Raw genomic sequence first — 144,179 nt, 5'->3', positions numbered from 1 at the left:
CATCATTAAGATACTATTAAAGGGATAGTTCACCCAAAAAAAAAAAAAAAAAAATAGCCAATGATTTACTCACCCTCAAGTCTTCCTAGGTGTATATGACTTTCTTCTTTCAGACAAAAACTATCAGAGTTATATTAAGAAATGTCCTGGCTCTTCCAAGCTTTATAATGGCAGTGAATGGTTGTTTCTGTTTTGAAGTCCATAAAAGTGCATCTATCCATGATAAAAGTGCATCTGTCCATCATAAAAGTGCATCTATCCATCATAAAAGTGCATCTATCCATGATAAAAGTGCATCTATCCATGATAAAAGTGCATCTATCCATCATAAAAGTGCATCTATCCATCATAAAAGTGCATCTATCCATGATAAAAGTGCATCTATCCATGATAAAAGTGCATCTATCCATCATAAAAGTGCATCTATCCATCATAAAAGTGCATCTGTCCATCATAAAAGTGCATCTATCCATCATAAAAGTGCATCTATCCATGATAAAAGTGCATCTGTCCATCATAAAAGTGCATCTATCCATGATAAAAGTGCATCTGTCCATGATAAAAGGGCATCTGTCCATGATAAAAGTGCATCTATCCATGATAAAAGTGCATCTGTCCATCATAAAAGTGCATCTGTCCATGATAAAAGGGCATCTGTCCATCATAAAAGTGCATCTGTCCATCATAAAAGTGCATCTGTCCATGATAAAAGGGCATCTGTCCATCATAAAAGTGCATCTATCCATCATAAAAGTGCATCTGTCCATCATAAAAGGGCATCTGTCCATGATAAAAGTGCATCTATCCACGATAAAAGTGCATCTATCCATCATAAAAGTGCATCTGTCCATGATAAAAGGGCATCTGTCCATGATAAAAGGGCATCTGTCCATCATAAAAGTGCTTCTGTCTAGGGCTGTAGTCAAGACCACCTTTGTCGAGTCCAAGACAAGTCCAAGACCAGGACTAGTCGAATCCAAGTCAAGACCGAGTCCAGGACAGGAAAAAGGTCTTGACATTATGACATTAAATGACAATCATTTTGGGTTATTATTTGTTGATCTAAAAGCACAAACAGTGTCACAACACCCAGGATTTTTAAGTATAGACATTCCCTTTGATATCATATAATCTTAATCTAAAGAAAAAAGAATGATGACATATGGTGATAACTCATAATAGCAGTGTTAGAACTGATACAAACACCAACCCACTACTATTACCACTGCTAGGCACTAGTAGCCTACTGGGCATTTGAGCAACTAAATGACAATATAGCTTCACTCCAGTAAAATATATCTGTGGTAATTTCTTCACGTTAAACCGAACTTTTATTTTGACGGGTTTCTGAGTGTATCTGACGATGAAATGCTGAAGATAAACGTGTACTTGAGTATGTGTAGTACATGAACCTGCGGCACTCATTTGCAGAGACTCGCTGAACAATCAGATTTGATAGCAGTCTTTAATATTCACAGTCACTAGTCCATATAGCAATTTCATATTATGATCGGCAGTGAATAGACAGATCTGTTATTTCAGCTATGCGCCGGTATTGCAGTAGCAAATAGTAGAAAAGAAATCACACACGCGCAGGTCGTACTTGTGAATGACTGGCACTACAATCTGCAGTAATCTGTGGAGGTTTCTGCGGGTGCATACTACAATAATACGTTACTGGGAACATAAAAAAGACACCTGGACTCGGTCGAGACCAAAAGCCATATTTGGCAAGACCAGTGGCCGAGTCCGAAAACCAGCGAGTCCGAGACCATAGAAAAACGAGACCGGACTCGAGTACTACAGCCCTGCATCTATCCATCATAAAAGTGCATCCATCCATGATAAAAGTGCATCTATCCATGATAAAAGTGCATCTATCCATCATAAAAGTGCATCTATCCATCATAAAAGTGCATCTATCCATGATAAAAGTGCATCTGTCCATCACAAAAGTGCATCTATCCATCATAAAAGTGCATCTATCCATGATAAAAGTGCATCTATCATCATAAAAGTGCATCTATCCATGATAAAAGTGCATCTATCCATCATAAAAGTGCATCTATCCATGATAAAAGTGCATCTATCCATCATAAAAGTGCATCTATCCATGATAAAAGTGCATCTATCCATGATAAAAGTGCATCTATCCATCATAAAAGTGCATCTATCCATCATAAAAGTGCATCTATCCATCATAAAAGTGCATCTATCCATCATAAAAGTGCATCTATCCATGATAAAAGTGCATCTGTCCATCATAAGTGCATCTGTCCATCATAAAAGTGCATCTATCCATGATAAAAGTGCATCTGTTCATCATAAGTGCATCTGTCCATCATAAGTGCATCTGTCCATCCTAAAAGTGCATCTAAAGCATAAAGCTTGGAAGAGCCAGGACATTTTTTAATATAACTCTGATAGTTTTCGTCTGAAAGAAGAAAGTCATATACACCTAGGAAGACTTGAGGGTGAATGTATTGCAAATGTATTGCCCATTGTTAGTTTAAGTTAGTTAATGCATTAACTAATGGGACCTTATTGTATAAGTGTTACAAACGTTGCTTTATCAACTTGATGTCTTTCTGCTAATCTGAAGGTCTTTCTCTCTGTGATTCTCAGTCTGTGAAAGCGAAAGACCCGCCCGGCGCGAAGGACTTGAAGACGGCCACTGTTTCCGCGGTGACGGTGGATTTGGCCACGGGTCATCCCCGAACGAGAAGAGTGCATGACCACGAGAAAGAGAGAAAAGAGCTGCTGTCCAAACCCTCAGCGCAGGTCCGAGAAACGAAGCCCTCTCTGCTCATGTTCGGTGTTTTCTGCGGTTTGCTCCTCGCGTGGCGGCGGCACTACAGTAGCCAAACACTCATCCAAGGGATTCGGTCCGGGACGTACTTTTCCCATTCGCTTTCTCCGTGGGGATTTTAAAAGTTCCATGAACCGAACCAACCAGAAGAATCACATTAACTTTATAATATAAAGATTTCTGATAACACTTTACAATACGATTCCATTTGTTAACATTAGTTTAACATTAACTAAGATTAATGTTAAAGGTGCAGTGTGTAGATTTTAGCGGCATCTAGTGGTTCGGTAGGATCTGCGGCTTCTCTTTCAAGGTAGTGACGAAACGCGCGCTGTGTGTTCGCTGTCGGCTACGGTAGAAACATGACGTCACAATAGGTCGACCGTCATAGAAGGGGGTGCCCGCGGTTATGTAGATATAAATGTCTCATTCAAAGGTAATAAAAACATAACGGTTCATTGAGTAAGCTCTTTATACACCACTGAACACATAGTTATGGATCTTATATTGCATTTCTGTCAATTGATCCTCAGAAATATTACACATTGCACCTTTAAAGTATTTTTCATTCTGAAAACATGTTAACTAATGTTAAACCCATCCTGGGTTTGCTATTATTTCAATTTGGATATTAAATTAAGTTAAAATCATACTGACTACATCATGCATTTTTCCGTGTGTATTTTTGATTTCCACAGAGTTCGGAGAAGAAAAACGATTCGGATCCAGACACTCAAACCGAAGCTCTTCCTGATCAAACGGACTCCACCAATCAGACGCGAGTCTGTGAAGTGGGCGGAGCTGGAGCGGAGCAGCCCTTTATTAAGCTGAGTCAGGAAGAGTATGGAGAACATCACTCATCCATCATGCACTGCAGGTGTGTGTGGCCAGGAGACATCAAATGGGTCGCATTATGGTTTATTAGTAATGTTGCCGTTTGAGCATGAAAAATCTCTCCAAAGTTATTCTCTATATCAGTGTCACTGTTTCTGAACTCCCTGAAACGAGTTTCTTCCGGGAACGAACACGTCACAATATTCCTCATTATAATAATTCATGCGCAGAATAAAGGGGCGGGGCCTGGTTGAGTTAGTTAGTAGTGTGTTAAACTGGTGGTTATGGTAAGGGGCGGGACATTTCCCAAACACACTCGAAGCGCTCGACCAATCACAGCACACTGATCCAGCCGACCAATCAGAGCACAGTGTGCTTTTCAGAAGGAGGGGCTTCATAGAGACAGGAAGTAAACAGAGCGTTACTGCCAGACTGGGAAGAGAGGAGCCGCAACAATGGAGAATATGAGGAAAATAATCAACATTCAAGCTGGAAAACCTGTTCTAGTAGAGACTAAAACACAATCAAGACTTTGGAAACGGTCTCCTTTTAAAAACAGTCATAATTTCCTGTCTAATAATCATCATCTTCCTCTGACACTTATTATATTACACTTGGCTGTAGGATTGCTGTATGTAAATGAGCTCTGTTGTGATTGGCTAATCTCTGCATACGGTTTCGAACTCTGAATTGGTGCTGATATGTTAATGAGCTTATGGGCGTTTCTGTGTTTTAGTTTCACTATGTGAGCTTTTATCAGCATCAGTTGTGTGTTTGTGTTTTAGGGTGGACTGCTCGGGCAGAAAAGTGGCCAGTCTGGATGTGGACGGGGTGGTGAAGGTTTGGGCCTTCAATCCCATCATGCAAACCAAAGCCACTATCATGTCCAAGTCTCCGCTTCTCTCTCTGGAGTGGGCGGCCAAACCTGACCGACTGGTAAATAACATCACGGTTCATGAATATACCCAGAGAAATAGATTCAGATGGCATATACATGAACAGTATTTGGTTGGTTTGATTGGTTTATGTGGTGTTTTACTCTCGCAGCTGTTGCTCGGCAGTGGCGTCGGCACGGTCAAGCTTTACGACACCGACGCCAAGAAGAGTTTGTACGAGATGTCAATAGACACGGTCCACCCGCGGTGAGTCCTCACAGATCACTAGTGTTGGGCTTTGACACAAATTTCAAAGTAAATCAATCTCTCTCAACTAATGCGGTGAACCCTGTCAGTACATTACTAAAGGTTGAAATTAACAGCTGATTTGTGTACAATCATTTAAATTGCACATATCTACGGTGGCCGTGAACTTTTGTAGTGCGTTTCTGTATGTGGTTGTTGTGAGTATTTGGAGCACACGTGTGTTGTGAAACTGATGAAGATGTTTTCTTAACCCCTTAAGTGTCACCGGCCCACCGGTGGGCCCAAATCCATTATATTTTTAAAACAGTAATATCCTATACTAAACCTAAACTAATCTTGACAAACTATATATCATTTGAAAGCTTACAATCTCTAGTTTCCATATTTGATGATTGATTTTCAAAATAAATTACAGAGGAGCCGTAATTTATCAATTTGCAACAAGAATATTTTCATACTGCTAAGGCGTGTTTAGACCTTTATTTTGAAATAGTGATGAACATGAAAAAACATGAAAGAAGGATCGAAACCTCAGTTTGTTTTCATGCCAAGAGTTCAAAAGATAGCATCCATTCAATTATTTTAGAAAAAAAAGGTCTGAATTTGTTTTTAAATATAAAGAAAAAAATGATAGATTCACCATTTGTGGCAGGAAGCTATAACGTACATGCGTGTTCTTTTTGCGTTTCTTAGAGGTTGAATTCATATCAAAATCTGCCAAACTTCTCGAATTACTTCTGAATAGGATGTCTACTTCATAAATTGTATGAAAATTGGGAAAATAATGGTTCAAATCACTCAAAACACATATGGAAATGGAGGCGCCCTTATATGGGCAGTAATGGAGTCTGGTTGTCATCTAGTGAAAAAGTTTGGTACTGCGCCCAAACAAAATCTTACTGAAAGCTCATTTTTTGAGATATCAACCTAAAATTTGAAACACAACTTGTTCAGATTTTCGGCTTTGATTTTTTTGCAGTTTTAGAGTCGCCAAGGTTTTGAAAATATATATTTTATATAAAATATGAATAATTAAATTTTTTACATTGTACATTTCCATAAACTCAAACTTCTATAACTTTTTTTCTGTTTCACTTTCCTAATTTATTTCACTTCTACAAAAATCTGCCAAATGTCTTCTTTAAAACAAGACCAATCTTACATCTATATTCCAAAGCATTCTTAAATTACAACCATTTAAGTTCGAAATGTGCATTTTCATGTATATTCAAAAAAAGGGGGGTGACACTTAATTGCGGGTGTTTTTCTATTTGCTTGTGTTTTCTTAATTTACCGTGCGTTGAGCTCTCTCAGCCACTGTACATATGGCTGTTTAAATAAAATAACTTTTTAATAATAACTTATGTTATTACTCCAGTTTGTTTTTTAAAACATTTTAAATGGTGGCTGTCATAACGTACTTGACGGATGTTATTCAAACATACATTAATATTGGATAGGGATGCCACCATATCGGTATCGGCCGATATATGTTCATTTTTAATATTATCGGGCCGATAAGAAAATTTGGCCGATATGTTTAAGCCGATAAATTATGTATTGTTTCCTTTAGTTGAGACACTTCAGATGTGCACTGTTCAACATGATGGTTTTAAATTGCTTGAAATATGATTGGAATCACTTCAAAAAAGGAAAATACAATTGAGTGCAACATGTGCAGGCTACATAAAATTATAATGAGAACATGATTATAATTGTGTGCTTGAGACGTGGATTTTAATAGTGAGACTTTTGTTTTTGTAATCAGGCTCTCAAAAATTATATACAATTTGGATTTAGATTTATCGGCCAATATATATCGGTTATCGGCTTTTAAATATAAAGGATTGGTTATCGTATCGGGCAAAATTTTGTTATCGGTGCATCCCTAATATTGAAGAACAGGTTAAGTAAAAATATAATAAATATGCAATATAGTGCATATATTGATCAAAATGCTGCTCTCTAGAGTTATTTTTCTAGCTAACGAATGAGTTTATGGTATTTGAATGTCTTTCATGTTGTTCATAAGCTGTTTTATTGACGTATCTCCGTGGTTGAAACACTGATTGATCGATTACATGAGACATGATTCATTTCAATCAGTTGCTCTGTTTCTTTAAACATTCCTTCTGATGTTAATTCATGTTTATTTGATGCTACAACTAGTAGTAAGGCAGATGAGATGATCGGTTCAGGTGCCGCTTGAACTGAGACTAAACCAAATTTTTGCTTGATTTTTATTATAGGATTGACAGAATTTGAAAGCTGAGACTTTCTTATATATCAAAAGTATCAAAGCTCATTACATGTCATTGGATTGGAGGCATAAACAAATAATGTTTAGTTTAGTTAACTGAAAACAGCCTAGACTAAAAGATCAAATCTTGGGATTTAAGAATCGATATCGGTTTGATATTTTCAACCCAGCCCTACAGATTACCCATAATGCACCAATATATAAATCTCAATTTCTACATGCATCTTATTGATAAGCCATTGTTGCATACTCTTTCACATACCCTTTTTCTAAAGTAGTCCACTCAGACCGTATTCGTGTGTGTTCAGGATCCTGTCGCTGGCCTGCAGTCCCAGCGGCACGTCGTTCGTTTGCTCCGCGGCGGCTCAAGCTGCCAATTCTGCAGTCGCGACGGAGAGCGACACACGAGGATCCGGTCCCGTATCCGGACATCTGCTGCTGTGGGACACCAAAACGGTCAAGCAGCAGGTACTGACGCCAAACGTCACCAACACAGAAATGTAACGACTGCACACTGGCGTACTGACGTTTATCTGGTTGTTATTGTGTTCAGCTGCAGTTTTCGCTGGAGCCGGGACCGGTCGCCATAAACTGCACGGCGTTTAACCACAACGGAAACCTGCTGGTGACCGGAGCGGCGGACGGGATCATACGACTGTTCGGTAGTGCTTTATTTTCCAATCAGCTACACAGTAATAAACAGGAAAATAACAGTGTCGATGTTGCAAAATTCATCAATTGTGAAACAAATTCAATCTCAACTATAATGCTGCATTCACACCGGACGTGAATAGCGCGTCAAATTTGCGCCTGCCGCGTCTAGTTATACGCTTGACCACTTTGTGTTAATTCGCGTGTCAATGGCGAAATTGACGCGCGTAAAAAAAAAAAAGTTTGAAGTGAAATTTACGCGCGTCAGAGGCGAAATCCGGAGGCGAAAGTTTCGAAACCCCTTGGCGGCCATCTTTTTAGATGTTTATCGAGCATTAGCATTAGCATTAATCGAGAGAGTCACCGCTCGTATATGCTCTGGAGAGCAGAAACAGCTGCGTAGGGGACATCGTCGCTGTACTCGGGTCCACCAGACCCTCCGGAGGGTTTCAGGAGTTTCCCCATTTGCTCCAGGAGCTAGGTTTGGTGGACCTAACGGTGAGGACGTATAAGGCCTCGGCCTCGAGTGGTCTATGCCTGTCGAGCCCGCGCTCTACAGCCCAGCGCGAGGTTCACCCTCGCCCGCACACACCTAATCTGTCATTTATTTTTGTTTTGATAATAAATGGAGCCAGCCTCCAAAAGTGAAACCTGTCCTGTGATTTAAAAAAAAGTTTTTATACACTAAATTCTGTTTGTTGTCTTTACATTAGAATAATAATGTTTCATATAATCTAGAATAGATATGGAATAAATAGCATTCAATACAAAATGAGTATCTCTCTTTTATTGAAATCAAGTTTTTATGTGAAAGATTTGCTTTGCACACCAAGCATTTTAGTCATATTACAAAATAATTTATTGAGGCCAAACATAAAATAACATTATAAACTGTCACTTCACCACGTGACAGCAGCAAGCAGGCTCCTGATTGGTTAACGCGGCGCGAATTGACGCAGAAGTTCAGATTTTTCAATTCGGGCGGCAGACGCGAATTCGCGTCAAACGCGAGAATGCACAAAAAGCACCATTCGCGCATTTTGTGCGCGTTACGCGCCAGACGCTCAATTTGCGCGAATTTGACGCGCGAATGAGGCGTATTCGCGTCTACCGCGCCGCAGGAATTTTTTACTCGCGTAACCCGTCTTTGCATTGACTTAACATTGAAATAACTCGCGCCTGACGCGCTATTCGCGTCCGGTGTGAACGCAGCATAAGGCTGCTCTACATTATTTAGTTCAATTCAGTTTAGTTCAATAACTTTGTCGATGTTGCAAAGTTAGTGATACTTTAGTCAGTCCTGGTGCCATTAAATCGATAATATTGCTGAATATCAATTGTCTTCTAAACTCCAAGTGTCAGGTTTGTTATGTTTGTATATCATTGATTCCCTGTGTTCAGTTCCTGCTTCAATTGTTTCCCATTTCCCGCTTCTTTTCTGTTTCCTAGGTTTATGCACTAGTTTGTTGTCATGGTTCTGATTGATTTGCGCACCTGCTTCTTGTTCAGTTGGTTATCCCCAGTGTATTTAAGCCCTCTGTTCCCTGTCCAGTATTGTCTTTGCCTTTTTGTGCAAAGCTGTTGCGTTTTTGCCCTTTGGCTGCAATGACTCCGCCTCTTCTGCTACTCATCTTCCTTCCTCGCCTGCATCTTGACACCAAATGGCTCTCATTTAATTCACTTGTTGAAATGTTTCTCTGCAGACATGCAGCGCTACGAGAGCGCGTTGAGCTGGAAGGCTCATGATGGGGAAGTGTACAGCGTGGAGTTCAGCTACGACGAGAACACGGTCTTCAGTATCGGAGAGGACGGGAAGGTGATGGGAACCTGTGTTTATACTTCATGAATGTCGTTAACACTGATGATGACTTTGAGCCACACACACACTGACGTTTTAATGCAGGGTTTCCCAAACAGAGGTTTGTAAGTTAATTAAAAGCTAGTAATTATATTGAATGTCAAATTAAAATAAATTAATGGGGCTGCACGAATATAGCTTACCAATTACCAATTTTAACAAACAACTATTGGCCGATTCCGATATTCGTCACTTGAACACTTATTTGTACTGTCATAAAAAAAAAAAAAACTGTTTTAATCATGTTTTAAATTAGCAAAGTTAAAAAATGCATGAATTTAAGGTATATTAGCAAGTTTGTTGCTGCAATCTAATAATTTTCATTGAACATGGATTGGATTCATTTAACATTCAGGTTATTTTTGCTATCAAATATTTCTGATTAACGTTACCTCATATTTTACATTATTATAGAACTTTTCATATTCCCTTAATAAATAGAAAGACATAATACAACACACAAAGTTAATTAAGAAACGATTGGTTTGCTATACTGGCTTTTTTCATGCTATATCAGCGATCGGTGATATAAAACGGCGACCGATACATCAGTGCATCTCTATTTAAAATCTCAGGGGAACTTAAAATAAAAAATTTCATGAACCCGTTGTGAAATCTAAATAATGTTTAGCCTTCACATGATAGGATTATGCCTATGAAAAATCAACAAACAATGATAAATGTGACCGCACCTTTAGAATTTGATTCATTTCAGTGAATCAGTTCAAAGCTCCGATTCAACAATTTATTAATTTCTGTTTAGACGCCAACAATTAAAACTTGCTCATGTTCATCTGGGATGGTTGTATGTAAACATCATGTTGTGTTTGTTGTCAGTTTGTTCAGTGGAATATCCACCGCTGTGGCGTGAAGCAGTCGGAGTACTCGCTATCCCAGGATGCCGTGGGGCCGTTTGTGCTGTCGGGTTACAGCGGATATAAACAGGTTCAGGTTCCACACGGTCGTCTCTTCGCTTTCGACTCTGAGGGGCAACACGTTCTCACCTGCGCCAGTAACGGAGGAAACATCTACCGGGTAAACACACACTCACCAACCGCTCTTAGATGAGCTCCGTTCATTGAGGAATTGGTTCCGTTTCGTTACCTGTATCTTTTTTTATTTTTTATTCAATAAGAAACAAAAATTTACAGACCAAAATCTACAGAAACTCTACATGCTTATACATTCATCCTCACATTCATACCCCAAAACATACACGAGAAAAGAAAAGAAAAAAAAAACTTTTTTTTTTTAACACTTTACAAAATATATTACAACAGAAGAATAAATATGATATGAAAAAGATAGGAAAAACTACACGATTTCATATAGTTATAAAACACATATAATATTATTCCACTTTTTATTATATTCATCCAATTTATTTTTGCTTTCTGCTATTATCTTTTCTAAAAGAAGATGAGATCTTATAACATTCTTAAAGTGACCTAAACACAAGCTTGATGATGTTTTTGTTTTAAAAATAAACATTTTCCCTATTAATAAAATGGTATTTAACACAAGGAAACTTCCTGTAAAATGACCAAATACAATAGTTTGTGGTGTTATGATCGTTACCTGTATCTTTTTAGCCGTTTCTGTCATTATCAATTAGGGCTGGTCATTTTTTCAATAGGGCTTGGGTGCCGCGTTGCATTCTGGGACATGCCCGCTATGTTGACAGCTTCGCGAATGTAAAGATACAGCAAGTCGAACGAGGAGAAGCAGCAGAGTTGGGAGAAAGAAAAGAAAAAAAGATGTTATATAGGGAAGCCAGGGACCGGTATGTGGACAAAATCGGCACTTTTAACGGTTTGGATCCATGTGAAATATCCAACAAACAGTGGGAGCACAGTAACTTAATCCGAACAAAGGTAAACTGCGCTCCAACTAGCTGCTAGTTTAGTAACAGTTAGTGCTAACAAACATTCACACATGTAACGTACTTTTAACTATGTGTTTCAAAAGTGTAGTTACTGTAGTAGCTGTTTTAAGCAAAACTTAAGTTAGTAAGCAAAACGATGCTTAGGGCAAGGGGATAGCAACAGGACAACAGTACAGAGACTGACAGGTCCGATGGAAGGGCTAATGTTAATGTTACGAGAGTATTAAAATATGGGATATTTTAGAGGAAAATACTAAAACGGGAAGACAGCGGGAAAAGAGCTCAAATACATGAGAAACCCGGAAAAAACGGGAGGGTTGACAGCTAACGTTACTAACTACAGTTTTGAAACACATAGTTAAAAGTACATGTGTGAATGATTGTTAGCACTAACGGTTACTAAACTAGCAGCTAGGTGGAGCGCATCTTAAAGTTACCTTTGTCCGGATTACTATGTTCCCACTGTTTGCCGACTCTTTGTTGGAAATTTCACATGGATCCAAACCGTTAAAAGTGCCGATTTTGTCCACATACCGGTCCCTGGCTTCCCTATTTAACGTATCCCGGTAAATTCCACATCCTTTTAGGAATTTTAACATCTTTTTTTCTTTTCTTTCACCCAACTCTGCTGCTTCTCCTCGTTCGACTTGCTGTATGTTTACATTCGCGAAGCTGTCAACATGGCGGCCACGCCAAGTAATGACGTCATGACGCCCAAGCACTATTAAAGGGGCATTATGCAGAAATCCCGTTTTTGTCAAACAGCGACCCCTAGAGTTACTGTGGAGTACTTGAATTTAATGTTACTGTCGTAAATACCACTCACTCAGAGCTTGACATGCCCTGTTACATAGTATACAATAGTACATTGTGTTTAATTTGTCGTTTAATGAGATATAATATATGTTGTTAGTGGTGAGAATTTTCACGTGATTAAATACATAGATCCGACAATTTTAATGGTCCAGAGGCAGAACTTTTGCCAAGTGTGTCAGAGGTTCTGGGTTCTAATCAGTAGTAGTATAGTTTATTTTCCTCATCAAAACCGATTGTTTATTAGTGGTTGTATTTCAAGCAGGGACATGTTTTTTGTGCATTAGATTTTGCGATTTCACCATTACAAAATATAGAGAGTCTCTCAGTCCCCGCAACGGATTCAGGCGCGCGTCAGAACAGAACACTGTAACTTATCTGCACCACTGATCGCAGAGGCAACGAGCACTTTGGTCACTTGATTTCAAAACTAACACATTTCAGATCGCCTCTTATTTAACAAACGAACGAAATGAATGCTCTACTAGAGTTACCTGGAGATGTTTTATTTGTTTGTAATGGTAACGTTACATCCGTGCCGCGAGAAGTTTCAATGGGGACATAACACACCCGCAAATTATGCCTATGCTCGTGTCCGACTCCTCGCTCGGTCAGTCTGCCGTTTCCTCTTTCTCTGTTCCTCCGACAATGCTTTCCTAGCTTTCTGCATCTTATATGCCGGCTCAGCCATGACGATAGTGTGACAAACTCCATCCATCTATACCTTGTTCCTGTGTGTATGTGTGCAGTTGCCGTAAAGGAATATGTTACATCGCGAGAGCTGATATCACGCGATACTTCCTGACGCGGCCCGCCGCACCGAAGTTGCAAGTGAGATTTTTTCGCTCACAGGCACCAGGGGGGGTCGAGACGCCCACCATTCAACCCGAAAGAAGTTATATAACCATTTCAATAACTCTGAAGCTGTTCAGTTAAGCTAAAAAAGCTGCATAGTGTCCCTTTAATAGTTTTTTTTAAACATGGTCGATTTGATGTTGATTCCCAAAAGCCAAGTTTCCCGCTTGTAATTATGACTTTGTGGTGCCGTTCACGTGAGTCCAACTCAACTAAATACGATCTTTCTGACATGACTTGGACGCACCATTAAATCTGATTAACTTGAATCTTATTACTTCTCCATCTCCACTAGATGACACCCTCTTATTTACCATGTGCGATTCAGTGCTGAAAGGGGTTAGTTCAACCAGAAATGACAATTAGGAGTAATTATGTCATTAATTTCTGTCGTTCCAAACCTGTAAGATCTTAGGAACACAAATTAAGATATTTTAATGAAATCTGAGAGCTTTACAGCTAATGTTTTAAGATTTTATTAAAATAGTAAAGTAAAATAACCGGATCCTTTTTGAACAAGGCATGTGACTGCTCAGGCTATCATTTCCCATTAAAATCAGTTTGAAATAGAGAGGTGGGTTGTTTTAATGAATGTGTACCTGAAATAAAAAGAGTTTAATATACACTTCTGTGGCTCTTAATGTCTTTGGATTAATTCACCATTTGTAAACTGATGTATAGTATGAATAGTATTTGAATTGAATCTATATCCATTGAATCTGATCGAATCGACACATCTGTACCGAATCAGTAGCATTGATATAGTATTATTTTACCTTCCTTGTAAAATAAAAAAATTATAGTTTTTATTCATATTTTGAATTTTTGTTTAATTCGTTTTCATCTTAATTTGAAAGTTTTAGTAATTAAATCTAGTAAATCGAACCTAATAGGCCTGTCTTCTCTCCTCTCGTCTAGTTAAGCAAGGCGGACGTGGGTCTCGAAAGCGTCTTGTCTCTCGGTGGTCATAAAGCGCCCGTCGTGACGGTGGATTGGTGCTCAGCGATGGACTGTGGCACGTGCCTCACCGCGTCTATGGACGGCAAGATCAAACTCAACACGCTTCTCGCTCAGAAACCCTGAGTGCCAGTGAGGAAGATGATGATGAAGCAGAATCTGCTAAAGTCTTATGAACCAGTCAGACATGTGACCAGTAGAACATATCATGATATCAACAATGCTACGGATTCAAAGATGATGGATTTACACTTGCACAGAATGAACGTAAAACAAACCCTATAGATCCAGAGAATGATGATGTGTTTTTCACAAAGCATTTATGTTTCTGGGTGAGTTAGAGATGTCTTTTGAGCATATGCGGAGAAATGTTACGTTAGAAAGAACAAACAAATATGATTCAGTCAGGTCAGTTTAGAAAGGGCATTAGCTTCACATTAATGTTTCTGTTCTTCTAAAAGATGCTGTTTATTTCTTACTGTTGGAACCTTAAAATGCAACTTTACCAAGTAATAAAGTATTTGAATAATGTTCAACCATTTTTTTGCATCTGTATCCTGTTGTACATTCAAATAAATATGATCAATTAACAAAATCCTGTATGTCATTTAAGGTGTGGTTTTGAGGAGCTCGGTTGAATTACAAATACAAAGAAAAACAAAGGAGTATTTGTATAAATGAGTCTGAAATATTTGTACAGGTCAGTGGATATCCCAGCATGTATGTGTCAAAATGCATGGGATACACCTTAAAATATGTTTAAAAGTTAAACTGGCAAAGAGTGTAAATTTTTCACTGGTGCTTCTTAAAAGAAAAGTTCACAATGTCACACTGAGTAAAACTGAAAACATTCATCCACAATCATCTTTAATACTGCTCACTGATATTAAAACATGTTATCAAACTCATTGAACATTGAGACTCATTAAAATCTACAATAGAGCCACGACACCAAGCTGTTATTAATTGGAAGCTGCCTATAGATTATCATAAATGTGTACTATATTGGATTGCGTTACTAACTAGGGCTGTCACGATTCTTTAATCAAATTAGAGAACTCGATTTAAAAATATATATTTATAACATTCATCTGGGAACCCAATGCGCCATTTCATCAGATTTGAAACGCAAATAATTTATAAACCTACGCTAACACAGGAGAATACATCAATTTGTTTCTAAATATGCAAAATGCTCTACATGATTTTAAAATAAAAGTTTAAACCCTCGCACTGAGTTTGCATGTTTTGATGTCCACATGTTCTTGTTCAAGAAATTACAGTAGCTGTATCATTTCTATCTTAAAGTAGGCCTAGTGACCAAATATTAAAGATTAAGTAAACATTTGAATAAAATGTTGTTTGGCCAAAATTAAACAAGGATTTGATTTGAACAAGGATGTTGTTAAAGTGTAACAACATCAAGCCGTTGGCGCCCTCTGCGGGCTTTTATTATAATACGTAGGCCAATGGACATAAGTTCGTTGATTGTTTATATAATATGTATAACAGTCTTGTTCTATAAAACCATATAATTTCTTGCTTTTTATACTTTATTTGAACCAAAATTATTGCCTCATTGTTATTATATATTTATTTTAAATAATTCTAAAGGCTATTTTTTGCTTAGGTCTATTTTTATTACCACAAAAACATCTGATTACTTGATTAATCGTCAAAATAATCGGCCGATTTCTGGATTACCTAAACAATCGTTAGTGACATTTCTAATACTAAAAACTATTTTTGTCATGTAATTTGGAATCAGTAATCGACTAATATACCAGTGTCTATCTTGATGAGTGAGTCATTGATTCGATCGATTCGTTCAAAACGGCTGATTCATTCAAGAACGAAGCAAGCAAGTATGAATGGGACAGTTAGGCTCGGGAGGACTGGACGGGACCAGCAGAGAAGGCTCGGGAGGACTGGACGGGACCAGCGGAGAAGGCTCGGGAGGACTGGACGGGACCAGCGGAGAAGGCTCGGGAGGACTGGACGGGACCAGCGGAGAAGGCTCTGGCTCGGCAGGCGTGCAGGGAAGCTCAGGCTCGGCAGGCGTGCAGGGAAGCTCAGGCTCGGCAGGGCTGCAGGGAAGCTCAGGCTCGGCAGGGCTGCAGGGAAGCTCAGGCTCGGCAGGCGTGCAGGGAAGCTCTGGCTCGGCAGGCGTGCAGGGAAGCTCAGGCTCGGCAGGGCTGCAGGGAAGCTCAGGCTCGGCAGGGCTGCAGGGAAGCTCAGGCTCGGCAGGGCTGCAGGGAAGCTCAGGCTCGGCAGGGCTGCAGGGAAGCTCAGGCTCGGCAGGGCTGCAGGGAAGCTCAGGCTCGGCAGGGCTGCAGGGAAGCTCAGGCTCGGCAGGGCTGCAGGGAAGCTCAGGCTCGGCAGGGCTGGACGTGACCAGCTGTGAAGGCTCGGCTGGGCTGGACGGAACCAGCGGTGCGGACTTGGCTGGGCTGGACGGAACCAGCGATGAGGGCTTGGCTGGGCTGGACGGAACCAGCGGTGCGGACACGGCGTGCCATGGGAGAAAGCTCTCCAGACATCTGGAGAGTGCCTCTCTCCAGTCCAGACCAGAGAGATCTGGAAGTTCCCTTGGGTCGACCACCTTGGCCCCTCGCCGGTAACACGCCTTGATTATCTCATCGCCCAGCGAGCAGGAGGCAGCGAGTGGAACAAAGCCCCAGGTAAAGTGGAACAGATCACGGCTATCCAGCGCCAAAGCCGTGATCTGTCCCGCGAGCTCCCAGATCTCCATCTTCCTCTTCTTTTTTTTTCCTTTTCCTTTTTGGTCGGTTCTTCTGTTACGGGTGTGGTGCAGGTTGAAGGAGAGGCAGCAGTCAGCAGATCAACTTCAATACTCTTTACTAATATAACTAAAACAGGAATCCAGGAAACATAACCACACCAAATACAAACGTACCATACACAAACGAGAATCGACCAGGAGTGAGGGAGAACACAGGGTTTACATGACAGAGAACAGATTAGGGAAACAAGGCACAGCTGGGGCAAATGAACTAGACACAGGTGAATAAACTAAACACTAACTTGGAGCGGGAAACTGGAAACAGGACTGAACCAAATACACAAAGAACGGGGGAAACACAGGACATACATGTAACACTAAAGGTGGAAAGTGTAATATCAATTTATGACAGAACCCTAACCCCAAATTCATAATTAACAATTAATCAAATATCCTATTTGATGATCTGTTTCATAAGTTACAGAGATAAGTTGCGTTCTGTCAGTGTTGTAAATTGTACAAAACACCCAAATTACATCTGAACTTGATTATTGTTACAGATGATAATTTGTAAAATGAAAACGTAAAACTAAACTAACAAAAAGACCATTTATGATTAAACAAACCACACCTTATTTAATAAATTTCAGCTGAAGTTTGACTTGAATCATTTAAAACTCCTAGTAATGATTTAAATATGAAACACAAGTATAATGTCTGAACTCAACATTGCAGTGTAACATTGATTGATGACATTCCAACAGATTTTCTTTTCTTCATTTTTCATTATGTTCACTTGTTCATTTTACTTTTTTGCCCGAAGGGCATACTCAAAGGCTAGACGTAAACCTTCCGTTTGAGATGTGGTATTAGAGTTTAATCGATTAGCGTAAAAGGGAGGGACCAGCATCTCATTTGCTGAGAGAGGGACTTCGAATATAGCCGGTCTCTGGAAGCCTCCTCTATTCATTTTTCTGCTGTCCCCTCCACCTTTTGGAAAACGACAATCTAGATTATATTCATCATCTGAATTATCAGAAACCTTCATCGACATGAAACGAGATCCGGGATGAGAAAGATTAATGTTGAAGTCTGAAGCTGAAGAGAGAGAACAGAAACTCATAGATACTCACATTGCTGCGTTCTGTCACTCTCACTTTTACCAACATTGTCCTGCATCTTCTGTAAGACACTGAGCTTCAGGTTGGTCAGGTGATCTGTGAAAGTGATCGGCACACTTGGACTGGGGTCTGGATCTGGAAGATATTGGGCTCTGAAACAACATTCAAGAGTCAGAGATGCTGATGGTTTGAGTTCAGAAGCACAGAGAGAAACAAATACAAACCTTTGCAATGTGGCCCCTAAGTTCTGTAAAGAAAAAAAGAAAGAAATGCAAATTATTCAGCAAAACTGAATTTGCCTTAAATCTCTGAAATTGACATTAATATAACGGGAGAGTAATGTACATTCATTGACACCCGAACTGAAACATCTTCAGCGGCAGCCCTCATCCACATTTTGGGGTTTCTGATTGTGAGAGATGGAATCTGCTTTGTCTCTCTTGAACTGGGGTCTGAAGCTGGAAGGCTAAACTGGGCTCTGAAACAACATTCAAGAGTCAGAGATGCAGATCAAAGAAAAAAAGATAGAACTCTAGGGTTCTTGACTCAATTTTAAGAACCCTTTATGTCAAAAAGTTACTCTGATGTTTAATTGGTTATTTAATTTTTTAGTGATAAAGTTTACAAGCTGTTAAATTCATAAAAATGTAAATACTTGAATGAATGAATGAATGAATGAATGAATGAATGAATGAATGGAGTTAATTCAAACTAAATCCATAAAATTATGGGAACATATACAAGGTTCTATAAATGAAGCGTCTGACGGAACCCTTTAGGATTCCATACAGAACCTTTTCTTCTAAGAGTGATGATTTGGAATCAATCGCAATACATCATCCTTTCGTGAAATCATGGAACATACTCTACCTTGTCTGTGGACATCGTTCATTCTAAAGCCGGTGGATAAACAGCGAGTGTGCATGCGGCGCTAGGCTAAATTATTTACGACAGCGGTAATGGACAATTACGTTTCCAACCAGTAGGGCGACCGAGGAGGAAAAGTTCCTTGGTGTTGCTTTAAGATTCCATACAGAACCTTTTCTTCTAAGAGATGATTGGAGTTCAGAAACACAGAGACAAACAAACACAAACCTTTGCAATGTGGCCTTAAAGTTCTGTAAAGAAAAATTAAAGAAATTCAGCAAAACTGAATTTGATTTTAATCTCTGAAATTGACATTCACATAATTGGAGAATAATGAAGATGAATTGACACCTGCAGGAATGAAGCATCTTCAGCCTTCATCTGCTCCTCGATGTCTCTGATTGTGATTGTGAGAGATGAAATCTGTTTGCTCGTCTCTTCAATCTTCTCCTTCATCCTCTGACTCCTCTTCTCCTCTTCCTCTCTCAGCGCTGTTATTCTGGCCGCTTCTTCATCATGTAGAAACTGGTGAAATTCCTCAAACTCTTCTTTAATCTGCTTCTCTGTGTGTTCTGCAGCAATCTAAGATTAAAGACATTTTTACACAAATATATTATGCCCAAATTAGATAAATATCTATAAATACATTCCCAAAATAACTTGAATAAATTTCAAACCTTAATTTGTTCAGCAGTTTTATTAAAACTCTGTTTTAAATTCTCAGATGTTCTCCGTTTCTCATGTAAGGGCTTCAGTGCAGCTTTGAGTTTCTCCTGAAACAAAATCAACATAAAAATAATGTCTTACAACTCTTTTATTGAGTGATATTTAATTTTTAGGTTGTTGCCTCATTTCTTTGATGTATTTTAGATAGCATAATGGAGGTGATATTTTTGGAGGGAGAGAGTTGGGTCGAAATTATTATAAATACCTGTTACCCCCACAAATCACCATTGTTCAATGTCCTACAGACTGCAGCGACAAAAATAAAAAAATCCTTGTTTTATAACTCTGATGATACATTAATCTGAATAACGTCTCGGTTTCTCATACAGAGAAAAGAGTTGCTCTGCACAGGGGAGAGTTTGCCCTTTTTCCAGTTGACCCGAAGGTGACTGAGCACCATGGCTAGTATCAGCCAGACCTCGAGATAGTTGAGGATGCGAACACCCCACTCTCTCATGGGAGCAATGCAAAGCCCTGCATCCTTTGTAAAGACGCAGGGCGACAGGGACAGCTGAAGGGAGCACTTTGTACTAATATGCTCGACCCTTGAACGCAAAGCGCAGGAACGGAGAAATTTGCTCTTATATTGAAAATGTGGGTACAGCTGGACTCCGGGGAGCCAGCGGTGGAACAGAAACAAAAACAAAAACAGGATTCTCCTCCCGGCCCTCTTCCGGGGGAGGGAGTGGTGTGGTCACCATCTCCCAAAGAGCTCCTTCCTGGTGGGAGAAATTCTCCACCACGTCGCCGAAGAGCCCAACCTGGGAAAAGGGGGAGTAAAGGAACCGAGACTTGTCTGCCTCCCTCATATCGGCCAGGTTGAGCCAGAGATGGCGCTCGTGGACCACTAGTGTGGACATCGCCAGGCCCGGTTCTAGGCACCTAGACCTATATTCATTTTGTCTTATTTTTGTCTTATTTTTCGTGTTCGCATTTATGAGGGAAAAACAATGTTACGTGACAGTTCCCCATTACGGACGTGAGCGCACTGAAAGCGGCACTGAAAGACTGCTTCAAAACTTTCACAGAGACATCAAACATAAAGCACAAAGCCTTTCATTAAGGTGAATTTCGTTTTGTATTAATTGTATCTTAATTTTAATCAATGTTTCATCAACCAATTGCCTGGATTTAATAAATAAGAAGTAAATATAGCAGACGATAGATAATCTTGACACGGAGGCGCCGGCGCGTGAACTGGAGCTCGTCTTGTGAGTCATAAATGAACCGAGACACAGCGTATAAGGTACGCCTACTTGCCTCACACACCTAAGAAATATATCTATAGAAAGCTCGAAATGTGTACTTTTACAGAACAATTCAAAACGAAAGAAAACAGACTGTTCTCTGAAAAGAACTAGCTTTGACTAGCTTTCGTGAGGCACACTCGCAAGGTCTCTCGCTCTCTCCCTCTCTGCCATGCTCGCGCTATGCATGTTATGCGCGCAATATGTTCTGTCTCGCATGCGCGCTCTAGATTCCGGCAGATTTGAACTAATTTTCGGGCATCAGGGAGACGCTATCAATATGCGGGAGACTCCCGGGAGACTTGGGATGTCTGCAATGGCCACAGACAATTTGAGGAAGTGGTGGGGGAAGTGACGTATGCCATAAAGCAGTCGAATTTTGTAGTTCTTTTTGTGCTCGGGTTCCTACCCGAAACCCGAAGTTACATAGTGCCTGTAAAAGCGATACAGACCATGTCAGGCTATGGCAGACGTGTCATTTAACTTATTTTAAGTCGATGTACCATCACAAGTGTCTTGGAAATATATTATGAAGGTGGAAAAACTACATAGTGTTACTTTAAGTATGTTTGATTGTGTTAAAATGGAACTACTGCAATTATACTTTAGGTACACTTTAAATATCTTGCATTTAAACACTATCTTTACTAAAAGTGATATTAAAGCCACATTTTAGGTTTAATGATAAGAAATGCGCATTGTGCAATAAACAAATACTCCAAATAGAGTTTTAATTATCATATCAGTAAATCTAAAGCGATATGCCAGTAAATATTTTAATGGATTTATAGTATACTTAGTATGAAATAAATGTATATTAAATTCATTGTGGAATAGGTTTTTTTTTTCAATAGGGATGTTGTGAAAACATGAACGTAAACAAACCTGAATGACGCTGGTAAAAAATATTTATGGCTGGAAATCTTTTAAGTCACTACTAGCCATTGTCAGTTGTGGGAAAAAGTTAGTTTTAGGCCCAGTCTGTAAATAATTAATGATGTCTGATCATTTAGAAGAAGAAGGAGAAAAAAAATCAACCTCACCTTATTATCCGCAACAGCTTCATCTAGAGGACAGAATCTGTGGTTGGTGTGTTTTCTGGAGTCTCGACACACCACACACACGGGCTGTTGATCATCCAGACAGAAGAGTTTGAGCTTCTCGTTGTGATCTCTACAGACTCCAGATCCAGATTTCTCTCTTCTCTCCTGTTGAAAACTCTCACACAAGTTCTTCAAAGCCAAATTTACCGGAGGACGATCATTTGAAGATGTTCTTCGGCAAACCGGACATTCTTTAAATGTTTTATTTCCCCAAACCCTCTGAATACAGCTTGAACAAAAACTGTGGCTACACGACAGAAGAACAGGGTTTATAAAAATGTCACAGCACACCGGACAAGATAAATCCTCCTCAGCAAAAGATCTAGACGCCATTTGTCTTAGTTACTTAGAAATGAATCTCAAAGTTTTCTCTTTCAGTCAATTGTTTTAACTCCGAGCAGTCGAGTTTGAGTTTTTAAAAAAACTTTCCACCCAGAGCAGGTACTCCCAAAAACATGCATCAGCAATATTAATAATCACTAGGAATAATAATCCTTACTGAATTATTCATTGGTCTATTTCAATTGAGCTACAGATTCTGTGTGAACTAACTGCAGATAAACAGGTGTGTCTGACCAAAGTCTCTTGGTTTATGACTTTCATCCTAAACAAACCTTTGAACTACGGTTGCTTTAGAGTTTATTAAAAGCTTCTATATTAACCACTATCATTAGCTTACATCTTCATAATGTATGGAAGCTTGTTTCCGCCACAAATATTTTTTGTTGTTGTTTATCCCGCAATTCTCACTTTATAACTCGCAATTGCGAGACAAAAGTCAGAATTCTGAGGTGTAAACTCGCAATCATAAGAAAAATGTCAGAATTGCGAGAAAAGTCAGAATTGCAAAATGTAAATTTGCAAAAATTGGAAAAAATTCTGAATTGCAAAATGTAGACTTGCAATTACAAGAAAAAAGTAAAAATTGCGATAAAAGTCAGAATTGAAATATATTTAAATCAGAATGCACATTCTATATGTTTGCTATTGAGATGTTTATTATTTATATATCTTTGGAACTTTACAAATAAGAATAAATAATAAAGAAATACATAGTAATGAACAAATGTGGCATTATAAAATCATTACAGATGCATTTGAAGGTAAAAGGGTCTACATGTGGATAAAAAAAAACACACAAAAAACTTTAAATGTACTTTTTTGTTGTTTTTTATTGGTAACATATAATATTAAGAATACAAGCCAAGATAAAAATAACAATATAACATGACAGAGCCCTAAACATTCATAATTAACAATGAATAAAATAGCCTATATTTGATTATTGTTTCATAAGTTACAGAGAACAATGTTGTAAATAATACAAAACACCCACATTTGATATGAGCTTAATTAAAAAAGTAAAATTTATGACAGAACCACATACCAAATTAATAAATAAGTTATTTTTAGATTTAATATAGTTGATTATACTTTTCATAACAGAGAACAATGTTGCAAATTTTTACAAAACACCCAAATTATATCTAAGTTTGATTATTGTCACAGATTAGCATAATTTATGAGATGAAGAATAAAAGCTACATTTAAAAAGAATAATTCATAACAGAACCACATAAATTATGTGTGCCTCAGTTATCTGCTGTATTTACTGTAAAATGAAGCTCCAAGACTTCAGTGTTAATAGTAGATATATTAATTAATAGTAGGTAATATTTTTGAACAGTTCATTTTGTTTCTAGAACAATTGTCTTGATACATTATAAGATAATAAACAGGTACGATTTTTTAATGGTTTCTTCTCAAATCAATATTTCATTTCCCATCATTATTTATGTGGTAAAAGTCTGTGTAATAAGTGACACAAATGTTCATTATGACTTGATGACCGCAACTTTCGTTCATGTCTATCTGGTTTAAAACCTGTTTGTTCTTTGCGTTTAATGAGCTAGTGAAATATTTCCACTCAACTGTTATTTACTGTCTGTGGCAACTGGCAAGTAGCCGAGTAATAATACAAATAGTAGGTGCTGTAAAATAATATAAACTGCTGGTACATACAAAAAAAAAAGTTCTCGGCCATTTTCAACAAACCGTTAATGATTCAAAAAGCTGATAATACAAATCGTACACTTATTTCTAACTTCTACAGTATATGCCTAATATCGTTTCTTTTTTCTTTTTCTGTGACCTTGAATAGGCCTACATTTAATTAAATTTTTTCTTTTAAAATAAACGTCAATAAATGCAGAATATAAGGTCCCATGCAGTTGTTAAAGATTATTGGAGTAGGTTTTACAAATAAATATTTTTGTATTTCTACTTCAAAACTTTGATTAATTCAGTGTGTTTGCCATTTCTTTGTAATGGATTCTGAAATAGGCCTACTAGAAATATAAGCCATTCATACATCTTTAACTTTAATGTTACATATTTTTACTTTGATTTGTTTTATTCTTAAAATAGTATTAACTGTTAGTACATAAAAAAATAGTTCTTAAACTAGCTGTTTTCAACAAACCATCACTGATTCAAAGTTGATAATAAAAAACTTAAGTCTAACTTCTATGCTTAAAGGCACAGTAATTTTGCTGCTATAAGTCGCTTATTCAAAACAAAGGCATAAAATTATGGTTTCTAAAGAAAAAGTAAAACTGGAAATCGAGGGTATTGTGCAATGACACGGGCTGTTACGCCAAAAATCTTAAATATTATGCCTTTAATATCTGTGCACAGACTTTTTCTGTGACTATGTAATTTCTAAAACTTGTAGTTTGTGGAAAAATTTGAATAAATGCATTAAAAAAATTCTTTTGAAGTTTATTATTTAGATTATTAGAGTATGTATGTTTTCACGAAAATGCTATTTCAGTTTTTCCACTTCACAATTTCACGTTTAAATCAATACTACTTGCTGTTTCTTGGTACTTGTTTGTGAAATTCACAAGCGATTTCTGAGTTTTTATTGTTTCTACACCAAATGTTTTCAGTGTAGGCCATTTGTATATATTATATTATATTTTATTTATACATGTAACATATTTTAATGTTACATATTTGTACTTATTTGGATTGTTTTATGGTCTCTGCTGTGTCCCCCCTCCCCCTCCCTAGAACTCCATCTGGAGCTCGGGGCCCCCCTGTGATTATAGCCCCCCTTGACTTCTATGATCCCCCAAAACTTTGGCCATCTCCCTGGATCTCGGGGCCCCCTGGAATTGTGGCCCCCCTCTGGAGCTCGGGGCCCCTCTGTGATTATAGCCCCCCCTTAACTTCTATGATCCCCCAAAACTTTGGCCATCTCCCTGGATCTCAGGGCCCCCCTCTGGAGCTCGGGGCCCCCCTGTGATTATAGCCCCCCCTTGACTTCTATGATCCCCCAAAACTTTGGCCATCTCCCTGGATCTCAGGGCCCCCCTGGAATTGCAGCCCCCCCTTGACTTCTATGATCCCCCAAAACTTTGGCCATCTCCCTGGATCTCGGGGCCCCCCTGGAATTATGGCCCCCCCTCTGGAGCTCGGGGCCCCCCTGTGATTATAGCCCCCCCTTGACTTCTATGATCCCCCAAAACTTTAGCCATCTCCCTGGATCTCAGGGCCCCCTGGATTTGCAGCCCCCCCTTGACTTCTATGATCCCCCAAAACTTTGGCCGTCTGCCTGGATCTCGGGGCCCCCCTGGAATTATGGCCCCCCTCTGGAGCTCTGGGCCCCCCTGTGATTATAGCCCCCCCTTGACCTATATGATCCCCCAAAACAGTAGCCGTCCTCCTGGATCTCGGGGGCCCCCTGGAATTGTGGCCCCCCTCTGGAGCTCTGGGCCCCCCTGTGATTATAGCCCCCCCTTGACCTATATGATCCACCAAAACTTTGGACGTCCTCCTGGAAGTCGGGGCCCCCCTGTAACTGTGCCCCCCCTCTGGATCTCTGGCCCCTCCTGAAATTCTGGCCCCCCCTGAAATTCTGGCCCCTCCTGCTACTGTGGTCTCCTCTAGAGCTGGGGCCCCCCCTGACACTGTGCTCCCCGCTGGAACCCTCAATCTTCTGTAACACCGTGTGCTTCAGGTCACTCAGGTATTTCCGGCCATCGATCAGCAATTTTGAAATATTCCCTGGATCCGGTGGGCTGTTGGCTCTGTTAAAACCAACAAGAAAACAACAACATTCAGGAGTCAGAAATGCTGATGGTTCAGAACCCCAGAAATTAGAAGAGAAACACAACAGACCTTTTCAATGTGGCCTTGAAGTTCTGTAAATACAGGGGGGGAAATAATTCAGCAAAACCAAAATTTTAATCTCTTAAAATGACATTCATATTTCAGAAGAATTCATATTGAAATTCTGAAGATGAACATTAATTGACACCTTCAGGAATAAATCATCTTTAGCCTTCATCTGTTCCTCTATGTCTCTGACTTTCCATGTGAGAGAGACAATCTGTTTACTCGTCTTCTCAGTCTTCTCCATTATCATCTGACACTTCTGCTTCTCTTCTTCTCTCAGCGCTGTTTTTCTGGCCGCTTCTTCATTGCGTATAATCTCGTGAAGTTCCTCGGACTCCTTGGTGATCTTCTCCTCTGTATCTTGAGTTTCGTTCTGAAAATTAACAGAAAGATATAAGGGCCAAACTAGATCTATATCAATAGAATCGCCTGAATCACACTGTTTATTTCAAACCTTAATAAGATCAGCAGTTTGGTCCAAAGTCAGTTTAAAATTCTCAAATGCTTCCAGTTTCTCCTTTAAGTGTTGCAGTGAATCTCTGAGTTTCTCCTGAAAGAGAACAACAAAAATAGTGTCTCACTTTTCTGTATTGATTGTTTTTATTTATCCTTTTGTATTTGACATATTAAAGATAGCATTGTCCATTGAGGGAATATGTTTAGAGGGAGGGGTCAAAATGAACCGAAACCTGTGACACCTGTTTAATGTTTAATTGACTTATACTAATTAAATGCCACGTTCACTAGTTGCAGCAATGAGAGTTGAGGCAGGATCTAAACACAGTAGTCACTTTTATTTCCAACTTAAAGTCCCCCTGTAGCCAATCATTTTATCCCTTAAAACTCATCTTTGATCACCAAAATGACACATTTAAACGTTTTTTCCGTGAAAAAAATTCTTCATGCCTTAAAATATCTTGAATGTAACTCGACACCCTTGCCTCATTAAGTATACGTGGTTCTATGAATATGCAAATGAGCCCCGCCTCCACTCACTCACTCAGCTCAGAGATCCACTGGTTGACGATCACACCTTGATCTGATTTTTATTTTTTTATTTTAATTTAACCTTTATTTAACCAGGTAAGCACGTAAAGAACACTTTCTGATTGGTTACAAGGTCGTTTGTGATGTCAGAAACACCAGCGATTTCAAACCGTGTTTTTGAGACGGTCTTTGGTTCACTTTCATTAAAAACACCACATTTAAACAACATTAAAAGCAGGATTTTCACCACAGGGGGACTTTAAGCAAAAATGACAAACACACAGGAGCACAGGAATCCGCAGGTGTACAACAACCAACTAAACATCAACCAGAGCGAACCAAGAACGTCTCAAACTGAGGGCAATAAATATACAGAGTAACTGCTAAAGGAGTGGATCACTAGGGCATCAAACGAAAACATGCTAACCATGAGAACAGAAAGAAAACGCAATGAGCAACAAACTAATATTCCAGGAAAATGAAACTGAATGTTACATTCAAGCACTCCCTGTAAATTATAATGCAATCTGATAACACCAGAAATACCAGAAAATATCAGTTTCACAATTCAGTAAAATAATGTTTTGATCATACACATACCGGTAGATCTGATTTAGGCTTAAAAAAAAAAAAAAAAAACAGAGACATTTTTAAAGACATAAAGAAATGAGTAAATGTATTTGTGTGCTTCCAAATCAAGAGCTCTTTGGTTTCAGGACTCACATAAACCTCAAAACATAGAGTTTCAAAGTCATATTTGTCACATTATTGATGTTTTTTGATTCAATCAAATGTTTTGAACATCATTTATCTGACCTTATTGATGTTCACTGCTTCCTCTATGGGACAGAATCTGTGGTCGGTGTGTGTTTTGGAGTCTCGACACACCACACACACGGGCTGTTGATCATCCAGACAGAAGAGTTTGAGCTTCTCTCTGTGAACACTGCAGACTGTTTCCCCTTCAGATGAAGATCTCTGTTTTCTCTCCTGTTATAAAAAATCTCACACAGGTTCCTCAAAGCCAAATTTAGTGGAGGATCATCCATTTGGGATATTTCTCTGCAAATGGGACATTCATTAAATCCTCTACTTTCCCAAAACGTCTGAATGCACTTTGAACAGATGCTGTGACTACAGGGCAGAACAACAGGATTTACGAAAAAGTCCAAGCACACGGGACAAGTGAAGTCCTCCTCAGAAAAACCGTCATATGACATTTTGCAGGTCAGAAATCAATCTTCAAAGTTTGGCTTTAAGCTTCAGATTCACAGCAGGGAAAATGAGCATACGAAACTGAGCTTCAGGTAATATATAAACTTGAAAAGTAGATTAGCAGGTGTGTCTCGTTCTATATTAAAGTGGGAGGAGCTCAATTCTATTCTTCATTCTGTTCTATACTATGCAGACAAACTGGATCATAAGGGGCCGTTCGTTCACACAACACCGTTTTCAACTAAAACTGAAACTTTTTATGAGCTTTGGTCGTTCATTTACACGACTACCGCGTTTCGGGGGCCTGAAAACGCAAACTTTTGAAAGCAGATTTCAAAGCGCAAGTTTTTTTGAAAAGGACACCGTTATCATTGTGAGAATTACAAAAACACACATTTGTAAAATTGGGGATGTTCAGTCTATGGGCCCTATCAAACACCCAGCAATGCAGCGCCAAGTACGATGCAAGTGTTTTTTGCTAGTTTCAGCACGACGCAGTTTTTATTTTCACATCCTGCGCCACATTATTTAAATAGCAAATGCATTTGCGCCTATTTATGCGCCCATAGGCGTGCTGGTCTGAAAACGAGGTGTGTTCAGGAGCATTGTTTTTTTATTTAAAGGGGTCATATAATGGTACATGCACTTTTACAAGTTGATTGTACTGAAATGTGTGTTGGCAGTGCCTGTACACAACCATCATATAATGATAACAATCCATCCAGTGTTTTTGTTTTAATCTCCTTATATGTTTTTCTCTGTCTCAAGGACGCCCCTCCCACGATTGTTGATTGACAGCAGCGTTTCAACACAGACCCGCACTGAGCGAGCTCTCATCATAGTCCGTCATTGTTGATACGCTGGAGCAGAATGGCGTCTAAGCGATTGTGGTGTTCTGTTCTTGGGTGTAATAACGAACACAGTCATTTTGATGTTCCTAAATCCGAACCGCTGAAGACGCAGTGGCTGAGTTTGTTTTCAAAGGGAATATTCCCCACGAGCAACGTCAATGCTCTCATGTTTGCGCAAATCATTTCTCACCAGACTGCTTTATAAACAAGGATCAGTATAACGTTAAAGCTGGTTTAGCTAGGAAGCTGCTCCTGAAAAAAGAATCGGTGGCAACTATTCGTGTTCCCTCTGCACCTCCAGAAGAAGTGAGTGTAAAGTTTTATTAACCTTTATATTAATCTTTGCACATCGCGGAAAAAAGTTTTTCATGACCATTAGTTGTAACGTCAATCTGTCAATGAACTAACGTATACATCAGTAAACACATAGCGTTCATATCTCACTACTCAACCCTGCCAGTGCATACAAAGATACATCAAAGTGACATTATGTTAACCAACCATTCAGAAACGTCCTGTTCGAGCCTTAAGGTCCTTTTACACTGGACGCGATTTTGACGCACAAATAATTCGCGCGATAGTTTTATTTTTTGATCAGCTGTTTGTGTAATGAGTGCTTCCACACCGAACGCGAATGTGCTGCGGCGAAAAAACGAGATTTATTTTTTCCGCTTCGATGTCGATTTTTGGAATGTTGAAGCTCTGAACGTCGCAAATTCGCGTCGCGGCTGATGTGAATGGTTTTGACGCGAACTATTCGCACGCAAACTATTCGCTTTTCCGTTTCGCTTTTTCGTTACGCGTCCGGTGTGAAAGGGCCTTTAATTGTCGAACTTCTTTGGGCCGTCATCTTGTTCCGGGTCCGACTCTGGTTCAAACTGATACGGTTGCACAGATGTGTCCTCAGAGAATCCCGCTACCATTCTCTCTCAAAAATATACCCTCAACAGTTGTAAAGGCAACACTTCACGTGCGTTGTGTCGAAACACCCGCAGAACAGAGGGGCGGAGTCAGCGAAGCTCATTATCATTTAAAGGCATATGCACTGAAACGGCAGGCTGAAAACAGAGCTGTTTTTGACCAGGTAAACTTTGTGTTTTCTTAAAATACTAATGAGAATTTTTAATTAAAGTATATTACAAAGTTTTCATTTAGACCCTAAACATTCATATTAACTTGTACAAAAATGGCATTATATGACCCCTTTAAAGATCGCGTTAGTAATGTGTGCCTATTGGCGGTTCCATAAAGCGCGACCACTCTGCTTATTACATAAACAGGGGGGCGCAGCAACACACAAACATGCCAAATATTAAAAATAAAAGGATTTCAATATAAAAGATTAATGTACATAAAGATGTGGTTGAATCCGGCTTGTTTCGTAGATGGTCTGCTTGCACTTTAACCTCGCGCACGAGCAGATCCGTTTCCTCGCTAGAGAAGCGTTCAGTCTTTCCACGTGTAAATTCCGTCATGTTAATAGCGAATCCACCGCCATGGCGTGAGCGCAACTGGCTTTTAAAAGGGAATGGGAGATGAGACTCTGATTGGTTTATTGCACCTTACGGCCAAAACACACCCATTACTCATTAAGAGAATAGGGACAACCCTTTTAGACCATGCACTGCGCGCCGACCATTTTTCCCGTCGTTAAACTAGCAAAAGTGGATTCGGACACACACCCTACGTGCATGAGCCCTGCGCTTTAGACCATGCGCTTAGATCGTTAAAATAGGGCCCTATAAGTGTGTAGTGTTTCTTTACAAAGTGACATCCCCATCTACTGGCCTGACGTAAAGGAAAAACAAGATTCCCATCTACAGTTATTGTCATGTACTTGTCTCTTGTTTTGTGTGCAAGCACATGGCCGGTTGTTTTGGGCTAAGTGTTTGCATTGTCTTGTGTCTTTACCTCGTTTCCTTGTCAGTTAATGTTTTATCAGTGTCACCTGTGTATGTGTCCTTACCACACCCCTTGTTCTCTCGTTAGTATTGATGTTCATCAGAGTCACCTGTACCCTTGTGATTATGTGTCCTATATGTAAGATCCCTGTGTTTGTTTCTCATGGCTTGTTTGTCTTGTTATCATCCGGTTCTGTGAGCTTTGTAATCTGTCTGTGAGTTCCAGTTCATATTTATTGTCAAGTCTTGTTATCGTCAAGTTTTTAGTTTTGTTTATTTATGTTCGTTTGCCCGATCGTGGGTCCTTGTTTTCCGTTTGTAAATAAACCGTGTTTTGTGAAAGTACTGTCTGCACTTGGGTTCTTATCAGCAAAACGTGACAGTTATATACTGACTTTTTAGTTAGTATATAAATATAAATCTTTATAGACCATAATATGGCCCCTTTTTTTCTTATTCTAGATGTTAATTCACATCAACTTCACAAGCCCCTTGTGTCTGAAACCCGTATATCCAGAGGCGGCCTTTGCAATTTGGAGGCCCCCCATTATTGAGTCAACAATTAAAAAAAAAAAAAAAGAGATGTTAGGCTTAGATGTCCACGCAACTCTTTCCGCACAAGGATAATGATTAAGGATACTACTGATCTCCAAAAGCGATCAAAGGCATCATAACAGCACGACATAACAGGAGTCGTACAAGTCTTCAGAAGTCATTTACATTTAGTCATTTAGCAGACGCTTTTATCCAAAGCGACTTACAACTGAGGCATTTTGATTGCAATTTTACTGCAAATTATCAGTGGATAACTTAAATGCAGGTCTGTTCCGTCGCACAATGCCTCAGTTGTACAATTTCAATGCAGAATGCTTGCATTTTCAACATAACTTTACCTAGAACAACACCACATTCTCTCACATTACATACACTCAGTGCTCATCATTCAGAGAAATGATTCATGTCTGCATGATCTAATTAAAAGTGTTCAAAGCTGGTTTCTCCTCATTCTTGATGTGGCAGCAGCAGGTGTGGGATGAATAGAAATAGTGTATGTACTTTATCAGCTGCTATGACCGGACTTGAACTTTACATTAATCAATCCTCATTTGCCCATTGCAAATAGTGCCTAAATGTTTGTGTGTTTCTTTGAATTGATTCATTCAACTGTAAATGATCAAAAGTTCCTTTAAATGAACTGTGTGTTGGATCCAGAAGGGAAATATATGATGTTTCACTAAACAAAGTTCGGGAGGAGCACGTTCAAATAATCAATCCAATTAACCTGTCATCAACAATCATCATGACTATCCCATCAGCATGAGAGGAAGCATATATAAAAGGCACTCAGTCGATACAATACTCTGGGTTCGGGCCAAATACCGAGCCCAGAGCCCTCTCCTCGGACAGCACGTCAAATATGCATACCATCTATTCTATCTGACTTATTTGTAAGTGTGAACTTGTGAAAAATAATGTCATTCATATTTATTATTTATGTGCTATCAGAACCAAGTTAAATGCAATCGCTTATCTTTCATTCTCAGCTCACGGATCACTGATAAACATAACATGAATGGTTTAAAAAATACATATGCAAATGAATTAGAGAATATACATTAACTGCACTGATAGACATTTAAGCATTCGTTTAAACCAGTTTTGTTTCACTCTGAAAGCGAAAGCAACAGCAACATTTCTTAATTTCCTTGAAAATGATACTGATCTAACAAAGGCAAGTTCCAATAAAATATCTGCTCAGTCCTCTATGATGTCCACCACCATTGCATGTATTTGCAGGCGTTGAGGATGTGTCGTGTACAGCATCTGTGTGGGTAGAAAGAAACATTTGAATCACGTTGTGCAATTAAGTTTATGAAGGCGAAAAAAAAAAAAACCCCAGACTGGAAATGGACAGTATGCAAGATTCTTCACAGTGTTAAAGGGAAGGTTGTGTGAAGTCATGGAAAAGCTTTTATGTTTTTATAACTGAACCCAATAATTGGACATTTCTAAGTCTATAATTCAATATCTCTATAGCTTGCTTAGAGAAGTATCTTAAATGAACCGAGATGGAAGACAACTGTAAACACTAATAAGTTGAGTCTATTCCAAGGGCACTGGTTTTCAGGATTGTAAATGCAACGCAGTTTTTTGTAGTTTCTAAGAAACCATGAGAACAGAAAGGAAACAATGAGCTACAAACTAATATTCTAGTAAACCAAAACTGAACGTTACATTCAACCACTCCCTGTAAATTATAATGCAATGTGATAATACCAGAAATACCAGAAAATATCAAATTCACAATTCAGTAAAATAATGTTTTGATCATATACATAGATCTGCTTTAGGCTTGAAAAACGCAAAGAAATATTTAAAGACAAAGAAATGTGTAAATGTATTTGTGTGCTTCCAAATCAAGAGCTCTTTGGTTTCAGGACTCACATAAACCTCAAAACATAGAGTTTCAAAGTCATATTTGTCACTGTAACGTGATGCGGTTGAATTAAAGATGAGGCAGGATCCAACTGCAGCACACGCTTTAATTAACAAACTTTACAACAGGCAAGACTAGATACAGGACTCGGGAACAGGAACAACCAACATGACGTTAAACATTAGACAAGAACTCACAAAGACAAGGCTGAAACACAGGGCTTAGATAATCAGGGACACACGAGCTAGATAGGATAACAAGGGGGCGTGGTAAATGGGAAACACCTGGGAAAACTAATGACAAGACAGGGAACCACTAAACATGACAGGACACAAAACCACATCGTAACAGTCACATTATTGATGTTTTTTGATTTAATAAAATGTTTTGAACATAATTTATCTGAGCTTATTGATGTTCACTGCTTCCTCTATGGGACAGAGTCTGTGGTCGGTGTGTGTTTTGGAGTCTCGACACACCACACACACGGGCACACAAGTTGCGATTTTCTAGGCTGATATGGCTAGGAACTATACTCTCATTCCTGCGTAATAATCAAGAAACTTTACTGCCGTACCATGAGAGCAGCAGGCGTAATGATATGACGCAGCGCCTGAAAATAGTCCCCAGCTCAGTCTCCATGCTACAAGGAACGCTCCCTGTGCAAGCAGGTTGTCACGTTGGTTATGTTGACGGAAGGTAGCCTATTTTCAGGCGCTGCGTCATATCATTACGCCTGCTGACCCCACCGGGTTCAAGCGACAGTTGAAGACTGGAAAAATGTTGCCTGGTCTGATGAGTCTCGATTTCTGTTGAGACATTCAGATGGTAGAGTCAGAATTTGGCATAAACAGAATGAGAACATGGATCCATCATGCCTTGTTACCACTGTGCAGGCTGGTGGTGGTGGTGTAATGGTGTGGGGGATGTTTTCTTGGCACACTTTAGGCCCCTTAGTGCCAATTGGGCATCGTTTAAATGCCACGGCCGACCAGAGCATTGTTTCTGACCATGTCCATCCCTTTATGGCCACCATGTACCCATCCTCTGATGGCTACTTCCAGCAGGATAATGCACCATGTCACAAAGCTCGAATCATTTCAAATTGGTTTCTTGAACATGACAATGAGTTCACTGTACTAAAATGGCCCCCACAGTCACCAGATCTCAACCCAATAGAGCATCTTTGGGATGTGGTGGAACGGGAGCTTCGTGCCCTGGATGTGCATCCCACAAATCTCCATCAACTGCAAGATGCTATCCTATCAATATGGGCCAACATTTCTAAAGAATGCTTTCAGCACCTTGTTGAATCAATGCCACGTAGAATTAAGGCAGTTCTGAAGGCGAAAGGGGGTCAAACACAGTATTAGTATGGTGTTCCTAATAATCCTTTAGGTGAGTGTACTATTTTATTAAATACAGGTTAACTACTTAAACGGTATGTAGCGTTTATACGCCGTATAAATATAACTAATTATTATTCATAACGGATTATGATCAATAATTAATAATTTGATTATTTTCAGAATTTACTGTAGCAGAATCAATAGTATGATCATTTTATCAGTTCATCCAATGAACGGAAAGCATAAACAATGATTAATTCTAGGAAATATAATATCTTCCTGGCCAAGAAAGACTAATGCCCAGCTAACAGCTAAATTTAGAAATAATTCAAGGGTAAAAGCATAGGTAACTTATGGCGCTTTTCCATTACCAGTACCAGCTCGACTCGACTCGACTCGCCTTGGCTCGCCTCGACTCGGCTCGCTTTTCGCTCCGTTTTCCATTGCAGAAAGTACCGCCACAAATAGTACCCGGTCGTCATAGCGACGCATTTCGTTCCTCGTTGCCCCATCAAGCTCTCGCTGGATCCTCTCTTCGGCAACCAAACAAAGGAATGTCTGCACCTCCTCGTTTGACCACGGCGTATTCTTCCGAGTTGCCATAATACTAGTAAGTAAGTTTAGTAACTATCTCTGGCCAAACTATTTAAAAATGGCGGGGTTATTCTGGATACTCCATCTGGCGCGTGCAATGATGACGCAGATTCTCTGTGACCAATCAGCAGTCGGCATTGTTTCACGTCACATTTTAGTATCGGCTTAGCTCGCCTCAGCTCGCTTAGAACCTCGCCGGAGGTGGTACGAAAAAAAGTACCCGAAAGCAGGTACAGGTACAACTTTTACACAGTGGAAAACCAAACAAAGGCGAGTCGAGTCGAGCCGAGCCGAGCCGAGGCGAGCTGGTACTGTGTGGTGGAAAAGCACCATTAGATCGCAGTTCAAGACAATACATTCGTAAACACATAACACAAGTAATACTTCTCTTTTCAAATACAAACAATACTTTATTGATTATAAGCCTATGACTAACACATAAAACTAATATCTAACCTATGACTAACACATAAAACTAATATCTAACACACACAAACACATTCATACGAGTTGCAGAAAAAAAAGAGAGTGAGGAAGAATGGGTTTTAGGAGTCAGATGGTGAGATCTCAAGATTCTATGCACTTATGAGACACAACCTGAACGAACCATCAATAATTAATTTCACCCTTTTATCGTTTCTTAGGCGGGTAGTTCAATTTTATATCAATGCACCAGTTCAGTTAAGAGTCTGGAGGCTACTTGCTTGTCCTTGCGTTGCTTTGGGGATTCTCCTTTTTGTCGGTGTAAAGAGTTTTTCCCGGGTCCGTTGCTTGGCTGGCGGTCTCCTCGTGCCTGCTAGATCTTGGGCAGCCAATCACGTGGCGTGTTGGCGGATGGATGAAAGTCTTTGAAGTTGGAAGCGCGTTGCAGTCGAAACGTTTTAAAACAAAACTTTGCAGCAAAACTTAACTTAGAACCGAGACTTTTAACGGAAAAGAAAAGAAAACTAAGGAAAAGAAAGGAAAGTGTGATGAGTTAGATGGCTTGAATGAAGCTGTTGTTTAACCCATGTTCTTCTGATCTTAATTTGGGTTCTTTGTCTTCGTTCGTCTACATGGTTACTTGTCTGTCTATTAACTCTGTCGGCTGCATAATTTTCTTTGCTCTGTTTGGGTCTAAGATTTTAAACTCAAAATTTGTCCCACCTCTAGGATACGTTCTAGCCAATTGGACACTGGCTTAATTCAGGAGGTGGCCCTATTTTCTTCTTATCGTAAATCATGCGTTATCTGTGATCTCCTTGTTCTCCAGCACCAGCAGAGAGAACAATAGGCCACAGTTTAGACATTATTACTATTATAAGAATACAAAACATTTTACACAGATTTCAAATCAAACCATCTTTTTGAATTAAAAATACGATCCTGCTGACAGGAAACACGGCACACTTTCATTCACACACCTAATATTTATAACAATTATGAATTGTAGGGCATCTAAGCATATGAGACACACAAATATATTGTAGAAACAACAGAGTTATGTAGTTGCATGATGTTTGATTATAAGTCCATCGAGAATTGTTCTGGGAAGAGTTTTATGGATTTTGATATGTAAAGTGTTTTAGCGTGTAAAGTTTGTGGGGTTTAAGCCATTCCAGTCTGAGGTCATGTATAGTTCTTGCTGAAGTCTGTTTTGTCCATCTCTCATGGGACCTCTGGTCCGAAAGACGTCGTCTGTTAGTCGCAGGGGTCAGGTGACCTCTTGTTAGGGCTTCTTGTTTCACCATTTCTAAACAGATCTGTTCTTGCCAAATTATAAAACGTTGACAACGTTCTTCCTTTAGTTAACCCTCTGGGGTCGGCGGTCTCACCGGCGATACCAGCTCACTTTTTTCCTTATCAGTGCAAAAGAGACTCAAATTACTCTGTTGATTTTGATCTTACATATAAGTGTTGTACATCATTCGATCCTGTTAAGTTTGTATTTTTTTTGTGGAACCTCATAATAAAAACAAAGTGTTGTGCTTTTCGCCTAATAAAGAAAAATAAACATGGTGCGCATTCTGCGTTCTCTCTGTCAGTGAAGTCCATTCTGAAACGCGTCCGAAAAATGAACTGTAACTCTGCAAATACTCAGTCAAACAGGTATACAGGCACACAGGCATGAAGCCTGAATTATCTTCTTTTAAATGAAGTAATTTATATAAAAAAACAAATTTTCTCATTTTATGTAATCTGTACGAAAAGAGAGAGATGATAGTCGTTCTCGTCTCAGCTCATTAAAGTTAATTTGACCACGCCCACGGAGCGCGCGCTCTATTCAAACACAAATGCTCTGAGGCGATCCACGCCCACATCAGCTGGATAACCCACCGAAAGAGACTCATATTACGATGCTGTGAGGAATAATAGTAATACTATCTTAATAATAATCCTGGAAAAAATTACCTCAGACGTACAGGTAGTTTCATTTGGAGGAGCAACGGATCCAGCTGAGGAATAGGTACATTCTTTATTTTCAAGTGCTTTGTGCTAATCGCGATATGGAATAGTGTCTGTAAACAAAAAGACTGTTTGAATCGCGTTTTTGTGTGTGAATGAATGAACAGCTTTTACCTAACTATATTCCAATACTGAGATGAGTAAAAATCGACTGAAATATGTTGAAATAAAATATTTTTGTATAAGCAACGTATTAAACTGCAAATTAACATTTATATGTCCTAATCATAAAAACGATATGTTACATATGAAAGACAAGATGTCGTTTTCACTGTAAAATACTGCCACATCAAATAAGCTTGTTTGCTAAGATGTTATTATAGTGTTTGTTCGATTGTAGGCTATATTCAAACTAATTAATCCGCAACTGTGAAATATGTATGATAAAATGTATACTTTAGTATATACAAAGAAAGATTACATTTGAAATATAGTAAAAATTTTAATTGTTGTTGTAATTGTAACCTTTTTATTAAAATAGCAAAAATATATGTAGGCTACATATAAATAAATCTTAGGTAAATCTTAAAAGCTCAATATAAGCCTCCTCTTTAAATTATTTGTATTGTGTTTTATTAGTGACACATTTGGGATATATTCCCAAACTTTCTGTAAAAACAGTATGATAATTAACTGCACAATTACTAGAAATTTTTACATTTGATATTATACAATTTGCAAGCACAATTTGAAAAATAAATAAATAATTGGAACTGTGAACCAATTTTGTATTATATAGGCATATATATATATATATATATATATATATATATATATATATATATTTGTCATTCTTGTGGCTCAGTGACACACCTGAATGAAAGGGTCATTAGTATGCAGCCCCATTATGCGCTCATTATGCGGGCCCATTGTCTTCTCAGGTGTGAATCACAGCAGGTCACACCCCTGCGCATATTGCCTTTCCAAACAAAAAGTGTCATTTTTAAATTTAAACCAATCTATTGTTTTATGTGAATGATAAGGCAGGATGATTTTCAGATCATTTTGAAGAAAAAACTCTAGGCGACAACATCCACTAGTCAAAAGTCTTGTGGACACATATTTAGTATGTGTTTTGTGGCCTTATTTCAGAAACTTTAAGTTTTAGTTTTTTCAATAACCACGCATAAACAATATTCTCTCAAAAATACAAAAATGTACATACATGTTGATAACACATTATGGTAGCCCTGTGTGTGCTAAATAGAGTGTAATTACACCTTTGCCAGTAATATGTTTATAAGCAACTGAAAAAAGCACAAATGTCAGAGTATGTCAAAACATCTCAAGGACCCCAAAAACACCTTGGACCCCAGAGGGTTAAACAATAAAAAGTCTTTTGGTTGCAGAGCCTGGGGTACTCTGGAATGTGAAGCCATGTGTTTGATTATGTATTAACAATCATCTAAAGCTTCAATTGTGTTTGGTTCATTCTCGTAGTCGCTACACAAGTAACATCTGAACATCTTTCGTTCTGACCAACTAAGGGGAATTTAATTGCAGAAAATCACGCTGATTAAATCTAACGATCGCTTATGTCTTATTTGTCCAGCAGAAAAAAGCCGTCTCTGTGTCCGTTTTGAACCGCTTCAAAACACGGAGTTCACGCCACCTTTCAAAAGCCCTTCCGATGTTTATCCTTGTTTTCGCATGAGCCGGTTACAGTCTCTTTATTTCTGTAGCCACTCTGAAGTCTTTTGTATTTTACAGCGGATGAGTCTCTAGTTGTCACTGGTGATTGTCGTTTGAACATTTCTGGATCCGCCATCAAATTATTAAGTTTAATTATATCAAGTGCTGTGAGAAAAGGCTATAAATCTCCACCTCCAACATCCTCACACGCAATATAGTCTACTAGCCGAGACTCTTCTTTATGTGTACAGATGTTTGTGTGTACAGATGTGTGTGTACAGATGTGACGTAATGACGCAAAGACATGCTCAAATCTCCTGCAGAAATCAACCAGTACCACTGGAGTTAAAAACACACAAGCTTACCGCTTGAATCGAGCTACGGCAAGCAGAGCGTTTTGAACACTGGCTGGTTGTGTACTTGCTCAAAAATTTATTTTGGATCATTTTTAACCCAAAAAAGTTACGGACTGCAGCTTTAAATCAGTGAAATTCTCATTTTTACCTTGCAACTATGCATTTATGTAAGTTATGGTAACAAGTCCCCTGATTAATTTACTGAGTGTATGCTGTGTGTGGGAGCAGGTACAGTAGATTGATTCCATTTAGTTCATCGAGTTGGAGAATATATTATTTGCATGTGAACCTCCCCTGGTTATACCGGTTGGCATTCACTATACTTTTTTCTACAGTAAGCACACACATATGTCCTCAGATGTCCCATCGCACCAAATCCGAGATCAACATTGTCCTGCGAGGCTGAAAAGAGACGACAGATACACACTCATGCACACACATTAAAGGTGACCTATAATTCAAAATTGAATTTACCTTGGTATAGTCAAATAACAAGAGTTCAGTGCATGGACATGACATAGAGTGAATCTCAAACTGGACTGTTTTCGCGTTCTCATTTAATTCACGTTTATGAAAAACACCCCTGAAAAACGGTCGGTTCTCCACACAATACCGACTGTGACGCAATAGTCGGGATCATTAATATGTGCGCCTCCAAATATTTGCATAATGCCAGCCCTCAATGCCAGGCGGAACTGCGCAGCCGAAGCATGGCAGTCGCTCAGTGTGGATGTACACATGAACACAAAAGTATTTTTTAGTTCCTTCATCTGAGCCTCTGAAGAAACAATGGGTCAATTTTATTTTCTCTGGAAATTTCCAAACATTTCACAGAGTGTTTCCTCAACTTGGGCCAATACAGAGCTGGCCTCGGATCGAGCTACCAAGCAACACTTTCTGATGTGTAATTGTTCAGACAGGTAATCTTTCTCTCAAAATCGTTCAATACTGTTTATGCATCAGTAAGTCAAGCCAGTGACTAAAATATCAGCTTCACATCGTTTCTTTTTATAGGATGAAAATAATCGTATTTAAATTGTGAACAAATTATATACAGAAAGCGATCAAAGAACAATCTTTCCACACAGCGCGAGTTTATCTGGACACTTGCCAAACTCGTTATGAAATCAATGACGCACGTTACTGCACAACGAAGCTCTTACTGTATTTACATCATCGTGTTTGCATTGGTGAAAGCAGAGAGAGTGCAGAAACTGCTTTGCAATGATAAGATCTTCATTCTCGCGATCAACACACTGTCATCTGCTCAATGCTCATCACGGCAACATTTTATGTGATGGGAATAGATCTAAATACTTTAAAAACATCTCACGATTCGTTAATCTCGATAGCTGTTATAGTAAAAACATATAATAGCAGTAGTAAAAGTATTCGAGAGAGTTTCACATGTAATGCGTTGCTATTTAATATGCAAGCATGTCAGCCAATCACAGCAGTGGCCACGGTTACACTGAATCCCACAGCCAATCACAACAGTGGCCGCGGTTACACTGAATCCCACAGCCAATCACAACAGTGGCCGCGGTTACACTGAATCCCACAGCCAATCACAGCAGTGGCCGCGGTTACACTGAATCCCACAGCCAATCACAACAGTGGCCGCGGTTACACTGAATCCCACAGCCAATCACAACAGTGGCCGCGGTTACACTGAATCCCACAGCAGACACGCCCCTTCAAACAGAGTGTTCAAATCAGAGGCTAAAAGCAGGCTAGGAAAAATGCCATTTATTTCAAATTTATGATTATTTTTTATCTAAAAAACATACTAACATTATAAGGGTAACCCAGGAAACATTATAAAAAAAAAAAAAAAAAAACATTCTAGGGCACCTTTAAGGCAAATAACCAGAGACATCATTGATGAGTTGTAATGCACTCACTTTTCATGTTGTCCTGCATCTTCTGTAACACAGTGAACTTCAGGTTGTGTTTCGGGACACTGATCTTCTCTGTAATCTTTTGTGGATCCGGCAGTGTAATCTTAGCTCTTGAAAAACAGTCAGGAGTCAGACATATTGGTTTGATTCAGAAACAGAGAAGATCATGGAAATAAAAACACAAACCTTTGCAATGTGCTCTTAAAGTTCTGTAATAAAAAAAAAAAAAAAACATAATTTAGCAAAACTAAATCGAGTTTTAATCTCTGAAATTGACATTCATATAATTGGAGAATAATGAAGATGAATTGACACCTGCAGGAATGAAGCATCTTCAGCCTTCATCTGCTCCTCGATGTCTCTGATTGTGATTGTGAGAGATGAAATCTGTTTGTTCGTCTCTTCAATCTTCTCCTTCATCCTCTGACTCCTCTTCTCCTCTTCCTCTCTCAGCGCTGTTATTCTGGCTGTTTTTTCATTGTGTAAAATCTCTTGAATTTCCTTAAACTCCTCATTCATTTGAGTCTCTGCGTCTTGAGTCTGAATCTGAAATTAAAAACATTTGTACACAACAATATAAAGGATAAACTAGATCTATATCAATATACACTCTTAAAAAGAAAGTCTCCAAAAAGGGGTTTTCACAGTAATGCCACAAAAAAAAAAATTTTTGGTTCCTAAAGAACTTTTCAGTGATCAGTTCTTAAAATAACCATTATTTTCTATTATAAGAATCTTTTTCTAAAGAACCATTTTTGGAATGGAAAGGATCCATGGATTTTAAACTATCAATGACAGAACCTTTATTTTTATGAGTGTACACATTTCTAGATTTGACTAAATCACACAGTTTATTCCAATACCTTAATTTGTTGAGCAGTTTGATCCAAACTCTGTTTAAAATTGTCAAATATTCTCAGTTTATCCTGCAAGAGTTCCAGTGAACGTCTGAGTTTCTCCTGAAAGAGAACAACATCATAGTTTCTAACCCTTCTTTTATATTTTTTATTGATATTCCACAGACATAGGGAATGGATTTGTGCTGACTGATACACACAAACTCCAGTGTTTTTGTAACTTAATGGCCTGGTTTCACAGACAGTGCTTGATTAAGCCAGAATTAAGCCTGTACAGTTCAATTAATTTCATAGTACACAATTTTAGTAGCTTTTATAAATGTGCCTTAAAAACATTACTGATGTGCATCTTGAGACAAAACAATGGCATGATATATTTTATGATATATCAGTGCAAGTTGCTTACAGTTAAAACAGCTCAAACATTTATTAGACTAGCTTAAGCCTTATCTGTGAAACTGGGCAAACTGATGATGCACTAAATTAAAGAAGAGTGTCATTTTCACAAGTCAAAACGTTTGATTTAGGATGGAAAGAGAAAGCAGAAAAAAATGAAATAAGAAAAATGCTATACAATTTTAGTTTTGTGTGCTACTAAATCAACAGCTATTTGGTCTCAGATAATTTACAGATAAAAAAACACATCTTAATTTCTTACTCTTAGAAAAAAGGTTCAATGTGTTTCTATAGGCTATAGAACTAGGGTTCTTGACTCCATTTTAAAGAACACTTTATGCCAAAAAGTTTCAATAAAGCGCCTAACCGAACCTGTTATGTATTTAAAGGGGTCATATAATGGTACGTGCACTTTTACAAGTTGATTGTACAGAAATGTGTACACAACCATCATATAATGATAAAAATCCATCCAGTGTTTTTGTTTTAATCTCCTTATGTGTTTTCCCCGTCTCAAATTGAGCTGTTCGACCGTGTGACGTCAATAAAACGGACGCCCCTCCCACGATTGTTGATTGACAGGAGCGTTTCAACACAGACCCGCCCTCGCTCGTGAGAGCTGTCAATCATAGTCCACGCGGACCGGCGCGGTCATTGTTGATATGCTGGAGCACTGTCTATGAGCAGAATGGCGTCTAAGCGATTGTGGTGTTCTGTTCTTGGGTGTAATAACGAACACAGCAGTCATTTTAATGTTCCTGAATCCGAACCGCTGAAGACGCAGTGGCTGAGTTTGTTTTCGAAGGGAATATTCCCCACGAGCAACGTCAATGCTTTCATATTTGTGCGAATCATTTCACACACCAGACTGCTTTATAAACGAGGGTCAGTATAAAGCTGGATTTGCTTAGAAGCTGCTCATTAAAAAAGATCGGTACCAGATATTCGTGTTCCTGCTGAATCTCCAGAAGAACTGAAGTGAGTGTAACGTTTTATTAAACTTTATATTAATATTTATATTAATCTATGCAAATCGCTAGCTGCACACTTCACAATGAATGCGACTAAGGTTTACACTTAGGGTACATTACGGCATGTTTTCTATGTATGATGTTCTCAATATAATTCATAATCCCATGTTTATAGTGAACAACGCGTTATGGTTATTGTGTTACAAACGGTGTACGCACAGAACAGAGGGGCGGAGTCAGCAAACCTCATGATCATTTAAAGGCATATGCACTGAAACGGCGTGCTGAAAACAGAGCTGTTTTTGACCAGGTAAAATAAGTGTTTTCTTACAATACTAATGAGAATTTTTTATTAAAGTATATTGCAAACTTTTAATTTAGACCCTAAAGAATCATATTAGCTTGTACAAAAATGGCATTATATGACCCCTTTAAAACATTTTCTTCTAAGACTGTACTACTCATTCATATATCTTTCCAAAATGTTGTGAATGTTAATAAACTCACACACACCAATAATTATTTTGTGTGTATTTCTGTCAATGTGAAAATAGTTTTTGATAATTATTGGTAGGCTATTTGACGATTTAATCAAATGTTTTGAACATTTATCTGACCTTTTTATCCGCGACAGCTTCATCTACAGGACAGAATCTGTGGTTGGTGTGTTTTCTGGAGTCTCGACACACCACACACACGGGCTGTTGATCATCCAGACAGAAGAGTTTGAGCTTCTCGTTGTGATCTCTACAGACTCCAGATCCAGATTTCTCTCTTCTCTCCTGTTGAAAACTCTCACACAAGTTCTTCAAAGCCAAATTTACCGGAGGACGATCATTTGAAGATGTTCTTCGGCAAACCGGACATTCTTTAAGTGTATTATTTTCCCAAACCCTCTGAATACAGCTTGAACAAAAACTGTGGCTACACGACAGAAGAACAGGGTTTATAAAAATGCAACAGCACACCGGACAAGATAAATCCTCCTCAGCAAAAGATCTAGACGCCATTTCAAGTCAGTCTTCAAAGTTTCTCTTTCAGTTAAGTAATTATCTGGTTTAAATAAAAAAGCTCAGAACTCTCAAAAATGTGCATTAATAATAGTAATAACCATCAGAATAAAAATCACCAAAGTTTTAATTGTTCATCATTGTCAACAGAGCTACAGGTTCTGTGTGAACTACTGTCTGCGGATTAACAGGGGTTTTTACCCAAAGTATATTGGTCTATATTGCCTTTTACACCTTTGAACTGTTCAGAGTTCAGTAAATTCACATGATTAGCATCATCCCATTCAGGAAAGCATGTCAGGTCAGGGCATTTTTTCCCTGCTCAAGTTTTTTTGTGGTGTTTTACAATATAAATGTTCACTAGAAGCATGCAAACAGCTTAAAATACATTTTAGTAAAGGTCTGTTGTAGAAGAAATGCTGTTACTTAAGATAGTCTTTCCATAATAAAAAATAAAAAAAGTCAAACAGTAGGTTTTAAAAGCTGAATTAGTTTTCTACCTCAGTTATGTGTATAGCCTATATGTTTAAAATACGAGCAGTATAAAGCGGGAAAAATTATAAAAAGCACAGCAACACAAAAAACATCACGAAAACTCTAGCATCATGATGGTGAGTTTAGCACAGGCAAACAACACAATTTACAACATGTAAATACAGCAGGAACCAGACGGTGTATAATGTACAAGGCATGAACTACTATAATTTGTGTAGTTTGGATTTTCATAACATTAACTTTTTATACATATTATATCAGTAACGCTCTTAAAATTAGCATTACAGTAAATGCATTTGTTACACAAAGGAGGATTATTATTCTTTCAATATGATCATTATAATAAACATTACTGTCTTCAATGAACTCATTTATAGTTATAAACGCAAATAATAATAATAATAATTATTTTTATTACATAGGCTACATACTTAGAAGACGCTTTTATCCAAAAAAAAAAAGAAGAACAAAGCAATTCATCAAATGTCAGTCATAATACAAGTTAGACAATAATAATACAGGGCTAATATTATCACAAGTGTGTGTGTGTGTGTGTGTGTGTGTGTGTGTGAGTGAGTGAGTGTGGAGCGCGCACTGCATAGCGCGAAGGCGCGGGCGCGAACACTTGCATTTTCCTATCAACAGTGGAAACAACTTCATTTCTGGTCATATAGAAAAGAATAATACATCATTCGCAACGACTTTTATTTGCGCAAACTCACAAAAACAAGAAAACGTTGTGCTTTTGTAAAATAGAATAAAACAATCAGGCGCACTTTCATGATCTCCGTGAACTTATGGCGATAAATCAATGACAAAAATAACCGAGCGCACAACTGATGCTGGCGTTCAGTTAAGTTTCACAGAAATCAATTCAACAAGTTTTATGTCGAAAACTAGCAATTAACAAATAAAATTAGCATCAACATGCACTTTTTGTTTACATAAATATTAAAATAATAACATTAAAAAATGATGGCGAGATTTCAAGAGTGTATTGCACCATGTTATCTACTAACAAGTTCAAATAAAAGTTTTGACAAAAAAGTTTTATAAAAAGATAAACCTCACATATTTCAGCATTTAATTTTTTTTAAATAAAAAGAATGAGTCAAAAAAGATAAATTACTGACATTTATAATGCACATTAGCTAGTTCTACTGGACCCAGTGGGCGGTTGTCGGGAGTGAAAGACAATTTATGTAAAACTCAGTGATGGTCAGTATAAGGTATGATAATAGAGTGATGATGACTTTACTGTGAGAATCAATTAAATGATTGTGTCTCTACTAGATAAACAACATTTTCACTGACAATTGATCTGATGTTCATCATACAGTAGGCTAAATATTAGAATATATTTAAATCAGAATAGACGTTTAGTTTATACATTTGCTATTTAGATGTTTATTTAAGAATATTGTTGCAATTGAATTTATATATATAAAAAAAGAATAAAGAAATACATAGAAAATAGCATGAACAACTGGCATTATAAAATCATTAGATTCAAATGCAAAGTAAGATGAAACGGTGTGCATGTGGATAAAAAAAACCAGACAAATCTTTACTGTTAACATATACTAAGATTGATAAAGGTCAAATTACAAATACTATCAATTTATTACAGAACCCTGTACACGAATCCGACGAGCGTTCTGTGTAGGCTGCCATCTTGTGGCGACACCCTTACTGAGCTGTTACCGGTATGTAAACAAACCTCCGTGATAACGAACCCTCGATGACAGCTACAGCCAGGCAGAATGACTTGTTGGGTTGATGATGTTAGACAGTGGCCTCCAGTCACAGATGAAGGTACAAACGATTTTACAGATTATTTATCAAAATAGCTTGGCAAGCTAGCTAGGCTAACGTTAGCTAACGAGGAACTAAAAAGATCTGTCCATTTGGCAACAATAAATAAATGAATGACATCAAATAAACGAATTCATCTTTTTCATTTGTGTCCATTATTTATCTCATTTTCACATTGCAAAAGGCAAGGGTAAGGTACAGCTAGAAAGTATACATAATATCGACCAATTAGTGTCTTTAAACCATGGAAAGAGGTCAATATAACAGCAGGAGAACAATTATGTCACATAACGTTACATTTAGCTCAGGAAAGCCATCTAATGACCATAGCATTTCGCCTTTGGCTAGGCCCCGCCCCCCTTAGTTACTGTTGCTACGTCCGACAAACAAACTTCATCTGGGCTCTGGTATCAACATGGCTTATGCTGTGACAGCTCTTCCTGCTGAAATTTTATCAAACTTTTATAAAGCAGCAAATAAAGTGTCCGATAGAAGTAGTCAAAAGGGGCTGCGATATACGTTTGAAGGCATACGTTCATGACATACAGGTGAAACGCAAGGAACAACAAGGCATCCAAAATAGAGGCAATGCATACCGGTCACAGTCAAAAAATGAACCACCGCATATCGTACTAATCGAGACGGAGGCTGGGACTAACAATATCAAGGAGCAACACTGTTCATGCAAAGCTGGAGGTCTCTATTCACTTCTATAATCGTTATTACAAAGCAAACGGACTACGCGAGTATAACGTTGTATTTATTAGCAGCGTGTGCTAGACGACACTTTTAGTTGTCAGGATTTGACTTCGGTTTTGGGAAGGGAATAAACGCACACCCCCCTCCAACCTCTCTGGGAAACGCGTATCTGTGTTACAAATGCCCCAGGCACAACGTTTAACCATATTTTTGATAAAACTACGACGGTAATAGCCTGCCGAGACCAAAAATATGAGACGGCTGTGTTAAAGTCAATGGAGCGCTGTGAAAAAGTGTCGGACCTCTGTGGGAGCTCGTTCTTGGCTGCGCTGTGATTGGTCAATCTACATTCTAGGGTGTGGCTTAGCCAAAGGCGAATTGAATAGAAAAAATAGCTAGAGAGGAGATTTTGCTGAGCACTATTTATTATATTTTTACTTATGTCATTAAATAATTGTTATTATAACATAAACTGCATTATATTTAATTTAATTTGTTATTTAAAAAAAAATTATGTCACAGTCAAGCAAATCAAACATTAACAACAGACATAACAGTAATGTTACTAACGTTACTGCCCCAATGCGCCCTTTACTGCCGCCATTGAAACAATGTAAAACCATAGACAGTAAAAGAAATGGACAGAGCGATCTCATTGGAACTCAGTTGAGACAGTTGAAGCCCACTTTTAGCGATTTTTGAGCACTTCCGTTCCTGACGCGCAGACTCAGACCGACTCAAACTAAGCTTGATGACGTGAGCAACCTGTCTGACAGACGTTAATCTTCTAGTAGCTGTGCGTGAAAACTGCCAACGTTAATCTTGCAGAGACGGGGAACTTGAGCAAAGAGTTATTTGGCGTGAGTGAGCAGGAGTAAGAATTCCGTTGCTTTTATGGACTCATTATCTATGGGCTTCTCCCTTGACGGGACGTCCCCCCGATTGCCTGCGAGCTTCTCCTCCTGTCTGTACGGTAATTTCTGTACAGCGCGACAGAGAGTCGAGTGGTTATGACGCAATCGTTAGCCTATTTTTACTAAATCTGTTTCTACGGGGCCATAGTGTAACATAGAAGGTAATGGAGCCCTTTATACATTGTCGTGTTTCTTTAGAAATAAATAATGGACAAATGGAGTCTTTAAACGCCTCAGATGTAAAGTTATTCGCTGTCAAAGTGACGCAAAAATGAATGGGAGTCAATGGAAATGCTAACGCAAGTGAAGTTCTGCTACAACATGGCGGCACCCGGCGGGCTTCAACTTCCGGTCGATGGATTACCCCCTTGTGTAAAACGGAACATGTTTTCCCACTCGACATTATAAAAGTTGTAACGTTAGTGACAGTCAAAAATCGCGGGCTGTTGGGGGCCAGTGGACGCAAGTTGCAACTAAAACAATAGGAGGCAATGGCGCAGCAACAGCTCAGTTATGGCGCCCGCTTACTTCCGGTAGTTTCGCCGGATTCGTCTATAGCCCTAAATTCATAATTAACAATTAAAATAGCGTATTTGATTATTGTTTCTCATAGGTTACAGAAAAACATTGTTAGAAATTGTACAAAACACCCAAATTACATCTGAAATTGATTATTGTTATTTGTTACAGATGATAATTTATAAAAATCTAAATTTAAAGCTAAATTGAAAAAGTACAATTTATGACAGGACCACACCCTAATTAATCATCTTCGGTTGAAGTTACAGGTTTGACTTGAATCATTTAAAACTCCTAATAATAATTCAAATATGAAACATATAGAAATTACATTATAGAAATATAATATAAAAATATTATAAATTCTATTTATTTTGTTAAAATAGAAAAATAGATAACTGGTAAAAAGTGTATATGGTTTTCATCAAACTTCACTTTGATTTTTACAGTGTTTTACTGTAGTAATAGGAACTTTGTAATGGTCAGGAATTTGATGATGTACCATTGAAGTGTAGTTGAAATCTTCATGTTGTTTCAGTATTTGTACATCAGATTGCAACATTGATTTAATTATGTTACCATTACATTTAGGCATTAAATGCGGCTGCAAACATGATGTTGAACAAACATTATAGTGTAACATTGATTTGATGACATTACCACAGATTTTTTTTCTTCATCACATTAATTTGTTCATTTATTTTCATCACTAAAGGGTCTTATGAAGGGTTCGGTCAAATATTTTGACAATAAATTGTATATTTTTGTGGGGTAACCTAAGCAAAGACCTAAGACTTTAAAATGACTTGTTAAAATACATAATATAAAATAATATAATATTCGTTACGCCCCACGGCTCAAATGGGACGCAATAAAATTGGGACACGAGAAACACATTTTTAAAGCAAATTATTTATTTGCAGAGAGCACCAAAGGCTTCATGTTTTTACACTTTAAAGCAGATCAAATCCTTGTTTCATTTTTAATTTAGGTTAAACAAAAATGTTTAGGCCTACTCAATATTTAATATTTGCCCACTTCTTTAAATTAGAAATGCTACATCCACTTTAATTTCTTGAACAAGAGCATGTGGACATCAAAACATGCAAACTATTATTATTTTTAAATCGTGATGTCATGAAATCGTGATAAATTCATGTATTCTCCTGTTCTGGTGTAGATTTATAAATGATTTACGTGACAAATCTGATGAAATGGCACACATTGCGTTCCCAGGTGAACGTTATAAGTAACCCAAACTCACAGCATATTCAGAGATGGAGTTTTAGGCGTCCAGGGGGAGTGGGAGGGGGGCGAGATTCATTGCCTGAAATCAATCGTCTGTTTAGTGGGAGTGGTGGTATGGATGAGAAGTTCAACTTAGTATTGAGCGAGGGCATGGTGGGAGGGGCCTTCGGTAGTTTAGGAAAGCATCTTCATTCTTGCCGTTCCTTCCACCTATGGGTAAATGCTTATATTCATTATATGCATCACATGAATAATCAGAAAAGAAATGAGATAAGGAATGAGAACGATTGATGCTGAACTCTGAGGCTGAAGAGAGAGAACAGATACACACTCATAGACAAACATTATGACAAATAAAACACAGAAATCATCGTTGCATTCTGTCATACTCACGTTTACCAACATTGTCCAGCATCTTCTGTAAGACACTGAGCTTCAGGTTGGTCAGGTGATCTGTGAAAGTGATCTGAAAATGGGCTCTGAAACAACATTGAAGAGTCAGAGATGCTGATGGTTTGAGATAAAGAAGCACAGAGAAAAACAAACACAAACCTTAGCAATGTGGCCTCAAAGTTCTGTGAGAAAAAGAGAAAGAAATGCAAATTATTCAGCAAAACTGATTGGACATATAATTGGACATTGGAGAAAGATTCATTGACACCTGCAGTATTGCAGCATTCCTCCTGTTCTGGATGTTTCTGATTGTGGGAGATGAAATCTGTTTGCTCGTCACTCTTGGATTGTGGTCTGAAGCTGGAAGGCTAAACTGGGCGCTGAGACAACATTGAGTCAAAGATGCAGATCACAGAGAAAAGATAGAACTCTAGGGTTCTTGACTCAATTTAAAGAACCATTAATGCCAAAGAGTTTCTAAGGAGAAATGTTTAATTGGTTATTTCAATGTTTGGTGAAGTTTTAAAGCTGTTTAATTAATACAATTTAATTACTTCAATGACTGAATGGGTTAAATCAAACTAAATCCATAAAATGATGGGAACCTCTAAAAGGTTCTCTATATTAAGCGTCTGACGGAACCCTTCAAGATTCCATATAGTCACCTTCCTAAAATAATTGCCTAAGTCATTTTTTGACAAAAATGATTTTTTTTTGCATAAGTCATCTCCTCATGATTCTGGCCACCTCTGGTAAAATTGCCCACATCCTCATTTGAACAGATCATGCAATTAAATACCCTTATACCATGGTCTGGGTGAATACTCGATTCTGATTGGCTGCAGGGTGTCCGTTAAAAAGTGATAGAGGACACCTAGTAAAGTAGTTCTGGTGAAACTGACTGTTTACCATTCGAAATTAATAAATAAATGCGCCGGCTACAACAGCTGTGAGTAACCATAGCAACAGGCAAAGTATCCGTTAACAATTTGCTCTATCAAAACAAACATCTAACGTTAGTTAGATATTACATAGCCTACTAATACAACAATGAGCGACTTCGTTATTTCTTTTAACATTTATGGAGAATATGACAACTTTGACGACTGGGATGCTGCTGAAGAAAGAAAAAATGTAAATAAAACGGAGAAACGACACAAAGAGATAACACCGGGAGAATTGAGAAGACGAAAAAGATGAGATCAACACGAAAAAAACCCAAAACGAAATGGGCAGTAAATACACTCAGAGACTTTATTGTTCAAAAAGAAATGGACTCCAGCTTTGAAAATTACACCGCTGCTGCTCTGAATGAGACCCGGCGGGAGTTTTACGCAGCTGTCCAGACAACCAAGGCAGGAGGACAGTACAGCGTTTCAAGTTTCAATTGTTGTTTGATTAATTGTTTTATGTGTTATAAAAAATAACTATGCCTACCTTTGTGTTTCATGAAAAAAAAAGCATTTTTGAACCTGAAAGGTTCTACAAGCTGAGCGGACTATAAATATCTCCAGTTGCTAAATAAACCGTCAGGCAAGTTATTATTTGTAAAAACTAGATTTAGCCTAATTAAAATATAAACTAATGTTTTAAAAATGTTTTATTTGGCTAATGACCATGGTATAAGTGGTGCGCGTCGGCCGGTTCACACCTCGCCGTCGTCCATTAAAACCTGACAATGGACACCTCGGAGGGCATTGAAGGTGAAGGGTTGGTCAAAATCCCTTGCCTCTTCAAATACATATATAATCATATATCATTTTGAATGGTTATATACTTCCTTTATAAAAATCAATAATCAAATATATTCATTATCACATAATAATTTTTATATTCTTGTGCTTGTGAAATTATATTTTCTTAAATGCATGGATGCAAGTAACCAGTTTCTTTTAGGTGCATTCCAATCTTACTTTGAGATTGCACGTAGTACACGCAGGACACGAAGGCCACGGAACCCACAAGGCCGTTTGTCTCTTTCTCTGGGATCAGTAGAAAGGTTAGAGGGTCCTAAAGGCAGCGTGGGCACATATGATTCTTCGCTGGACATATGGTCAAGCTATATTGAGCGTTACTATCAAACTTGAATTGTTGTATTAAAATGTATTCTTTCCAGTGTATTTCCTTCCTTGGGAGTAAATGCCAGTGATCTGTTTTTCTCCCAAACGAGTGAATGTTTTAGCATTATGTTTTGGTATACTTAACTGATAATAAGGAGCTCAGACTCTCTTCAGCCTTGATGGGAGCTGTTATTTGCTAGTGTCTGTTATTTGTGTGTGTGTGCGTATGACATTCTATGTAGGTTCTGGACGTTCGGACCAGACACCCCGGCGCCCTTCTCTAACCTGCGAGGCCACCACAGACCTAAATCCAATGAGTGGACGACAACTATCTTTACTAATGGCGATAGGCACCCCTATCTCCTCACATGTGTTAAATTGTTTAGGCTTTCATGTTTCTTAGCCAATGAGAATCATTCAACCTGTAAGCAATGACGTAGCTTAGACCTTGGAAATGGTATAACTGCTGTGATCTTTGTAACTGTAAGTGGGGCGGCCTACGAACTCCTGTGGGAGTCTTGAAGCTGACTTCTGCTGATGAAAATGCAAACTATCTTCAGTAAAACTTTTCTTTAATTTTTTATAAGTCTGACTCCGGGTCTTCATTCTTCATATCTGGTTCTGGGTCTTTGACTGTACACCCCTTACAGTTATGGTGGAGGATGCGGGCAATTATTCTCGGTGACACCCCTGGCAAATCAACAAACAAGGTAGTAAGCTTTTATTAATTGTTAGTGCTGTCTGACTGGAGGAGATTTTGAAGGAGAGCGGGAGAGCTTCACTCCGATGAGGCGAGTGAAGCTTCACTCCGATGAGGCGAGTGAAGGAGTAAGTTAATTATACTGCTGACAGTATAAGAAGTCGCTGAGAGCGTCGTTAAGGGTAACGGCAGCAGACAGCGCAAGCGAAGCGTGCTCTGTGGGGGCCCCGCTGGGCATTACTGGTGTAGCACCACCCCAGCAGAGCACGTCCCTGGGCTAGAGGTCCAGTGGCACCGTAAACCTGCTCAATCTCTTCCATCTCAGATAGGGGATCCCCGAACTTAGTGAAGTGAATCAGGCAGTTAGGGATACTAACAATAATAGGGTTGTTTGCCAGGGATGCATCAGGAACAATTCCGAGAGAAAAATTAAAAAAGTTGTGACCCAAATTGGCATGGACCAGTATATGTAACTGTGATTTTGGAGTATACTTTGCAGTTTCATCACGCAGAAGCCAAGCTGTGTTGTTCAAAGATCGCCGCCTCCATTTCTGCAATAACTTCAGGTGAGTATGAACCATGATTAAGATATGGCAGAAAAATGTAATAACTTAATCAGTAACCTGAAGAGTCCTGAAACAAATAGTGAGTCAGGAAAAGCAAACGCTGTAAGCAGCTGTGCTCTAAAGCCCTCACTTTAAATAAATTTGCAGAAATGATTAAGTAAATGGTAGTCAGGATTTTGATTCTGATTGGAAATTTAAAAAACTTGACTGGCTACAAACAAACAAAGAAACTGAAAAATTAAAATGTTTAGCCTCGTATTGCTTACGATGATTACAAGAAGCAAGTGAAAGAAATTCTGGGTCAGGGATAATTTCCCTCGACAAGCGACTAAAGTTAAACAGACACTTTGTGAAAACAATATTTTGCAGCTTATGAAAATTAATGTTCTGCCAATAATAATGATGAAGGTTATGATTGGGTTATTATGATTAAATCAGCCACTGGTGGACTGTAAAAGAATACAGAGAACTGCTTAATCAGTAGCTCTGTTTGCATTCCTGAATGGGACACACTGCTTCAAGGGCGTGCAGTAAGTTGGAGCCGTTGAGGCTGACACATGAACCCACCAGATGACAGAGAGTGTTTTAATGGTGGTCATCAGGACCATTTAATACGTAACTCTAAATTCCCACCGAGAAGGTGTTTAAAAATGTGATAAAATGACAACACATTTCTGGTAATAATGTGAGTTTGAAAGTAGATCAGTGTTTAAATGACGATATTAAAGTTGTCGTCTGAGAAAGAACAAGAGATAAAACAAGGTCAAAAGATTGAAGTCTTAAAGTGAATCCTTTTGAAGAAAAGATCTATAATACTAATTTTTAGTGAATTGATGAATACAGGTTGATGTAAAATTAATGACTCCAACAAATGTGAGTTGCAAAATATATCAAAGTAACTTAAAGGATGATTGTGTTGTAATTAAACATTTTAAAAAGGTTTTAGATGATATAGAGAGACTAATCTCACAGATGATTTACAATAACTGCAAAAGTATCACAAGCAGAGAGTGCTTGCCTCGTCAAACTTAGTGTGAATCCTAATTGGAGATTGATAAACTCCAAGAGAAAACTGAAGTCAAATATTAAACTATGGTTGAGAACTTGACAATTAAAATTGAGATTGAGAAATGTGAAACGTTATTGAGAACTAGAATAATTATTTTTATGTAAAACAAATAAGCAGAAGCCGTACTGAATTAACAGTTGCTAAATGCTGATTAAACAAACAGCTTGAAAAGTTGACCATGAAAGAACTAGAAGCTGATGTTTAGTTTTCAAAAGATAAGTTTGTTATTGGCTGTAATGAAACAGTTTGCTTATCTGAATCTGATGTGTGCTGTGGCTGAAACTGCCAGTGCAACAGACTCAATCTGAGTGGAAATTTGTAATGCCTAAATTTCCTGATGTGTGGGCAAAAGACAAATATAAATAATATGTTTATTTGAAACCGTATGTAATTTCTGGCAAAGATGCCTTAAGCTGGGATAGAGTTAAAAGATGATAGATAAATGTTTGATGTTAGAAGTATATGAGAGAGCAGTGTACCATCCAATAGAGTCTCAGAGTCTCTCTCATTCAATGAGTCAGCTAAAAGCTGGTATCTGTGATAATGTGTAAAGCACAGTGTTTCAGTTGAAGGATCATAGACACAGAGATGTTTTAACAATAAAACTGAATGACTTTAAAGAAGTATTTAAAATAATAATACAGATAGAGATGACATTTTGATTAGGTTAATTTAGGACCAGTAACTTCTTTGTCTGATCTTAGTCCCCACCATGAAACGGGGGAGGGAACGACGGAAATGTACACTGAATGTACGGTTGTGATCTAAATTCACTGAGTATAATCCAAGTAGCTAGGTTGCTGCTTTTAAGATAGTTAATGGATTTAAGTGATTAAATACTGTTGTTCTGACCTGTCTCCCTATGTGAACACTATTAGGCAATCCGAATGGCTCTGGTGACTCTTGAACGTGCCTTTCCTAAGCTCTAGAAAACAGCTGAGTTCTGTTGAAGCAAACAGCCTGTGATGGGAAAGAGCGGTCACCAGTGGGCACGAGTGGCTACTCAATGACGGGTAAGACCTTCTATTGGCCAGACAGGGGGCAACCCAAGCCAGAGTGGATCACGTAAAGTCACTGGGCATCTCAAGATGGAGGTGTTTATGTGAGAAAGGTATGAGAGTGGAGCGGATGACTGTGAGGCCAGCAGCATCCTTTATCGTTAGGGCGGATGAGCTGTGAGGAGTTACAGACAGTCTGACCCAGAAACGTGATGTTCCTCTAATACCAATCACCAGAAACCGCATTCATTGTATGGCTTGTTTTTTTATTGTGACAAGCGTCTGCAAATATGCCAGGGGAAAACACCCTGATGGAGATTATAGATAAAGGGCTAACAGAAATGGGCTTTCAAGAGCCAGCTGAGGCCATGAAGTGATTCCCATTAGTTGTTGTGGAGACAGTAGCAAAACTTTTTATGTACTGGTTTGCCTTATGGGCAAGGAAAATCATAGTGTTGATTTTGAACTAATAGGTCTATGACATAGTTTTAACTCCTGAAGGTCGTTAGACATGGTGGTGGCTAAAGATGAAGACAGCTTTTGTAGATTTGAGAAAAGTCTGGATAACAAGGTGAATGGTCAAAGGTTATTGTAATTAATTTAATATTACATTATGTCTAAGTTACAGCCTTAGAAGGCTGTTGAAAAAGATTATTTATTTATAGTGAGAGAGACTGCTTGAGCAGAGGAAGGGATGGTAACTGTGTCTGTCTTTCCATTATTGGCCTGCTAGAGCAAGCTGAAGCAAAATAATGATAATGAAACAAAACAACCCAGCTGACCTTGTTAAATTCTAATGAATAATGAACAGGCATGCTTTGAAACTGGTTGGGAGACCATGTAAAATTAGGTAGAAGCTACCGGAAAATGGGAAGTTTAAAATCTTATTTAAAATTTAAATCTTTTAGCAATAATATAAAGAAAAATGAACATTGAAAATGAACAGTTAACATATGTGTGTCTAGTATGAGTGCGTGTGATGGTGACAGCACTTTATGTCTTGTATGTATTAGTTTGGGGTACTATTATTTCCTGATTTTGAGGATATTGTCATTAACCTCTGGAATTAGTGTTTTATCATTACAGATGGGTTAAGTGAAATGACCAACTTTAAAAAAGTTGATAATTCTAAGACAATCTGATGAAAAGACAATGCAGAACATGGGACGAGCTTTAATTGAAGTGGTTCTCCATCTCTGTCTGCTATTGGTAATTATGAATGCTTTTGTCATTTATGATATTGAACTGAATTACTCTCTGGATTAGTATTTTATATAATTTGGAATTGTAAAGAAGATTGCCGTCCATTATGGGGTAAAACTCTTGTCTAAATTCAACTGAGGGTCTAAATTTAAATAGACAACTAGGTGGGATCATAAGGATAAACGTAGGAAAAAAATATATATATATATAGACTTGACGGCAGAGAGACAAAGTGACACATTGGCTAAGTCACTATCCAAATTATCCAGAGTGAGCTCCCTCATTTTTATTGAAAGGCCGGAGGGCGAACAAAGAAGGAGTGAATATAACTTCTAAAAAGAAAAGGCTTTATTTCTCAATCCCTTAAAGGTATGTATGACATTAGATGTCTAAGAAAACTACAATTTAATAAAGGTAAAAAGAGAAAGCAGCTATATGGCTGTGGGCTGGGATCTGAGTAACATAATATTTTGGTTTCTGTAAAACTGTAAAGATAAGTGGAACTGAGACAAATACTGTGAGAAGTAGTTATAATGAAAAATAAAGTTGAAGTTAATGATAAGAAAACAAGAGTATTGAAGAATTAATAAAATACCATGATTCCCCTAACGAGGGAACTTTAAGTGTCACTAGGCTGACAGTGGTGAGAGACTCGGATGCAGAAGGAACTGGCATGTAGGGCAAGATGGAAGAAATATAGTAGAAGAAAATGTATGTTATGAAAATACAATTTCTGATAGGATTTATGGAAGTCAAATTAAGTTTAAATGGTATGAAAAAGGTTAGGGTTAGACATTGTATGATTGACAGGGATTCAAGTGATATAAGGATAAGGAATGAACAAAAGCTTTATTAAGCAGAATGGGGAACGATCCTATATTTTAGTGGTAAAGTAATGACTGAAATGATGATGTGAATTTGTTTTATTTTATTTCTATTTTTGAAACAAACAAAAAAGGGTATAAGATGTTATACAATTAAAATGGTACATGCTATGTGACTGTAAACTGAAGGATGATTTCAGTAAAGACTTAAAGTGCTTACATCGATTATTATGGGTCTTAATTATTAATATTTTATTGTTTGTTGTTTATTTTAGTGAGACAACCATTGTGTTTTAAACCTAAAGGGTCTATAAAAGGGGTAGTGAAAATAATGGATTAACCATCCAACTTTGTTTATAATAAAATGATTTGGAAATCATAATTTTATAAAAAAAAAAAAACTAGTGCATATATTCTGGTATTCATGATTATAGACAATGTCTTTATTTAGGATCTGAGTAGTGACTGTGGATCTAGCCCATGCTAGTAGGAATACAGCAATAGTGCTTGCTTATTTAGCCTGGCTTCCAAAGAAAAAATATGTACTTGTTTCGTAATCAGTTATGTGTTTTATAAAAATTTTAACCTGACTGATAAACTGAGGAAGAATGACATTGATGTCCTGTTGTGAGTGGATGGTGGGAGAGCCTCTTAATGGGGACTGGAATTTTTAGTATCCAGCATGTCCATGACGAGGTGAAGAGACAAGTGTGACCCGGCAGGGGAGCATGCGTCACCACTCCTCCCTTCCGTAGTGACCTCACTGGTTAGACCAGACGTGGCGGTATTGGACCCCACATTGGTCTAAAACGGGGGACTGAAGGGTTGGTCAAAATCCCTTGCCTCTTCAAATACATATATAATCATATATCATTTTGAATGGTTATATACTTCCTTTATAAAAATCAATAATCAAATATATTCATTATCACATAATAATTTTTATATTCTTGTGCTTGTGAAATTATATTTTCTTAAATGCATGGATGCAAGTAACCAGTTTCTTTTAGGTGCATTCCAATCTTACTTTGAGATTGCACTTAGTACACGCAGGACACGAAGGCCACGGAACCCACAAGGCTGTTTGTCTCTTTCTCTGGGATCAGTAGAAAGGTTAGAGGGTCCTAAAGGCAGCGTGGGCACATATGATTCTTCGCTGGACATATGGTCAAGCTATATTGAGCGTTACTATCAAACTTGAATTGTTGTATTAAAATGTATTCTTTCCAGTGTATTTCCTTCCTTGGGAGTAAATGCCAGTGATCTGTTTTTCTCCCAAACGAGTGAATGTTTTAGCATTATGTTTTGGTATACTTAACTGATAATAAGGAGCTCAGACTCTCTTCAGCCTTGATGGGAGCTGTTATTTGCTAGTGTCTGTTATTTGTGTGTGTGTGCGTATGACATTCTATGTAGGTTCTGGACGTTCGGACCAGACACCCCGGCGCCCTTCTCTAACCTGCGAGGCCACCACAGACCTAAATCCAATGAGTGGACGACAACTATCTTTACTAATGGCGATAGGCACCCCTATCTCCTCACATGTGTTAAATTGTTTAGGCTTTCATGTTTCTTAGCCAATGAGAATCATTCAACCTGTAAGCAATGACGTAGCTTAGACCTTGGAAATGGTATAACTGCTGTGATCTTTGTAACTGTAAGTGGGGCGGCCTACGAACTCCTGTGGGAGTCTTGAAGCTGACTTCTGCTGATGAAAATGCAAACTATCTTCAGTAAAACTTTTCTTTAATTTTTTATAAGTCTGACTCCGGGTCTTCATTCTTCATATCTGGTTCTGGGTCTTTGACTGTATACCCCTTACAAAGGGTTGGTCAAAATCCCTTGCCTCTTCAAATACATATATAATCATATATCATTTTGAATGGTTATATACTTCCTTTATAAAAATCAATAATCAAATATATTCATTATCACATAATCATTTTTATATTCTTGTGCCTGTGAAATTATATTTTCTTAAATGCATGGATGCAAGTAACCAGTTTCTTTTAGGTGCATTCCAATCTTACTTTGAGATTGCACGTAGTACACGCAGGACACGAAGGCCACGGAACCCACAAGGCCGTTTGTCTCTTTCTCTGGGATCAGTAGAAAGGTTAGAGGGTCCTAAAGGCAGCGTGGGCACATATGATTCTTCGCTGGACATATGGTCAAGCTATATTGAGCGTTACTATCAAACTTTAATTGTTGTATTAAAATGTATTCTTTCCAGTATATTTCCTTCCTTGGGAGTAAATGCCAGTTATCTGTTTTTCTCCCAAACGAGTGAATGTTTTAGCATTATGTTTTGGTATACTTAACTGATAATAAGGAGCTCAGACTCTCTTCAGCCTTGATGGGAGCTGTTATTTGCTAGTGTCTGTTATTTGTGTGTGTGTGCGTATGACATTCTATGTAGGTTCTGGACGTTCGGACCAGACACCCCGGCGCCCTTCTCTAACCTGCGAGGCCACCACAGACCTAAATCCAATGAGTGGACGACAACTATCTTTACTAATGGCGATAGGCACCCCTATCTCCTCACATGTGTTAAATTGTTTAGGCTTTCATGTTTTTTAGCCAATGAGAATCATTCAACCTGTAAGCAATGACGTAGCTTAGACCTTGGAAATGGTATAACTGCTGTGATCTTTGTAACTGTAAGTGGGGCGGCCTACGAACTCCTGTGTGAGTCTTGAAGCTGACTTCTGCTGATGAAAATGCAAACTATCTTCAGTAAAACTTTTCTTTAATTTTTTATAATTCTGACTCCGGGTCTTCATTCTTCATATCTGGTTCTGGGTCTTTGACTGTATACCCCTTACAGCATTAACCCTTACCTGTCGTATAATTGCCAATGTCAAGAGTGTGACTTAGGCTGTTTTAGTTTGTGTTCTCTGAGAAACCTGAAAAAATCACTTGGGTAATTATTTTAGGAAGAACCTTTTCTTCTAAGGCTATGTTTACACGGAAACGATCTGAAGAGAAAACGCAAAAGTGGGGTTGCGTTATCACTTTTTATTCTGCGTTTAGACGAGCGTTATGGTTGGGAAATCCGCGTGCATATGGTGACGCAAAAGTGTGTGAAATTCGATGTAGTATGCACTCCAGGCGGCTAGGGGCAATGTGAAGCACTGCCACACAACAACACCAATATCTTAGAATATTTTTTACAACTGCTGAAAAGACTCTTGTATGTTTTTCAGAGCTGCTAGGGCAACTTGAAGGTCCGACGTATGGAAATAATCTGACATGTTGGTTGTTATTTTCCTGTACTGGCGCATGCATGTGACGTAAACGCGTACGCGACGAGAGCCACCGTGAGCAGATTTGCGTTTTTACCGTTTAGACGGGAACGCGACGGTGGAGCGTTTTTAAGATTTCCACTCTGGAGGGTGTTTTCACTTTTTTGCGTTTTTAAGCCCCCAAAACGCCGTCGCCGTGTAAACGAAAGGCACATCCGATAAAATATTTTTACGTTTTCACCCGGAATCGTTCTCGTGTAAACGGGGCCTAAGAGTGATGATTTGAGTTCAGAAGCACAGAGACAAACAAACACAAACCTTTTCAATGTGGCCTTAAAGTTCTGTAAAGAATAAAGAATAAAAATTTGAGTTTGGCTTAAATCTCTGAAATTGACATTCATATAATTGGAGAATAATGAAGATGAATTGACACCTGCAGGAATGAAGCATCTTCAGCCTTCATCTGCTCCTCGATGTCTCTGATTGTGATTGTGAGAGATGAAATCTGTTTGCTCGTCCCATTAATCTTCTCCTTCATCATCTGACTCCTCTTCTCCTCTTCCTCTCTCAGCGCTGTTATTCTGGCCGCTTCTTCATCATGTAGAAACTGGTGAAGTTCCTCAAACTCTTCTTTAATCTGCTTCTCTGTGCCTTGAGCGTGAAACTGAAATTAGAGACCGCAATATTGACCAAACTAGATCTACATCAGTATCTACACTTCCAGAATTGCATTAATCATATTGTTTATTTCAAACCTTAATATCTTCAGCAGTTTTACACAGATTCTGTCCATGATTCACAGATGTCCTCAGTTCCTTCTGTAAGTCTTCCAGTAAAGCTTTGAGTATCTCCTGGAAGAAAACAACAAAAACAGTGTCATTATCATCTTCTTCTGCTTATCTGGAGCCGAGTCACGGAGGCAGCAGTCTAAGCAGATTTCCCTCTCCCTAGACACTTCCTCCAGCCCTTCCGGGGGGACACTGAGGCGTTCCCAGGCCAGCCGGGACTCGGGAGACATAGTCCCTCCAGCAGGAACACCCCCCCGGGAAGGCGTCCGGAAAAGATGCCCTCTACACTGAGCTCCTCCCGAGTGACAGAGCTTCTCACCCTATCTCTGAGGGAGCGCACAGCAACCCTGTGGAGAAAGCTCATTTCGACCGCCTGTATCCGGGATCTTGTCCTTTCGGTCATGACTAGGTTTGGGTTTTATCCGATTCCAGTACCTACTCTGTATTTTTTAAACGGTTCCGGTGCTTAAACGGTTCTTAAATCGGTACTTAAGAAAATGAAACCGCACACACTTTATCAAAAAATAATACCCTTTAATTTACAGGGCCAAACTGGACACAATATTAACTTAAATCTTTAAACAATATAAATACAAGTAACATATGGTAATAATAAAACCAATATAAAATAAAAATTCATATTTACATAATATCAAATGAAACAATATTGTATCAAACAATGTAATAATACTGGAGATTAATAGAGATTACTAGCAGGCAGAGCTGCCAACTCTCACGCATTGACCATCACGCATTGACCCTTTTCACACAGAAAAATCGCGGACAAAGAGGACACTGACACCGACAGACAAGACAGAGAAGGTTACTTTTTATATGGAACAAATCCACAGCTGGTTTTTCATATTAAACTATGTTATTCCCTTAACTAAGACGAGTTGATACATACCGCTCTCGTCTCAGTGCGTGCACTAAATCGCTGTCTTGCGGCGAAACTTTGTTAGATCTTATCTCAGCCCTGTTCATTCAATAGGGGGCCAATATAGCCTATTGGTAGGCTATTAAATGTATTTTCTGAGAATTTATATTTCAAGTTTTGACTGCTCATGTCACGTCCATAACGCTGGAATTCCCCAATTTTAAATAATTTATCCTCAACTAGTTTTGTGGTGTAGGTCTACGTATTTTATAATGTTAACTTCAAAATTCAAATAACACTAAGAGTGATTTAAAGATGTGGTAGCATTGGATACGGGAAGGATAACTCTTGGAGTTGGAAGGGGTGTGTCGCGATTCTGCGGGTTCGTGGATCTGAGTGTCGCGATTTCATATCGCATATCGTTACAGCCTTAGAATGTTAAGTTCTACTACTGTATAGCTATTTTGTATAGCTATTTTATTATTTATATGCTATGCTGTATAGCAACCAGTCATGATCAGGGCCATTTGATTGCTTTAATTGGGATAAAATTCTCTAAAAACATCAATCATACACAAGAATAAAAGGCATGACATTATATTCATAATAAGAAAACAATTTATTTCCTTTTAGCGAGAGTGTCAGGCAACGCGTTATCGCAGTATCAGCCGCGGCTGACTGGTTGAGCGCCAGTAAGCGTCTGTAAGCTGCCAGTCTGATCACGGCCATTTGACTGGTTATATTGGGATAACAGTCCCCAAAACATCAATCATACTAAAGAACATAATCATATCAACAGATGCATAATAAATGCAATGGCGCCACCAGGGGGTGGCCACCCCTGGCCGACTCCTGGCCACCCCACTGGCCACCCCAATGGCCAGAATAAATTTTAGTAGCATCAGTTATGCATTTCATAAATAAGTCAAAAATATTCTTTAGTAAAAGAAGACGGGGCATTATGTGTTGTGACGTTCTTTTTAAGTGCCAAATGGTTACAGTATAGCTACTGTTACAGCAGCTTTTTTTTGACGTTTTTTGTCAAAACGTCTTTGCCACGTTTTGACAAGCAGGGATGGAAACAGCGCGCTTTTCGGCGCCTCTCGCTTTTTTTACGTCAGTTTGGGTGACAAAGTCATCTGAAGTCATTCCATAGCTTAATGTGAGGGACAGAAGTCTATTTACATCATTAAAGTATACGGAAACTCGTTTTCCCTCCTCTGCGGCTGTCAATCATTCTCCATTCATATTCAAACAGCGCGCGCGCCTCTTGGATGCACGGTAAAACTCTCTCCAATATGATATATTCACATTATAATGCATGATCTGTAGATAAAAGGCTGTATATTTGCATAAAATTACTTTATTTTGTTGGAGTTTGTTGTTTTTAAACGACTCACTACCGTGTGCTTGCTAGATCATCACACACATCACAAGGACTATGAATCGGCATCAAACGCGCAATAACTGGAATATAAAACTGAAACAAAGGAACAAATCGCACTAGGATTTGTGCGCTCGACATTTCTTCGCTTTGTGACGTGAACTTTTAAATACACACTTATGCAGCGCAGCGCTGCACACATAGAGTCACCATGTTGCTTTGAGCACATCATTCTGCACCCGTGATGCGCATACACGCTGTGTGCGCTCTGTTTTTCATGTTATCATAGGTTTGCGCACTGAAATATTATTAAAAGCCAATATATTTTGTTATACCTAGCCTGCTCAATACATTTAAAATAAGCATAATTTAATTGTATATTATTTATTTGTAGTGTAGGCTATATATGCACTTCTGAATTCTTGATATTAATATATAAATATAAAATTGTGAAATGTATGATTGCCTGATTGAATTTTATAAGAGAACTAATAGTAATTTGTTTTTATTAACATATTTAGATTTTATAAAATTACTGTGCAGATTTTTTCAAGAATTACTTTTTGCTGCTGATTTATACATGGATTTCTCGGCGACGTCATCACTGCTTGCGCACGCAACCAGGGGGCAAAAGACCCGCGGTCGTCGTACCGGAGTAAAGGGTTTAGGCTATAGCATACTGCTGTGCAAAGGCAAAAGACCTTAACTTCAATTTTGTCAAAAATGAGTTATTGCCATATTTGGAACAATGGACATCAGTTTTATCATGTGGAGAAATATCTTGCGTCAATATTGTTCTATGATGTTGTTTTTGCCATAACTTCCAAAAGCAGAGGGAAAGCAAAGGCAGAAGCCTCGAGTTACAATCTTTTAGCTTTGTTCCACTAACACAAACCAACCCAGCAGATATAACTTAGAAGATCGCAGCTTACCTTTTCTTTTTCTTTTTTAAACATCCAATGAGAATACAAATCCATTGTTTAAATCCATCATGTGCTGGCTGGCTAGCCTAATTCTATCAAAGTGCAAAGTTGTCCAGAGGTTGACAATCTATTCCAAGTGTCGCTGTGGGTAGACTATTAGTAGGGTGACCAGAGGTTCGGGTAACACCAACCACTATGAAATTGTCCCGGTTAAACAGTTAAAATGCTGACAGCTAAACGGTGTAAACGTAGAGGATTCCAACAGCGCGACGTACAACAGTCTGCCGTTAAAGCTATGAGCTAAAAGACACAAACTAGCTAGCACTGTCGGAAAAACAACAAAGACGTGAATAAAGGTTGCGTTTTCTTAAAACTGGGTGCATTCATACAGGTTAATGTAGGCCTATTAACTAACAATGAACAAAACATTTGTTACAGTATGTATTCATCTTTGTTAAACTAACTAGTCTAACATGATTCATACATGCATCACAGTATGTCCGGATTTTGATTCGTAAACAGTTGGACATTTTACATAATGTTATATTAATAAACACAAACAAACAGATCCAACTCTGAAATTGCAGTTTATTATTGAGTCAACAAGAAATGACAAACAATGCGAAATCTACGTTAATTACAATGTTCTTTTACAGAACTCGGCATAACAGACAGCGGTTTTTTGCCCCCTGGATGCGCGCGCATCCGGTATTGTTTGTATACAAGAAACCCGTGTATACACTCATTAAGTTTATTAAAAATCCATGGTACATTTATGTAATATTTAAAGGTGTTAACTGTAATCTTACACTGCAAAATAATAACTTAAAAAGGATTAAATTCATCACAATTATGTAAGTATCTGGAAATTTGCTGTGGGGCGAGGGCCCTTATATATATCATATATATATATATATATATATATATAATATATATCATTATATATAATATAATATATATTAGTAGGGCCCTACTAATATCATTAGTAAGCTAACATTAAATATAACACAATAAACCAAAGTATATCAGTAGGAGTTTCCTTAAGTCTTTCTGATAGTTTTCTACAGGCCGGTTTACTACAACAGTAGAATAAAATTCTGAAATTATGGTTTATAGTTTTGGTGTGCCACCCCAAGATTTTAAGTGGCCCCATCTGGCCACCCCTATGAAAAATTTCTGGAGGCGCCACTGTGTACAGTTGTAATTGCGTTCCGATTATAAATTCAGAAACGGAGCCTCCCTTATCTTGTCGTTCAAGGGTTACAATAGTCCCTTTTCAGACGTTTCAATAGTATGAATGTTTGAAAAAAATTAAGTTTCGATCATAAATTTAAAAGAAAAATTAAGAAGAAAATCATATTCACCACGGGAAAAAAGCATTATACTCACCAAAACTACTGATTATTTTTTACACAAAATCCATCCTTATTTCTTTCCTCAAGAAGACTTAAATTACTCTGTTGTACAGGTTATCTGTGCGTTTCAGTTCCAACAATAACTAATGCTGTAAGTCGAGTCCCGTCATATTTCTAGCGTTTTAATTCGCTTTAGAGAGTGTCTGCTCGACAGGAGCAGTGGACACAGTCACCGCATAACCTGACGATGTGTACCGCTGTCCCATGCTCTCACACAGAGTTTTGAACGAAAGCAATGAGATCAGCGGGACTTTTGCCTTCAAAATCTTTCGTGGCATAACTTACATTAGTCAGTGTTTACCCGGACAGATCGAATAGAGTTCCGTGACTCTGCGTTAAGCTCAGGCTGAATAAGGGATTTTTTCCGGTAGGTTTGAACTTGCTGGGGGTCGAGGAGGGAAAGAAACATTAATTTGTGGGTTGAAAAACTATTTAATCTTCAGGAATATATTTTAGTTTGCAGTTCGCTACAGATGCGGCTAGCCTACTGACTTCCAGTAATAGTACGCGCTCTGACCATCCAATCAAAGAACGTGAAAATGCTGACGTTATTGTATGCCTGCTAGATGGCCCCGCTGCACTCAAATCGAAATCTGATTGGCTGATTAAATCTGACTGCTTATCTGATTGGTTAAAGCCAAGGGGGTAATCCATCGACCGGAAGTTGAAGCCGGCCGGGTGCCGCCATGTTGTAGCAGAACTTCACTTGCGTTAGCATTTCCATTGACTCCCATTCATTTTGGCGTCACTTTGACAGCGAATAACTTTACATCTGAGGCGTTTAAAGACTCCATTTGTCCATTATTTATTTCTAAAGAAACACGACAATGTATAAAGGGCTCCATTACCTTCTATGTTACATTATGGCCCCGTAGAAACAGATTTAGTAAAAATAGGCTAACGATTGCGTCATAACCACTCGACTCTCTGTCGCGCTGTACAGAAATTACCGTACAGACAGGAGGAGAAGCTCGCGGGCAATCGGGGGGACGTCCCGTCAAGGGAGAAGCCCATAGATAATGAGTCCATAAAAGCAACGGAATTCTTACTCCTGCTCACTCACGCCAAATAACTCTTTGCTCAAGTTCCCCGTCTCTGCAAGATTAACGTTGGCAGTTTTCACGCACAGCTACTAGAAGAGTAACGTCTGTCAGACAGGTTGCTCACGTCATCAAGCTTAGTTTGAGTCGGTTTGAGTCTGCGCGTCAGGAACGGAAGTGCTCAAAAATCGCTAAAAATGGGCTTCAACTGTCTCAACTGAGTTCCAATGAGATGGCTCTGTCCACTTCTTATACTGTCTATGGTTAAAGCAACGGTTTCATTGCTATTCATTGTAAGCTACAGGCGCCCGCACTGTCGATTCTGAAGGCCTGAAGGCAGATTTCTTTGACCCTGGCAACGCATGATGGCTGAAATATGATTGGATAAAAGCGCTAAAATAAACATACACTACTGGAAGCAGCGCAACCAGTGGTGTAGTCTACGTGATACGCAGGTATATACCCACTAGAAAATGTCAAGGATTTCCGTATACCCACTAGGAAAGGCCAAGGATCTCCGTATACCCACTTAAAAAAGCGCGAGTATTCGTAACAACATCGTTTTGTGACAGAACTTTCATTCATAAATTCACCCCGCCGTCTGTGTTTGCGCAGCGGATCAAATCGCGGAATCCAGTCACAAATGTAACTTAGCCTACTGTAAAGCGGAACGTCACGCAATTTGGCCATTTTTGAAAGAATAAATCAAAAGTAGGGATGTACAACGAATCAAATCTCGATATGTACTAGTGTGTAAACTAGTGAACTAGTGTGTAAAGCTCAAAAAGACTGCTATAGAAATAAACTCTGCCTGTTCTGCGTGTTTCTGTGAATGAGCGCTCAATGTGTGCTCTACAAGCTACACACTGAAGCGCGCGTGACACTCATGGCGTTTTCAGCGTCTATGAGGAGGACAGGACATGCACACATTTGAACTTCATCGCAGACCTTTTATGAGTCACTTCACAAGAATTTTACCATTTCATTTGATAAAACTATCGTCATTCATTCGTATCATATACACTCACAAACTTTAAAGTCTTCATGACAACCTGTCAAAATAAAAGTTTTGTATAACGAAGAAAATATAACAGAAATAGGCCATATTACTATTGCACAGTAGAGTATACTTCAAGTAGGCCTAATAATAATAATAATAGTTTATTAAAACACACAGAAGCTCAAATGTCTTTAATTTACAACCCACCATAATAAAAGTTTGTAGAGAGAAAGAAAGTAACTCGAAGGAATTATTAAAGAAATTGCATAGATGTAGCCTACTTTTTAAAATAATAATAATAATCAAATCTATTAAAACATAATTTTAAAGGAATATCACACAAGCTGGGGGGGGGGTTATATTATAAATTTATTATAAATAATTATTATTATAAAATTATAAATATAAATTTATATTATATTTTTTTAATATAAAAAATATATTAAAGTGCAAGTCAGTGATTCTGATAGTGTTTAGGCCAGCAGAGAAGGCCTTGCTGGCCCTGACGGCCCACCACTGCATAAACAGAATGTAGAAACGAAAAATGTCTCAGATGATCCACTGTTTATGACTGCAAGATTCTAAGTTAAGGTAGGCTAATTAACATTCAGTGACTTGCTAACGTAGCATTCTATCATGATAGCGCGACTTCTATGAGTCTATCTGTGCTGCACACCCCTAATTAAAGCTCCTAACCTTGAAAGATTGCAGAAGCTAGGTTTAACTGTAACAATATCCTGGGTAACCAGGATCACCAGTTAATACTATTTTCCACAGTAGAATCTGCATTTGAAAGCCTGGTCAGTCACTACTACTGCTAGTTATTTTTGCCTACTTACTCTGCTTTATGAAAAAGCTTCGTATGTCCCCTTTCTTCTTCTTGGGTGACATAGCTGATCTACAAAGTACAAAAAGGGGCAAAAAACCGGAATATTAAAATGTTTTACTCTGGCCTTTGTATATGGCACGCAGAGACAGCCCTGGTAACTTACCGTCGGCGTCGTCACGCGCGCACACTGTACACACACACACCACCCCAGTGGCGGCTCCTGCAAAATCTCTCAGGGGGGGCAAATGTTTGGATTATTGATAAGGATAAGGTCCACCCATGCAATGGATAAATTAACAGCTTAAGCATGTAAAGGCAACTTCTCTACTTTAAGATTGTGTTGCAGACCTGACAAAATAAATACATTTATTTTAGTTATAAAATATTTTTTTTATTATAATATAAATATAGAGATACAAGGTTTCCATCCCGACAGCAACAATGTATCAGGCAGAATCCATATTGTATATGTCCCTATTTTTTCAAAAATGAATGCTATTGGTCACCCTTTACATCTGTCAATGTGTTTTACAAATATTTTACCAATGGAAAGCATTAAAAGAGCTTGGGAATTATTTTGGGGGAAAAACAGGTTTTCTTTCGTTTCCTGAAAAGTAACAGTTTTGGACATACAAGGCTTCCGTCCGACAGCGCTGATGATGTGTGTGTGTGTGTGTGTTATTACGTTAATTAACATTTTACCAAAATTCAAGCTCAAATGGAGTTTGACAAGGGTTTTTGACCAGTAAATGTATTTTCAATCCACTCAGATAGTTTAAGTTATTTTATTAAAGATTCCACTAGGTGGCGACAAATAATATTGTTGACTGAATCGTTGACATGTAGGATAAAGATTGTGTTGGTGTTCGAATGGAAATGTACAAATTTCAAAGTACAATGCTAGGCGTAAAAAAGACTGCTACCATCCTTTCCTAAACTGATTGTAAAAACAAAGTGAGATTTTCCAACACTCGAGTATTAAAATGTTCAGCAATAAATACTTCTTTAGACAGCCTCTGCTTGTCTTCTCCCAAGGCCCTCCTAGATCTTGTTGTTCCTGTTGCTACTTGCTCCTGCTCAATGTATGCTGATTACTACGACGGGCTGAATGGTATTTATTTTAATGACACGATAAATGACTGTGTTATGACTGCGTTCGCCATGATGTTGTTCAAGTTCAACTGGTCCCAACAGTCTCTCTCGCTCTCGTTCTTTTTTATTTTTATTTTTTTAATCACATTTGATAAAGATATTATAGTAGTGTTTCATTTTTTCTTGTTATTCAAATTCAAAATTGTTTTCAAATATTATTTGTCACTTAATCTTAAAGACTTTTAATAGTGTGTGTTTGTTCCCACCAATCGCTGCACAAGTTAAGGATACGTATGATGACGTAAGCACGTTAGTGCGAGCCCTCCCGGAACCCATAGAGAATGCATTGCAGTGCCTGCAGTTAGAAAAAAAACATCTTTGAATGCAAGTCTATGGGAACACTCTGGGCGATTCTCAGCCATAGTGAAATCGCCCAAAAAGAGGCGGTACTCTACAGAACGTGACATGACGCTGATTGGACTATAGTGACGGCTAGCGTAACTCTGTGGTTGAATGAGATTGTGAATGTGATTGAAAAAGTCACTTTTACACTTTGGTGGTGCGTCGCCCAATCGCCCTAATGAAGAAACCGCCCCTGCACCACCCGCTCGCTCGCTGCCAGTGAGTGCAAGCACAAAAAGTAGTCCCGGCCCACGCGTGTGTAGCCTGCCTGTCAGATATCCCGCCGCCAATCAAATTACGGCGTATCTTGTACTGTCGTCGTCCTGGCCGTTGGAATCGATCCAAATAGCAGCGCAAATATCAAAATAGCAGTTCAAAGGAGCTTGCTAAATATTGGTTTGGACAAATTTGTCATCTCAAAATATTGATTGGGACTAGTACCTAGTACCGCTGTAAACAAACGCTGTATGAAGCAGTACATAAAGTTGAAAATGTCTCTGAAACATCTGTGTATTTGGCAAATATTGCATTTATTTCACTTCAGCTGTGCTAAAGTATACAAACACCACGTGAGTGGTCACTACAGGAACCAGAAAGTGTCCGACTTCACGTCTCCGTTTGCAGCTCCTCCCCGCCTGCACGCGGCTAGTCTCAGCCTCAGACGTCACGCCCACGGAACGTCAGCTAAACGTCTGATGCATATGGTACACTTAACTGGAAACACTTCAGGAATGTCGAAGTCGTCATCTGATTGGTTGAATTTTATCGGATTTCCGGGGGGCGCGAGTGTCGCGTTTATTTTCGGTCCGCCGGGAAACAAAGCGCAGACGTGTGATTGCGGAAGAAAAACTGTTGTGTTTACATGAGTGACAATGAGCATTTATCAAGATCAGCTAAACGTAGGATTCTCAAAAGTATGCGAGGTTCACGGCATAGACTCTTGAAGTTTTCTTCTCCTTCTTTGATTTTCTATGCTGACTGACTTGTTGCACGCTGGTCTGTTGTTGTGGGGAGATTTCCACGCCCCGAAACGTGACGCTGAACGAAACGAACTGTAATTGGTTGTTTGACATGTCGGTCAAACGGCCTTATGGGCGGGCCTTGGCCAAAGAAAGCTGCTATGAGTTCCAGACCTTCAGCCGTCAGTCTGAAGGTCTGGCTACGCGAGACTAGCACGCAGCCAGGGTTCTAAATTAACTTTTTTGATCACCAGCCAATGTGGCTGGTAACTTTCTAAAGTTACCAGCCATTTAGAATTTCCACTAGCCGATTTTTTTCCGGTGAAAATAAGAGAAATTATGAGTGCCACTGAATGCATTTGAGCATTTTATTAACCCTCTGGGGACCAGAGTGTTTTTGGGGCCCTTGGGATGTTTTGACATGCACTGACATTTGTGCTTTTTTCAGTTATTTATAAACATGTTAATGGCAAAGGTGTAAATTCACTCTATATAGCACAAACTTGGCTACCATGAGATCTGAGCAACATGTATGTACATGTTTGTATTTTTAATAGAATAATGTTTATGCGTGGTTATTGAAAAAAATAAAAATGAAAGTTGCTGAAATAAGACCACAAAACACATATTGATTATTTCTTCACAAGACTTTTGAAAATTGTATCACATAGCCTAGAATATTTGCTCCAAAACTATGTGAGAATCATCCTGACTACTCATTCAGATAAGTCAATAAAGTCTTTTACATTTTTAATGACGTGTTTTGTTTGAGAAAGCTTTATGCAGGAGGCTTGATCTCTCATTAATATGTATGGCATTCCACACCTGAGAAAGACAAAGACCCTCCCATAATGGCCCTATTAGGTGCTATCAGGCCATATCATTGAGCCTTGCACAAAGAATGAGGAGATTTAAAAAAGAATGGCTTTTAGATTGTTTGGATATTATAAGGAAAATACAGGGTGCATACGTCTGGACACTTCTATCACACACCCTTCACCATATAGACATGGTTTTATTTCAGTTCAAAGTTAGAGTTGGAAACATCTTGAAAAGAAAATTGTCTTTCTCCATAAATGTCTTAGTTTGATCATACATATTTCAAAGTTGAGGATTCATTATTTTGATATAGCTTGAACAAACACTATAACATCTTAGTTGATTAGTTTATTGACAAAACATACTATATATTTAACATATGAGCAGAAACTCCTAAAAAAGCTTATTTGATGTCTATTTTAGAGTAAAAACTTTATCCAAAACGAGTCAACGAAATGTTGTCTGTTATTTAGTCTGTAACAGTGCGTATCTGTGCGTTCATTCATTCATTCACACACACACACACAAACTGTGTGACACAAACATGATTCACATTTAACAGTATGCTATTTTTCCGTTTACAGACACTACGTTATTCTATATCGCGATTAGAACAAAGCACTTGCAAAAAACACTTACTTCTCAGCTGAATCTGTTCATCCTCGAAGTGAAAATAACCCAGTGGTAAATGTCCCAGGATTGTTCCACATATAGCCGCGCAAGACGACAGTAGATTAATCTGACTAAAAAATAATGTGTGTTTTCAGAGTTCATGGGCGTTAACGCGTCTCAATGTGTTGCTTCACATATTTGCGTTTGAATAGCGCGTGCTCTCCGTAGGCGTGTCACATTACCACAGATAATCAGCTGAGAGAACGATAATGAGATGGGCTGACACGTCTCTCTTTTTATATAGATGACATAAACGGAGAATAATAATTTTAGTTTTGAATCGGATCATTTAAAAGTACAAACTCAAATGATTTAAAAGATATATTGCTTATGGCTGGGTGAATAGTATTAGCTGAGTTGTGTTGAAGATTAGAGACGTGCTCCAGAAAAAAAGTTCACGGTGACCGAGAGGCAGAACGCACACCCTGTTTATTTTCTTTATTTTACAAAAGCACAATATTTTATTTCGATTGTATGTGGGCACATAAAAAAGTAGACATTTAACAGATTATTTTCTCATATTTCTTAACTCTATATGAACAGAAATGATGGTAGTACTTTAAGTCTATTTTTCTGCTATGTGAAAAAAAACGAGCAAAACGCGCCGGCGCGTTTCTGGTCCCCAGAGGGTTAACATTGTTGGCATGAAAAACACATATAAAAGTACAATACAACACAGAAAGTGCAAACATTTCATTTCAAGTTTAGGATCTATCTATCTATCTATCTATCTATCTATCTATCTATTAGGGATGTGCACGAATATTCGAATTTTCGATCTGTAATTATTATTAAAAAAAATAAAATACTATTAGAATTTTACTTTTTTTCTTTATTTTTTTTCCGCAGTTATAATTAAATGCACTGGGTGGAGCATTTAACAAGTGGATTGTATTTGATCACATAATGTCATTGTCTGCCTCGCGAAGTTTGGAATTACTTGATTATCAAATAGCCTATTACAAAATGGAATTACGTTTAATCAATTATTTATTAATTAAACTGAGTTATCATAATATCACCGACACCACCACAATGAGAAATAACATGAAATCCAAAGAAACAGCAGTCGACTGAGGAAGACTGTGTCCATCACTGCATTAACCACTTCCTTTAAGTTTCGTTGAGGGATACAGAAAACGCAAAGTGCTGTTACTTCACTTTGCACACACACGCGTCTCTGCAACGTCTGTGTCAGCGCAGCGCGTTTTCTCACTCGAGCATGTGGATATTATTGTTTTTGTCAACATGAACGTGAAACAATATAAACACGATAATCATATGCTGACTCGAGTATGTACATTCTGTGTTTTTTTGTGCGTTTTTTCCCCGTTTGCGCTGCTTGAGCTTAAATGCTTTTGTTGTTTATATATTTTTTTTACACACATTGTTTAATGTTTTCAACTAAAAGAAAACCTTAAGATAGGCTAGTTGTGTATATTGCCTAATGTATAAGCTTGTTCAGAAATAATGACAAAAACCTTAAACTTAAAAAAATAACGTATCTCTCGTTAAACGACATTTAAATTTAAACCCAGAAGTCTGTCCCAACCACCGCCGCATTTAGTTTAATCTTAACTTTTTACTTTAGCTACTTTACTAGCTCCCTCCTCTTTCAGTCTGCTCCCTGCTCTGGCTCGTTCTTCATCTTCCCTGTGTTTTCTGGTGGTTCGTTTCCATGATCATTTCTCGCGCTGGTTTCACTGCAAACTGCGCGCAGCCAATGGGCGTATGAAACGTCATCACGTAGTATTACGGCACAGTGTTCATGGGAAATGTAGGAAGTACTGCCAGAGGGATAAATGACCGAGAACAGAGCCATATGGATCACCGGCCAAACTGGCTAGTAAGTTTTTATTAAAGGTTCTCTAAGCGATCCTGGGTGACGTCACTTCTTGTTGACGTTCGAACTATTGTCAAACAAAACGGAGGCTAGCTAGACCCTCCCTCCTCCTCATCCGCACACTAACCCCCCAAACCACACCCCCAAACCCTTCTTGTCGGTCATTGGCTGGAACAGTTTGTTATGTTTTGGGGAGCGGGTCGCTGCAGTTTGTTTTTGGTGCTGTTTGTGAAGCATGGGCTGTCTACAGAGATCGCGTTTCTTTACAGTGTGTTCAGGGGACAGGCAGCCAGCGGATAGTGAGGAGATGTTTGCTGTATGTGACAAAAAATGTTTTGGCCTAAAAAACACATGACATCGCTTAGAGCACCTTTAACACCCGCCAAAATTAATTTTAACCCGCATTTGGCGGGTTGGCGGGTGTTAATTTAGAACCCTGCACGCAGCTACTCTCGCCGATCAGTTACATCCAGCCGCAGCCGATGTCGAACACATCTTTTCTCTCTATGGCTCTGGAGCAGTCGTACTCTTTAGCCAATCAGATTTAAGCTTATCAATCGACCAATCAGTATCACGTGAGGGCGGGCCTATCTGCATGTCACGTCATCAACTTTCGACTAGTTCATCATGGCTGAGCAGAGGTAAGTGCAGTTACTCGTTCATTTCTGTTAACTGAAGTTAAAGAAGCTTGAGATCAGTTGATGCAATAGTTTATGACCTATTAACTGATGTAAGCAAGTGATGTTGTAATCAGATGTCCCATATCGTGTCAAAAATGAAGAAGAATGATGCTTGTTTTCAATGTTTTGTTGTATTTTATCTGTACAGACAGCTCTCACAGCTAAGTTACAGCTAATGAGTGCAAAACAATCATCTGTGGTCAATACCCACCCTAGCTCTCTCAGCACTGGCCTCATCGAGATGTTCTTTAAATGGTGAATAGACCTATTTAAATGAGCACCCAGTGTTTATTTGCCATTTGTGTATGTTGTTAAATTATTGTTAACACTTGTTTCCCTGTATTTTTCAGGATTACTCCCCTTTGGTGTGACATCTGGATAGCAGTCACAAACATCTTAATCCATGTTATTTCTTTATTCTCTTTTATACTTTTTTTTGTATTAATGTCTTAATTGGTAACACTTTACAATAACGTTTCATTAGTTAGCATGAACTAATAATGAACTGTACCTAAACAGCCTTTTTTATTTTTTGTTAATTTCAACATTTACTTATACTTCATTAAAATCTTGTTAACATTAGTTAATGCACTGTAAACTTACAATAAACAGCTGTATTTTTAACTAATGTTAACAAAGATTAACAAACACCACAACAAATGTATTGCTCATGGTTAGTTAATACATTAGCTAATGTTAACTTAGTTATATTACCATATTGTATAGTGTTACCAATATATTCAACATTGTTTTGTGCTGTATTGTCATCTCAGGTTTTTTATTGTCATCTTAAGGTCTCACAGGACAATATTGTGAAGCATAAATTTTACTTTGCCTAATAAAATAGGCAAATCTGATTTTATGCTAATAAGACAAAGTTACTTATCATAGAGAGGCTATTAAGATTATGCGACTAAGATTACTCAGTAAACTCTATTCAAATACCATCACTTAATTTCCCACGTCCTCTGCCTGCACTCTGCACCTCTCGTACTATAGGTTTTTACTATTTTAAATATCAGGACAAAATCTGATATGTCCTAAACTGAACACAATTCATTTGTTCACTTTTCACTTGATGTATTGCACTTAAATTTACATACTTTAAAAGCAAAGTAGACTCTGACTGGATCTCACAACTCTGGAAGAGACGTATATTTCTCTGTACTGAATGTTGTGCTTCATACTTAAGACTGTCAGGTCATGATCTTCATATGTAACAGCCAGGAACATTAATCATGTCATTTTATATATTTTATTCCCAAAGGATTTCGGAAACTTTCAAATTAATAAAACGTGTACATCAAATTGAACCATGTCTTTGAATCTTTTAATTCTGACAAGAACATTTAATAATGCATGCATAGCGGGGCTGTATTCCTAGAGCGTGTACATATAGTCAAATGAGAGAGACAAATGGATACAGTAACAATGCATAACCTCTTGTTGAAACAACTGTCAAAATGGATGGCTTGCAACATGACTGTTTTCAAAGAATTACAGTAGAAATGGTAAGATCACAGTACTGGTTATCTGCAACTTCATACATCATCTGTCTTGGAAATCTGAAACAATAAAACTACATAATATATGATGCTTAAAACAAAATATGTCTCCAATATATGCACGTCATTACATACATTATCATCAGTTGAATGTGTGGTGGACAGGACATGAAAATCCATCAATACTAAAAATAAATGTTTATGTTCACATGTGGACTAAACAGCAGTTAATAAACTATTGCATCAACTGATCTCAAGCTTCTCTAACTTCAGTTAACAGAAATGAACGAGTAACTGCACTTACCTCTGCTCAGCCATGATGAACTAGTCGAAAGCTAATGACGTGCCATGCAGATAGGCCCGCCCTCACGTGATACTGATTGGTCGATTGATAAGCTTAAATCTGATTGGCTAAAGAGTACGACTGCTCTGTTTTACAAGTAAGCGCTGCCAGGAAAGTCTCAAAAATACACACGCATCCAAGGCGATTCGTACGTGAATGACGATTTGCACATTCAAATTCAAGGTCATTCTTGTACATTTTAAACATTCAAAGGTTTTTGTGCACAGTTGTATATCTAAGAATTGTGTTTTGCATTTGTGAAATGTTTTTATGAATATGTAATTTTATTTTGCGCATGTGAATAGCTTTTTGTAAATAAAAAATTTTTTTTCACGCACGTGAATTTTTGTGTGTGTACGTGAATTAGGTTTCACGCATGTGAAATTGTCTACGCACGTGTGAATCATGTTTCTTGCGTGAATTATATTTGAGACTATTCTGCTTCCATAATTAACTGGCTGAGTTAGATGGTGATTAACACTAAACAGTAAAAAATCATTTTGATAAAAAATTAGTTTGAAGGGATACAATTATTGACTATGGGGAGTAACAGATAATAATAAAAAAGTCTGAATTGTTTTTGTGTAAATAAACCCGTCCCGCACAAGTATTTTTTTTAGTATTCGTTTCTCAAAGTTAAATAGTCTGTCAGTAATTATTAATATTTAAAACATCATTTATCTGACCTTTTTATCCGCGACATCTTCATCTACAGGACAGAATCTGTGCTCGGTGTGTTTTCTGGAGTCTCGACACACTAAACACACGGGCTGTTGATCATCCAGACAGAAGAGTTTGAGCTTCTCGTTGTGATCTCTACAGACTCCAGATCCAGATTTCTCTCTTCTCTCCTGTTTAAAACTCTCACACAAGTTCTTCAAAGCCAAATTTACCGGAGGACGATCATTTAATGATGTTGTTCGGCAAACCGGACATTTTTTAAGTGTTTTATTTTCCCAAACCCTCTGAATACAGCTTGAACAAAAACTGTGGCTACACGAAAGAAGGACAGGGTTTATAAAAATGTCACAGCACACCGGACAAGATAAATCCTCCTCAGCAAAAGATCTAGATGCCATTTTTTTAAGTTGCTTAGAAATGAATACCAAAGTAAAGTTTCACTTTCAGTAAAATGTATTCGTGCAGGGTTCCTAAACACTCAGAAATAAGAAAATAATAAACGATAGCCGCGCAAACTCTTCTTTACTCTATTATATGCAACACATGAGTCAACTGACTGCTAAAGTCCGAAAAAACCTGAAAAAACCCGGAACACTCCAGTACCAAAAGTGCGCATGTCTCTTGCCCATCTACGGCAAGCCCCGAGGGGAAACATACATTGCGCACACACACAACAAGCGCCAGTATATCCAGAATAAATGCATCATAACAGAATCCAAGAAAGTCTGTTACATACGTCCCCCCTCACAAGATTATTTCTGAAAAACAACGTCAACTGTCATAAACAATAAATGGCTGTGTATAATGAAACACAAAATAGAGTACAAAGCACATTATTATCATCACAACAACTTGTGTTGCTAACAAGGCAAGCCTATTAATAGAACACAGTTTTTGTTTTTTTTGTTTTTACAGCAACAACAGGCTCTGCAAACAAATTCACACCCACACTCTCCCATACACAGAGGTATACAGTTACTTCAAAAACAAAATCCTTTAAATGGCCAGGAGGTCTACCAACTCTCCCAGTTCCATATAATAGGGCTGGTGACACAAGCCAACATCATGATACAGTTTTGGACGATTGTAAGCTGCCTCACTGTGCATCCGTGCAGAGTTCAGTTTTGTCAGCAATTCGGAAACAAACGCAGCATGTGATGCTGATATCTGAGAGTCAAGAGCATGGGTGGGTAACATCATCGGGGACCCGTGCTTCCTGACCTTGGGTCAAGAAGTAAGGTGTGAAATAGGGATGTCCCGATACCATTTTTTTCTGAACCGATCCGATACTAAGAATTCGGAGTAGGCTATCGACCGATACTCAGCGGTCCGATACCAGCGCAGTTTGAAAAAAAAAAAAAGCAAGTAGAATTTCTATAACTCTGTGTGTTGAACTGATAATCACTCTTTTGTGTGTTAAACACAATCTACTTATACAGACAACTTCATTATAAAGAAAAACAACAAATCAAAAAAAATATGATCATAACCTATGACAAACATTATATTATAAGATTAGTGGATAACTCAATAGTAAATTTTAGTCTAGAAAAATCACAAGTGCACAATAATTGTATAAAATCTGAACATTTAGTGAAAAAAACATTATTAGTGGGGCTGGGGAACAAATAAGAGACACTTAGTGTAACACTAAATCTGGTAAAACGTTGCACAATGCTCTTTTTGTATTGTTGTAATTAAGTACATTCATGAAAAATAAGATAACAAAAAGATAAATTATTTATAGTCTAGGCTACTATAAAATTAAGATTTTTTTTAAATGTATAGCACAGCTGTTTAATGAGGCAGCCACATAGATACGACAGAACAAAAAAAGGCTATTAATAATCTTTCATTGCACAAAAGTATTATGATATGATCATCATGAATAGAACTCTAGGGTTCTTGACTCAATTTTAAAGAACAATTTATTACAAAAAGGTTCAATAAAGCACCTAATCGAACCTGTTACATTTTAAAAAAAATATTCTAAGAGTGTACTACTTCAAATATCTTTCCAAAATGTTGTGAATGTTATTAAACTCACACCAATAATTATTTTATGTGTATTTCTGTCAATGTGAAAATAGTTTTTGATAATTATTGGTATTTGACGATTTAATCAAATGTTTTAAACATTTGACCTTTTTATCTGCGACAGCTTCATCTACAGGACAGAATCTGTGCTCGGTGTGTTTTCTGGAGTCTCGACACACCACACACACGGGCTGTTGATCATCCAGACAGAAGAGTTTGAGCTTCTCGTTGTGATCTCTACAGACTCCAGATCCAGATTTCTCTCTTCTCTCCTGTTGAAAACTCTCACACAAGTTCTTCAAAGCCAAATTTACCGGAGGACGATCATTTGAAGATGTTGTTCGGCAAACCGGACATTCTTTAAGTGTATTATTTTCCCAAACCCTCTGAATACAGCTTGAACAAAAACTGTGGCTACACGACAGAAGAACAGGGTTTATAAAAATGTCATAGCACACCGGACAAGATAAATCCTCCTCAGCAAAAGATCTAGACGCCATTTCAAGTCAGTCTTCAAAGTTTCTCTTTCAGTTAAGTAATTATCTGGTTTAAATAAAAAAAGCTCAGAACTCTCAAAAATGTGCATTAATAATAGTAATAACCATCAGAATAAAAAGGCACGAAGGCGCGGGCGCGAACACTTGCATTTTCCTATCAACAGTGGAAACAACTTCATTTCTGGTCATATAGAAAAGAATAATACATCATTCGCAACTACTTTTATTTGCGCAAACTCACAATAACAAGAAAACGTTGTGCTTTTGTAAAATCAGGCGTACTTTCATGATCTCCGTGAACTTATGGCGATAAATCAATGACAAAAATAACCGAGCGCATAACTGATGCTGGCGTTCAGTTAAGTTTCACAGAAATCAATTCAACAAGTTGTGTCGAAAACTAGCAATTAACAAATAAAATTAGCATCAACATGCACTTTTTGTTTACATAAATATTAAAATAATAACATTAAAAAATGATGGCCAGATTTCAAGAGTGTATTGCACCATGTTATCTACTAACAAGTTCAAAGTTTTGACAAAAAAGTTTTATAAAAAGATAAACCTCACATATTTCAGAATTAAAAATTTTTTTAATAAAAAGAATGAGTCAAAAAAGATAAATTACTGACATTTATAATGCACATTAGCTAGTTCTACTGGACCCAGTGGGCGGTTGTCGGGAGTGAAAGACAATTTATGTAAAACTCAGTGATGGTCAGTATAAGGTATGATAATTGAGTGATGATGACTTTACTGTGAGAATCAATTAAATGATATTGTCTCTACTAGATAAACAACATTTTCACTGACATATTGATCTGATGTTCATCATACAGTAGGCTAAATATTCGAATATATTTAAATCAGAATAGACGTTTAGTTTATACATTTGCTATTGAGATGTTTATAAGAATATTGTTGCAATTGAATTTTTATTTTTTTTAAAGAATAAAGAAATACATAGAAAATAGCATGAACAACTATGGCATTATAAAATCATTAGATTAAAATGCAAAGTAAGATGAAACGGTGTGCATGTGGATAAAAAAAAACAGACAAATCTTTACTGTTAACATATACTAAGATTGATAAAGGTCAAATTACAAATACTATCAATTTATTACAGAACCCTATAGCCCTAAATTCATAATTAACAATTAAAATAGCGTATTTGATTATTGTTTCTCATAGGTTACAGATAACATTGTAATAAATTGTACAAAACACCCAAATTACATCTGAAATTGATTATTGTTACAGATGATAATTTATAAAATCAAAATTTAAAGCTAAATTGAAAAAGAACAATTTATGAGTTACAGGTTTGACTTGAATCATATAAAACTCCTAATAATAATTCAAATATGAAATGGGTATAAATTGATTTCTATTTATTGTGTTAAAATAGAAAAATAGATAACTGGTAAAAAGTGTATATGGTTTTCATCAAACTTCACTTTGATTTTTACAGTGTTTTACTGTAGTAATATAAACTTTGTAATGGTCAGGAATTTGATGATGTACCATTGAAGAGTAGTTGAAATCTTCATGTTGTTTCAGTATTTGTACATCAGTTGCAACATTGATTTAATTATGTTAACATTACATTTAGTTATATTTAGGCATTAAATGAGGCTGCAAACATGATGTTGAACCAACATTATAGTGTAACACTGATTTGATGACATTACCACAGTTTATTTTTTCTTTATCAGATTAATTTGTTCATTTATTTTCTTCACTAAAGGGTCTTATGAAGGGTTCGGTCAAATATTTTGACAATACATTGTATATTTTTGTGTGGTAACCTAAGCAAAGACCTAAGACTTTAAAATGACTTGTTAAAATACATAATATAAAATAATAAAATATAATATAGTATTCGTTACGCCCCACGGCTCAAATGTGACGCAACAAAATTGGGACACGAGAAACACATTTTTAAAGCAAATTATTTATTTGCAGAGAGCACCAAAGGCTTCATGTTTTTACACTTTAAAGCAGACCAAATCCTTGTTTAATTTTTAATTTTGGTTAAAAGATATTTAATTAAAATGTTTAGACCTACTCAATTTTAAATATTTGCCCACTTCTTTCAAAGTGGAGGGGGAGGGGGAAGGGGAAGGGGAGGGGGAGGGGGAGGGGTATGGGACAGGGGGTGGGGAGCGATTTTGTCTGTTTAGTGGGGGTATGTATGTGAATTTGAACTTAGTATTAAGGGCCGGCATAGTGGGAGGGGCCGTCGGCAGTTTCGGAAAGCCTCTTCCATACACTGTTTTGCTGTTCCTTCCACCTATGGGAAAATGCTTATATTCATTATATGCATCACATGAATCATCAGAAAAGAGATGAGATAAGGAAGAACGATTGATGCTGAACTCTGAGGCTGAAGGGAGAGAACAGATACACACTCACACACAAACATTATGACAAATAACCACAGAAATCATTGCTGCGTTCTGGCATACTCACTTTTACCAACATTGTCCTGCATCTTCTGTAAGACACTGAGCTTCAGGTTGGTCAGGTGATCTGTGAAAGTGATCGCCACAGTTGGACTGGGGTCTGGATCTGGAAGATATTGGGCTCTGAAACAACATTCAAGAGTCAGAGATGCTGATGGTTTGAGTTAAAGAAGCACATGACATGAGAAACAAACACAAACCTTTGCAATGTGGCCTCAAAGTTCTGTGCAGAAAAAAAAAGAAAGAAATGGAAATTATTCAGCAAAACTGAGTTTGGCTTAAATCTCTGAAATTGACATTCATATAATTGGAGAATGAAGATGAATTGACACCTGCAGGAATGAAGCATCTTCAGCCTTCATCTGCTCCTCGATGTCTCTGATTGTGATTGTGAGAGATGAAATCTGTTTGCTCGTCTCTTCAATCTTCTTCTTCATCCTCTGATTCCTCTTCTTCTCTTCCTCTCTCAGCGCTGTTATTCTGGCCGCTTCTTCATCATGTAGAAACTGGTGAAGTTCCTCAAACTCATCTTTAATCTGAGTCTCTGTGCCTTGAGCGTGAAACTGAAATGAAACACAATATTGGCCAAACTAGATCTACATCAGTATCTACACTTCCAGAATCATATTGTTTATTTCAAACCTTAATATCTTCAGCAGTTTTACACAGATTCTTTCCACGATTCACAGATGTCCTCAGTTCCTCCTGTAAGCGTTCCAGTGAAGCTTTGAGTATCTCCTGGAAGAAAACAACAAAAACAGTGTCATTATCATCTTCTTCTGCTTATCTGGAGCCGAGTCACGGAGGCAGTAGTCTAAGCAGATTTCCCTCTCCCTAGACACTTCCTCCAGCTCTTCCGGGGGGACACTGAGGCGTTCCCAGGCCAGCCGGGACTCGGGAGACATAGTCCCTCCAGCAGGAACACCCCCCGGGAAGGCGTCCAGGAGGCATCCGGAACAGATGCCCGAGCCGCCTCAGCTGACCCTCTCGATGTGGAGGAGCAGCGGCTCTACTTTGAGCTCCTCCCGAGTGACAGAGCTCCTCACCCTATCTCTGAGGGAGCGCACAGCAACCCTGTGGAGAAAGCTTATTTCGGCCTCCTGTATCCGGGATCTTGTCCTTTCGGTCATGACCCACAGCTCATGACCATAGATGAGAGTAGGAACGTAGATCGACTCGTAAATGGTTCTTCACCACGACAGGCCGGTACATCGACCGCGTTACTGCAGAAGCTGCACCGATCCGTCTGTCGATCTCCCGTTCCATCCTTCCCTCACTCGTAAACAAGATACTTGAACTCCTCCACTTGAGGCAGGAACTCTCCACCAGCCTATAGCAAGCAAGCCGCCTTTTTCCAAAAACAGTGTCTTTTGTTGAATTTATTTTATTTCGGTGTTTATGTGACCCGCTCTGGCGAAATGAGTCGGAAGTCGCAACGTTACATTTTAAGATATGGGCCGATTACAAGCTAGCAGATCTCTTCAGAAAGATTAAATATTATTAATTTGAGAAATGTCACTGTCAAAAGAGAGCAAAGTCGCCAAAGCGTTGAACTCACTGGAGGCTCACGCACGCACACACACTCACTCTCCTTCAAGCAAAAATGTATACCTCTTTTCAATCTTTCTGATTTTAGTAAATTATTGTAATAATTTTCAAAAAATAATATTTATTCAAATAAAAACTTTTAAAGTCCCTGTAAAGGGAATTCTAAAAAAAAATTCTAAACACATTATAAATGTTAGAAATGTATTGCTAAAATATATTACAAAGACTGTGAACTGTGAAGTACTGAATTGTGGAGTTAGACCGTTAAACAGTTTTTCACCATTGCTATTTTCCGGATTTTTTGGGCGGGGCTAAAACGGGGCTTGATGACGCACTGAAGCCCTTGAGCTCATGGACACGCCCCTACTTGATGACGCACTGAAGCCCCTGAGCTCCTGGACACGCCCCTACTTGATGACGCACTGAAGCCCCTGAGCTCCTGGACACGCCCCTACTTGATGACACACTGAAGCCCCTGAGCTCCTGGACACGCCCCTACTTGATGACACACTGAAGCCCTTGAGCTCATGGACACGCCCCTACTTGATGACGCACTGAAGCCCCTGAGCTCATGGACACGCCCCTACTTGATGACGCACTGAAGCCCCTGAGCTCCTGGACACGCCCCTACTTGATGACGCACTGAAGCCCCTGAGCTCCTGGACACACCCCTACTTGATGACGCACTGAAGCCCCTGAGCTCCTGGACACGCCCCTACTTGATGACGCACTGAAGCCCCTGAGCTCCTGGACACGCCCCTACTTGATGACGCACTGTAGCCCCTGAGCTCCTGGACACGCCCCTACTTGATGACACACTGGAGCCCCTGAGCTCCTGGACACGCCCCTACTTGATGACACACTGGAGCCCCTGAGCTCCTGGACACGCCCCTACTTGATGACGCACTGAAGCCCCTGAGCTCCTGGACACGCCCCTAGTTGATGACACACTGAAGCCCCTGAGCTCCTGGACACGCCCCTACTTGATGACGCACTGAAGCCCCTGAGCTCCTGGACACGCCCCTACTTGATGACGCACTGAAGCCCCTGAGCTCCTGGACACGCCCCTACTTGATGACGCACTGAAGCCCCTGAGCTCCTGGACACGCCCCTACTTGATGACGCACTGAAGCCCCTGAGCTCCTGGACACGCCCCTACTTGATGACGCACTGAAGCCCCTGAGCTCGTGGACACACCCCTACTTGACACACTGGAGCCCCTGAGCTCGTGGACACGCCCCTACTTGACACACTGGAGCCCCTGAGCTCGTGGACACGCCCCTACTTGACACACTGGAGCCCCTGAGCTCGTGGACACGCCCCTACTTGACACACTGAAGCCACTGAGCTCCTGGACACGCCCCTACTTGACACACTGGAGCCCCTGAGCTCGTGGACACGCCCCTACTTGACACACTGAAGCCACTGAGCTCGTGGACACGCCCCTACTTGATGACACACTGGAGCCCCTGAGCTCCTGGACACGCCCCTACTTGACACACTGAAGCCACTGAGCTCCTGGACACGCCCCTACTTGATGACACACTGAAGCCCCTGAGGCTGGCCCCTCCCCTAACAATAGAGCACATTCGCATCAGTTTGGCGCTTAATCACGAGTTACTGTCAGTAGGGCTGGGCGGTATGACGGTATATATCGTTACCGCGGTAGAAAATGTCAACCGTAACAGATTTTTTTATTCCGTGTATACCGCGAAATGCAAATAAGTGGGCGTGGTTAACTCCCGTACAACGTGCGTGAGACTGAAACACTGAGAATTGTAAAAAGAAACACGGAGAAAGCAGATCAAGAGGATCCACAAAGGAATTACATTTTCTAAAGGGTTGTTGTTGTTGTTAACGTGATATTTTCGGGGGGGGAGGCGCAGCAGTCACTAGAGCAGTGCAGCACCCAGGCTACAGATTAGAGGAGTGCATGCTCGCAAGGGGGAAAGCTGGACAACAACAGTTATCAATATCGTAACGAATAGAAATAACCTTAAATAATGTATAGTTATCTGCATCTTTCCGTCTCTTATGTATAGTTTTTAAACACGCAAACAGTTTGCCGCCCGTGGTAATGAACAACCTGCTTGTTAAAGTGAATGTATAATCCTAGCCTATCTGAGGCAAAATTACTAAATATGCATCGCGAGTTATATATTTCTAACTCCAAACAATTGGCCACCGAACCAGCTGATAAAATCTTCCTTTGATTCAAAACGTGATTACAACTTGACACTCAAATTAACCGATAGCATTTTACTGATGCAGAAGACGCGCGCGTGCACACGCACTGAGGGAGCGCGGTGTTCACCGGGCTATGGTCAAATAATGACGCAGTTACAAGGTGTGTATAATTTAAACTAGGCTACTTAGTCAACACTAACAGTAGCTGCTGTTCGGTTTTCAAACTGCTGCTCTCCTTCTAGTCACTTCTGAACTTCTATTGATTAAAGCGCAGGGTGACGGGTTGCCAGATATCACAAAAAGAGAAAAACAAGCCCCTTAAAAACGCAGTGTAGCCTAAGCAGACATGGCAAAAATGTACCGGGGAACACATTTAAACAACTAGTATTACTATCCTACAAAATTAAAAGGAAGTAACTAATTTATCATGAATAGAATAGTTCAATATAAAATATTCCGATATTATAAACTGATTGATGAAGTAAAGCATAACATGAGATTGAAAAATGATTCAGAAACACTTTATTTAAAGTTTAATTGCACCTATGAGTTGTATTTAATATCAATCAGTTGGGGGCAGTTTATCTAAAAGTTGATGAGTGTGTTTTGTTTATATTTAGCTATCTAAATAGTTTACCAAATAAATAATTTACCAAATAAGAGAAAAAGAAAACAATGTGAAGTACTTTTCATTTCTAAAGTATTTGGGTTTATTTATTAAACAAAGCCCTTTTTGTCGATTTTTCGAGAATAACTACATATATAAATATCTATATCGTGAAATATATCGTTACCGTGAAATAAAATTAGTCATACCGTGAAATAGAATTTTGGTCATACCGCCCACCCCTAACTGTCAGTACTATTAGTTACTACAGCCTACAGTTTGCTAGCTAGCAATGCCTTCGAGACGGAAATGCGTAGGCTACTACCTGGATGCGATCATGTATACAACAGATCGGTGTCTTTATTTAAATTTCCTAAAAACGATCACATCAAGAAGAGGTGGATTAATTTTGTGAAGAGCCAACCTTGATTGAGAGCTGAGGATCACCGCCAAATGATCTGTATTGATCATTTTACACGGGATAGTTTTATAAACTTTCGTCGGAGACAACTGGGATTCACTGATAATCCGCTGTTACTGGTGAATGGGGCCGAACCGACTATCTCCCGCCTCGGCCTTCACCCTCCCGTCCCCGAAAGCAGTTTCACCTAATATCACCGTCGGCTGGTTTCAGCGCAGCCAGCGGACACGCCCCCAGCGTTTGCGAGCAGAGAATAATGCTCATTTTTTCAAGATTTTGATAGCTTATTTTATGTACTTGCCGGCTTTTTTTATCATTCAAATTTAACTGGGTGGCTAATAACACATTTTTCTGTGGTGTGACAAACTCAGAACACATACTTAATTTTGACTTTACAGGGACTTTAAATAAGCCTGGTTTAATAGCATTTATATGAATGTCTTTGGTCAAATTAAGCTGTAAAATAAATAGTTTATCCCTTTAAATCCAATGGATTTAGAAAGATATCAACAAAAAACGGGCAAAAAAACTTTAAAAGCGATTTTCCCAGGTTTTCAATTGGAAAAAGAGGGCAGACGACCATAATTCAAATGTGTATATCTTTACAACCATTCAAGGTATGACTTTGACTAGGATATCATTTGAAATCTTATGGTCTCCTCTTTCAATTAATACCAAAATCTCAATTCTGAAATGTGGGTAACTGTGACTCATTTTGCTGGATCAGGTCACATATAGTAGCCTACAGGCAGTTGATGGAATGGATTTAACAACTTAATCTGATAATGCACTAAATATTAAAAGCAAACCCCAGTTCCTGGATGCTTTCCCATGCATTTAAAGGGATACTCTACTGGTTTTTCATATTAAACTATGTTATTCCCTTAACTAAGACGAGTTGATACATAGCCCTGTTCATTCAATAGGGGCCAAGCAGAGAAGCGACCAAACACCTCCGCGTTTTCCCTATTTAAATAGAGTAGTGTAACTCGACCAAGAACGGTGACACAAAAGCCAGACAACTAGCCAGCCACTGACAGGTCACGTGACATTCCAGGCTCAGACTGGCAGCTGCCAGCCAGCCACTGACAGGTCACGTGACATGCCAGTGGCGGCTCCTGCCAGCCAGCTGAAGATTGAACCCCCACTCCGATTGAGTGCACGCACTGAGGCGAGAGAGGTATGTATCAACTCGTCTTAGTTAAGGGAATAACATAGTTTAATATGAAAATCCAGTATAGTATCCCTTTAAGCTGATACAGTACATTGGTTTGATGCTGGTTTGGAGAAATTTGGACCTCTTTTTGTGTCCTCATAATTCAGTTAATATTATTTTGTAATGAATAAGTGTTTGTTAATGTTCATTGTTAATACTGATGATACTGTCAGCTGATAAAACTTGTGATCCAGGCCTGGGACCATATTCATATAACATCTAAGGCTATTAACTGGATGAGTTAGATGGTGATTAACACTAAACAGTACAAAATAATTTTGATCAAAAATTAGTTTGAAGGGATACAATTATTGACTATGGGGAGTAACAGATAATAAAAAAAAAAGTCTGAATTGTTTTTGTATAAATAAACCCGCACAAGTATTTTTTTCAGTATTCGTTTGTCAAAGTTAAATAGTCTGTCAATAATTATTAATATTTGAAACATCATCTGACCTTTTTATCCGCGACAGCTTCATCTAGAGGACAGAATCTGTGGTCGGTGTGTTTTCTGGAGTCTCGACACACTAAACACACGGGCTGTTGATCATCCAGACAGAAGAGTTTGAGCTTCTCGTTGTGAACGCTGCAGACAGATCCAGATTTCTCTCTTCTCTCCTGTTTAAAACTCTCACACAAGTTCTTCAAAGCCAAATTTACCGGAGGACGATCATTTAAAGATGTTCTTCGGCAAACCGGACATTCTTTAAGTGTTTTATTTTCCCAAACGCTCTGAATACAGCTTGAACAAAAACTGTGGCTACACGACAGAAGAACAGGGTTTATAAAAATGTCATAGCACACCGGACAAGATAAATCCTCCTCAGCAAAAGATCTAAATGCCATTTTTTTTTAAGTTGCTTAGAAATGAATACCAAAGTAAAGTTTCACTTTCAGTAAAATGTATTCGTGCAGGGTTCCTAAACACTCAGAAATAAGAAAATAATAAACGATAGCCGCGCAAACTCTTCTTTACTCTATTATATGCAACACATGAGTCAACTGACTGCGAAAGTCCGAAAATACCTGAAAAAACCCGCGACACTCCAGTACCAAAAGTGCGCATGTCTCTTGCCCATCTACGGCAAGCCCCGAGGGGAAACATACATTGCGTACACACACACAACAAGCGCCAGTACATCCAGAATAAATGCATCATAACAGAATCCAACAAAGTCTGTTACTGTTATGGCACGCCCATTTTTTCTCGACACAAGCTCCGACGCCTCGGTTCAAATGTCACATATCACTAGTAGAGACTAGAGAGGTTTAGATAAAGGGGTTTGAGTGATTAATTATCAGTATCTAACCTGACGAAAATGTATTTATTCAATGTTGTCCACATTATATTGCATCTGCAGCAGCATTGTGAACTTTTGCAAAGATACGTTTAGCCATTAACTTTTAAATGCATTAGGCCTATATTCAAATTCCAAACACATGAGGAGAGTCTCGCATTAAAGACCCATGACTGGCAGATGAAAGTGCGACAGCATTTCTCTCCGAAATGGTAAATTATATTAGATTGAATGGAGGATTTTAACTGTGACGAGATGATTGACAGGGCAGTTTACGGTGATAGGATGCACGCGACAGATCTGTCCGACCGTTAAAGATGACGAAGTAGTATGTCCCAAAGCTTGCCTACTCTTTTGCTACACACTCAAAAGTATGTACTTTTTCTTCACAAAAAGAGTACATACTTTTAGGGCGTAGTATAAGTAGGCGAATTGGGACGCAGCAAGGGTTTTCACTACACGTCATCAATCCGGAAGAATAAAAAATAAAAATAAATAAAAAATTCAATCCGGATGTCGCCCATTTTGGAGGTACTGAATGTAAACAATGCCACTGAACTGAACCGACTTGCATATTTGGCTGATTATTGCTGCTGAAAAATGGTCGTGTTTTGGTCTGTACTAATCTGTCGCACCGGGAAAAAACATTTCGAGTTCTATAGACTGCCAAAAGTTAAAGAGAAGAGTGCAAAAAAACATATGAAAAAGGCGTTTGTGGTTGTGAGAGGCACAGCATCAGCCACATGTGTAAATGAAGCGTTGACTATGGCTAAAATGTTGACGTAAAGTAGTTAACTATGGCTACATTCACACTGTCAGTTCAAATGCGATTATCTTTGTATCCGATTGGAATGTGAACTAAAATGATGTCCACACTGTGTATTGCAACTGTTCAGATCTAAATCGTGTGTTCATGCAGCTCTTTGGTAATATGGTAATGACGTTGCGTTGATGGAGGGGTTTGCATTTGCAATAGAGATCTTGTGTTATTTCAATTTTACAACATGGGAATGTGTGTCCGCCGCGCTGGACTCCTGCGTCTCGAGCTGCAGAACTGGAGGAGGCTGGTACTATGCACAGCTTTTTTTCAGCGCCGGTTTCAAAAATAATAATCTTCTGCTTGTCCGGCACTTTGCAACAACTAAGCCTTGTTTCGGCAGCGACTTTCAGCATGTTCCCTTTAACAACGTCTGACGTGTATCTTTGAAACCGATTTCATGAGCTTTTTTTGGACTGACAATCTGAACGTAGCCTATGTCTGGATTAGAAATAGAAGGAAGAATGAGAAGATCTTTACCACATATTAACTTTAGTTCGTCAAAATTCTGAGCTCTTTCCTGCTTACTAAGTCCTTCTCTATATGATTATCGCAGCTCCCATGTGTTTTTTCTCGTGGTTTAGACATCATAAATAAGTGTAACAATGTGTTCAGTTGTACATAAACTGTGCAATCCATGCTGTTGTTTACATCCAAGTCCCTCCAATATGGCCGCGCATCCGGGTAACTGACCAAATCGTGATGTAGGTGAAAACCCTCTATAGTGTATTATACAGTATAATTTATTGAGCCTTTTCTTTAACAGTTTTAAATTTCAGTTACTGTGCGTGTGAAGAACAAATAGTGCTCGAGTGTTGTGATCTAACAGACACACGGTAGAAAGGAACATGATTAAGGTACAGAAATACAGTCCAGCAAGATAGTCATTTATGTGAAACCATAGAGCTTTATCTACAGATCAAGTATAATAATATTAACATTGAATCATCTTGGAGAGAGTTTCATCATGTCGTAACCGAATGCGACACGCTGTTTGATCTAAATGGAGAATGATTGACAGCCGCTGCGGAGAGAAAAGTTTACGTGAACTTGAATTTAATGACTTAAATATTAATTTCTATCTCACACTATATAGTATGGCTTCAGAACACATTTAGTGCAGAAAACTTTATAGTGCTTTATAATGCTTTTGTGGGGCTTAACAATAACACAGAATAGTAAACGCACAATATCGGATTTGGATCGGCCTCATCTGACCGACACCCGATCCGGCCAAGAATGGCAGTATCGGAGCCGGTAGCGATTCCTGAGTATCGGATTGGGACATCCCTAGTGTGAAACGAGTGCTGGAGAGAGTCGTTGTGTTGTGTTGGGCCTCATGCAGCTGCAAAAGAATGTCCACTTTTAGAGGAGAGGGTACAACCATTTGGACTACAGGGCTACTTGTGAGGGGACAGAAAACTGAGCGGCATAAAAGTCCATCAATGATAGAAAGACGGTTTAATTCAGTCTGTGGTAGCAAACAAAATGATACCACCGAATCAGAGATAAACATTTCCCATTGTCTTTGATGAGGTTTATTTTCTTGCAAGAAAAGGCCAGCAGCCATACAGTCACACAGAGTGGCTGCAGAGTGTGACAGTGAAGGGAGGGCATCCTTCATCCTTTATAGTTTTAACTCCCAGAATGTTATCTCTCCAGGTCAATGATGGTATTTCAACCATATGTGGAACATTCATAGACTTGTTCATCATATTTTATCCTTGAGTGTAGGCCCTCCTGTCACCTACCAACACTCTTTACCATTCCAATACAATTCCATATTAGAATAAGGTTTGTGTGTGCTCTTTTACTGTCATATGATGGTTGCACACATCTTAAACATAAAATGTCTTCCACAAGTCCAATGCTTTCCGTAAACACTGAGAAGCTCCTTGTAATTTTATCCTGGATGGTCTTTGGGATTGCATCAACCAGCTCAACACAGTCTTAATATCAGGGTCAGCATGCTACATAGCCCAAATGTCCGATAAGCTTTGTGACAAAACATTCATGGAAGATATGCAGTCTGAATTGTCAAGTTAGTTGACAGCAGTCGCTTCTCAGCAGACAGCAGAATCAGTGGCTTCAGAGGAACATGGAATGGACATGGACTCTGTTTGAGAGTCCATCTCTGTCTTGGGCAAGAACTGCACCGACGGCCAGGTTGGACGCATCAGCAGCATAGATATTAAAAGGCACACCGATGTCAGGCAATATCTCTACAGGATCGGATGACGATCAATCATTATTTATATAGCACTTTATAGCAGCCACCAGGTGTCCAAAGTGCTTCACATCAGGTACTAATAAACAACACGACATTCGATTAAAACAAAGAGAAAAAAAGAAAAAAAAAGAAATCAAAAACATGAAACATAAAAACAGTAAACTAGATATAAATCATCAGAACAAATCGTTACACCACTACTGTGTATTAAAAGCCATTCTAAATAAATAAGTTTTAAGTTTTGTTTTAAAAAGTACAACATTCGTTATAGTACGCATGTCAGGGGGGAGCTTGTTCCAGAGTTTAGGGCCAGCAACGGCGAAGGCCCTATCGCCCCACTGTTTGTACCTCGACTTCGGGACCTCTAATGTCCGTTTATCAGAAGACCGCAACAGACGATTTTGTCCACCCAGAGTTAGAAGCTCAGACAAGTACTCCGGGGCTAGCCCATTCACAGCTTTAAAAACAAACAATAAAATCTTAAAATCAATCCTAAAGCGCACAGGAAGCCAATGTAGAGTATATAGAACTGGAGTGATGTGTGCACTTCTCGGTGTACTTGTTAAAAAGCGAGCAGCAGCATTTTGTACAAGTTGCAGACGCGACAGAGATTTTTGATTCAAACCGACATAAAGAGCATTGCAATAAATCAAGCCTTGAACTAATAAAGGCATGTAAAGCCTTTTCTAGATCATGCCTGTTAAGAAAAGGCTTGACTTTAGTCAGAAGACGAAGTTGGAAAAAGCTCGTCTTAACCACAAATTTGTTTGTCAAATTTCATGCCGCAATCGAAAGTCACGCCCAAATTTCTCCCAGACTTAACGCAGCACTCAGTAAGAATTCCGTTTTTGTCAAACAGTGACCCCTAGAGTCGCTGTGGAGCACTTGTACTGTCGTGAATAGCACTCACGCAGAGATGGCTCGCACTCACGGCCGGATCCCCTCCCCCTGTACACCGGTACCTGTTCAGTAGGATGGACGCTGTAACGAGTGGAAATAAGGTATGGCCCCTTTAAGAGCTGCGCGCGCCCAACACCACATGTATACGGCGCCGGGTTATTTCTGTTTGATGCTCATTTTATCAGAATTTTATCAGATCTGTTTTTTTGCCGTAAAGCAATTCGTTACCTCGCGAGACCTGATATCACACGATACTTCCTAACACTGAGGGCGGCGGCTCGCCGGCCCAAAGTTGCAAGGGTGGTTTTGCGGCTCACAGGCACCAGGGGGGTGCGAGACGACCACCATTCAACACGAAATCAGTAATATAAACATTACAATGACTCCAAAGCTGTTCGGTTAAGGTAAAAAAGTTACTTAGTTCACCTTTAAAGCTGGATTGATTGATATGCATTTTGTCTTGAAAATAATGCATTCAGTTTTGTCTTTGTTCAAATTAAGAAAGTTCCGAGAAAGCCACAACTTAATACGATCAATGCCATTTCGCAGATGGTTTAATGCAATACTGTCATTAGGTTTCATAGGCAGATACATTTGTAGATCATCTGCATAACAATGAAATGACAGATTATGCTCTTATACATATACAGACATATAGCGACAACACCTTTCAAAAAGTTAAATGATTTGTCTCACGCAGCAGTCCACACAAAGGGCACATTTTCCCGACGAGTTGGTTCAGTGGAGCAGTGAGTTTAGAAAAGTCCTTGACGAGTTGTCTGTAATAGGAACACAGTCCCACAAAGGCTCTCACCTCAGAAGGAGAACGGGGAATTGGCCAGTTCAAGAGTTTCTCTGTGTCCTTTGGATTAGACTGAAGACCCTTTCGAGAAACGACATTTGGATGGATTCAGTCTCAAACCAGTTGATTGGATTCTTGAGCACCTCTTTCAGGCTAGACAGATGTTCTTCAAATGTTTTATTATAAATTAAAATGTCATCGAGATATACCATGCAGATGTGCCACAGGAGCCCTCTGGGGACTAGCTCTATTAAGCGTTGTGTAGCAAATTAGCTCTAAAGAAATGTGAATAATTAATCATAACTTGTTATAATTGATTATGAATATTTGGATCAGTTAATATAATTAACTTAATGTAGTAAAATGAATATTACAATCAATTAACCTGTTTGTGCTGTGAACACTCACGAAATGTACATTTCCGGGCTATGGGAAATGTCTTTCTTACTGTACAGTACTATTCAGAGCCTTTAGTCAAAATCTGCATGATTAGCGACTCCAGTATATGAGCTTGAGTCATGGACAACTTTACGTGTGACATGAACAAGACTTTATTAACTATACTAAACATTTAAACTACTCTAACATACATATACATACAGTTTACCAAGGAAAAGAGAGCTGAAGCAGAATACAGGAAAGCAAGAAGTTATAGCATTGTTTGAAGTTAGCAGATCAACAGCCTTGAGCAAACCATCAGTTTAGTTCTAACATCCCCTTCTTTAAAGGATAATGCATCAAATATTGAGACTAAGTTTGATACTTGCATGTCTCGCCCATTTGAATTAAACTGTCCTGATGCAATTTGTTGAGGCTCCAGTTGATCTTTGCTGATGTAGTCTTGATGAGAGAGAACCAGTGTGAGTCAGAGGGTCTTTGGTGAATGGAAAGACAAGGCCGCAGCCTGGCACAAGCTTGGGGGTCCTTAGAAAACTTCTAGTTCAGCATCATATTCACATCAAGATTTCAGAAAGGGACTAAGAGACTAAACGGCGTGATCTTGTGATCAATGATTTTTAAAGCGTGAAGATGCCACACCCTTTGGATGGTTGTGAGCCAATAAGAAGTTTTCCTTTTGGAGGGAAATTTTTATGACCCTTTGTGTTGTAGCAGGGCATTTGAATATGTAATTTGATTGGGTGTTTAAGAAAAATAATCTTCAAGATTCTTATAATACTAATGCGTCACAAAGTAAGCAAAATGTAATGTAAATTAACAAATCGGGGACGAAGATTTGAGTTTATAGAGACTAAACATCCCACACATATCATTTTGGTTAACCATAGTATGCAAGTCTGAAACATTAATCCAAAAGAGAAAATGAATACACAGGCCAAAGAAATAATAGTATCAATAGATACTACACAAGACAGTAAATCATTCACACAGTGTCCAGTGATGCAAGTTCATTTATAGATCAGTTTGTCTATAAATGAATGCAGGAAAGTTTGTTTTAAAGGTCCCGTTCTTCGTGTTTTTTTGAAGTTTTGATTGTGTTTACAGTGTGCAATATAACATGTGTTCATGTTTCGCGTGTAAAAAAACACAGTATTTTTCACACAATTTACTTATCTGTATACCGCTGTTTTCCCTGTCATAAAAACGGGCTGATGACTTCCTTGTTCTATGAAGTCCCTCCTTCAGAAATACGTAACGAGTTCTGATTGTGCCAGCGGTTCCTGTGTTGTGATTCGACAGCAGCTTAGCGCACGTTGCCCGGAAAGGTCACGCCTCTTACCATAACGTGGAGATGCATGCGCTGATTATTGTAAACATGTCAAACATATTACCGTATCAATTTGAGCCGGAATCAGACCCGGAGAACATAGATGAAGAGAATCGAGTAGAGCCTGTTCAAGCACGCCTTTTGCAGGATGTTTCACAGTGGTAAGCTGTTTATTTAGTAGTTGTCATACTTTTATGTTTGGCTGTTACCTTTAATTAGTTAAATTGTAATATTAAATGTTACAAACTGTTATAAAAGCTTGTGGTATATGGTTTTGTCCGTCTGTCGAATTAACGATGGTGTTGTTGAATTTTTAAAATAAGTGCATTGTTTATTCCTACCTTAGTTACACGCGAGCACGAGTTTTGATTAGTAATATATGTTTTATAGTTGTAGTCCTACATGTGGTAACTGTGACAAAATGCCAACGGAGGTTGAAAACATCTGCTGCAAAGAAATACAAAAAGTACTGTAACACCACCTAATTAAAACTTTTGAAATTGTTTTCATCCAAACAACTTTATATAAATACACTTTATTTTTTACCATGAATATAGCCTTAAAAGCTGCTATGTTGTGTAAAAGAAATCGTTGCCATGCATTACAATAATTCATTTATTAAAAGTTGAATGTTACGTGACTGCACATTAAATTATTACTGACTCACATCAACGAAACTCTTCCTCTTCTCCGTGGGAGCGCAACAAGACAACGCCCCCTTTTTTGTGTATATTCCTGTAGGCGGAGATTAGTCAAAAAACTGTTTTAGTGACGTCATTAAAAACGGAAGTAGAGGGATGTAGTCCAAACCGGCCGTTCGCTGTAGGCTTTGAAAGGGGAATTCTGTTAAATAAAATATCTCGCTAGGCATTGAACTTTGAGCTTTATAATTTTACAGTTATTATTTATGCTCTAACAGCAACATTATTCACTAACTAAAGTTTGAAACATGGAATCACGAAGAACGGGACCTTTAAGGTCCGTTTCTGTTTTTCCTATGGCCTAGGTTTTGACCATATTACCACATTTTTCACAGCAATAAAGCCATCTTATCTGATCGCCGCCCTGGCGACTGAAACCTTTCCTGTTCTCTTGTCTCTTTTGGGGGGGATGTTTCATTCCTAAGAGTGGGCTTTAAAGCTTATTTGTTAAATGTAACAAATAGTTATGTGTCTGATTGTCTCAGTCGTTACAGTTGAAATGTGGTGGTAGCGTTGGATAGGCCCATCGGCATGGACCGCCACTGATAGAGGCCCTGTCCAATTGTAAAGGCCGTCTTTTCTCAGTCCTCTTCAGCAACTTCCAGTAACCCGTAGAGAAATCTAGCGTGCTGAACCACACCACGCCTGCTAACACGTCCAGTGTGTCATCCACACGGGGTAGGGGATGAGAGTCTTTAATAGTCACACTGTTTAAGTGTTTGTAGTTGTTACGTACTCGTACGTAGTTTAGTGTTGCAATATGGACATGTGGGGGTGTTGTTGTTGTTGTTGTTGTTGTGGTCTGTGTGTTTCAGGTGTTCATTGGATCAGTCTACTGCCAATCTTAATGAAGGGCGATGACGTCTCGGTTCACCTCTGCCAATCACATCTTACTGCTGCAGTTAAATGCCGTGATTACTCCGATGTCGGACAGCTGTGTGCTCACCTTGTCTGTTGCGCTTGTTTGACTTGTTGTCAGTGATTTGTCTGTGTGTCTAACATTCGTGTTCTGTTAAATTCTTGCATTGTGTTTTGAGGATACTGTTCAGGCTGACCAGTTTACACGGAGTGTGTAAAGCTGGGAAGAGAGCAGGTTAGTAGGTCGCGCGACATACACTTTGCACTTAGGATTTGTGAATATGTTAGACACACTAGTTTAGGAGAGTGCCCACTTTGTAAGTTTTGTTATTTAGTTAGTGTAGTTTAGTTAGAGCGTCTTGACGCCGAAGATTTCTTTTCTACATTTTTTTGTTTGGTACTTAGGTTAGTCGAATTAACTTTTAGCTAGTTTGTTTTGTTTTGTTGATTTCTTTGTTTTGGCATCTCTCGTGCGCTCGCCTTCCCACCTTGGGGTTTTGTTTGTGTTTAAATGTTTGTTTTGTTTGTTGTTGTTATTTATCGTTTGTACATATTGTAAATATTATTTTCTTCAATCACTAGTTATGGCCTTGAGGATTAATAAATCCCTTTGAGCTGAATTTGAGGAGTACGCTTTCTTTTCTTGCTCTGTCCTGCACTTTGAGGCACACACACACCATTTTTAAAAGTGTTATTCCCTTAATCTCTAGACAACATTAAAAGGGACGTAACATTTATGGGGGCTCGTCCGGGATCCAAACAGTTGGATTTTTCCCGGTCAATAATAATTATAGTGTGTGTGTTTCTTTATGCGGGATTTTGCAAGGAAACGTTTGGTTGCATTGTAAACGGAGATAGTGATAGTAACGTGAAAGTTGAAATCATGAGTACACCTGATTTTGATTTGCAGTCGTTTATTGATACACCAACGTTAGATACATTGGACAAGTGCAGAAAGGATGATTTGTTAAAAGTCGCTGACCACTATGGGATCTCTGTGGTGAGACAAGCATTAAAGGCAACAATTAAAGCTGCTATTCATCAGGGGCTGGTTGAACTTCATGTGCTTGAGTTGACAGATGCGGATGGTGTGGAGGCTGGCTGGTCGGCAGTGGAAACGTGTTCAAAAGGCCCTGGTACAGTGGGGAAGGTGCTGAGCGAGGCTGCCGAGGTGGAGGTCGGGGCCGAGACTAAGGCTGCCATGCCGCCCTTTTCTCCTTTTTCTCAGCTTTCCGGTGGTGCTAGTGGCGATGTGCGACTTAAGGTCCGACTCGCCCGAATGCAGATGGAAGCACAGGAGCGGGCAGAGACACGTAAGGCCGACATGGAGATGCGTCTCAAGATACGCAGTTTAGAGATTGAGGCTGAAACACAGGTAAAATTGAGAGAACTTGAGCTGGAGTCAAGGAGAGTTGTCTCTGACTCGGCTATGTCCAATCCTGTGGTTACCTCACATGTTGCAAGTGATGTTTCAACAGCTGTCTTTGATGTAAGTAAGCACATATCTTTGGTGCCTCACTTCAGAGAAACCGAGGTGGATACCTATTTTTCAGCGTTTGAACGTCTAGCATCCGCATTTAAATGGCCGAAAGAGGTATGGCCTCTTTTATTACAATGTAGGTTGGTCGGAAAAGCTCAGGCGGTTATTTCAGCACTGCCGGTTGAGGATAGCTTGCACTATGAGACGGTGAAGAACGCTATTCTCCGCGCGTATGAGCTTGTGCCCGAAGCTTATCGACAGCGGTTTCGAAGCCAGAAGAAAACAGCACAGCAAACGTTCGTAGAATTTGCCCGTGAGAAAGGAATTCTTTTCGATAAGTGGTTGGCCGCGAATAAGACGAAAGATTTTAATTCTCTAAGGGATTTGATGCTTTTGGAAGGGTTCAAGAATTGCTTACCTGAACGTGTGGTCACTTATTTAAACGAACAAAAGGTAACGAATTTGTCTCAGGCTGCAGTTTTGGCCGACGAATTTGTTTTAACTCACAAGAGTGTATTCGTTTCGACTCATGCTGACAAAATGCTGTCTTTGCCTGCACCACAAAATTTGAGTCCCCGTTTTAAGGGTAATACATCACAGCCGAAAGAAACAAGAGAATGCTTTTATTGTCATAAAACAGGACACGTAATTGCCGATTGTCTAATTTTAAAACGAAAACAACCTGGACCACCAAAACCAGTTGGTTTTGTAAGAACAATGCCCGTGCGCTCTGATCATGTGTCGAAAGCGGATGAGTTTGATGAGAGATTTAAGCCATTCATGATGAAAGGTTTACTGTCCATAGATGGTAGACCTGAGGAACAAAAAGAGGTCCAGATTTTACGAGATACTGGGGCAATTCAGTCATTTATTGTATCTGAGGTCCTTCCATTGTCCGAACGGACATCGTGTGGTTCAAGTGTACTAGTTCAGGGTATTGGAATGGACATTATAAAGGTTCCGCTACATCGTGTTCATTTACAGTGTGAGTTGATTTCAGGTTTTGTTAAGGTTGCAGTACGTTCTGCCCTTCCTGTGAAAGGGGTTACGTTGATTCTTGGCAATGATTTGGCTGGAGGAAAGGTGACACCTGTTGTAGAAGTGGTTGACAAGCCTGACTTTGTTAACACTAATGATATTGCTGATACATTTCCGGATGTGTTTCCCGCAAATGTTGTGACGCGCGCGCAAAAACGAAGAATAGGCAATGACATTACGTTAAATGATTCATTCATGATGCCACTCTTTGCTGAAGAGAACTCTTCACCCGAGTTGCAGTGTTCTAAGGTTGTGAAACCAGAACAAAGGGTTGATGGAGTTGTGACTGATTTAGAAGTGTTGACAGTACCAATAAAACGTGAACGGATGGTAGCATCACAGCGAGATGATCCTTCTTTGAACAAGTTTTTCACTGCTGTTGAGCATCCAAAATCTGTAAAAGATCGAAAAGCTGAATATGTGATAGACAATGAGTTACTGTTACGTAAGTGGAGACCTATCGCTGGTATAGATAATGAGTGGGATGTTACCTGTCAAATCGTGTTACCCACTGCTTACAGACAGCAAGTCTTAAGTTTGGCTCATGATCATCCGATGTCAGGTCATCTAGGAATTACGAAAACATATGATCGTATATTGAAACATTTCTTTTGGCCTGGTCTGAAGAAAGATGTCTGTCAGTATTGTAACACTTGTCATGTGTGTCAGATAACGGGAAAACCAAATCAAAAGATCCCACCAGCTCCATTGATTCCGATCCCTGTAATTGGGGAGCCTTTTGAGCATGTCATTTTAGATTGTGTCGGCCCTTTACCAAAGACCAAGTCAGGAAATCAGTTTTTGTTAACAATTATGTGCTCCGCAACACGATATCCAGAAGCAATTCCACTGAGAAAAATTACTTCTGTTACAATTGTAAAGGCATTAATTAAATTCTTTTCCACATTTGGATTGCCAAAAATTGTACAGACGGACCAGGGAACGAATTTTCTCTCCAGACTGTTCAGGCAGGTGGTAAAAACCTTGGAAATATCACACAGAGTTTCGAGTCCGTATCATCCCGAAAGCCAAGGGGCAATTGAACGTTTTCACCAAACGTTAAAATCAATGCTGCGCAAATACTGTTTAAGTTCCGGTAACGAGTGGGATGAGGGAGTTCCGTTAGTCTTATTTGGTGTTCGCGAAACAGTTCAAGAGTCTCTTTGTTTTAGTCCTGCAGATCTGGTGTTCGGACATACCGTGCGTGGTCCACTCAAAGTTTTAAAAGAGGGAATGTTGCGTGAGGATGCCGCATCTAAGGAAAATGTACTGGATTATGTTAGCCGATTCAGAGAACGCTTGCATACTGCCTGTACGTTTGCAAAAGAACATTTGGCGGAGGCTCAAAAGAGCATGAAAAAGCATTTCGACTTAAAGTCTGTTACTCGTGAGATTAAACCTGAAGATGAAGTATTGATACTTTTACCAGTTCCTGGTTCTGCTCTGTCTGCTCGATTTGTTGGTCCATACGTGGTATCGAAAAAGTTGAGTGAGACAGATTATGTTGTGCATACTCCAGATCGTAAACCGAAATTTCGAACATGTCATGTAAATATGTTAAAGTTGTATCGTTCCAGAAAATCATCTGAAAGAATTGAGGAAATGGATACTCTGAAATCTACTTCTGTTGCTACGTCTGTTGCAGTTGTTTCAGCACCCACTGCCGAGGATTGCGAGGTGATATCGCCATCTGCTGGTGAGTCGTTTGTTGATGATGGCGTTTCCCTTCGTAATGCTCATGGGTGTGCCAGACTGTCTAACTCTGAAATACTACAGTCATTACCATCGTTTCTGTCTGATTTGTCAAAGGCCCAGAAGCAGGAGGTTATAGAGGTGATTCGTGATTTTCCTATGCTGTTTGGTGATATTCCATCCCAAACGACTGTGATACAACATGACATTCAGATCACATGTGATTTTCCAATCAAACAACATGCTTACCGAGTAAATAGTACAAAACAATCAGTGATGAAAACAGAAGTTGAGTACTTGCTAAAAAACGATCTAGCTGAACCCAGTTTCAGCCCATGGAGTTCACCGTGTCTTCTTGTCTCAAAACCAGATGGTACATTTCGATTCTGTACAGACTTTAGAAAAGTAAACTCTGTTACTGTTCCGGACAGTTATCCTCTACCTAGGATGGAGGACTGTATAGATAACTTGGGTTCCGCAAGATTCGTAACCAAATTAGATCTACTTAAAGGTTACTGGCAGGTTCCTCTTACACCACGCGCTACAGAGATATCAGCTTTCGTAACTCCTGATAACTTTCTACAGTATAAGGTAATGGCGTTCGGATTGCGAAACGCTCCGGCAACATTTCAGCGTCTTGTCAATATTGTGTTATCAGGAGTACCAAATTGTAATGCTTACCTTGATGACCTGGTGATATATTCCTCCGACTGGCATGAACATTTGTCCCTCCTGAGAACAGTATTTAAACGTTTAGCAAGTGCGTCCTTAACTATAAATCTAGCAAAATGTGAGTTTGGGAAAGCCACAATTACATATCTAGGTAAGGTAGTCGGACAGGGTCAAGTCCGGCCGGTGGGTGCAAAAGTTTCCGCGATTGTTGATTTTCCTGTGCCTACCACACGACGAGAGTTACGTCGTTTCCTAGGCATGGCTGGGTATTATAGGAATTTTTGCCGAAATTTTTCAACTGTTGTACATTCCCTTACCAATCTGTTAAGTCCTGCAACTAATTTCATATGGTCAGAATCGTGCCAATATGCTTTTAATAGCGTAAAGACTCTGTTAAGTAGTGCACCTGTCCTAGCCGCTCCGGATTTCTCACGTCCATTTAAGCTTGAAGTGGATGCGAGTGCGTTGGGTACTGGCGCCGTACTTCTTCAAGAAGATGACATTTGTCTAGATCATCCAGTTTGTTATTTTTCGCGAAAATTTAACAAGCATCAGATAAATTACTCTACAATAGAGAAGGAAGCCCTTGGACTTCTTCTAGCATTGGAGTTCTTTGAGGTTTATGTCGGTTCTTCTGCTTTACCTGTTACGGTATATACTGATCATAACCCGTTAGTATTTTTGTCGAGGATGTATAATCATAACCAACGACTCATGCGTTGGTCATTGTTTATGCAGAATTACAACCTTAACATTAAACATAAGAAGGGTTCTGAAAATGTTGTTGCTGACGCCTTGTCGAGAGCATAATATAGCTAACTAAACTATATGTTTTTTTTGGTATATCTACGTTTCAATGTTTTCTTTAAAAGTAATTTAAATCTTTAAGGGGGGAAGTGTTACGTACTCGTACGTAGTTTAGTGTTGCAATATGGACATGTGGGGGGGTTGTTGTTGTTGTTGTTGTCTGTGTGTTTCAGGTGTTCATTGGATCAGTCTACTGCCAATCTTAATGAAGGGCGATGACGTCTCGGTTCACCTCTGCCAATCACAGCTTACTGCTGCAGTTAAATGCCGTGATTACTCCGATGTCGGACAGCTGTGTGCTCACCTTGTCTGTTGCGCTTGTTTGACTTGTTGTCAGTGATTTGTCTGTGTGTCTAACATTCGTGTTCTGTTAAATTCTTGCATTGTGTTTTGAGGATACTGTTCAGGCTGACCAGTTTACACGGAGTGTGTAAAGCTGGGAAGAGAGCAGGTTAGTAGGTCGCGCGACATACACTTTGCACTTAGGATTTGTGAATATGTTAGACACACTAGTTTAGGAGAGTGCCCACTTTGTAAGTTTTGTTATTTAGTTAGTGTAGTTTAGTTAGAGCGTCTTGACGCCGAAGATTTCTTTTCTACATTTTTTGTTTGGTACTTAGGTTAGTCGAATTAACTTTTAGCTAGTTTGTTTTGTTTTGTTGATTTCTTTGTTTTGGCATCTCTCGTGCGCTCGCCTTCCCACCTTGGGGTTTTGTTTGTGTTTAAATGTTTGTTTTGTTTGTTGTTGTTATTTATCGTTTGTACATATTGTAAATATTATTTTCTTCAATCACTAGTTATGGCCTTGAGGATTAATAAATCCCTTTGAGCTGAATTTGAGGAGTACGCTTTCTTTTCTTGCTCTGTCCTGCACTTTGAGGCACACACACACCATTTTTAAAAGTGTTATTCCCTTAATCTCTAGACAACATTAAAAGGGACGTAACAGCAGTCTACACAAAATATATGTTTGTGTATATATTCAAATATATTTAAATCAGAATACACATCTAGTCTAATACAGTATATACACTCACCGGCCACTTTATTAGGTACACCTGTCCAACTGCTCGTTAACACTTAATTTCTAAGCAGCCAATCACATGGCGGCAACTCAGTGCATTTAGGCATGTAGACATGGTCAAGACAATCTCCTGCAGTTCAAACCGAGCATCAGTATGGGGAAGAAAGGTGATTTGAGTGACTTTGAACGTGGCATGATTGTTGGTGCCAGAAGGGCTGGTCTGAGTATTTCAGAAACTGCTAATCTACTGGGATTTTCACGCACAACCATCTCTAGGGTTTACAGAGAATGGTCCGAAAAAGAAAAAACATCCAGTGAGCGGCAGTTCTGTGGGCGGAAATGCCTTGTTGATGCCAGAGGTCAGAGGAGAATGGCCAGACTGGTTCGAGCTGATAGAAGGGCAACAGTGACTGAAATAACCACTCGTTACAACCGAGGTATGCAGCAAAGCATTTGTGAAGCCACAACACGCACAACCTTGAGGCGGATGGGCTACAACAGCAGAAGACTCCACCGGGTACCACTCATCTCCACTACAAATAGGAAAAAGAGGCTACAATTTGCAAGAGCTCACCAAAATTGAACAGTTGAAGACTGGAAAAATGTTGCCTGGTCTGATGTGTCTCGATTTCTGTTGAGACATTCAGATGTTAGAGTCAGAATTTGGCGTAAACAGAATGAGAACATGGAACCATCATGCCTTGTTACCACTGTGCAGGCTGGTGGTGGTGGTGTAATGGTGTGGGGGATGTTTTCCTGGCACACTTTAGGCCCCTTAGTGCCAATTGGGCATCGTTTAAATGCCACGGCCTACCTGAGCATTGTTTCTGACCATGTCCATCCCTTTATGGCCACCATGTACCCATCCTCTGATGGCTACTTCCACCATGTCACAAAGCTCTAATCATTTCAAATTGGTTTCTTGAACATGACAATGAGTTCACTGTACTAAAATGGCCTCCACAGTCACCAGATCTCAACCCAATAGAGCATCTTTGGGATGTGGTGGAACGGGAGATTCGCATCATGGATGTGCAGCCGACAAATCTGCGGCAACTGTGTGATGCCATCATGTCAATATGGACCAAACTCCCTGAGGAATGCTTCCAGCACCTTGTTGAATCTATGCCACGAAGAATTGAGGCAGTTCTGAAGGCAAAAGGGGGTCCAACCCGTTACTAGCATGGGGTACCTAATAAAGTGGCCGGTGAGTGTATATATATATACCTAATAAAGTGGCCGGTGAGTGTATATATATATATATATATATATATATATATATATATATATATCTGAATGTCTCAACAGAAATCGAGACTCATCAGACCAGGCAACATTTTTCCAGTCTTCAACTGTTCAATTTTGGTGAGCTCTTGCAAATTGTAGCCTCTTTTTCCTATTTGTAGTGGAGATGAGTGGTACCCGGTGGAGTCTTCTGCTGTTGTAGCCCATCCGCCTCAAGGTTGTGCGTGTTGTGGCTTCACAAATGCTTTGCTGCATACCTCGGTTGTAACGAGTGGTTATTTCAGTCACTGTTGCCCTTCTATCAGCTCGAACCAGTCTGGCCATTCTCCTCTGACCTCTGGCATCAACAAGGCATTTCCGCCCACAGAACTGCCGCTCACTGGATGTTTTTTCTTTTTCGGACCATTCTCTGTAAACCCTAGAGATGGTTGTGCGTGAAAATCCCAGTAGATTAGCAGTTTCTGAAATACTCAGACCAGCCCTTCTGGCACCAACAATCATGCCACGTTCAAAGTCACTCAAATCACCTTTCTTCCCCATACTGATGCTCGGTTTGAACTGCAGGAGATTGTCTTGACCATGTCTACATGCCTAAATGCACTGAGTTGCCGCCATGTGATTGGCTGCTTAGAAATTAAGTGTTAACGAGCAGTTGGACAGGTGTACCTAATAAAGTGGCCGGTGAGTGTATACTGTATATATATATATATATACACTCACCTAAAGGATTATTAGGAACACCTGATCAATTTCTCATTAATGCAATTATCTAATCAACCAATCAAATGGCAGTTGCTTCAATGCATTTAGGGGTGTGGTCGTGGTTAAGACAATCTCCTAAACTCCAAACTGAATGTCAGAATGGGAAAGAAAGGTGATTTAAGCCATTTTGAGCGTGGCATGGTTGTTGGTGCCAGACGGGCCGGTCTGAGTATTTCACAATCTGCTCAGTTACTGGGATTTTCACGCACAACCATTTCTAGGGTTTACAAAGAATGGTGTGAAAAGGGAAAAACATCCAGCATGCGGCAGTCCTGTCGGCGAAAATGCCTTGTTGATGCTAGAGGTCAGAGGAGAATGGGGCGACTGATTCAAGCTGATAGAAGAGCAACTTTGACTGAAATAACCACTCGTTACAACCGAGGTATGCAGCAAAGCATTTGTGAAGCCACAACACGCACAACCTTGAGGCGGATGGGCTACAACAGCAGAAGACCCCACCGGGTACCACTCATCTCCACTACAAATAGGAAAGAGAGGCTACAATTTGCAAGAGCTCACCAAAATTGGACAGTTGAAGACTGGAAAAATGTTGCCTGGTCTGATGAGTCTCGATTTCTGTTGAGACATTCAGATGGTAGAGTCAGAATTTGGCGTAAACAGAATGAGAACATGGATCCATCATGCCTTGTTACCACTGTGCAGGCTGGTGGTGGTGGTGGTGTGGGGGATGTTTTCTTGGCACACTTTAGGCCCCTTAGTGCCAATTGGGCATCGTTTAAATGCCACGGCCTACCTGAGCATTGTTTCTGACCATGCCCATCCCTTTATGGCCACCATGTACCCATCCTCTGATGGCTACTTCCAGCAGGATAATGCACCATGTCACAAAGCTCGAATCATTTCAAATTGGTTTCTTGAACATGACAATGAGTTCACTGTACTAAAATGGCCCCCACAGTCACCAGATCTCAACCCAATAGAGCATCTTTGGGATGTGGTGGAACGGGAGCTTCGTGCCCTGGATGTGCATCCCACAAATCTCCATCAACTGCAAGATGCTATCCTATCAATATGGGCCAACATTTCTAAAGAATGCTTTCAGCACCTTGTTGAATCAATGCCACATAGAATTAAGGCAGTTCTGAAGGCGAAAGGGGGTCAAACACAGTATTAGTATGGTGTTCCTAATAATCCTTTAGGTGAGTGTACTATTTTATTAAATACAGGTTAACTAGTTTACTTAAACGGTACTAATATATAAAACAAAAATAAAAGTAAATCAAAACCAAATCGGTATGTTTTACTTTATAAACCACTTTCTCGATAAATCATTTTACAAAAACAATTGCAGTGTCTTCTTCATAAAGCACTTTCTCAATAAATGGTTACAATGATTATTACAAGTGTCCTTCAACATAACACTTTCTTAACAAATCGTTAACCAACAACCTCTGGTGTCTTGCTTTATAAAAACACTTTCATTATATAAAGTTACAATAACAAAGTTACATAACAAAACATATAGCCTGTATTACATCTTCTGCAATATAAACAGTACAAAAACCATAAAATAATTAGAGCACCATTTACTTGCATAAACAACTCTGTTGGTATTAGCCTATAATTAGTATTATTATAATTATTTTTAAATTTTAATTTATTGCCACACTGCAAATATATTTAAATCAGAATACACATCTAGTCTATATGTTTACTATTGAGATGTTTAAGAATATCTTTCCAATTTAATTTATATAAAAAAAGAATAAATACATAGAAAATTGCATGAACAAATATAGCATTATAGAATCATTACAGATTAAAATGCAAATTAAGGTGAAAAGGTCAGAATGTGGATGAAATAAATGAAAAATACAAACAAAATATTTACTTGTTTGTTTCTTTATTGTTAACATATAATAAGATGGATAAAAGCCAAATTACAAATATCAATTTATGACATACCCTAACCCCAATTTCATAATTAACAATAATAAAACAATAATATATTTAGGCTTTTATAGCCTAAATATAGGCTTATAAAAGCCTATATTTAGAAAGTTACAGAGAACAATGTTGTAAATAATACAAAACACCCAAATTACTTCAAATTACTACACAAAAACTTCATTTAAAACTCCTAGTAATATTTCAATTATGAAACACAAGAATAAATTGTTCTTATGTTTTTACATTTGCTCCAATTTAAAAGTTGTGGTTTTTGTCATTTTTGTGCCTCTTTAACTTTTGTAATCATCTTTTTTGGAAAGTAATCATTTCTATTGATTGGATTGAAATAAAAGAAAAGTGCACATGGTTTTCATCAAGCTTTTTTCATCAAAGATTTTTTTTTTTTTACATAGAAACTTTGTAAAGGTCAGGAATTTGATGATGTGAAACTGAAGTGTAGTTGAAATGTTAATGTTGTTTCAGCATTTGTACATCAGATTGCAGCATTGATTTATGTTAACATTACATTAGACCAGTTGCTCATTTCTGGGGGACAAAGGCCCGTAAAGGGCTTCTCTGACTTCTCACAATTATGAGATCCAGTACCCAGTTGTCAGAAGATGGATGAACAAATTAATGTGAAAAAACAAATGAACAAATGAACGTAAAAAAAAATTAGTTGGAATGTCATTAACAAATGTAACACTGTAATGTTGGTTCAACATCATGTGAGCAGCCTCATTTACCGTTATACTTATGGTGAAATGCCCTTTTTGCCTTTAACAAGAAATCTTCTTCTTCCTTTGCCCCCATCTACTGAATTTTATTTTCATTTTCTTGCCGTTGCCCCAAAGAAATGAGATAATGGTCTAACTTCTTTTTCTTGCTTTGCCCCCCAGATGTGAGTAACTGGTCTAACTTCTTTTTCTTGCTTTGCCCCCCAGATGTGAGTAACTGGTCTAACTTCATTTTCTTGCTTTGCCCCCAAGAAATGAGTAACTGGTCTAATTTCATTTTCTCGCTTTGCCCCCCAGATGTGAGTAACTGGTCTAACTTCATTTTCTTGCTTTGCCCCCAAGAAATGAGTAACTGGTCTAATTTAATTTTCTTGCTTTGCCCCCCAGATGTGAGTTACTGGTCTAATTTCATTTTCTTGCTTTGCCCCCCAAGAAATGAGTTACTGGTCTAATTTAGTTTCCTTGCTTTGCCCCCAAGAAATGAGTTACTGGTCTAATTTCATTTTCTTGCTTTGCCCCCCAGATGTGAGTTACTGGTCTAACTTCATTTTCTTGCTTTGCCCCCAAGAAATGAGTAACTGGTCTAATTTCATTTTCTCGCTTTGCCCCCCAGATGTGAGTTACTGGTCTAATTTCATTTTCTCGCTTTGCCCCACAGATGTGAGTTACTGGTCTAATTTTATTTCCTTGCTTTGCCCCAAAGAAATAAGTTACTGGTCTAACTTCATTTTCTTGCTTTGCCCCCAAGAAATGAGTTACGGGTCTAATTTCATTTTCTTGCTTTGCCCCCCAGATGTGAGTTACTGGTCTAATTTCATTTTCTTGCTTTGCCCCCCTGATGTGAGTTACTGGTCTAATTTCATTTTCTTGCTTTGCCCCCAAGAAATAAATTACTGGTCTAATTTCATTTCCTTGCTTTGCCCCAAAGAAATGAGTTACTGGTCTAACTTCATTTTCTTGCTTTGCCCCCAAGAAATGAGTTACTGGTCTAACTTCATTTTCTTGCTTTGCCCCCAAGAAATGAGTAACTGGTCTAATTTCATTTTCTCGCTTTGCCCCACAGATGTGAGTTACTGGTCTAATTTCATTTCCTTGCTTTGCCCCCAAGAAATGAGTTACTGGTCTAACTTCATTTTCTTGCTTTGCCCCCAAGAAATGAGTTACTGGTCTAACTTCATTTTCTTGCTTTGCCCCCCAGATGTGAGTTACTGGTCTAATTTCATTTTCTTGCTTTGCCCCCAAGAAATGAGTTACTGGTCTAACTTCATTTTCTTGCTTTGCCCCCAAGAAATGAGTTACTGGTCTAACTTCATTTTCTTGCTTTGCTCCCAAGAAATGAGTAACTGGTCTAATTTCATTTTCTCGCTTTGCCCCCCAGATGTGAGTTACTGGTCTAATTTCATTTTCGTGCTTTGCCCCCAAGAAATGAGTTACTGGTCTAATTTCATTTCCTTGCTTTGCCCCCAAGAAATGAGTTACTGGTCTAACTTCATTGTCTTGCTTTGCCCCCAAGAAATGAGTAACTGGTCTAATTTCATTTTCTCGCTTTGCCCCCCAGATGTGAGTTACTGGTCTAATTTCATTTTCTCGCTTTGCCCCCCAGATGTGAGTTACTGGTCTAACTTCATTTTCTTGCTTTGCCCCCAAGAAATGAGTAACTGGTCTAATTTCATTTCCTTGCTTTGCCCCCAAGAAATGAGTAACTGGTCTAATTTCATTTTCTTGCTTTGCCCCAAAAAAATAAGTTACTGGTCTAACTTCATTTTCTTACTTTGCCCCCAAGAAATGAGTAACTGGTCTAATTTCATTTCCTTGCTTTGCCCCCAAGAAATGAGTAACTGGTCTAATTTCATTTTCTTGCTTTGCCCCCCAGATGTGAGTTACTGGTCTAATTTCATTGTCTTGCTTTGCCCCCCAAGAAATGAGTTACTGGTCTAATTTCATTTCCTTGCTTTGCCCAGAAAGAAATGAGTTACTGGTCTAATTTCATTTTCTCGCTTTGCCCCCCAGATGTGAGTTACTGGTCTAATTTAATTTCCTTGCTTTGCCCCCAAGAAATGAGTTACTGGTCTAACTTCATTTTCTTGCTTTGCCCCCAAGAAATGAGTAACTGGTCTAATTTCATTTTCTCGCTTTGCCCCCAAGAAATGAGTAACTGGTCTAATTTCATTTTCTTGCTTTGCCCCCAAGAAATGAGTAACTGGTCTAATTTCATTTCCTTGCTTTGCCCCCAAGAAATGAGTAACTGGTCTAATTTCATTTTCTTGCATTGCCCCCAAGAAATGAGTAACTGGTCTAATTTCATTTTCTTGCTTTGCCCCCAAGAAATTAGTAACTGGTCTAATTTCATTTCCTTGCTTTGCCCCCAAGAAATGAGTAACTGGTCTAATTTCATTTTCTTGCTTTGCCCCCCAGATGTGAGTTACTGGTCTAATTTCATTTTCTTGCTTTGCCCCCAAGAAATGAGTAACTGGTCTAATTTAATTTCCTTGCTTTGCCCCCAAGAAATGAGTAACTGGTCTAATTTAATTTCCTTGCTTTGCCCCCAAGAAATGAGTAAATGGTCTAATTTCATTTTCTCGCTTTGCCCCCAAGAAATGAGTAACTGGTCTAATTTCATTTCCTTGCTTTGCCCCCAAGAAATGAGTTACTGGTCTAATTTCATTTCCTTGCTTTGCCCCCAAGAAATGAGTTACTGGTCTAACTTCATTTTCTTGCTTTGCCCCCAAGAAATGAGTAACTGGTCTAATTTCATTTTCTCGCTTTGCCCCCCAGATGTGAGTTACTGGTTTAATTTCATTTTCTCGCTTTGCCCCCCAGATGTGAGTTACTGGTCTAATTTTATTTCCTTGCTTTGCCCCAAAGAAATATAGTTACTGGTCTAACTTCATTTTCTTGCTTTGCCCCCAAGAAATGAGTAACTGGTCTAATTTCATTTTCTTGCTTTGCCCCAAAGAAATAAGTTACTGGTCTAACTTCATTTTCTTGCTTTGCCCCCAAGAAATGAGTAACTGGTCTAATTTCATTTCCTTGCTTTGCCCCCAAGAAATGAGTAACTGGTCTAATTTCATTTTCTTGCTTTGCCCCCCAGATGTGAGTTACTGGTCTAATTTGATTTTCTTGCTTTGCCCCCCAAGAAATGAGTTACTGGTCTAACTTCATTTCCTTGCTTTGCCCAGAAAGAAATGAGTTACTGGTCTAATTTCATTTTCTCGCTTTGCCCCCCAGATGTGAGTTACTGGTCTAATTTTATTTCCTTGCTTTGCCCCAAAGAAATAAGTTACTGGTCTAAATTCATTTACTTGCTTTGCCCCCCAAGAAATGAGTTACTGGTCTAATTTAATTTCCTTGGTTTGCCCCCAAGAAATGAGTTACTGGTCTAACTTCATTTTCTTGCTTTGCCCCCAAGAAATGAGTAACTGGTCTAATTTCATTTTCTTGCATTGCCCCCAAGAAATGAGTAACTGGTCTAATTTCATTTCCTTGCTTTGACCCCAAGAAATGAGTAACTGGTCTAATTTCATTTTCTTGCATTGCCCCCAAGAAATGAGTAACTGGTCTAATTTCATTTTCTCGCTTTGCCCCCAAGAAATGAGTAACTGGTCTAATTTCATTTTCTTGCATTGCCCCCAAGAAATGAGTAACTGGTGGTCTAATTTCATTTTCTCGCTTTGCCCCCAAGAAATGAGTAACTGGTCTAATTTCATTTTCTTGCATTGCCCCCAAGAAATGAGTCACTGGTCTAATTTCATTTCCTTGCTTTGCCCCCAAGAAATGAGTAACTGGTCTAATTTCATTTCCTTGCTTTGCCCCCAAGAAATGAGTAACTGGTCTAATTTCATTTTCTTGCATTGCCCCCAAGAAATGAGTAACTGGTCTAATTTCATTTTCTCGCTTTGCTCCCAAGAAATGAGTCACTGGTCTAATTTCATTTCCTTGCTTTGCCCCCAAGACATGAGTAACTGGTCTAATTTCATTTCCTTGCTTTGCCCCCAAGAAATGAGTTACTGGTCTAATTTCATTTCCTTGCTTTGCCCCCAAGAAATGAGTTACTGGTCTAATTTCATTTCCTTGCTTTGCCCCCAAGAAATGAGTTACTGGTCTAATTTCATTTTCTTGCTTTGCCCCCAAGAAATTAGTAACTGGTCTAATTTCATTTCCTTGCTTTGCCCCCAAGAAATGAGTAACTGGTCTAATTTCATTTTCTTGCTTTGCCCCCCAGATGTGAGTTACTGGTCTAATTTCATTTTCTTGCTTTGCCCCCAAGAAATGAGTAACTGGTCTAATTTCATTTCCTTGCTTTGCCCCCAAGAAATGAGTAACTGGTCTAATTTCATTTTCTTGCTTTGCCCCCCAGATGTGAGTTACTGGTCTAATTTCATTTTCTTGCTTTGCCCCCAAGAAATGAGTAACTGGTCTAATTTCATTTTCTTGCTTTGCCCCCCAGATGTGAGTTACTGGTCTAATTTCATTTCCTTGCTTTGCCCCCAAGAAATGAGTTACTGGTCTAATTTCATTTCCTTGCTTTGCCCCCAAGAAATGAGTAACTGGTCTAATTTCATTTCCTTGCTTTGCCCCCAAGAAATGAGTCGATGGTCTAATTTCATTTTCTTTTCCTGGTTTGCTTGCGATGTTGTCTGAAGCTGAAGAGAGAGAACAGATACACACTCATACATATATTAAGACAAATAACCACAGAAATCATGGTTGCGTTCTGGCATACTCACTTTTACCAACATTGTCCTGCATCTTCTGTAAGACACTGAGCTTCAGGTTGGTCAGGTGATCTGTGAAAGTGATCGGCACACTTGGACTGGGGTCTGGATCTGGAAGATATTGGGCTCTGAAACAACATCCAAGAGTCAGAGATGCTGAAGGTTCAATGTGGTTCTATGTAGAAATCAGGGGTTCGACACTAAATTTTAAGAACCCTTTATGCCACAAAGTTTCTAAGGAAACATATCTTTAATTTTTTACTTTTATATTTAATTGGTTATTTAAATTTTTAGTGAAAAAGATTACAAGTTGTTGAATGAATGAATGAATGAATGAATGAATGGGTTTATTCAAACTAAATCCATAATATGATGGGAACCTCTAAAAGGATCTATATATGAAGCGTCTGACGGAACCCTTTAATATTCCATATAGAACCTTTTCTTCTAAGAGTGATGATTTGAGTTTTGAAACACAGAGAGAAACAAACACAAACCTTTGCAATGTGGCCTTAAAGTTCTGTAAAGGAAAAATAAAGAAATGTAAATTATTCAGCAAAACTGAATCTAGCATAAATCTCTGAAATTGACATTCATATAGAAGATGAAGTAGTTTTATTTATATAGTGCCTTTCCATAGCTCAAGCTCGCTTTACATTGTACATTACAATACATTTACACACCCACATTGCAAACACATAAGGACACATATAGCCACATTATCCAAATTGCATATAACTGGAGAATAATGAAGATGAATTGACACCTGCAGGAATGAAGCATCTTCAGCCTTCATCTGCTCCTCGATGTCTCTGATTGTGATTGTGAGAGATGAAATATGTTTGCTCGTCTCTTCAATCTTCTCCTTCATCCTCTGACTCATCTTCTCCTCTTCCTCTCTCAACGCTGTTATTCTGGCCACTTCTTCATCATGTAGAAACTGGTGAAGTTCCTCCAACTCATCTATAATCTGAGTCTCTTTGCATTGAGCGTGAAACTGAAATTAGAGACAACAATATTGACCAAACTAGATCTACATCAGTATCTACACTTCCAGAATTGCATTAATCACATTGATTATTTCTAACCTTAATATCTTCAGCAGTTTCACACAGATTCTGTTCATGATTCACAGATGTCCTCAGTTCCTTCTGTAAGTCTTCCAGTAAAGCTTTGAGTATCTCCTGAAAGAAAACAACAAAAAAGTGTCTATTGTTGAATTTATTTTATTGCACCATAACTCAAAACATTATAACATCTTAATCTGATGATGCACTAAATTGAAATATTAAAAGCAAACATTAGATAATATAGTGTAAGGGCCCTATTTTAACGATCTAAGCGTATGGTCTAAAGCACAGGGCTCATGCAATTAGGATGTGTCCGAATCCACTTTTGCTAGTTTAACGACGTGAAAAATGGTCAGCGCGCGGTGCATGGTCTAAAAGGGTTGTCCCTATTTTCTTTAAAAGTGCCATGGTGTCTCCAGAGCACAAACAGATCTGCTCGCAAACAGACCATCTACAGGATCCCCCCATATCATTATGTACACAATATTAATCTTTTACATTGTAATCCTTTTATTTTTAATATTTGGCATGTTTGTGTGCTGCTGCTAGTGTGTCACTAAGCATCAAAATTTGATTGGCTGATAACACACGTTAGTCAAAGTTATGATCAAATGGAAAATGACAGCTTCAACAGAAGGCTACACTACTAGTGTTGGTCAACAGAGCTGTGTTTAGATGACATATGGAAAATGAGGCTCAGCCTCGCAAAAAATAACCATATTCTTTCTTGAAATGTAATTGTAACATACTGAAATAGACAGTAATCTGATTTAGACGCACATTCATTTAATTTAATTATGAATTATTTTTATTTTGACATGGCCAGCAGAGAAGGCCCTAATATCCCACCACTGTGAATAACATTTAAAGGCTACATATGATCATGTGTGTATAATCATGTTTTGTTTTAGAATTGAATATATTATGTATTATATCGTAATATCGTAAAAATGTAGCTACTTAATTCAATTTTACATTTCACTTGTTTGCATTGCAATGGATCTCCTATCTGCAGTGGCAGGTCTCTTGTCCTTGTTAAACTAGTGAACATGACGTGGTTGCCCTTAACTAACATACAAGTTTAAGAACATTAAAATACTTGAAAACAACCACAACACGGTCTTTAACCAAGGTAACATTAGCCTGAAATATGTAAACAAGGCAGGCAATGCTGGTTGACCACACTAATCCTAAAATATTAGCAGATTTTTATCTTTTAAAAACAACATTGCTGTAACTACACATAATACATTCACATGTCGGTGTATTGTTTAAATATGGTTAATCAATGCATTTATTGACTACAAATTACCCACCATCACTTCTGTCTCTCTCTATCTCTAACTAGCACTTCCTGGAACTATCTCAAGTCTGCGGTACTTAAGTAACGAAAGCAACTATCTCTCTACATTCAAGCTATTTAAAGGCATGAATAAAACTTTTTTTTTTTTCAAAGATGAGTTTTAAGGGATACAATTATTGATTACATGGGAACTAACAGGGTAACACTTTACAATACGGGTGCACTAATATGCATTAATTCATGTTTAACTAATGCACAGATAATCATGAGTTAATGGTATAACTCATGAAGAACTAAACCATTAATTAATTATTACTGCATCAGCAACTAATAAAGAGTCTATATGATTAATAGATTAAGTAATACATGAATTGCTATTAATTCAATGTGTCATTGTGTATTAATTCCTTAATAACATATTTTATTAACTAATAGTGTAAATTAATGTGTTAATGTCTGCTTTGATTAATCATTAGCTAATGATTTGCAAAGGTATCATTATGTTATGACTTTACTAGTTGAGGCACATCATTATTAACTAGTCATTTAGTAATTGTAGTAATTTACACATGAATTTGCACTAACAATGAAGTAATTAATCATATATTAATGTATATTAGTGTACCTGTATTATCTGGAAGTTGAAATACAAGGCTTTGGCCCATTCTGGTAATTAACACATTAATTAACACTTTTAGTTAAAAAAATGAGTTATTAGGGAATTAATCCACAATTACATATTTAATTAATAACAATGCATGTATGAACTAATACATTAACCATACAGACTGTTAATTAGTTCCTAATGTGGTAATCATTAATGAATAGCTTAGATAATAATTGGTTACACATTAATTCAGTATTATCTGTGCATTAGTTAAGCATGAATTAATGCTTATTAGTGCACCCGTATTGTAAAGTGTTACCAACTAACAGATAAAAAAAAGTCTGATTTGTTCCTGTGTAAATAAACCCACACGAGTATTTTTTTCAGTATTAGTTTGTCAAAGTGAAATTGTCTGTCAATAATTATTGATTTTTGATCTAATCAAATGTTTTAAACATCATTTATCTGACCTTTTTATCTGCGACAGCTTCATCTAGAGGACAGAATCTGTGGTTGGTGTGTTTTCTGGAGTCTCGACACACCACACACACGGGCTGTTGATCATCCAGACAGAAGAGTTTGAGCTTCTCGTTGTGATCGTTGCAGACCGTTTCACCTTCAGATCCAGATTTCTGTCTTCTCTCCTGTGGAAAACTCTCACACAAGTTCTTCAAAGCCAAATTTACCGGAGGACGATCATTTGAAGATGTTGTTCGGCAAACCGGACATTCTTTAAGTGTTTTATTTTCCCAAACCCTCTGAATACAGCTTGAACAAAAACTGTGGCTACACGACAGAAGAACAGGGTTTATAAAAATGTCACAGCACACCGGACAAGATAAATCCTCCTCAGCAAAAGATCTAGACGCCATTTCAAGTCACTTAAAACTAACTTCAAAGCCAGTCTTCAAAGTTTCACTTTCATTTAAGTAATTATCTGGTTTAAATAAAAAAGCTTCACATCCACAGCCAGAACTCTCTAAAATGTGCATTAATAATCATCAGAAATAAAAATCACTAAAGTTTTCATTGTTCATTGTTGTCAACAGAGCTACAGGTTCTGTGTGAACTATAACTGTCTGCAGATTAACAGGTGTTTTTCCCCAAGATCTATATTGCCTTTTTTACTGGACACCTTTGAACTGTTCAGAGTTCAGTAAATTCACGTGATTAGGATCATCCCATACAGGAATCGTGCCAGGTCAGAGCATTTTATTTCTCTGCTCAAGTTTTTTTGTTGTGTTTTACGATATAAATGTTCACTAAAAGCATTCATACTGCTTAAAATACATTTTATTAAAGGTCTGTAGAAGAAATGCTGTTACTTAAGATAGTCTTTCCATTTAAAAAAAAAAAAAGGTCAAACAGTAGGTTTTAAAAGCTGAATTAGTTGTCTACCTCTGTTATGTGTATACGTTAAAAATACGAGCAATAAGCGGAAAAATACAAAAAGACATCAAGAAAACTCTAGCATCATGATGGTGAGTTTAGCACAGGCAAATAACACAATTTACTTCATAAAAAATGTAAAATGTTCAGCAACAAACATCAACATGTAAATACAGCAGAAACCAGAGGGTGTAGTGTACAAGACATTAACTACTATAATTTTGTCCTGATGTTGCCGAGCCCTTCCAACATCTGAACCCATGCAAGTGGACTCCTATTACCTAACTCATGCGAAGAATCCTCAACCAACTGTGCTTGTACTGCGGGAGAGAAAGTCACATTATCACAGCCTGTCCAGCTTGACCACCACGCCCGGCGGTGAGTACTATTCAACTTCCACCTCAAATTAATTCTCTATCTCGTAATACTGTGCATGTCCTAACCCCCCGCATTTGTGTCTCAGCGCAAGCCCTCATCGACTCAGGTTCCGCAGGGAACTTCATCTCCAGCCAACTTCTCCAAAAACTGAACGTCCACAGGAAATGCTGCTCTTTAAGATTTAAGTATCCACACCATCCACGGAAAACCGCTGGGTCGTGGTCAAATCCGACACTTCTCTCCCACTCTGACGCTCCGCATCGGATGCCTGCATCCCGAAGAAATCAATCATGTTTATGGTGCTGGAAGGATCCACCGCTGATCTCATCCTGGGACGCCTGTGGATGTCACAACACCAACCTCGCATCAACTGGGACAGTGGTAAAATCCTGCAATGGAGTGATGCCGGCTTCCAATCCGGTCTCTCTTCAGTCCAGAAACCATTAAAATCTCGTTCTCACTCATCTACAACTCCTGATCAACCATCACTCTCCATCAACTCCACCTCCTTCACTTCCTTGAAAGTCCATAGGTGGATCCCTCCAGAATACCGGGCGTTCCAGGATGTCTTCAGTAAGCGGTTGGCAACCTAACTTCCACCACATCGGCAATGGGACTGTGCAATCAACCTACTAACTGGGGCTTCTCTGCCCAAAGGCAGAGTATATCCACTGTCCATCCCGGAGCAGAAGGCCATGGAGGAGTATATCCAGGTGGCACTCCAACAACAATTCATTCGTCCATCTATGTCCCCTGCCGCGTCAAGCTTCTTTTTTGTCTCCAAAAAGGACGGAGGCTTGAGCATAGACTACCGTCACCTCAATTCCCACACAGTCAAATACAGCTATCCACTTCCTCTGGTCCCAGCCGCCCTGGAACAGCTAAGGGGAGCTCACATTTTCTCCAAGCTGGACCTGCGAAGCGCATACAACCTCATTCGTATACGCTGAGGAGATGAGATGAAGACTGCCTTCATTACCCCTTCAGGTCACTACGAATACTGGGTCATGCCGTATGACCTGTCCAACTCACCTTCAGTATTCCAAGGCTATATGAATGAGGTGTTCCAGGAATTTCTTCACCGATCCGTCGTGGTCTATATAAACAAAATCCTTATCTATTCCCGGAACCTGGCCGAACATCGCCTCCACGTGACGCAGGTCCTGGAAAAACTACGCCATCATCATCATCTCTACTTCAAGCTTGAAAAATGCGAGTTCCACACAATCTCAGTCCACTTCCTAGGGTACGTCATCGACCATCCAGGCATTCAGGTGGACCAGAGGAAAGTGGATACCATCCAGAACTGGCCTCAACCCACTACCATCAAGGAACTTCAACGCTTTCTCGGATTTGCCAACTTCTACAGTTGATTCATCAACAACTACAGCCTTCTCAGTTGTCCTCTGATCTCAGCTCTTAAAGTCCGGCCCAAGTCTCTGACCTTGACCTCAGCAGCATCTGAAGCCTTCCAACAGCTCAAACAGGCCTTTCAAACCGCTCCGATCATGGTCACCCCTACTCCTGAACTTCAGTTCATCGTCGAGGTTGATGCCTCATCTACCGGGGTCGGAGCGGTCCTCTCACAGCGGCAGGGTGATCCTCTTAGACTCCATCCATGTGCCTTATATTCGAAGAATCTTTCCCCGCGGAACAGAACTTTCCTACATTGGAAATCGAGAGTTGCTCGCCATCAAGCTAGCACTAGAAGAGTGGAGGCATTGGCTGGAGGGAGCACATCACAAGTTTGAGGTTATCACTGACCACCGTAATCTCGAATACCTGCGAGAAGCTAAAAGATTGAATCCACATCATCAGAACCAGGTGGAGCCAATTCCTCCCATGGGCTGAATATGCTCAGAACTCCCTACGTCAATCCACCACAGGGCTCACCATGTTCCAATCAGGGATGTAGTGGAGGCTAAACGCACGTAAACGCCGTTTGCGCACCTCCCAATATTCGGAAATAGCGTTTACCCACCTCCAAAGTGCGTTTATCCGCCTCTAAATAGCGTTTATCCACCTCTAAATAGCCCGTAGTTCCGAAGACATTTTAAATTAAGCTTATGTCGTTTTAGTTTCATATTGTTCATTATTAGTTTCATAGGTTGTTAAAACTAAGACAAACTCTTTAATATTGCGCTGCATTACTGTCAGTGTTGTTGACTTTTACTGACGGACGGTAAGGTTGCGCTGTTGACGCTCGGGCAGCCTCTCGAGGAGAAATCTAAACAAATTAGCGCACACACACACACTCAGTTAACCAGTTAACAACATACTGTCTATAAAAAATCTAAAAGTGGAGTTTTTATATTTTTAACATATGTTAAGCAACCTCAATTATTTTTCCTGAACACCATCACGATTGAAAATGTGACATTTCCTACAACAGTTCAATAAACAGTTAAAATTAAGTCACTTACATTTTAGATGCAATATTGGCTGTTTTTGTTCTGTTTCAGCAGTGAAAATAGTTCCAAACAAAAATCACAGCAGAACCACAGCGCATCTCACAGGAACACTCAACCTGTTTTCATTACTGAATGATTCAGCATTTTGAACGAATCGATTGAGTCAAAGATTCAATGACCCATTCATAAACATCTGTCTCATTCTTGAATGAATCAGCCGTTTGAACGAATCGTTTGTTTGTTTGAATGAATGAATCAATGACTCACTCATTAAGACGGTCGCCTGCCGCCACCTACTGGCGGTTTAGTGTTATGTTTAAAAGTAGTATCATTCTTTCCAATGTTTCTTATATGTAAATTTAAATCAATTTCATAAACATTATTTTACACAATTGTAATTTTTCAGTGTAAATTATTTAATTTGATCAGCCCCTAGGGTAACAGCTCTATAGTGTCTTATTATTCTAAATAATTGAATTTATTGACCAAATTTATGAATTTAAAATGAAAGATGAAGCATACATTTAGGCTAATAATATAGGGGGAGGGGATGCCCTTTAAAGGTGCAGATATTACAATATGCCGATTTAAATATCAAAGCTGATTGAACACTGATGAGAATAATCAGAATAAATGAGAATATTGTTTCAGAATAAATTAACACACACACCAAAAAAAAAAAATCCGGACGAGCAATTTTTTTACTCAGACAAGTGAAAAGGCTTAATGTCGAGCAATGTTAGCAATGTCATCAGGTAGGCAGTGGCCCACCTTACCGGGTGACCACGTCGTGGTCCACCAGAATTTATAGTTTACCCACCTCTTTTTTTACCACTACACCTCTGGTTCCAATGTATCCTAGAATACCAGCCTCCTCTGTTCCCCTGGTCGGGTGAGCCCTCGGAGGTTCCAGCTCTCAACCACTGGTTCGAGCAGAGCGAGAGGGTATGGGACTCAGCTCATGTGCATCTCCAACAGGCAGTGCAGAGACACAAGAGACAAGCGGACAACCGTAGAACACCTACCCCTCTGTACCAATCGGGCCAGAAGATATGGCTCTCGACGCGGGACATCCATCTCCGGCTGCCCTGCCGTAAGCCGAGTCCCCGGTACATGGGTCCATTCACCATGCAGAGGCAGCTCAACAAAGTCACCTTTGGGTTAAACCTACCATCGCATTACAGAATTTCACCATCCTTCCACGCATCACTCCTCAAACCTAGTACCTCCTCCTCCCAACATCGCCAAAGAGGAGCCCATCTACAGGGTTTGAGCTATCCTAGACTTGTGACGACATGGGTCCCAGGCTGGAATACCTCATAGACTTGGTAATACGTTATGATATCCTCGATCCTACACTCCTCACACAATACCACTCAGAACACCCAGATCGACCAGCTCCCAGAGGTCTAGTCATCAGGAGCCTCCCTTTGAGGAGGGGGTACTGTCACAGAGTCACCAGATCAGCACGCTCCACCCCCTCGTTCACTCTCCCCGTAATTGTGATTCACCGAACCTGCACATCATCACCTACTCACACTATAAAGAGACACTTCCCCTTCACTTCCTTGTCTGGTTTCATCCTTACGTGATCTCACAGACTCTAACCAATCACTTATCTGTTGCTACTTCCTCATCAGTGCTTCATCTCCGATCATCTGCTTCCTGTCATCCGTCTTCAGTCATCTACCTGCTGTATCCACAGTCATCATCTACTAACAAGAGATCAAGATTACCACCCAGCTAAGTTCATTATCCAGTTCAGATTCTTCAATATATACACTCACCAGTCATCTCTGCTGTTCCACTCCATGCCTCTGTTCAAATAAAACTCTGTTTTTGAACTACTCACCTGTCTACTTCTCTCTATACCGTGACAGCTCATTAGACAACTTCAGGAAACGTTTTTTCTTATGTGTACGGTTTCTCTCCAGGATGAATTCTCTGGTGCTGTTTTAAGACACTGGATGAAGTGAAGGTCTTCTCACAGTCAGAGCACACATGAGGTCTCACACCAGTATGAATACTCTCATACACTTTTAAATGTTCCAGTTGTGAAAAACACTTTCCACAAAAAGAACAAAAGTGAGGCTTTACACACCAGTATGAGTTTTAAGGTGCTTTTAAGCTTGATGCCAAAACAAATAATTTATCACACTGATCACAGCTGAATGATCTCACTCCAGAGTGAAAGTGCATGAGATCTTTGAGAGCACTTTTTCCACACTGAGTGCATGTGAACAGTTTTTCTTCATCGTGAACTCTCATGCTGTGGGCAGCTTGGGAAGTGGAATTAAACGACAGGCCTTGGAGAAGCAATCTATTACAGTGAGTATTGTGCTATTACCATTGGATTTTGGAAGATCGGTAATAAAGTCTATGGCAAGATGGGACCATGGTCGGTGAGGAACTGGCAATGGATGCAGTAAGCCGGATGGTAATTGTCTGGGATGTTTGCTTGTGTTACAGGTGATGCATTTGTGAATAAATTTAATTGCATCTGTCCGCATGGTTGGCCACCAGAAGCTGTTCTGAAAAAGGTGAAAAGTGGCAGAAATTCCAGGATGACCGGAGCTGAGTGAGGAATGAACTTGCTGTAACACATTCTTACAGAGATCCTGAGGTACAAAAGTTCTGTCAGGAGGGCAGTATAAAGCCTGGGTGGGGAACCATGCTATTTGTGAGAGGATGACTCCAATGTCCGTATTTTTTTTTTTATAAGGTTGCCGGTTGTGGCCAGTCTAGAACAGCTTTGACTTTCTTCTTGTCCATAGCGACTTCCTCCTGACTGATGATGTAGCCCTTACATCATAATACTGTATTGTAATACTGTCCCTACGTGTTGCACGTGCTCCTCACAGGTGTTGAAATAGATGAGAATATCATCGATGTAAACGATTACCATACAGTCAAGCATGTCCCGAAAGACGTCATTGATTAAGGATTGAAATACGGAAGGACTGTTGGCAAGCCCGAAGGGCATAACCAAATATTCATATTGCCCAGTGCTGGTAGAAAAAGCTGTTTACCACTCATCACCCTCCCTGATGCGAATGAGATTATAGGCGTTGCAGAGGTCTAGTTTGGAAAAGTATTTGGCATTGCGAAGTTGTTCTAGCGCCAGTATCGAAACTTGATGGTGATGTCGTTGAGACCGCGGTAGTCGATACAAGGGCGTAGACTGCCGTCCTTTTTTTAACGAAGAAGCAGCCAGAGGCTGCAGGTGACTTAGATGCTCTGATAAACCCTTTTGAAAGTTCCTCCTCGATGTAGTTCCTCATAGTTTCGGATTCGGGTTGTGATGGGGGAAAAATTCGGGGGAAAAATATTGGTCATACAATCAGGGTCAATCACCAGCAAACACAACAGTAGAGACAAAGCAACTCGTAATCTGAAAACAGGCGTAAGGTCAGGGCAGGCAGCAAAATTTACATAAATCAGTCCAATATAGAAAACAGTCCAGGGCAACCAGCAAAGAATCACGAAGAGGATAAACAGTCCAAGATTAATCCATGGGAAGACAAAAACACAGGAAGAAACGGGAAGATGGTCACCAGGGCAAAACAAAACTTCGCAATGAGGTAGAGTCTGAGAGCAGCTTAAATAGTCCACTGATGAAAGTCAGGTGCAAGGGTAATCAGTGCCAGGTATGTGAGAGGGAAATGTAGTTCAAAGAGGTTTAATATTCGGGAGAGGGATCCCTCTGGTGGCGAGCAGAAGGAATCACGGGAGTCTCGTTTGTGACACTTGCAGAGATGTGCTACATGGCTTTGTTTGAAACTATTTTCATTATGAAATAGTCTGTGACAGATTTCTTATTTGCTCTATGCTAACTATCAGACACATCAATAAATTATATATAATGATTAAAAAATATATAATTGTTGCTTAACAAATACAGGGCAGTTCAATAACAAATATCCTAATTTGACAGATGGCGAGATTGGTATTGAAGATAAATTACAATACAAACAATAAGTTATACAGTAAGTTACAGACAGATTCCTGTAGCAGCTACATCTTGTCATTGATGTGATCGCTGAGGTTTTTTTTTTTTTTCTTGAAGATAATGTCCATCTCAAATTTCAAATGAATTGATCTAGTCAAGTGAAATCGAGAAAATTAAAATCCAAAACATCTAATCTCATTGGCTGGATCGAATGTGACTTATCGATGGTTGGCCAGTTTACATGTCAGTCAGTTCTACTGGACTCAGTGGGCGGGGCTTGTCGAGAGTGAATGACAACTTATGTTTGACACATTTAGATGTAGAGAGCAGATTTTTTTTTAATGCGCATTAAAACTCAGTGATGATCAGTACAAGGTATGATAATAGAGGGATGATGACTTTACTGTTAGAATCAATGAAATGATTGTGTCTATAGTTCATGAACATTAGATCAGGTATGTCAGTGAAAATGTGTTTATCATAATACAGAAAATATTAAAATATATTTAAATCAGAATACACATCTAGTCTATAAGTTTACTATTGAGATATTTATCTATCTTAAGAATATTAGGAATATCTTTTACAATTGAATTAATTAAAAAAAGAATAAATACATAGGAACAATGAACAAACTATATTTCATGAACAAATATAGCATTATAGAATCATTAGATTAAAATGCAAATTAAAGGTATGAAAAGGTCTGCATGTGAATCAAATACATAAAAAAATACAAACAAAATGTACTTGTTTGTTGTTTCTTTATTGTTAACATAAAATATGATGGATGAAAGCCAAATTACAAATATCAATTTATGACAGAACCCTAAATCCAAATTCATAATTAACAATAATAAAATAGCCTGTTTGATTATTGTTTTGTAAGTTACAGAGAACAATGTTTTAAATAATACAAAATACACAAATTACATATGAACTTGATTATTGTTACAGATAATGATAATTTATAAAATGAAAACTTTAAACTAAATTGAAAATATAAATACATAAATATATTTATGCTAAAGCAAACCACATCATTTAAAACTCATAGTAACATTTCAAATATGAAACACAAGTTTACATTTTTCTTATGTTTTTACATTTGCTCAATTTTAAAGGTTGTGGTGTTTTTTGTCCTTTTGTGCCTCTTTTACTTTTGTAAGAATTATCTTGGCCAGGAATTTGATGTGAAATTGAAGTGTAGTTGAAATGTTAATGTTGTTTCATCATTTGTACATCAGATTGCAACATTGATTTAATTATGTTAACATTACATCAAGTGCTGGTCTAATTTCTTTTTCTTGCTTCCCCCACCCAAAATCAAAATGCTGGTCTAATTTCTTTTTATTGCTTCCTCCACCTGGAATCAAATTCTGGTCTAATTTCTTTGTATTGCTTCCTCCACCTGGAATCAAATTCTAGTCTAATTTATTTTTCTTGCTTCCCCCACCTGGAATCAAATGCTGGTCTAATTTCTTTTTCTTTTTATTGCTTCCTCCACCTGGAATCAAATGCTGGTCTAATTTCTTTTTCTTTTTCTTGCTTCCTCCAACTGGAATCAAATGCTGGTCTAATTTCTTTTTCTTTTTCTTGCTTCCTCCAACTGGAATCAAATGCTGGTCTAATTTCTTTTTCTTGCTTTCTCCACCTGGAATCAAATGCTGGTCTAATTTCTTTTTCTTTTTCTTGCTTCCTCCAACTGGAATCAAATGCTGGTCTAATTTCTTTTTCTTTTTATTGCTTCCTCCACCTGGAATCAAATGCTGGTCTAATTTCTTTTTCTTTTTCTTGCTTCCTCCAACTGGAATCAAATGCTGGTCTAATTTCTTTTTCTTTTTCTTGCTTCCTCCAACTGGAATCAAATGCTGGTCTAATTTCTTTTTCTTTTTCTTGCTTCCTCCAACTGGAATCAAATGCTGGTCTAATTTCTTTTTCTTTTTATTGCTTCCTCCACCTGGAATCAAATGCTGGTCTAATTTCTTTTTCTTTTTCTTGCTTCCTCCAACTGGAATCAAATGCTGGTCTAATTTCTTTTTCTTTTTCTTGCTTCCTCCAACTGGAATCAAATGCTGGTCTAATTTCTTTTTCTTGCTTTCTCCACCTGGAATCAAATGCTGGTCTAATTTCTTTTTCTTTTTCTTGCTTCCTCCAACTGGAATCAAATGCTGGTCTAATTTCTTTTTCTTTTCCTTGCTTGCGTTCGATGTTGAAGTCTGAAGCAGAAGAGAGAGAACAGATACACACTCATACATATATTAAGCCAAATAACCACAGAAATCATGGTTGCGTTCTGACATTCTCACTTTTACCAACATTGTCCTGCATCTTCTGTAAGACACTGAGCTTCAGGTTGGTCAGGTGATCTGTGAAAGTGACCGTCACACTTGGACTGGGGTCTGGATCTGGAAGATATTGGCCTCTGAAACAACATTCAAGAGTCAGAGATGCTGCTCATCGAAAAAGGGATATAGAACTCAAGGGTTCTTGACTCAATTTTAAGAACCCTTTATGCCAAAAAGTTTCTAAGGAGAAATGTCTTAAATTTTTTACTCTCATGTTAATTTGGTCATTTCAATTTTTGCTGATAAAGTTTATGTAGTGTCTGGACCAATCAGACACACAAATTATTCATTATATTTAATGAATAACACAGCAAACTCACTCTCCCAACAAAGGTCTATGAAACTTCCCCCAAAAACTAACATCCCAAATGAAGCTAACACACTGGCAGAACCCCGGTGTCCTGTTACAGGACACATTGAGACTGATGAGTTTTACGACCCCAGAGGAATTTCCTGACTCTCACTTAATTCTCACTGAGAAGGAGAAATTAATCCTTTTAATCCTAAATATTCTATATATATCCACTTGAGAAATGCATAAACATACATCTAATTTTTCCATCTCATGATTTTCCTTTATGTTGTTAGACCTATGTTTTCTTGTAAACTCTAATGGGTTAATGTTTCAGACTTTGCACACTATGGTTAACCAAAATCATATGTGTGGCATGTTTGGTCTCTATAAACTCCAAAAACTGATGGTTTGCTCAGGCTGTTGATCTGCTGAATTTCAAACAATGCTTTCCTATATTCTGCGTCAGCTCTCTTTCCCTTGGTAAACTGTATGCATGTATGTATGTGTATGTTAGAGTAGTTTAAAGGCTCGTACACACCGGGACGAATATCGGCGCGCGTTATTCGCCAGCGGTTTTCAACGCGTTTTTTGTGTTCACACCCAAGCAATTTTCGCTGACGATGCGCCGAGTGAACATGCCAATTCATTCCCTGACATTAGATGGCGCCCATTTGCTCTGCAATACCACTCCCACTCCATAACAGTTCTCTTTTATCAAGATTTTTGTAGTCGCTGTCGCGTTTGTCATATAGTTCTTTATGTTCCGACACCAACGAGACCAGCAGCTCTACATTCATCTTGCCTTGCATCTTCCTCGTCTTATTTCTTCTTCCCGGCCGTGTAGACCTGTCTATGGTGTAGACGCTACTTGGCGTATATCTTCTTCGCCGTTACGTATGTGTGCTCGGCAAGACCGTTTTGTGTTTGAGCGCCCCCAAGTTGTGTTTTACTGTAACTTCAGAAGCTCCAGACACGTGAGCAAAAGCGCCAATCTCATTGGTCGGATAGTTTTTGACGCGGCGCGTCAAACTAAAAAAACGAACTCGAGGCGTTTAAAAAAAAATTACGCTTTTAAGCGTGGCGTTTTTTGCGTTGGTGTGCACACTCACATTGGCGTCCTTTGTTTAGTCACGAGGCGTTAAACGTCGGCGAATATCACGCGCGAAATTCGTCCCGGTGTGAACAGGCCTTAAGTGTTTAGTCTAGTTAATAAAATCTTGTTCATGTCACACGTAAAGTTGTCCGTGTCTCAAGCTCATATCTGGAGTCACTAATCATAGTTCTTGACTACTTGCTCTTAGTAGTACTGTAAAGTAAGAAAGACATTTCCCATACTCCGGAAATGTAAATTTTTCTTAGAATTAATAAACAATTAACACTGTTCACGGGACAACCAGGTTAATTGATTGTAATATTAATTTACAACATTAAGTTAATTATATTAACTGATAAAAATATTCATAATCAATTATAACAAGTTATTATTGATTATTAATATTTCATAGAGCTGATTTGCTACATTTACAAGTAGTTAAATTCATAAAATGTAATTACTTGAAAGAATGAATGAATGGGTTAATTTAAACTAATGATAGGAAGCTCTACAATGTTCTATATATGAAGCGTCTGACGGAACCCTTCAATATTCCATATAGAACCTTTTCTTCTAAGAGTGATGATTTGAGTTCAGAAGCACATGAGAGACAAACAAACACAAACCTTTGCAATGTGACCTCAATGTTCTGTAAAGAAAAATAAAGAATTGTAAATTATTCAGCAAAACTGAGTTTGGCTTAAATCTCTGAAATTGACATTCATATAATTGGAGAATAATGAAATTTAATTGACACCTGCAGGAATGAAATATCTTCAGCCTTCATCTGCTCCTCGATGTCTCTGATTGTGATTGTGAGAGATGAAATCTGTTTGCTCATATCTTCAATCTTCTCCTTCATCATCTGACTCCTCTTCTCCTCTTCCTCTCTCAGCGCTGTTATTCTGGCCGCTTCTTCATCATGTAGAAACTGGTGAAGTTCCTCAAACTCATCTTTAATCTGCTTCTCTGTGCCTTGAGCGTGAAACTGAAATTAGAGACAACAATACTGACCAAACTAGATCTATATCAGTATCTACACTTCCAAAATTGCATTAATCACATTGTTTATTTCAAACCTTAATATCTTCAGCAGTTTTACACAGTTTCTGTTCACGATTCACAGATATTTTCAGTTCCTCCTGTAAGCGTTCCAGTGAAGCTTTGAGTATCTCCTGAAAGAAAACAACAAAAACAGGGTCTATTGTTACATTTATATTATTTTGGGATTTTTGCCTCTTTTATTTAATATAGTACAGACAGTGGAGGGAATGAATTTGAGCTGACAGATGCACTCAAAACATTTTTTTTACAACTTAATCTGACGTACTAAACCGATTTATTAAAAGCAAACATTAGATAATCTAGAAATTATACTTTTTTAAAAGGCTTTTTTTCATGTCAGTTAAGCTTAGTTCTCTCTCAAATTCTTATTGCTGTAATGCAGAAATATTTTACTCATTATACAGAATGTAAAGAGAACTGGATCAAAAACGCAGTAAATTTTATTAACAGAATAAACAAACTAATCAATACAAAAAACAGAGAACCCAACACAAGGAACACTGGGGTTTAAATACACAAGTGGTAACAGGCAAACAATACCCCCCTGGAAATACTCACAGAACTAATCAACAACAAGAACTACAAAGGACTACAAAACATGGACCAGAACAAGAAATTACATTAAAGTCAAGTCACATTTATTTATACAGCGCTTTTTACAATACAGATTGTTTTAAAGCAGCTTTACAGAGATAAGCGGGGGGAAAAAAATGCAACAAAGTTTGTTTTGAGTTTGTTTGTAAGAAAATAGCGTCTCAGTCCAGCTTAAGTAAGTTTAGTGATGTTTCATTTTTGTTGTAAAAAGTTCATAATTTAGTTCATTTCTATATATATATATATATATATATATATATATATATATATGTTTAATAGGGAGCCAATGCAGTGTTGACAGAACTGGGCTAATATGGTCATACTTCCTGGTTCTGGTAAGAACTCGAGCTGCTGCGTTTTGGACCAGCTGTAGTTTGTTTATTATGCGTGCAGGGCAACCACCCATAAAAGCAATGCAATAATCTAGCCTTGATGTCATGAACGCATTAGCTAATTTTTTCAACGCATTTGTCAATGAGAGCATATCAGAGATGGGGACTCGAGTTTGAGACTCGGACTCGAGTGCGACTTAAGTCCCACACACAGTGACTTCAGACTCGACTTGAGACTCGTCCCCGAAAGACTTCAGACTCGACTCGGACTCGAGCTGCGGGACTCGTGAACAATGTTTATTTTTAGGAAACGTCTGATGAGCTCGCTGTTATCCCCCTCCCTCCGTTACCTATAACCTGCCTACGTAACCACGTGGCCTATTGCTGGCAGCGCGCGCGCGACCGCACATGAGAGGATAACAAACAAAAAGTTCGACTGCACCGGCCACTGCTGTGCCATTCATCGTTAGCTTTGGGTTCAAAAACTTCAAACAAGACGCGCTCAAAAGAAGCGCTCAATGCAAAATATGCAGTATCACGATAAAAGATTCTGGCTCAACCACATCTAATTTTATCAGGCATCTGAAAACGCACCCTGATAGGTGAGTAAACATGTTTAGCTCAGCATTGACCATCTACCGTTAGCTTGCTTATTGCTTTAGCTACCTAACGTTACGAGAGGTTAACTCCGACTGTCTTCCTTATGAAATATGAATGAGCGTTTGTTTAATTGCCAAACTTGTGGTGGTCGATTAACGTAACGGTAATCATTTACGTGCCGCTGGCTGCCCGTTGTCTACAAACAGGTTTATTGTTGATCATGTAACGTTACTGTTTCATTTAGTTATAACGTTACACTGGTTTGAGAGTCTGGGATGTGTTGACTTACAGTATATAAGCTATGATTAATTGCATAGGCAGTGCAGCCAGAAGAAGCCAGAAATGTTTTGTGGCCCATACCTAGTGTGTTGAGAGAAGAGAAGGTTAACCAGTCTGATCTCACCCTTTGGATTTTTTTATTTCTAAACATTTTGTTCTTAACAAGTTACATGCCATAAGTTGGTCAGTTGCTTCACATTTACACTAAAGATTTTGAGCATTTTAATGTTTTGGAAGTGCACTGTAGTGTTAAAAATTTCATTTGGATGCAATAGTTTATTTGCATTTAGCTACACTGATGTTTTGCACTAAATAGGAGTGTGTCAATTTTAGTGTTGCGAGTTATATCATTTTCTATATTTGGTCTTATGTCTTGGTATGTTCAAGCTACAAGGCAAAATAACGAAATTAACTAAAAGTAAAGCATTCTTGGTGTTTTTGTCATGTTGCAATAGCCTTTTTACACTGATTATATACCAAAATCAAAGCTGATACTGTATGCTAATAGATAAAGGAGTCATAATAACATATGGTACCACTTTATTTTGATAGTCCACTTTATACATTCTACTAACTATAAGTAACTTTGCAGCTGCATGTCAACTAACTCTCATTAGAGTATTAGTAGGCTGTCTGCTTAATATCTGCTAATTATATATTATAATAACTTATTTTGTTGGTTCCCCAACAGATATTCTACTGACTATAAGTAACTTGGCAACTACAAGTCAACTTGTTCTCCGAACCCACATCATAACCTGACAGTCTACTACAGTCTACTAATACTCTAATGAGAGTTAGTTGACATGTAGTTGAAAATGTACATGGTTAGTAGAATGTCTAAAGTGGACTATCGAAATAAAGTGTAACCTAACATATTATATGCTTTGAATCCCTTATATAAAGCTATGCAGTGTTCTAAGCAACCTGGATGGGTCGCTGTACGTGATGCAACACTTATAACCACAAGAGACTTGAGACTTGACTTGGACTCTAGCTCAGAGACTTGAGACTTGACTTGGACTCTAGCTCAGAGACTTGAGACTTGACTTGGACTCTAGCTCAGAGACTTGAGACTTGACTTGGACTCTAGCTCGGAGACTTGTGAGCATCTCTGGAGCATATGACGTAAGTTAGATATATTTTTAAGATGGAAAAATGCGGTTATACAGATACTATTCATGTGACTTTCAAATGAAAGATTGCTATCAAAGAGCACACCAAGGTTCCTAACCGACGACGAAGACTTGACAGAGCAGCCATCAAGTGTTAGACAGTATTCTAGGTTATTACGTGAGGAAGGTTCTAATTCTGCTCGCATCTCAGCCTGCCTGACAGACATTTCTGGCTGGATGAAGGACCACCACCTTCAACTAAACTTTAGGAAGACAGAGTTGCTTGTGGTCCTGGCTAAACCAACACTACACCAAAACTTCTCCATTCAGCTGGGTTTGTCATCCATAACTACATCAAGGTCAACCAGGAACCTTGGAGTTGTGATTGATGATCAATTGAACTTTACAGACCACATTGCTAGTCCTTGTCCCTGCCCAACTCCTTGTCCAAGCACTTGTTCCATACAGACAGGACTATTATAATGCTCTCCTGGCAGGTCTTCCAGCTTGCACTATCAAACCTCTGCATATCAAAATTCTGCAGCTAGAGTGGTCTTTAACGAGCCGAAGAGAGCACACGTCACTCCTCTCCTCACAAAATTAATTGCACTGGTTGCCAGTTGCTGCTCGCATCAAATTTAAGTCACTGACTTTTGCCTACAGAACAACCACTGGCTCTGCTCCCTTTTACCTAAACTCATTACTTCAGACTTACGTCCCAATCAGAAACTGTCTTGTGGTGAACGCCGTCTTGTGGTGCCATCTAAAAGAGGCACTAAATCTCTTTTTCGGAACTTTTCCTGGTCTGTGCCATGCTGAGGGAATGATCTGCCCAACTCAACCAGAGCGGCTGAGTCTGTGTCCATTTTCAAGAAATGGCTGAAGACGCATCTTTTTCGGCAACACTTGATCCATTAATACTAACACTTTATTTTCTATTCTATATCTATTATCTTAAAAGTCTAAAGTACTGGAAAAGAGAGTAAAACGTTTCTGTTGCAATATCAAGTTTTTCTAAGCTATCTGGGATGCGGAGGAGTGATAGTTCTAACATATTTGTAACACTGAGTCGGATTTGTAACCTTGGCTAAATTAAGTATACACAAGACTAGATAACAATCTGAGATGTTATCGCTCTGCTGCAGAATTTCAACGGCATTAACATTGATTCCATGTGACAATATTAGATCTAAAGTATGATTATGACAATGAGTGGGTCCTGACACGTGTTGTCTAATTCCAATAGGGTTCAGAATGTCTCTAAATGCCGATCCTCAGGCTTCCTGGCCTGAGGCCCAATTCGTCAGGTTTGAGCTCTAAGACTATGTGCCATATTACTGGAGAGAAAAGCAGCACCATCCCAAGAGGGATGAATACCATCTCTTTTCAACAGGTCAGGTTTGCCCCAAAACTTTTCCAATTGCCTATTAACCCTATATTATTTTGCGTACACCACTTAGACAGCCAGCCATTGAGTAAGGATAGTCTAATAAGTATCTCATCACTCCGACGAACAAGAAGGGGTCCAGAGCAAATTACAGTGCCTGACATCGTACTTGCGAGTTCACACACCTCTTTAACATTAATTTTAGTGATCTCCGATTGGCAAAGTCGAACATCATTAGTGCCGACGTGAATAACAATCTTAGAGAATTTACGATTAGCATTAGCCAGCTTTAAGCCCCTTTAAATTTGCTTTGATGTCAGGCGCTCTGGCTCCCAGCAAACATGTGACTATGGTGGCGGGTGTCTCTATTTTCATGTTCCGTGTAAAAGAATCACCAATAACTAGGGCACATTCAACAGGACTCTCAGTGGGTGTTTCACTGAGTGGGGAGAACCTGTTTAATGTTGTAATAGGCTTTATGCACAGCTGCACTACTTCCTGAACTTCAGCCAGCTCCTTGTTTCCTGTCTGACATTATTGGACAAACTGATTAATCCAGGTGTGCCTGACCAGTAACAAATACCAGACACACCTGGGTTAATCAGTTTGTCCAATAATGTCAGACAGGAAACAAGGAGCTGGCTGAAGTTCAGGAAGTAGTGCAGCTGGGCATAAAGCCTATTGGAATGGAAGAGTTGTGTTTCGTCCCGCGACTGCAGTGTCTCACGGTCACCCAGTTGCCCTGCTGCACGGTCTGTGAACAATGTACAGAGTTCACTAAGCTAGTTGCATCCAAAGCAGTATCTAAAGCCCTATCATTCTTACTATCCTCGATTAAAGTTTGGATGCGTGTCTCTAGTTCTGAAAGCTGGTTTGGAGCATTGATCAGCGGTTTGCAGAAGCAGCAATGGCATCGAGCAATTTTCGCAGGTTGTGCAAAAAAATTTTTAATTAAAGTGAGTGGTATTTACACCCACTCAAGCGATTTGTTTGTTAAATTAAAAAGAAGCCATTGAGCATCGTCAAGATGTTAAAAGGAATTGGATTGGATTAAACCCGCCAATAGCGCGTCAGGTGGATAAGCCAGTTTGTGATTGGTCCCCGCAAAATTGTAACGGAAGCAGGATAAAAGAATGTACAGCAGTGTTTCTCAACCTCTCCTGCAGGGACCCCCTGACAGGCCATGTTTTTGTTTTAACTCTGAAATGGCACACCTGATTCAAGTAATTAAAGGCTTAATGAGTAATTAGAGTAGGAATAGTTCAATTAATCAATTAGTCAACTACTCATTAAGCCTTTAATGACTTGAATCAGGTGTGCCATTTCAGGGTTAAAACAGAAACATGGCCTGTCAGGGGGTCCCTGCAGGAGAGGTTGAGAAACACTGATGTACAGGTTTCCAGGCTGAGCTGCAGGGCGAAATCAAATCGCTGGCAGATCAGGCTGGGTCAAAAATTGTCATAATTTAGAAATAAAAGCCATTTTTCCTAGCCTGATTTTAGCCTCTGATTTAGTATCTGCTGTGAGACTTCAGTGTTAACGCCCACTGCTGTAAATGGCTGACATGTTTGCATATGAAAAAGCTAGCATTACATGTGGAACTGTCTCTCTTGAAATCTTTTACTACGTTTTTACATATATGCTGCATGAGGCACGTCAGATTTGCCGGTCGCGGGTCAAAAACGCGTTCACCTCACGGCAGCACATACTCTCCACTGCTGATTCCATTGGGTGGCATAGCCCACACAAACACCTGTCAAACACAGCGATAGGGACATCGATCTCTTTTTTTCTGCAATTTACACTTTAAATGTTCAATTCTATCTATACCTTTATCAACTGTATAAACTAACTTCACAACTTTTACTTGCACTGATATACAGTAGCAAGACTTTTTCTTTTAGATGTCCTCTTTCATAGACAGCTATTTTCTTCTTGCTGTGTAAATTTGTTTGTACAAATAATTTTAAATTTAACCAGTCAATGACCACTCCTCCCCCAAGTCCAGACAGTCCCCCAGAACCAAGAAATGTCCCACAGCCAGGGCCCTCAAGGTTAAAAGAGAGTTTACGATTGAATGCTTTGTTGATTAGGTAGAAACTGGAATTAAATCCACTACAATGTGTGACCTCAGGAACAACTTGCTTTTGTCAGGCAGACAAAGGTGTACTCGACTGTGCATGCTATGGGCTGAAGGAGGTGAGCCTGGGAGAAGAAGAAAGCCCACACTGCATCGAAGAACCATCACGCCCTGAGGTCATCATGAAAGAAAACATTGGGCAGTGGTGCATTGTCAACTACGTTGGTGAACCCTACCCAGGAATCATCCAGGAGGTTGAAGAAGATGTTGAAATGCATGCACAAGAATGGGGCCAACAAATTCTTCTGGCTGAGTCCACGAGAGGAAATTAGCTGGTACAGGGATAAGCAAATTGTGTGCCCGATGAAAGAGCCACAACCTTTAAACAAGAGGTCCGTCCAGCTAGAGAAGACAGTGTGGAATTTCATAGAAAAACACCTGGGATACTGGTTTGTTCAGTTGTTTACTGTTGCTGTTACTGGTATCTGTGAAAATGTTTAAGTGTGAATTTTAAGTTATCTGAAAAATGTTTAAGTTTGAATATTGATCAGTGACGTGATGTCCACCTTGTTACCTCTGTTTTTTTATGTTAATAAAATAAGTTTAACAAATGTTATACATTTCTTTGTGATTAATTTTAGGGAATGAAATGGCTAAATGAAATAATTCAAAAATGGGGCAAACATTCCATTGAAGTGTCTTTTTATTCTAAAAGAAATGTGTTGAAATTACCACTGCCTTAAAATACAACAACATTTTTCAAGATAATGCTTGTTAATGAAAACTTTGTTCAAATACATTTGCAGGGTAAAGTGAGGGACATTTTTTGCTCTTAGAAATTGTAAATATTACAATAACTGTGAATTCAAAACATTGATTAATTGAGATGAGAATGTCATGTAACAGGGTGGACATTTGGCTTTTGCCAAGTGAAGAATTTGGTCAAAATGATCAGTCATATCCTGAGCTGGACCAATATATTTTTCTTGTAGTGTAACAATTCTTCAGATGTAATGATTAAACTTTTTTGATAGAAATTTACGTCACTGAAATGGCACAGAATAGTAGTAGGAATTACCCATCTTGCCCTTAACTTACATACATGTTTAAGAACATTAAAATACTTCAAAACAACTGCAACAGGCCTGTCTCTGAAATGTAAACAAGGAAGGCAACGCTGGTTGACAACACTAATCCTAAAATATTAGCAGATTTTTATCTTTTAAAAATAACATTGCTGTAACTACATACACATACTACATTCACATGTCTGAGTATTATATAAATATTGTAAATTAATGCATTTATTGACTACAAAGTGGCCCTCCAGGAGCAGAATCCATAGCTCTTCCTGGAACTATCTGAAGTCTACGCGAATCATGTGACGATCAAGCATTTGGCACTTTAGTGATCGCAACTATCTCTCTATACTAGTATCTCTCTCTGGTGTAGTTACATTCAAGTTATATTAAAGGGCTCAGCCCACCGCTCACCCCTCCCTTTCGAAGAAGCTACGGTGGCTAAAACGGGACAAACATCGTCGTCTGAGACAGCAGAGAATAGCCAGAGTAAAACAAGTTTCTGTACCACAGTCCATTATAAACCACATCATGGATAAAGTTTCAGGTGAGGATCAGGGGTCTTAATACATAATATAATAATAGTAATCAGCTGATTGTCTCACGAACGTAACCAGCACAGTCTCCCCACATAGCAAACCCATAATACAGCGAGGGAGAAGAACCACATGAAACTATATATTTTTTCTAACAGGGTAGTAAAAGTTTAGCTTGCTAATATGAGCTGTTACTGTGGCTGAGCTGGTTAAAGCGTAAAGCCTTCCTTAAACTCGACGCGTCCGCATGAGCCCAAAGGTGCGTGCGGCAAAAATGACGTGATTGTAAAAGCGCGCGCGCCTCCGCATCCCCTAGGCACACTTACTACACGCACAATAGGCTTTTTTTCTCTGATTTTGGAAACTCGATCGACTTAAAATGCTTCCAAGATCGACGGGTTGGTGATTCCTGTAACAGTAACTGGTCAATGACAAGAGTAGCCTACTAATCAGCTGTCTCACGAACTTAACCAGCACATTTATCCCCACATAGCAAAGCCATAACACAGCGAGGGAGAAGAATTAAGTTACATGAAACAATCCAACTACATATTTACACCACTGACAAGGGAAAAGTCACTACTCACGGTGTTTATGACTAGCTTCTTCTAGCTTCCTGCGGCTTCTCTTTCAAGGTAGTGACGAAACGCGCTCTGTAACGCTGTGTGTTCGCTGTCGGCTACGGTAGAAACATGACGTCACAATATGGCGACCTTCATAGAAGGGGATTCCCGCGCCTATGTAGATATAAATTCCTCATTCTAAGGTAATAAAAACATTACGGTTTATTAAGTAAGTTCTTTATACACCACTGAACACATAGTTATGGATCTCATATTGCATTTCTGTTAATAGATACTCAAAAATGTTACACACTGCACCTTTAAGTCATGAAAATATTTTTTTCACAGGATTTTTTTTTTTTAAATATGTAATATTGGTGATCAAAGATGAGTTTTAACTGGGATAAAATTATTGCTTACAGGGAGATTAACAGATCTGGAAAGAAGAAAGGTCTGTGTTGTTCCTGTTTAAATAAACCCACACGAGCATTTTTTTTTTTTTTTTTTTTGTATTAGTTTGTCAAAGTAAAATTGTCTGTCTATTGATATTTGATGTAATCAAATGTTTTAAACATCATTTATCTGACCTTTTTATCCGCAACAGCTTCATCTAGAGGACTGAATCTGTGGTTGGTGTGTTTTCGGGAGTCTCGACACACCACACACACGGGCTGTTGATCATCCAGACAGAAGAGTTTGAGCTTCTCGTTGTGATCTCTACAGACTCCAGATCCAGATTTCTCTCTTCTCTCCTGTTGAAAACTCTCACACAAGTTCCTCAAAGCCAAATTTACTGGAGTACGATCATTTGAAGATGTTGTTCGGCAAACCGGACATTCTTTAAGTGTATTATTTTCCCAAACCCTCTGAATACAGCTTGAACAAAAACTGTGGCTACACGAAAGTAGAACAGGGTTTATAAAAATGTCACAGCACACCGGACAAGATAAATCCTCCTCAGAAAAAGATCTAGACGCCATTTTTCATAGTTGCTAATGAATCTCAAAGTAAAGTTTCACTTTCTTATAAAGCAAGGCTAGGCAGTTTCAGAGAGGCTACCAATAGAAAGTTAGTCTTGAAAGCACGTGATCTCACACTTCCCTTCAGAGCGTCTCCAAAGCCACGCCTCCTCCAAAACACATGCACGCGCACTGCAGAATTAGAATCAGAAAGAGCTTTATTGACATGAATGTTTGTTTACACACATAAGGAATTTGTTTTGGTGACAGAAGCTTCCAGTACAGAAGGCAAGTACAAACAAACATAGGAATTACACCAAAATAAAATATAACAATATTATAAGGAAAAAAAAATCTAAATAATGCAATTAGTACAGTAAAAGATATATAAACTTTAATTGACAAATCCTTAAAATCTTTGGGGGGAGGGTTTAATATTTGCAATCAGAAATATGCAACCCCCCTAGATTTTAAGGATTTATCAATTAAAGTTTATCCAAAGAGCAAATTTCTATTGATTGTTTTGAAATAAAAGAAGATAAAAGTTTTAAAAGTGTACATGGTTTTCATAAAATTACAGTGTTTTACTGTAGTAATATAAACTTTGTAAAGGTCAGGAATTTGATGATGTGAAATTGAAGTGTTGAAATGTTAATGTTGTTTCAGCATTTGTACATCGGATTGCAGCATTGATTTATGTTAACGTTACTTTTGTTGTATTTGCAGCATTAAATGAGGCTACAAATATGATGTTGAATCAACATTACATTGTAACATTGATTTCATGACATTCCAACAGATTTTTTACGTTCATTTGTTTTTTCACGTTCATTTGTTCATTTATTTTCCGACAACTGGGAACTGGATCTCATGTTCGGCTTTTCCGAGAAGCCCCTAAGGGGGCATTTACGGGCCTTTGCCCCCCAGTAATGAGTTACTGGTCTAATTTCATTTTCTTTTTCTTGCTTTGCCCCCCAGAAATGAATTAATTGTCTAATTTCATTTTCTTTTTCTTGCTTTGCCCCCTGGAAATGAGACGATGGTCTAATTTCATTTTCTTTCTTTGCCCCCAATAAATGAGATAATGGTCTAATTTCATTTTGTTTTTCTTGCTTTGCCCCCTGGAAATGAGATGATGGTCCAATTTCATTTTGTTTTTCTTGCTTTGCCCCCTGGAAATGAGATGATGGTCTAATTTCATTTTCTTTCTTTGCCCCCAATAAATGAGATAATGGTCTAATTTCATTTTGTTTTTCTTGCTTTGCCCCCTGGAAATGAGATGATGGTCCAATTTCATTTTGTTTTTCTTGCTTTGCCCCCCAGAAATGAGTCGATGGTCTAATTTCATTTCCTTTTTCTGGCTTGCTTGCGATGTTGTCTGAAGCTGAAGAGAGAGAACATTTAAATTATTTATTTGAAATAAAAGATAAGCATATATCATGGCATAATCCAAATTTGAAGGGAAAAAAAAGGGTGTACAACAGCAGCCAATGTCTCAGTCCATTATGCACATTTAAGGGTAAAGGTGGCACCTGCGCCTCCATATGTAGAGGCTACCAATCACTGCTGATACAGAGCAATATCTGGTCAGTTTTTTGGCCTTGTTCTTATATAGTCTGCAAATCTGCAGGCCTCTTACACACAACTTGTGCACATGGCCTAAACTACCAAAAATGAGGGCAATAACTATACAAGAATAGCCAAAGTTATTGAATACATTGTACCAGGGTTGATATTTCAGCAGTTTTGAAGCATAGCAGGTGTCCATGTAAGCATCAAAAGAGCAACCAATTTCTATTATTGTAGCGGCTTTGGTGTGTTCATTAATTACAACTATGTCAGGTGTGTTTGGAAAGTGATTTATGGCAGTTTCCAATGTAGTGCACTGTTCGTGTGGAGGTGAGAACCAGTCTATCTTGATATTTTCATTACAATGGATTGTGGTAAAGTTGACATTGTCTCTGAGCTCCTTCACTACGAGTGCAACAATACGGTCATGGCACGCGATGTACAGTCCTTTGTAGGCAGGGCATATGCGCGATCGATCGTGTCTCTTTGCCGGCTGTGATGTTGCAGGCAAAACGGCTCGTGTGCAGATGGAAACCATGTTGCTAAGTAGGACTTTGTTGGTAGTACCTGAAGACGAGCTTTAATTGTAAATCTGTGGATGTCATCTTGTAGGGCTGTGTTTTTCAAAAGTGTGTGTGACACGTTATGGTCAGCACAGGGCAGGCAGGCCAGTTGTCCTTGTAGGCGTAGGCCTGTCCAGTGCTGTATCATACGCAAATGGAAATGATCGATTATTGTCCTTCTGATATTTTGAGTGTCAAGGAGTTGAATGTTGTCGCCAGTTATGATGGTTCCCTCCGCCATAATGGTTGAATCCGTGACAATGTTCTTATCAGGGCTGTAGTACTCGAGTCCGGTCTTGGACTCGAGACCGTTTTTCTATGGTCTCGAACTTGTTTCGGACTCGGACTTGTCTCGGTCTCGGCCACTGGTCTTGCCAAATATGTAGTCCAGGTGTCTTTATTATGTTCCCAGTAACGTATTATTGTAGTATGCACCCGCAGAAACCTCCACAGATTACCGCAGATTGTAGTGCCAGTCATTCACAAGTACGACCTGCGCGTGTGTGATTTATTTTCTACTATTTGCTACTGCAATACCGGCGCATAGCTGAAATAACAGATCTGTCTATTCACTGCTGATCATAATATGAAATTGCTATATGGACTAGTCACTGTGAATATTAAAGACTGCTATCAAATCTGATTGTTCAGCGAGTCTCTGCAAATGAGTGCCGCAGGTTCATGTACTACACACACTCAAGTACACGTTTATCTTCAGCATTTCATCGTCAGATACACTCAGAAACCCGTCAAAATAAAAGTTCGGTTTAACGTGAAGAAATTACCACAGATATATTTTACTGGAGTGAAGCTATATTGTCATTTAGTTGCTCAAATGCTCAGTAGGCTACTAGTGCCTAGCAGTGGTAATAGTAGTGGGTTGGTGTTTGTATCAGTTCTAACACTGCTATTATGAGGTATCGCCATATGTCATCATTCTTTTTTCTTTAGATTAGAAGATGATATCAAGGGGAATGTCTATACTTAAAAATCCTGGGTGTTGTGACACTGTTTTTGCTTTTAGATCAACAAATAATAACCCAAAATGATTGTCTTGATAATGTCATGCATAAGACTTTTTTCCTGTCCTGGACTCGGTCTTGACTCGGACCTTTTTGGACTTGGTCTTGACTTGGACTCGACTAGTCCTGGTCTTGGACTCGACAAAGGTGGTCTTGACTACAGCCCTAGTTACAGCCCTGTCCTGCTGTGTTCCTCCAGCGCAGTTGGATATTTGCGCGGTTGCGGAGGTCATTCGGGTCCA

General features: G+C 38.9%; 6 protein-coding genes across 8 annotated transcripts in view; 1 reads left to right on the top strand and 5 right to left on the bottom strand.

Moving 5' to 3' along the window:
* wdr91 (WD repeat domain 91) overlaps positions 1 to 14,190 on the top strand; it is a 20,825-nt gene extending 6,635 nt beyond the window's left edge. The window contains exons 8-16 of the mRNA XM_056238435.1: positions 2,626 to 2,781; positions 3,508 to 3,686; positions 4,429 to 4,579; positions 4,691 to 4,785; positions 7,354 to 7,513; positions 7,599 to 7,707; positions 9,400 to 9,512; positions 10,392 to 10,589; positions 14,026 to 14,190. Of these exons, the coding sequence (XP_056094410.1) occupies positions 2,626 to 2,781; positions 3,508 to 3,686; positions 4,429 to 4,579; positions 4,691 to 4,785; positions 7,354 to 7,513; positions 7,599 to 7,707; positions 9,400 to 9,512; positions 10,392 to 10,589; positions 14,026 to 14,190 (1,326 nt within the window). The remainder of the gene's footprint in view (positions 1 to 2,625; positions 2,782 to 3,507; positions 3,687 to 4,428; positions 4,580 to 4,690; positions 4,786 to 7,353; positions 7,514 to 7,598; positions 7,708 to 9,399; positions 9,513 to 10,391; positions 10,590 to 14,025) is intronic.
* Positions 14,191 to 25,478: 11,288 nt separating this feature from the next.
* LOC130073094 (uncharacterized) lies at positions 25,479 to 28,320 on the bottom strand. Its single transcript, XM_056238529.1, has 5 exons — positions 27,857 to 28,320; positions 26,508 to 26,603; positions 26,196 to 26,426; positions 26,057 to 26,079; positions 25,479 to 25,965 (listed from the first exon to the last, which is right to left on the bottom strand). The coding sequence occupies exons 3-5, from the start codon at positions 26,301 to 26,303 to the stop codon at positions 25,515 to 25,517; spliced, it is 582 nt and encodes a 193-aa protein (XP_056094504.1). The 5' UTR covers positions 26,304 to 26,426; positions 26,508 to 26,603; positions 27,857 to 28,320; the 3' UTR covers positions 25,479 to 25,514.
* Positions 28,321 to 40,030: 11,710 nt separating this feature from the next.
* LOC130073144 (E3 ubiquitin-protein ligase TRIM35-like) lies at positions 40,031 to 44,955 on the bottom strand. Its single transcript, XM_056238572.1, has 6 exons — positions 44,563 to 44,955; positions 42,585 to 42,680; positions 42,037 to 42,267; positions 41,908 to 41,930; positions 41,725 to 41,831; positions 40,031 to 40,222 (listed from the first exon to the last, which is right to left on the bottom strand). The coding sequence occupies exons 1-6, from the start codon at positions 44,953 to 44,955 to the stop codon at positions 40,119 to 40,121; spliced, it is 954 nt and encodes a 317-aa protein (XP_056094547.1). The 3' UTR covers positions 40,031 to 40,118.
* Positions 44,956 to 62,100: 17,145 nt separating this feature from the next.
* Positions 62,101 to 79,371, bottom strand: LOC130073143 (E3 ubiquitin-protein ligase TRIM35-like). The gene is made up of 3 exons (XM_056238571.1): positions 78,961 to 79,371; positions 62,459 to 62,554; positions 62,101 to 62,367 (listed from the first exon to the last, which is right to left on the bottom strand). Exons 1-3 carry the CDS (start codon positions 79,351 to 79,353, stop codon positions 62,101 to 62,103), a joined length of 756 nt encoding a protein of 251 aa, XP_056094546.1. The 5' UTR covers positions 79,354 to 79,371.
* A 4,565-nt stretch (positions 79,372 to 83,936) lies between these two features.
* On the bottom strand, positions 83,937 to 140,842 carry LOC130073073 (nuclear factor 7, brain-like). 3 transcript variants are annotated; one of them, XM_056238502.1, is made up of 4 exons: positions 140,412 to 140,842; positions 131,274 to 131,369; positions 84,290 to 84,520; positions 83,937 to 84,080 (listed from the first exon to the last, which is right to left on the bottom strand). In XM_056238502.1, exons 1-4 carry the CDS (start codon positions 140,802 to 140,804, stop codon positions 83,967 to 83,969), a joined length of 834 nt encoding a protein of 277 aa, XP_056094477.1. In that variant the 5' UTR covers positions 140,805 to 140,842; the 3' UTR covers positions 83,937 to 83,966. The 3 variants fall into 3 exon arrangements, with proteins under 3 accessions (XP_056094477.1, XP_056094475.1, XP_056094474.1); XM_056238500.1 differs by lacking the exons at positions 83,937 to 84,080; positions 84,290 to 84,520 and adding exons at positions 115,707 to 115,871; positions 116,118 to 116,348; XM_056238499.1 differs by lacking the exons at positions 83,937 to 84,080; positions 84,290 to 84,520 and adding exons at positions 130,702 to 130,843; positions 130,952 to 131,182.
* LOC130073082 (uncharacterized) lies at positions 127,868 to 129,257 on the bottom strand. Its single transcript, XM_056238513.1, has 2 exons — positions 128,769 to 129,257; positions 127,868 to 128,684 (listed from the first exon to the last, which is right to left on the bottom strand). The coding sequence occupies exons 1-2, from the start codon at positions 128,777 to 128,779 to the stop codon at positions 127,883 to 127,885; spliced, it is 813 nt and encodes a 270-aa protein (XP_056094488.1). The 5' UTR covers positions 128,780 to 129,257; the 3' UTR covers positions 127,868 to 127,882.
* Positions 140,843 to 144,179: the final 3,337 nt, after the last annotated feature.

The sequence above is a fragment of the Rhinichthys klamathensis genome, unplaced genomic scaffold (assembly GCF_029890125.1).
Source record: "Rhinichthys klamathensis goyatoka isolate OS25496 unplaced genomic scaffold, OSU_Roscu_1.1 h1tg000523l_1, whole genome shotgun sequence".
Taxonomy (NCBI): Eukaryota; Metazoa; Chordata; class Actinopteri; order Cypriniformes; family Leuciscidae; genus Rhinichthys; species Rhinichthys klamathensis.
This window is presented reverse-complemented; position numbering and strand designations above follow the sequence as displayed.

Bases quoted from the DNA above. Each gene is read 5' to 3' on its own strand.
- LOC130073144 (XM_056238572.1), bottom strand. From the start codon at position 44,955: ATGGCGTCTAGATCTTTTGCTGAGGAGGATTTATCTTGTCCGGTGTGC. The intron at 42,681-44,562 runs GTCAGATAAATG...GTTCTCTTTCAG, and splicing joins AAGCTGTCGCGGATAAAAAG to GAGAAACTCAGACGTTCACT. The intron at 42,268-42,584 runs GTATTGGAATAA...TTTTAATTTCAG, and splicing joins AAACTGCTCAACAAATTAAG to ATTCAGACTCAAGACGCAGA.
- LOC130073094 (XM_056238529.1), bottom strand. From the start codon at position 26,303: ATGATAATGGAGAAGACTGAGAAGACGAGTAAACAGATTGTCTCTCTC. The intron at 26,080-26,195 runs GTGTCAATTAAT...CTGTATTTACAG, and splicing joins AAGATGATTTATTCCTGAAG to AACTTCAAGGCCACATTGAA. The intron at 25,966-26,056 runs GTCTGTTGTGTT...TGGTTTTAACAG, and splicing joins TTCAAGGCCACATTGAAAAG to AGCCAACAGCCCACCGGATC.
- LOC130073143 (XM_056238571.1), bottom strand. From the start codon at position 79,353: ATGGCATCTAGATCTTTTGCTGAGGAGGATTTATCTTGTCCGGTGTGC. The intron at 62,555-78,960 runs GTCAGATAAATG...GTTTTCTTCCAG, and splicing joins AAGATGTCGCGGATAAAAAG to GAGATACTCAAAGCTTTACT. The intron at 62,368-62,458 runs GTTTGAAATAAA...CTCTAATTTCAG, and splicing joins AAACTGCTGAAGATATTAAG to TTTCACGCTCAAGGCACAGA.
- LOC130073073 (XM_056238499.1), bottom strand. From the start codon at position 140,804: ATGGCGTCTAGATCTTTTTCTGAGGAGGATTTATCTTGTCCGGTGTGC. The intron at 131,370-140,411 runs GTCAGATAAATG...GTTTTCTTTCAG, and splicing joins AAGCTGTTGCGGATAAAAAG to GAGATACTCAAAGCTTCACT. The intron at 130,844-130,951 runs GTGTCAATTAAA...TTTTCTTTACAG, and splicing joins AAGATATTTCATTCCTGCAG to AACATTGAGGTCACATTGCA.